Raw genomic sequence first — 119,224 nt, 5'->3', positions numbered from 1 at the left:
TAATTTTTAAAGAAAACTTATCTGCCCGAAAACAAACGGACTCCTTAGAAGCCAAGGAATCATAATATATGTATATAGGACAACTGAATCCTAGAGAGGAAAAGGAGAAAACTAGAGTCTTGAGGCAGCAAGTACAAACCAAAACAAGAAGGTTGCTACTGTATTGTATGACACTCCTACGATTTGACAAAATATTGTTCTCAATCAAAATGGTTGAAAACAAGCAGTTAACCCGCATCCAGAACGATAGACATGAAAATCGTCTCCCTTTCTCAATGGATGAACACGACTGTCAAACAAACGGCAAGGAGAGTTCTTCAACATAACCAGTTTGAAACAAAAGCTTAAAAACAAAAAGCGAAACTTAATATAGCCAGTTTTGATACCAAATAAAACTCGCTCAAACTAAATGTTCAACACTATCAAACATATATCAGCTAATTTGATGCCAAATAAACCTTACTCGACTATTGGCTTACTGTCACAGGCTTCCTTTGCTTCAAGCGCATCAGGACAATAACGTTTCGACAAAATTTCAACTTGTTCTGCAAATGACTTCATCGCATACTGACCAATGTGTCTGACCATTTGATTCCATCGCTTTTTACATACATCTCCAGACCTATGCTCAAGCAGATCATCCCAATCAACTTCTTCCATGCAACAAGCATCCAAGCTGTCAAGAGCGTAAACTAGGCGGTAGTCATCAACATCAGCCCACTGACCATCAGCTACCAAAGGTGAAGCCAATTGGTTATACCACTTCTGGCAACAAACAGGATTGGTTCTGGTGCCCAAAGTCTCACTGATTGCCTCCCACTTAATATTATCTCGCAGCATCCCATGCTTGGAATATTTTTTTTCTTCCAATGCCCGCATCCGCAGATCCTTGTTCACTAAATCAAACAAAGTCTGGTACTCCTCTTGGGACCACACTCCTGTCTTCATGTTTTGCAGTTTTATTCTACGCCATGCATCCTTGACATGAATTCTATGTTTGCCAAGTTCATTACCCACCTTTCTCCAGTTGGGTTTGGCTTCACCTTTCTCCTTAGCTTCGTTAGCAGCACGTCTGACTTTTTCATACTCTTCCTTGGTCCAAGTACGTTCTGAAGCTCGTTCTAATAACATATGGGCTCGATAATATATGCTTTTCTTATCCCTCCAGGGTAAGGTTTCCCCAATATCCTTCCAACAATTTCTGATTTCAGGGTAATTCTTACAATTGAGTACCATGTCAATGCCTTCGTCACCCAGCTGATGTTCCTCTATGTATGTTAAAACAGCCTTTTTCACAAGCTCGTCTTCTTCTGCTGAAAACCGCTTACCTCGTACCTTGCCCACTTCTGCATCTTTTGAGCCATCAGACAGTGAAAAGACCTCAATATCATCAGCAAAATGTACTCTTTTTGATGTTTCTTTCTGTGTAGAATTTTCATCCTCTGTATTTCTGTTGCTTATCTCGTCTCCAGTTCCATGAACATTACCGTCATTCTCTAAGGAATTATTTTCTTGAGTTCTGCTTTTGCTGCCCAATTTCTCACCTCCAGTTTCCTGCACTTCACTTCTTGAATTCTTACTATTCTTTGTTTTCTCTTTTTTCATGATTCCACCCTTCTCCATGATTTGCCCATCTGAATGCTTACTTTCTACTCCAGCCTCCTTTCCATCAGTTACGATGTTCTGTGCCGATTCACTGCCCACCATTTCTGTCTTCTCCTTCTTCTTTTTCTTTTTCTTTTTATTCAGTTCTCCTTTGTTCATTTTGGCATCGCCCATTTCGTCATCCTCAGATAGTTTCTTTCTCTTCTTTTCGTTATCTGCAATGTCAGCTTCTTCCATGATTTTCCCATTGGATTTCTCTCTATCATTTCCGAGCAGCCGTTCATCACTCTGGTTCGACTTCAATTCACTATTGACCCCCTCTGTTTCCTTCTTCCTTTTCTTTTTCTTTTTGGCCCCTTCTCCACTTTCTCTATCAGTTCCACCATTGCCTTCCCCACTTTCCTTATCAGTTCCAACATTCTTGTCAAATTCATTGGATTTCTCTCTATCATTTCCAAGCAGCTGTTCATCACTCTGGTTCGACTTCAATTCACTATTGACCCCTTCTGTTTCCTTCTTCCTTTTCTTTTTCTTTTTGGCCCCTTCTCCACTTTCTCTATCAGTTCCACCACTGCCTTCCCCACTTTCCTTATCAGTTCCTACATTCTTGTCAAATTCATTGGATTTCTCTTTATCATTTCCAAGCTGCTGTACATCATTCTGCTTCAACTTCAATCCACCATCGAACCCCTCCATTTCCCTCTTCCTTTTCTTTTTCATTTTGACCCCTTCTCCACTTTCACCATTCTTGTCAAATTTCTCCACCTGAACTGCCTCACTTATTTTGTCCTCCGAGCCTTCAATCGAAGCGGAATTTCTACCAGGTTCATCTATCTTCCTTTTCTCCTTCAACTTTTTCTTCTCTTTCCTTGCTTCAAACTCCAAATCTGTAGTCTTTTCCTTTCCCATGTATTTCTTTTGGCCTTGAACAGCAAAACAAAACGGGAAAAAAAAAAATTCAGACAAACAACAACAGCAGCAAAGCCTTATCCCACTAAGTGTGGTCACTATATCAATCCTAGAATGCCATTGCGCTCGTTTTGCACCAAGTGTTCCATTAGCTCTAAGTACTCCAGGAAAAAACGGGTCATGGAATTTCCGGAAACGCGCATGCAATGACATTACAGTAGCATCCAGACACACATATAAATGCAAACGCTATACAATCCACACTTTGAAACTCACTTAATCACACTATAATACTAAGCAGTCAATTATGACTGGAACCGGAAGAACTGATGGTACAAACAAACAATCAGAAAACCCTAAATACAAAGGAAACCACAACTTTGGTTTGTAAGTAAGACAACCACAACAGAAATCCAATTCCTTTGAAAAGGATAACAAAACAAAACCCCAAATTATTCTAGGGTCAGAAATATAAAACAGATCAACTGAGTTTACAAATTTGAGAAATGAAACCCTAATGGCAGAAAACCCTAGATAAACAAGCACACCCACAATGTGATTCAGAACAAGGACAAGAAAACCCTAACAAATAAATAAAAAGATAAATAAAAAAACAAACATGAATGATTGAGTAGGTTGCATGTTTACCTTGTTTTCTTCTCCTCGAATCAAATTCAATCCTCTGTGTGTCTGTGGCTCCAAGGTAGCTGCTTTTGCTTGTTGCTTATGGAGTTATGGAGGTGTCAATACGGCCGGAATCGATGGGACGATGCGGACGGAGGAGGCGGAGCAGACTAGTTAGTGACGATGACGAGAGACAGAAACCAACCGGAAGGAAGGAATCTCGCTAAATGCCAATTTCCTATGGTTCAATTGACGGCGGTGATCTATTCTTTTTACGACAACTTTAAAGGAATCTCGCTAAATGCCAATTTCCTATGGTTCAATTTTAATGAAAAATTATATTTTTATACTAAAAAAATTAATTATAATATTATTTACTTTACTTTTTATTTTATTTTTATTGTTAAAACTCAAAGTTTTTAAATTCTTTTCATTAGTTTTCCTTTTCTTTTATGAATACGAAACACTTTCGGTATTATTCATTTTTTACGAAAAATCACATTTTTCCCTTTTCTTGGTACTATTCACCACACTTTTATTTGTCTTTTTTCATTAAAACTAAAGTTTTTTTAGATTTTTCATTAGCGATATAATTATTTTTATAGAGTTTTAACGAAATACTTTAAGTATTGTTCACTTTTAACGAAAAATCACATTTTTACCTTATCCTAGTATTATTCATTACACCTTTATTTATCATTTTTCATTAAAACTAAAGTCTTTTTTATTACTTTTCAATAGTTTTCTTTTCTTTTTACGAGCGTTTCTCTCCATTCGGCATCAATTTCAATTTGGGCTGGCCCAGCCCATGAAAGGATACTGGACTAGAGGCCCAGTAGTTTTTTTTTACCTGCAGCCCAACTCGCCTGGAAACCCATGAGTTTTGGCCCAGCCCATGAACGTACATACTAAATTTATACACATTGTTGAATCAGCCATGAAGGATCTACGGAGGATTCTATTTGTAATTTATTTAGTATTTCAAAAAAAAATGTATATATAAAATAATTTAGTGATAAATTAATTATAAATTTTTATATTTATTTATAGTTGTATAATTTGAGCAAAGACTAGTGATAAGGTGTTCAAGTTCTGCTGAGATGATATTACTCATCCTTAAAGCTAAAGCTCAAGCTCGAAATAATTTGTTCAAGCTTGACTCGAATAACTGTTTTTCAAGTTTGAATTCGGTTCGTTTGTAAATCAAACTTGAAATTTTATTCAGCACGACTTAGTGAAAAGTGAAAGATGTTAAAATAAACTAAAATAAAAACATAATAACAAATACTTTGAAATTATCGCACCTCCAACATTAAAAAATATGAGTTGCAAAGCTCAAGTTCATATGAAATCCGCCTCCACCATCATCATTGTTGCTTCCGCTTTGTCTCTGGCGTAAGTCATCTTCAGTGAGTTGGATTGGGCATTGGGGCATTGTGGAGGTGCTGGATTCACATATGGTGGAGACTATGGTTTTTCAATTTGGGGGTATTTGAAAGCGATAATTTTTTTGTCGAAATTGGTCCACATAGTGTGTGATAGATGGAAAATCAAAGATTTTCTTTGTGATTGCAGTGAACTTGGTCTTGGTTCAACAGGAAGATGGGTAGAGCGAGAGAGGGCAAAAAAATTAATAAAAAAGATTTAGTAATTAATTAAAAATTATTTGAAGATGTTATCAAATTTGACAGCAACCCCTCCTGCTGCCTTTCCATGTCATGCCATGTAAGATTTGACATTTCGGTTGGAAAATTATAGTGATGTTTCTTTTTACTGTTATTGATGATGTGGACCTTTTGACATCTCCTTTGGAGATGCTCTAAGGCGGTAAGTTTGTTTTTGGTGTAAGTTTTTTCTCTATGCATGTAAAGAAGTTGTCAGGTGGAATTCCCTATAAATAGAGGGATGTTTGTAATCTCATTACAACACCCCTAATCAAAAGTTAAAAGGAATATACCAATATTCCTTTCTCTCCTCTCTTTACCTACATCGTTTGTGTGATATGCTGCACCCATTCCGCTTCTATCTCTGTTGGAGAACTCTGCTTAGCATTTGCTAGCTCCATGGAAATGTAGAAGCTGTGTTTTACTGTCAAGGAAGCTTGAGTGTACAAATGTTCTATTTAATTCAAAGCTTCATTGCGAAGCGAGAAAATTGTAAGATAATAATGAAAACTTGATGGGCCAGATTTGGTTTAATTTTCACGTTATTTAGTTTATACATTTAGTCTCTCTTGCATTACCCAGACGGACGAAAATCAAGTGCATTTAGAGATTTCAAAAATTCTTAACTTATGGTCCAATCTTCTTTGAGTTTTATGTTCACTAATTGTATATATCTTATGACGTATTAGATTCTCAAGTCCACGTGGCTAGCGAGTACGCTATAGTGGCGAGCCTTGCTAGCGATTCTCTTGGCACCCGAAAGTTGAACACATCCCTAATTAAAAGAAAGAAGGGAATACTGATAACATTGGACTAAATTATTAAACGATACTATTATTTGTATGTCTTTGCAATAAATTGTCTCATAATTTTGTCCGAAAATTCAAAAGTATCGTACATGGTCACAGCTTCCAGATTAAATTAGAGCCAAAACTGTATGAAAAGCTTAAACTTTAAACCACACAGCAAGCACTCCTGCAGACTCTGCCTAAGTACAACCTAACCTCGGATGGTATGCATAACTCAAACACAACTCATTCGGCATCTTCCCGCTTTTCTTCATATTTTCTAACTAGGTAACGGATTAACGGGTACATGTTTGAACGTAAAGCTGGTTTGAGAATGTTTTGCATACGAATCAATCACATCCCGTAGAAATTATTTAGCAGTGGTTCAATGATGCTTCTCTTCCCACCCTTCGAATCACACTTGCTAAACCGTCGAGCTCGGATCCCTTCTCTTGTACCAAGGAGGTGCATATTTACTGCTGCCAACCATACTGTTGATTGCGGTTTCCACCCATCATGTTTGAGCCCCGACCTGCTGCAGAGCCACCATAGGGACCATTCTGAGGATAGTTTGGGCCACCAACTCCATAACCACTGCCTCCACCCCGAGGACCTGCACCAGGTATGCCACTAGAACCATATGGTGCTCCCCGCCCTTGTGCAGGATATGGGCCACTGCTGTACCCACCTCCGCCACCTTGAGCACCCCGACTTGGATGGTTGTATCCACCGCCAGGGTTCCCACCAGGTGGGTATCTGCTTGGCCCTCCGGAGGGCCCGCGTGGCTTACCATAATGGTGGCTAGGTCCTGTAGCAACCGGGGGCTGAGAACCATGGATAGGTTGGTTAGGTCCAGGCCGCATTTGGGAATGTGCTTGGCCAGATTGCTGAATCGGTGGGAGGCGGGTATGCTGCTGAGGGTGCTGCAGTTTCTGACGTTTTGCATTCTCTTCATGTTGCCGTTGCTGCTGGCGCTTTTTCTTTGTCTGGAACTCGTGTGATGATTCATATTTTGGTAGACTGAGCCAAAAAATGGTTGCAGTCAAAACAAAAACAAAAGATGATGTAAAACATGTGACTATTAAAAATCTAAATATAAAGAACAAAAAAACATAAAACTAAGTAAAAAGAAATTTTTTGCCGGTACAAGGAACCAACCTCTTAGGATCACAAGGTAATGGATCAGTCCAGAAATACTCGGCATCAAGAGCATCCTTAGCTGATATTCTCTATTATTAATAATCACAAACACAACAAAACGATAAACAGTCGGTCAGAAGCCTGTGTAAATACAATAGCATTAATCATATTGGTACAGTATGCAACAATTATCCTTCCTCACAATGCCAACCCAACTTATATTACCATTGCTACAAGGGGTAAGTCAAAAGGAATAGCATTTTCCGTGGATTAACTCGATAAAAGACAACAGATGACTTGTAAGTTGTAAATGATATAATCTGAGAAATATGTCAGTGAGTATGCATGCATATTTTCATGCACAATTAGGAAGGAGGACAATATCCTCTGAAAGTATGTACCTGAGAAGGATCAAGTGTCAGCATTTTCTCCAACAACTCCAAAGCATGACGGTCAAAACTATACAGCAAACAAAGAAAAGATAAGACATGATATACACAAGCCAAAAGCCGCCAAAGACCCGCGGGCATGCTGATGATGGAACATTTGAAAACTCTAGTAGGTAAACTACTTACTGTCTGAAAACATCCCTGAGACGTTTCTTCAGTGGCCTTGTGGGCTTGAAGTTGTTATACCATGGAATCTTCGAAACTCCAGGCCAGTTGACCTCATCTGGAGCTCCACACAGCTCAAAAATCTTATTTAATTGCTCTGGCTACAAGGATTACAAATAAAAAAAAGGATTACATTGTTGAAAATATTTTTGCAGATATTAAAAGTTTAGGTTGGAAAGTTATATACCTTTTACGTGTGCATGTTAAACAATAACATACGCACAAGAGCAATATCACAAAAATGTGGAACCGAGGTGGAGTCATAATAGTCAAAGATCAAACTGGATCAGGACATTGCCAAACTTACTAGTTCAAATTCTAGGTTAGGGTTAGAGACCAAACTAGAATAATCTCTGGAGCCAGAGTTCGGGATATGCTCCACTTCTGTTTCGATAGTAGCCAAACATAGGATGGGTTATTAAGGACTTGAGTAGGATTATTAAGGACTCAAGTAGAAACAAACAACTATAAGTTTGTAGTGGACCACTGCAATGCAATGACAAAATGAAGTCCTGTTTGAAAAAGGACTTGGCAGAGAGCCCCAAATTGTAAATGACCAAGGCTATTAGGTAAAAATCTGGTCAAAATACCCTAAGAGGAGACATTTCTGTGTTTCAATTTTTACTCGGAGTGCTATATTCAAATTACTTAACTTATATTCATTTCCGACAGAGTTTAAGCCAACACCAGGATCCATTTGGAATAAAGGGAATGAGGGTTCCTGTAACTTGTGAATCTCGAGTTGAGACCCTATGAGAAATTTGAAGAATCTGTTAAGAGGTACTGGTACTGGGCCTGTAAGAAAACTGGCGAGTTTCTAATGACTTTGGGATAACTTGTAAAACCTTAATTTGATTGAGTGACCAAAACCTAATATAGAGAGGCTGGTGTGGACGTAGGGAAGTTACCGACCAATGTAAAAATATTAGTGCTTTTTTGTTGTTAAATTTACTGTTGTATTCCACTTTTGTAGAAATCAGTGCCCCGCATTTTTTTTTTTAAAAGAGACGAATATATTAAAAAAGAACGGAAGGCGGTGGTCAAGAAGACCACGCAAAGCCATCTGAAACAGACAAGCAAAAACAAAGAAGGGGCCGAGAGCCGTCTCTCACCCAAAATTCAGACTCTAGCAAACCCTCTCTCCTATAGGCCAAACTAGCATAAGCCTGCTGGTGTCTCCATATATTAAGAGAACAAGAGACCCCTGAATTAAACGGTGACTGAAGCACAAAGAGCGGAACCAAAAACAAACTTCATCCCTTAACTCCCCTACCCCCCGAAACAGCCATGGCCAAATCAGTACCTCAACTGAATGTCAGAGGACTGGAAATGAATCCTGACTGACCAAGTGACTAGTAGACGTGTTAACAGAAGTAAAAGTTAAAACACTAGAACTTGAATACACTAACTATAACTACTTCTTTGGTCCAACCCGCAGTCATTATGAAACCATACTACATTAAACACTGCAGGGCTAATTCAAAATGCTTCTAATACCTACTGCACAAAATAAGAACTAATCATTAACTTTTTAGCTGTAAACTTGGTACTATTGTGCTTAAGGTAAATACTAGGCTTCCACACCAGAAAGTGGTGATTCTGGTGAGTTTTCATAGAAGAGCAATGAATAATTGGATAATCATAAAGTAGATCATTTCTTCATGCATGGAATTTGTTTATTTTGTGCTAAATGCTAAACATCCAAAGTGTGTGTATCAACGAATGAAGATTAACCAACAGTACTCAATGTGAACAAAATCATAACTGTGCAAGCATAAAATACATACTTAAACTTTCTTTATAATAAAGAACAAAATATAAAACTCATCAGGATTCCCAAAGTAACTAAATTGATATATCAAAAAATTTAAGAAATGATAGGTCAAAAAAATTAGGAAAATACTAGTATGATAGAAGCTACATAAGACACACAGCAAAGAGAAAGTAAGAAATGCATCTTCTATGGTAAACCAAAAAGAACAAAGTAGTTTGACCTTTCAAGGTCAAGCAGTCAACACTGGAAAGCATGAACACTATAATGCTTTCTTAGTAGAATAAAACCATTATCAGCGGATAATGTAAAAGAACATAAAATAAAAAGACCGAGAGGATGGCAAAATAATGAAATGACACAAAGAACCACATCATCTTAAGCCGTAAACCATATGTTATGCATTATAAATGAACTTCACCAAAGAAAAGTTAAATTAATTTACTCAAAACTTATGACCCCTTTATGACAAATAAACTTCATATAAAAAATTTATTTGTTTATGAGTCAAAACCTTTGAACCAAAGACAAAAGAAAAAAATGTTTCAAAACCCTTCTTATCTTTCAATCTCTACTAAAACAATCTTATTGGTCCTACTGTACATGCTCGATGAGAGCTTCTTGTAGCATAAAAGCACATAGAAATCCATACTTGTCAACTCAATTAGTGTATGCAATATGCATCAACGTTGAAATACTTAGTACTATTTTTTTCTCTTTCTAAGCTTATCCCATTATGTACAAGATGTATTGACAATTGCAAACCGTAACTACGCAACAAAGATACATGGAAGACCAACGCAAACTACTTTACAGCAGAATTCCAATCATAAGGTGTAGCCTGAAACAAAATGCCTAAATTCTGAAGAAAGTGATGCCGAAAGGGAAGCTTACAAGCCAATTGTATCCCAATGAAGATCCATCTCCTAACCCCTTGTTCCCTTAAAACTAGTATTAAATCCAAACTTCCAAACCACTCCCACAACATTGCTTTGGCTTCCGTATTATAGGATACTAATGGCCTGTTTGGTATCCTTCTTGGACCCAATTTTTAGTTTTTGAAACTAATGAGTGCTAAATAATTTAGCTACATTCATCATTTTTGAAAATCCAAGGATTACAAAGCTGTCATATCAATTCATACAAGAAAGCAAGTAAAACCACCCTATAACAGAAATGTTATTACCTCATCTTTCCCGGGAAAAATTGGCTTGCCATGTAGAAGCTCAGCAAAGATACACCCAACGGACCACATATCTACAGCTGGACCATACTTTGTAGCTCCAAGAAGCAACTCTGGAGGTCTGTTCAAACAAAACATATCACAAATTATTTGCTTGTATAAAATCTTATTGAGGAATAAAACAGAATAAAGTGCTCCTGTTGGGAGAGACATATACAAAGAAGAGAACAAGCAAAAAAGAGAGAAGTAGATATAAAATCTATAAAAACCAAAAGCTCTTAAAAGAAGACCATAATCCAAACAGAACTCACATCAATCGAAAAAGAGACCAAACAGAAATTGACTCAAATTATGGGTAGTATCATGAACCTCAAAGGTCCGAGCATCCCTCTACTCCCATAAACACACCACAACACAATAAAGAATTGCCTTCACATCCATAATTGCAATGCTTACCAATAAGACCAGTCAACACTCCAGATGACCCGCAAAAGAATTAAGCATCAACTAAACAACACGGGACAACTAAAACAGAAAATTTACCATAACTCCATCAAAACAGAAAACAGTGAAATAAAACATGGTCGACCACTCACAAATACCTTTATACACATACAACAGATATCCAACATAATGATACTTCTTGTAAGAAGGTTATCGTAAGTTCAGATGATTCATAAAAGCAGGTTATCAATTCAGATCTATAGATAGGTTGCAGAAACCAATGCAAACTTCACAAGATGAGAGAAAATAATACAGTTAAAGGAGAACCTCCATTTAAGGGAATTAGATATTCACCTGTACCAAAGAGTAATAACACGATTTGTAAGATTGGCATTGTGATCATTTGAAAATGAACGGGCAAGCCCAAAATCTGCAAGCTTCAGATTGCCTTCATTGTCTATAAGTAGATTAGAGCCTGCGCAAAAAATATAAAACATAATGTTGGGCTCATAATACTAACAAAATTGAAATGATGACAGAAGAATTGCTTATATAATAACCTTTAATATCTCGGTGAAGTACTTGATTCACATGACAATAGTGAAGCCCGGTCAAAAGTTGTTTCATGTAGCACTGTAAGACAGAAAAAGTGAAAAAAGATAAGGCTTCAAACCTCAAATAGTAGGTGATTAAGTAACTTGCAAGTCTTGCTGTTTGTGATACCTTAATCTGGGCGACTGAAAATCTCATCCCAGGTCGATCAGCTAGACCTGTCAAATCATGGTCCATGTATTCAAAGACCATATAGATGCCACCTTTATACTTATTACCATCTGAAATTCCATCAAAAACAGATTAAGTTAGAAATTAACTTGCTATCAAACAAGAATAAAATCAACCGAAAAAATACAGGTTGATCAAGTCAGCACTTGATAAGCCAAACCATTTAAGTCTGAAAAAAATGCTAGTGTTTAACAAACTTTAAACCAATGAAGATAAAGATAGACATAATAGGCTAATAAGACACAAAAATAGATTACTTGCCTGGTCTACCTTGCTCGTCCTTCTCTGGACCTGCCAAACCATCCCTGATTAATTGATATCTAAAGGAAAGTATAAGATGCAAGAAACTGCTTCTGGTAACAGACACTATGTAAAAATCTCAAGAGACATAAATATCTAATACCTGGGGAAGTCACGATCTCTTTCAAATTGATGACATTATCATGGTGAAGCTTCTTAAGAATCTTAATTTCCCGTATGGCAGTTATGGGGAACTGGTCAGGAAACATTTCAGAAGAGTATGCATATTAAATAACTATACTGATCATTCTTGTTTCGGTAATGTATTAGAAATCCAGTTCCTCAAGAAAAATTAAACAACTAAGGTATAAGTGAAGGAAAAAGCATGACATACCCCCTCTCTCTCATTGTCCATCCGAATTTTCTTCAAAGCGACAATTTCTCCCGTCTTTATTTCTCTAGCCATGTAAACTTGGCTGCAATTATAAAGCAGTTACTATGACAGCATCAGCAACCACAAGGTAAAAATACCAAAAAGAGAATGCTCTTAACTTCGATGGAGAACTAAAAAAATTTGGCAGTCAAAAATGTTACAGAAAACAAAAAGGTTCCCTTACGAAAGTTTCATTAATAATCAACAAACGAATAAACACATATAGTGATGATTTACAACAGTATGACCAATGAAGTTATCACCCAACACTAAGAGCTAACATAACATCTGAAATATCATTAAAGTAGAACCTGACAGTCATGAACAAGCTCAAACCACTGAGTCTTGTAATTTTAAGAGAGGGAAGGAAACAGGGATCTTGTATTGTTTGTGAAGTTCAACACAAGAAGACTTTGTCAAAATCGGCTAAAAATATCTGACCTGATTATCTCATCACAGAAGTAAAACAAAAGGTATGTACTGATTAAACATGCGTGACAAATATACACAATTTATCTTATATGGTATTTGAATTAACGTATCATTGCAGCATTTTCATTCTTTATTATCACTTCTGTTACGTGAAGAACAACACTTGTTCTCTCTGTGTCAGTGATTTTATCCTTGAACCACTGTCAATATTATCATGTTTGTTTACATACACTGTATATTGATGTACAGAAATTACAATGCATCTCCTTTGGAAAAAGGTTCTTTAGAGGATTATATGTAGTATGTACATTCAACTGGTCTCTTAACTAGTGAGAGTTTAAAGTAAAGAGGAAGGGCAGGTCACGGTGCCATATGCTCAACATTCAAGGTGATCTTAAACAAATTTCCTAATGTCATTTGTACTAAATCATTCACTTGTACTCACTAAAGGAAAGTTTGAACCTATGTACTGTGTAAACCCTTCACAATTAATGAGAACTCCTTTACTCCGTGGATGTAGCCAATCTGGGTGAACCACGTACATCTTGTGTTTGCTTCCTGTCTCTATCCATTTACATACTTATCCACACTAATGACCGGAGCAATCTAGCGAAGATCACAAACTTAATATTTAAGATGATATTCTTTGGTGTATGTTTTTCGCAAACGATATAGTGTTGATAGATGAAACGCAGGAAGGGGTAAACGCGAAGCTTAACCTTTGGAGAGAAGTGTTGGAATCTAAAGGTCTTCGCCTAAGCCGATCAAAGACAGAATATATGGAGTGCAAGTTCAGTGCAAACGGATGCCAAAATGAGTTAGGGATGAGGATCGGAGATTAGGAAATACCAAAGAGCGACCGTTTTCGCTACCTAGGATCTATCTTGCAAAAGAACGGAGAATTTGATGGAGATCTCACCCATAGAATACAAGCTGGATGGATGAAGTAGAATAGTGCATCCGGCGTGTTGTGTGACCGTCGTAGGCCACTGAAGCTCAAGGAAAAATTTTATAGGACAACAATAAGGCCGACGATGCTGTATGGCACATAATGTTGGGCGGTGAAGCATTAACACGTAGGTGTAGTGGAGATGAGGATGTTTCGTTGGATGTGTGGGCACACGAGAAAGGATAAGATTAGGAATGAGGATATCCGAGGTAAAGTAGGAGTAGCCGAAATTGAAGGAAAGAGGAGAGAAAATCGGTTACGGTGGTTTAGACATGTGCAAAGAAGGCCTACTGATGCTCCGGTTCGAAGATGTGACTACGGGACAGAGGTTCAGGGTCGAAGGGGTAGAGGAAGACCTAGGAAAACTTTGGAAGAGACCCTAAGAAAAGACTTAGAGTACTTGGATCTAACGGAGGATATGACACAAAACTGAGCGCAATGGCGTTCTAGGATTCATATATCCGACCCCACTTAGTGGGAAAAGGCTTTGTTGTTGTTGTTGTTGTTGTTGTTGTGGCTGCGTTTAAGTTTCCTTCAGAAGAGGCTTTATAATATCATAGTAACAGAGGTACTATAGGAAAAGCTACATACACTTTGGTAGGAATAGATTTCTTAACCCAAAAGTTGAAATAGGAAAGATGTTGTAATTTTGGGCCACTGTTCTATTCATGTAAAATTATATACTGGTAAACAACATTTCAGTACACTTATGTGTTGAGGTAAACACAAAAGAAAAAACTTAAGTGCTAAACAGAGAGCTTTACTACGTCTGTTGTGGAAACAACACAAATCAAATATCTAATGCCCTGTAGATTTTGAATAGTTATGTCTTCTACAACTTAGTGAATAAAAAAATAAGACAGACACAAGAAATCAAAATGCTTTCCAAATGAAAATATCAGTGTGTGTCCAAATCTTGATCTTTCTTTTACCAAGGCATTGGGATGTCAATAACTATTGTCCCCTGTCCGGTGACTACAGCATGCAGTGCCTTGTTAGTGATGTATGAGGTATAATTAGCACAATGAACAAATTGTGGTAATGCCTTATCAGCAGACTCATTATTCAATAGATCTATTTCGCACATTCATCAAGACATTGCAGTAGCAAGTTCATAACAAAAAACAACTATTTCAGTTCCCCCGTGAGGGTCAAAGTACAATAACAACTCTGTTTATATATTTGTTGTCGATAATCAATACCCATATGAGACCTACAAAAAAATGGAGCAAATTGCAATATTAACTTTTACAATTAAAGTTCACTGACCAAACATCAAATTATCTGTCAAAACATCAAACCAGAAACAACAGAATCAAAGATGCCCCAAACTATAGCCCAAAACTGACACTACTGAAAAAATATTAATACAACTGAAAATTGGAGTATCGAGATGCTTTGAATTGAACTAACCCATAGGTTCCCTCGCCAATTTGTTCCAGTTTCTCGAAGCAGTCGACGCTTCTGGAACCCCATGAAGGGACCTCGTTGAGGTTGAGCTGCCCAGGGGCCGCTATCGCCATTGTTCCTTTCTTCTACTTCAGAACTGATTATATCTCTAACCAAACAAAGGGCATCATCAGAACCCAATAGCCAAAATTGAACATACACAACGAAATTTCCCAAATTTACTGCTAATACCTGAAGGATAGCACCGGGATAATCCAAGAACCCTACCAAATTCGATTGGTGCTTGTCCACACCTCCACTCTCTTCTTCTTTGAAGGGCTATGGACTCCAAGAATGCAGCACCAAGAATTTTGCAGAAGAACTTTTGAATTGATAATCCTTCGTTTCAATCAGCTTTTCGGGAAAGCAAATCCGATTCGCAGCCTGAAATTCAGAAAGATAAAGATAACCCAGTTGAAGAAGAAACAAAAGGAGACGACCCGCTTGGTTCGAGGTACGTGCCGCTCACCGGAGCAAGGGCCGATCGAGGTCTGCGATTTGAGAGAAAAACCCTAGATTTAGCTTCAAGGGCCACAGAGCGAAGGGCGGAAGCTTTTCAACTAGGGAAAGCGTAAACGAGAGAGAGTGTGCGAAAGGTTTATGTTGGGTTCGGTTTCGGACAGTCTCAGTTTTTTAGGGGAATTGATAAGAAAAAAATTAGGTACCCGTCATTTCTAGTGGGGATTCAATTTGGATTCGGTAATAAGTTTAGTGATATTCTTCTTTATTTGTAAATGAGAGGACTTAAATTTGATTCTCATCAAAGGTGAATTTGAAACACATTATTGTTACCCTATTGTGAGACTAAGTTTATTGTCCCCCTTAGTATAGATAATATCGTTTATCGTTGAGAGATTACGTTTGGTTTGGTATTGATTGGTACTATTATTGAAATCAAATCAAACTAAATTGGTTTTAATTGGTTTGATTCAGTTTGACTCAATCGATTTAAGTCTATTCAACACTTAAATAAAAAACATTAAACATTTTACGAGTTATAATCTTTTAAACGTCAACACATCTCATGCATTCTAATTTGATTGAAACATTATGGTTTTTGAGATAGAAAAAGTTCACAAAGTAAAATAAAAATAAGTTACAATTAAATAAAATCTCATGTTAGTAAATTATTTTTTATTAACTACAAACTCACATAAGCATAAAATACATATAGATATAGACAGGTTGTATCAAGAGCACTCGACTAGTTTTTTTATAACACTCATTATATTGCTTCGGCTTATGTTGATATTTGATGACATGTGTGCAACATTGTTTGATGGATAATAACAAACCTATTAAATATTCGACAAAATAACTTAATGAATAAGCTAAATATTTTTTTTTTACGCGTTTCGCTCTCAGTTTCTATTAAAACCCTTAGACCTCTAGGTTCCTCCAATGTTGAATCGTGAATACACCACTGTCATCACCACTATGTTTTTCGGTGTGGTAATCTCGATTTTAGGGTCGGGAGGCCCGATTGTAACTTGTAAGGGTAACTTGGTAAGGCAATAACTTAGGGCCCTCAATCTCAGGGGCCTCAAATTTATGTCCTACAGATAAAATGCCGTACCCAGTGCACAAGGCTCCCATTTTACGCAGGGTCTGGGAGAGGTGAATATCGGCTAGCCTTACCCCCATTTATGAAGAGGCTGCTCCCAAGTCTCGAACTCGAGATCTACCGCTCATGGGCAAAGGCACTTGCCATCGCACCAAGTGCGACCTCTTGATGTGCCTTATATGTACATCAAAAATCTAAGGGACACCATGTAACATATCACATCGACTAATGGAGAGGGGGTGATATGCCTTATATGTACATACCCACCTCCTATAACACGATGTCTTTTGGAAGTTTATTGGCTTCGGGTTTCATCGGAACTCCGAAGTTAAGCGAGTTCGTGAGAGAGCAATCCCAGGATGGATGACCCACTGAAAAGTTTTCGTATGAGTTCCCATAAACAAAACTGTGAGGGCGTGGTCAGAGCCCAAAATAGACAATATCGTGCTACGGTGAAATCGTACCCGAAATGTAGTGCGTACCCAGACCGGGACGCGACACACTATAATTGAGTTGTGAATGCAATGGAGATGGTCTGCCTCTTTTTTCTTGTGTGCAGTTTTATACTCGGAGTTGCACTTTAGTCAGTTGTTTTTTACTCTTTTTCAAATTTATTCCACATAGAATTAATGACCCTCCAATAAAAAATAACAAAGATCAACAAAATCATAAAAAAGGGTCGGATAGAAAAAACACATATCATATTTTGCCTTCCTCTTCAACTTATAAAGTAGTAAAACCTAAATCTTTTTTTTTTAAATGACTAATTGGTGGCTTCGCCACGACAGTCCATTATTTCAAAGATCGAAAAGACTCACAAAAACATTTCAGTCTCTTATGACCACTATCGTGAAATTCACAAACGCCAGAAAGATTGTGATTTAACTATCACATGGTCTTGAAGATTATAATTTGAGGTAATCAAAATTGTGAATTTATATTTTATTTTTCAATAATTTATTATTGAATCATTGTTGATTATAATATTCGTGATTGTGATGTTGATTCTAAGAACAACAAAATAGAGTCAATTGACGCTATTAAATTTATTACATTCGTCAATAAGGTTTTATTGTTCTTTATTCTCTTGAAATCTTTAGCTTAATGTTGATCATTAATGGTCTAGAGCACGATTTAATGATAAACTAATGATTGTTTAAAAAACTTTATAAATGTACAACAGATTGAAATGTCTAAGAATTCAAGGTCCTTTTTTTAGCGGCTCACCTCCAACTTCCAAAATCTCATGATCCAAATATAAAGACGGTTGCTATGAATAATTATGAGATTTCAAACTTACAAGATTCTTGTTAAGAATTGAAGCTTATCGTAAATTAATTTTATAAACATTTTAATCTAAAAAAATTTAAATTTCGATAAATATCGAAAATTTTAAATTCCAATTTCTGGGCTAAATTTTGGGGGAATTTGGCATTGGTTTAACATTTAGCATTTAGCCCAAAATTTTCCCTTGGGTTGGATTGGGTTTGGGAGAAAAATTTGGAGAGTAATTTGACTTTTAGCCACTATCTTGTATATCACTAGCGTACGAAGTACGAAATCAAACTAAAACATGTTGTATAGAATATGAGGCTGAAATTTGTTTCAACTATTGGACCATTGGTTTCCTTTTTTGCTTTATCTTTTTTTTTTGGGTAAACTGTCGGTTTACCTCCTGAACTTTCACCTCACTTTCGATTTCCCCCCTGAACTTTTCTATTGGAAAATTAAGGACTCAAACTAATTTTTTTAGCCAATTTGCCCCCTACCGTTAGTTTTTCATATATTCCATCCATATTTCCGTTAAGTGAGACCATGTGCATAACATGTGAGGATAGTTAAGTCATTTCAATTTAAAAATGATTAAAAACTGAAAATAAATAATAATAATAATTTTCCCTCTATTTTTTCCCGCTAATTCCTATCCTCAATTTTAATTTTCCCTCTCATTCCTATGCATGAGAAATAACATATGGTGTTATTGTCTTCATAAGTAGCTAAGTTAATCTTTTTTTTGAAGCATGTACTACAATTTTTATTTTCTCTAACAAATTAATAATTTGACAAATGCTCATGATGTTATTGTCTCCAAAGCAGTGCATTAATATAAGAAACATGTCCATAAAAAAGACTAGGGTTTCTTATATTAATGCACTGCTTTGGAGACAATAGCACCATTAGCATTTGTCAAATTATTAATTTGTTAGAGAAAATAAAAATGGTAGACAATAACACCATATGTCATTTCTCATGCATAGGAATGAGAGGGAAAAATAAAATCGAGGATAGGAATTAGCGAGAAAAAATAGAGGGAAAGTTTTGTTTTTTTTATTATTTTCAGTTTTTTAATCATTTTTAAGAGTGAAATAACTTAACTACCCTCACATGTTGTGCACATGGTCTCACTTAACGGAAATATGGATGAAATATATGAAAAACTAACGGTAGGGGGTAAATTGGCTAAAAAAATTAGTTTGAGTCCTTAATTTTCCAATGGAAAAGTTCAGGGGGGAAATCGAAAGTGAGGTGAAAGTTCAGGGGGTAAACCGACAGTTTACTCTTTTTTTTTTTAAGAAAAACTAACAAAAAGTGAAGAAAAAAAAACTTCAATTTTAATGAAAATGAATAAATATGTAATAAATAGTAAAATAAACCGTTCGTTAAACCACCATTTTTTTATGCCTTTTATTAGGGCCAGAAGTTGTTTCCGACTCTCTCAAACACACGCACAGCCAAACAACCCTTACCCCCCTCTCCCCCACATCCCTCCTCCCATGGCTGCCTCTGGTTCCAAGACTCATGCTCCCTCTTGCTACAAACCTCCCAAGAACCCCATAACCCTCAATCCCATCCCTGAAACCCTAATCCCTAACCCTTCTACCTCTACAATCCCTCCTATCCCACCCTTCCAAGAAGAAATCGCCCTCTCACGCGCCTCCCACATCACGCGCGAACAGCTCCTCCGCCGCCGTTCCTACCTCCTCAAGCAACTCATCAAATGCTATAAAGCCCACTACTGGGCCCTCATGGAGGATCTCAGGATTTGGTACAGGGAGTACTGGTGGAAGTACGGCGTCAGCCCTTACAAAGAAGAGTACAGGAGCGAGAGAGACGCCGCTGGGGTTGCTGAAGGAACTGATGAGAACAATAACAACAACAATGGCGGTCCTGCGGCCGACTTCGATTCGAAAAAGAAACTGCAATGCGCTTTTAAAGAGTGCAAGACGAAGGCCATGGCAATGACGAGCTTTTGTCACCTCCATATTCTTTCGGATTCGAAGCAGAAGCTCTATAAGCCCTGTAGTTATGTTATTAAGAGGTAATTTTCTCTGTCTTGTGTAAAGTTTGAGTTTTTGGTGTAATTCTGTGATGGGTGTTTGTTAATTTGTGAGAATGCTTCTGGGTTGGTCATCTGTTGATTGAAAAGACAGATATTTGTGCAGTAGAATGTTTAGATACATTTCGATTCTAATTTGCGCTACCAATTTTTGAATTCAATTAGGGTTTTTATGAGGGTAGCCTTTCGTCGAATTATATGAGTGTGTTACTGTGTTTGTTTGTGATGGATTTGGTGGAATAGTCTTAAATTTCTGTTTAGGAACTGGTTATGCTACTAATTTTGATTTTTTTTTTCTTCCGTTTTCCGTGTTCAGCTTCTAATTTGTTTCTGTTTTCCTGACAAATAATATCTTCAGAAGAATGTTATAGTTACGAACTTACGAAAGAAGGATGTGGATTTGATTTATATTGTACTTGAGTGTTGCCTTTTCTGATATTAAGTGCAGCTTTAATAACAATCATTCTTGTTTTCTGGATTAGTTTGTTTGTATAGAGAAAATCAAATTGAAAATCTATCTTTTTTGGCCTGCCATTGGAATTGTACAGTTTTTACTTGAGTGGTTGTGATTATATGTTTTTGTATCTTTTGTTTCTGAATATCTGTTGGAACTTAGGGCGAAAAATTCTTGTTGTTGACGAAAGTCACTTCAACAATAGACCTAACAACTTATTATCTTGTCTCTGGAAAGAAAAATGTGAGGTATGGAGCATTTTCAGGAAAAACTTGATAAAACCATAGTCTTTATAGAACTTTTAATTTTCAATTTGTGATTAAGACCTCAGGGAATCATATTTTATTCATAGCAAGTTTCGAGACAAAACCGGTGAAAACTTTCTTGTGGGTCCTCGGTGATTATTTAGGATATCCTACACTAAGAGGAACTTGTTTCCTTGGAATAGAGAGTATAAGCAGGATTCTCAAATGTTTTACAGACTCATGGGAAGAAATTAGTAAACAAGGAGGGCAAGGCTTTTAATTCATGAGGGAATTATAGTTAGGGAATGAAATAAGGAGGTTAAGCAATTGGGGAACGAGGAGGCGGAGGAGAAACCCAAGTAGCTGAATGCACTAAGGAATGGGATTGCTTAGTTTTGAAAGGAGGAGCGGAAGGAAAAAGGACAAAATTGTAATGGCAAAGGACACCAAATTTTAGTATCATAAATACGTCTTTGTAACAAAGTTTTAGCAGAAACAACACTTATATGGCTCATATTGAACTAATTTGAATGGCACTTGCATGAGGAGCTTGGGGGTCTTCTCCTCAAGTACACAAAGTGGAAATACTTTATGCAACCCTTTCACTGTAATAGGATAGGATACATAATGTGATCAATATAACTAAGAAAACAACTTAGTCCAGGATTCGTTGTTGTTGGTTCTTCATGTTTCTGACAAAGCCCAATATATCCTGTATAGGCATGTTACATGATGGTCTGTGTTGCTTTTCCTTTAGAAAACAACAGGTAGGTAACTATTGTGCCTTCCTGCCCTGCATGTAAAGTGCATGTGGGACCGTTCGATGGAGGAACGTGGGCTGCTTTTGCAATGGTTGATTAGCTGCTGGTCAAGAACAATAACTTATGACAGGGAGAATGGCTTGTTCACAAAGGACTGCTGATAGAATTGCAACAATTACATAGTAGCGGTTTCAAAATGGGATTTAATACCAATAGTTGCTAGGGCACAACTGTTTTTAAATTGGCCGATGTAAGACAAGGTGAGAAACACAGATAAAGTAGGGAGCATAGGGAGAAGAAGTAAAGCAAAGCTAAAATTCAAATCTCCTTTACAGTAATTCATTTTGATTTGGTGGGAGCTTTGTGCTGATTATTTCTTAGTGCTTGTTGAGCTTTTGTTCTAGGTTTTCCTCTCATGGTCTAGAAGAAAAAAAAAAAAAAGGGCACCGAGGGGAAACATTTTGTTTTAACCTTTTGCATCACTTCTGCATTAGCAGAGTTGGGACCATTAGTTGTGATTTTGAATGTGTCAAATTTCTCGTGCACTGGAATTGTAGCATTATCATATAATGTTTCAAGTAGGTGGACAGATGTTTAATTACATATAAGAACTAGTAGGTGCTACTTCTTGCTGCTATAACTCTCGTCTCCTCCATTTAGCCTGGGATTTCATTCTGATCCAAACCCAATAAAGGACAGGAGTAGATTAAAGTAATCCCAATTGATTGTGCATCTTTGATGTGAACTTATTCTAATCAAGATCATCTAAGTTTTGGTGCCCCGTATAAGGGTGCATGTTCGTTCCTGGTACTGGGATATTTTCGTTTTAGGAAACAAGGAATCTCCTTCGTAGCTGTCCCACGATAGTTCGTTTCAGACTAGTATGCTTATGATACACCAACCGTTTGTTGGCCAACTTTGTTCTTTTCTTTTTGTCGTTTTATTTTTTGTATGTTCATAGCAGGGATTGATTTTTCAACTGAGAATATCGTTAATTGGTATGGAAATGTTTGAACATTTAACTGACAGATTTGTTAATTTGATTGGCTGATATCTAGTGCTCAGGCAATAACCTGCGGGAAGCCAATACTAAGATCTACTGTCCCTTCTCTTTGTACTTCTCACTTCCAAATGAATCAGAAGAATATCAGGAAGGCCTTGAAGAAAGCAGGCCTTAATAATACCTTATCAAGTAAGTTTGCTCCAACTTTCCATGTCGTATTAGCAGAATGTGTAAGCCAAATTAAGGCCAAACGAAGAACAGCACAAAGGGCAAGGGGAAAAAAAGTTGCAGTTAAGGAAGAAAACGCCGACTGAGCGATCCTCTCCAGCCGGCAGGTGCACAAATCTTATGGCATATTGTTGAATTTGTAAATTGATTCAAAACCAGAAGTGAGGTGCCTTGGTCTCTCTCTCTCTCTCTCTCTCTCTCTCTCTCTCTCTCTCTCCCTCTCTCTCTGTGCCCAAAACTAGTATAAGCAAATGTGACAAATTTGATGTGAATTTTGAAAGCAATTTGGTTATGGTGAAAGAGGTATATTGTAGAATGATTAACCCAAGTACATAAACGAACTATTTTTCTTTTTCACTTTTATGCCCGCGTGGCGCCCATGTGACATACAAATAAGGAAAAGAAGGCCAATAGGATCCTCTCCGAATCCTTTTGGTGAGGATCTTGAGAATTCGTGAATTATGTTCATTCATCGTATAACGTGTGTTCAGTTTTTATGTTCATTCATCGTATAACGTGTGTTCAGTTTTTGTCAGGTACTATTCGTGTTTAATTTTAAATAAAATATTTAAAATAATTTCTTATTGTAGAATGTACGATGAATGGACACGATTTACGAATTCCTATAATCTTCCGGATTAAAAAAAAAAAGAGTCCCTCACTTGCCATGTCATACATTAAGCCAGGGGCTAAGTGAACAGGAATAAAAAGCTAAGTTCATTTATATGCCAAAACGTCGATTGAATGTGTCTCACATATGAAAAACATATGGAATTCGGCTTTTCACCTCTGCTGGTGAGCACAAGGTCGAATCAGAGCGGCCGAGGCTCGAGTCATTCCCTTGCCCTCTACTTCACCGGTTCGAACCAACGATGACAAAACAATGCACACAATGTTCTACAAATGCCACAACGAAGTGTTACCGTTGCCTCGCCCGCTTTACTATTATAGTATCTATAATATTTCTTATTGTTTCAATAAAATATTTTTGTTATCGACAACTGAGATTTGATTTTTGATTATTTTTTAATACATTACTAAAGGCAATTTTATTGGGATTCTAAAATTTAAATATTTAATTATGGTTTTTTAATATTTTTGCATTTATAAATAAGGATTAAGTATCAAAAAACTCTTTAACTTTTTAGTGTCATTTTAAATTGGTCTCAATCTTTTTTAAACATTTCAAATAAGTACTAAACCTATTAAAAATTTCACATCCATTAAGCGCCAATTAATTTTTCAAAGGTAAATTATACGCAAAATCCATCAACTGGCAACTGGGTATATCATGGATGATATTAATATTAGGTGGCTCAAAATTAAATTTGAAACATGGGTTATATAATATGGAATCCAATGATCAAACATGTTTTGGACTCAATCGAAAATGGATCCAAATGAAAATTACATCAAGAGGGCAATCTCTTAACAAATAAGATGGTTGAGAATTCAAATGGGGTTTCAAGGAGTTTGTTTCCGCTCATGTAATTTCCTCATTCGCTAATTTTTAGTTCGTAAAGCTTCGACTTCTTTTTGGGCAATGAAAATGGTGGTGGTCGTATTATGGCAATCCACACTATTTCAACAACCTTCAAGACCTTCTTCTCAATGTTCGTGATTTGAGCTGTTGGGTGGAGTTGGTGGTTTTGCGTTTGGTTTGGAGGTGGTATCATGATGAGGGTGGTGGTAACCATTAGTTGGTAGAAGCTATACTTAAATGACCTTCTATTGATTTTGAAGACAAATAATGCCTAGCTAATTTAACAAATTTTTAACCAGGACTTAAACGGATGTGACATTTTTAATAGACTAGATACTTGTTTGGGATGTTTAAAAATGTTAAAGACCAATTTAGAATGACTTTAAAATGTTATGGGATTTTAGGTACTTAATCCTATAAATAATAATGTTAATTTAACGCCCAATTAAAAATTTAAAGTGTAAAAATAATTTTCTTGGTGAAATGATTAATTAATGGTGGTTTTTTGTATTTACTTATGTTTGTAATTCGTGTGGGTACCCACGTAAATGAAATTATTTCTCTCAATTTCTGTCCTTTCCAACCCCCATGGCTGCCTCTGGTTCCAAGACCCATCCTCCTTCCTCTTCTTCCAAACCTCCCAAGAACCCGACGAGCCTCAACCCGATCACTGAAACCCAAACCCCAAACTCTGACCCCTCCACCTCCACAATCCCTCCTATCCCACCGTCCCAAGAAGAAATCGACCTCTCGCGCGCCTCCCACATCACCCACCACGAGCTCATCCGCCGCCGCCGCTCCTACCTCAGGGAGCTCAAAAAATGCTACAAATCCCACTACTGGGCACTCATGGAGGAGCTCCGGATTGGGTACAGAGAGTACTGGTGGAACTACGGTGTCAGCCCTTACAAGGAAGAGCACAGGAGCGAGAGAGACGCTGCTGGGGTTGCTGAAGGCACTGATGAGAACAACAACAACATAAACGGAAATTGCAACAACAATAATCGTGGTGCTGCCGCCGGCTTCGATGCCAGAAGGAAACTGCAATGTGCTTCTCAGCAGTGTAAAGCCAAGGCCATGGCGATGACGAGCTTTTGCCACCTTCATATTCTTTCGGATCCGAAGCAGAAGCTCTATAAGCCTTGTGATTATGTTATCAAGAGGTAAATTTTCTATTTTCGATTAGTTCTTTGATGGGTAGTTGTTAATTTGTGAAGATATATCTGGGTTTTTCATCAATTGATTGAATAGACTGATTTTCGTGCATTGGAATGCTTAAATTGTAATTTCTGTATTGAATTTTAACTTCATGAGGCTTTTACGAGCTTAGTTGAATTACTTTGCGTTATTTTTGGCTTAATTCTATTGGTTATTCTGCCAATTTCAAACTTTGAAGTGTTGATAAGAAAATATGCTTGTAGAAAATGAAAAATGTGAGGTCTCCGGGCACCTTTTCTTTTATGTCTAGGAATCTTCTGAGACAAACCGTGAGCAGTTTATAGAGGGTATCCTGTGATTAAGTACGGTATACTAAGCTGAAAGAAACTTATTTGGTTGAAAATAGGGAGTATGCGCTTCGTAACAATTCCGTTAAGATGATGATGTACTCTTTTGATATCAAGTAAAGCCCAATATGGATGTAGAAATATGTCTAAATAGTGCCTACTGTGCATCATAATGCGTGATGGTAATATATATCCTTAATCTTTTGTATTGATGGATATTGAGATTTGAATTTGGTAGAAAATATGTTAAACAGATTGGATAGATTTCCTATACTTTTTTTTTTCCTTGGAAAGAAGGTTTTGCACATGTCTGACAAAAGGCCCTTGTTAGGGTGACCTTGGATCATTGTCTATTTGTTCTGGGCAAAAAATAATGTGAATTAGTTAGAGAACACGTGGTTAGAACATCATATGTCTAAAAAGTGTTTCACGGAATTGCGGGAAGAAGGGGGTGAACATGGATAGCTAGGCTTTGAGTTGATGAGGACATGGCAGTTTGTAAGGGAGAAGATCATGGGATGGAATGGAATGGAATAAGGAGATTAATGGGGATTAGGTAAGGAGAAGGAGGTGGAGGAGAAAATCAAGGAGCTGAATCTTCTGGAGGAAAGGGATTGCTTAAGTTTTGAAAGGAAGAGCGAAATGGAAGAGGCCAAGGTTGCTTGACAAAAGGGGGAGACCAAATACTTGTATTATAAATTGATCGTCTTTGCAATGAAGTTTTAGCAGAAACAACACTCTAGTATGACTCATATTGAACTAGAATTTGAATGGCACTTACATAAGGAGGGTCTTCTCCTCAAATCCACGAAGTGGAAATACTGGATGCAACACTTTCACTGTAATAGGAATATAACGTGAATCATGTGATCACTAATAACTAAGAAAACAACATAGTCCATGATTCGCTGCTGTTAGTTCTTGGTGTGATGAGTACTAAGCCCAATATTACCTGTATAGGCATTTCTTATGGCGGTCTGCATTTCTTTAGCCTTTAGAAAACTACAGGTGGGTTGGTGCTTTTGTATTTTACTTTCAACACTGAAAAAATAATGTTCCTCCCTGCCCCTGTGTGTAAAGTGCATGTGGGACCATTTGATTGACGGAGGTGGACTATTCTTGCAATGGTCGGTTAGCTGCTGCTCAAGACTAACAACTTATGGCAAGGCAAATGACAAATTTACAAAGAACACCGGGGACAGAATTGCAACAATTGCATAGTAGGGGCTTAAAGATGAGAATTAATACCAATATGTGAAGGGGAAAAATTATCTAGTTGACGTAGGAGGGCTGAAACACAGATAAGTAGGGAAGATAGGGAGAAGAATGAAAACAAGGGATAAATTTAAACCAATTTCAGTTAGTATTGTTAAAACCCTATATCTTCTTTAGTGTACTTCATTGTTTCTTAGTGTTCGTTGGGTTTTTATTCTAGGTTTTTTACCATATGGCTCGTCTCTTCTGCGTTTTAACAAAAAAATTGTGTCCTTTAAAAAAAAGGGTACAAGTTACAACTCCAAACATTTGTTTGAAAAGGCCTTTTAGTCATGAACCATATTACAGTAGCCCGAAATGTGGAAGCCAGGTTAAGAGTTCAAATGTGGAGAGATAATGAAATGCTATAGAAGTGACGGCGGGTGCATGCAAGGAGGATTGGGGTTTTACTCTTCACCTTTTAGGCGGCACTGTGTCAAAGCATTTTAGAGATATTTGTTTTACTGTTATTCATTTTTAGGTTCACAGATGTTTAATTAAGTATAAGAACTAGTAGGTGCTACTGCTTTGCTGAACTCTGCCTCTCTTCTCCTCAGTCTGGGGCTTATTCCAATCTCAGACAAGAGTAGATCAAAGTAATTCTAATTATTGTTTGCGCATGTTTTGATGTGAATTTTTTATTCTACTCAAAATCATCTAAGTTGAGGCATCCTTTTTGCTAGTACTGGGATATTTTCGTTATAGGAAATACCGAGAAACGTTTGTAGCTATCACATGATGATGCAGTTCAAATTTGTAAGCTTATTATAATATATGCAAATACACCAAGCATTAGTTGTCCTTTGTGTATATGCACCATGCAGCGATTGGTTTTCAACTGACAGTTTTGTTAAATGATTGGCTCTATATATCTAGTGCTCAGGCAGGACCTATAACCTGTGGGAAGCCGATACTGAGATCCACTGTTCCCTCTCTTTGCCCAATTCACTTCCAAGTGGCTCAGAAGGCTGTCAGAAGGGCCTTGAAGAAGGCAGGCCTGAATATGTCCTCATCAAGTAAGCTGGCTCCAAAGTTCCATGTCATAATAGCGGAATACGTACGCCAAATTCAGGCCAAACGAAGAACTGCACAAAGAGCCAAGGGAAAAAAGGTCGCAATTAAGGAAGAAAATGCTGACTGAGCCTTCCCCAGACGGCAAATTTGCACTCTGCGGTGGCAACCAGTCTCAGAATGGGAACTTAATCTGAAGGCTATGATGCATTTTGTGGTATTATACATAATCTTTTTCTTTCCTTCTCTTTTCGATCATATCTTCAGCAATCTTTAGAGAGACCAGACTGCTTGGTTAGTTCAAGCGTGTTAAATGTATACGAACCTTTGTATCAAGACATGTACAACATAATCCGAGTTGCTTGTTACTTTCGGAATCAAGTTTTTCGCATATTTTTCGGTACAGCCGATTCAATTTGTGGAAGAGGGGTTTTAGAAACTCTCTGGGTGTCAAGGTGTGCGGGTGCTTGTGTTCCATTCCTATTGCTGTTTGGAAAGTGTTCGCATTTCCAATGTGTTCTCCCCATTATAATCTGTACAACTCTCCCGGCATTTTTTAGCTTGTGAGGGGGCAACTTCCCCTTTCCTGTAACCCAAACACCCCATCCCACCCCACCCCCGCCGCCAAGCCTATTCCCCATCCCCAAAACCTAGCCCATTCCCCTTCCCCAAAATTCCATCCCTCCCTCCCTTCTCTCTCCACGGCCGCCGGTCAGAATGCAAACCCGGATGGAAAAACCCGATCTGGCGCAAGCTCTTGTTCGAGCCATCGCTTACGCCGCTGGTCTCTCCGGAGAAGATGATGGTGTTTCTCGAACTGGATGACACCTTGGTGCAATCATAGGCCGATCCGCTGCAGGAGAAATTCGATTTCATATTGCGGCCGAGGATCGACGGAAGTTAGGGGTGAAGAGTGGGTGCAAAGGAGAGAAGAAAGGCAGGGAATTTTAGCGGTTTTGGGAAGGTGAAAAGGCTTAGTGGCGGGGTGGGTATTGGGAAGGGGAAGGTGGGTGGGTTAATCACATTCAAAGGCAACAGTAGAGCAGCAGAAGAACACACACCCTCAAACCCAAGACCAAGAGGTGTGATGCAGGAGCACTTCACCATCAGGTGGGAAGAGGGTTGGTGGGAACGTGGGTGGGTGAGGGAGGGTGGGTCGGGGATGGGTTTTGGGTTTGGACTTTTTATTTATTTTTTATTTTTAATTAATTATTTTTAAATGCATAAACAAATTATTTTTTTGCCACCCGACACAAATTTGGCAGCTGTGTCAGCCCTTATGGATCAATAGATGAAAAATATAACGGAGTTACCATATTGAAATAAAATGGTAGGTGAGGTATGAAAGTGAAATTTTTTTAAGATATTGTATAAGATTGCAATAGACCTCAAACCTGAGGTGGTAAAGTGTAATTTCCCCTATCTTATAAGATGCAATTTCGTATTCTAATCACACTAGAAAATCTTTCGATGAGAGTAAGAGGTAAATAATGGCAGAGAATCCTCGCCGGATCCTCCTTGGGATCCTCTAATCAAATTCATTCATCGTATATCGTGCGATCAATTTTTGTTAAGTACTGTTAATATTCAATTTTAAATATAAAAAATTACAATAATTTGTAACCACACAATATATAATGAACATATATGATTGGATGATTCTCAAAATCCTCACAAAAAAAATCCGGCAAGGATCCTCATGGGTAAATAATCACCACAAGCCTATTTTTGTATTAGTTAGGTGTGTTATGAACTTGTGATGTGCGTATTGGGTGACGTGTGCACAAAAAACAATCAAAAATCAACCCTAAGGCCATTTGCCGTCCTTGGATTAAAATCTAAAATCTTTAACTAAACTCCAACCTTTATGTGTTAAATTTTAAGTCCGAGATTATTAAAGAATTAATTTAAGATTCTTCAAGTAATTTTAAAAAAATTATGTAGACTATTCAAATTTAATTTTATGAATATTTTAACTTAAAAATATTTAGATTATGATAAATATTGAAAAATCACTAAACTGACACTATGAAACTCGTGGAACACTATGAAAGAATATGAAACACATGAAATAATTTTTTTTTATAATTATTTTAGCTATTTGATTTAAATTTGGATCGTTAAATCTTTTTATTACCTTTATATTATATTAGATTATATTATATCTTAACCATTGAATTCAATGAATTTATAAATATAAAACTAAAAAAAATACATATATATGGTGACCCAACCCCCTAACCAGGGGGAAATTCTGGGTTAAATTGGCCCCAAAAATGAGTTTTGGATTAAAACTCATATTTGGCCCAAGGGTTGGAGTAAGTTGTGGTAAGTTTAAAATCTAAAATTTGAGTTTTACCGTTTGAGTCTAATAATATATTAATTATACTAAGCAAGTGACATTTTAACACAATGGTGAAAAAATATTGAGCTTTTACACGACATCATCGGTTCAAATTTCGTTAGTGTTTAATATAACAGAGTCTTTCGTTTGACACAAAAAAAATAAATAAATAAATAAATGTCACTCGTTAGTGTTTAATATAACAGAGTCTTTCGTTAGTGTTTTATATATTAAATTAATGAACGGGTAGTGTTGAGTTTTGAATTTATAGTCTTTTGCTCTCACCCTTCTCTCTCTCTCTCTCTCTCTCTCTCTTTCTCCGCCCACGCCAGCCACCGTCTTTTTCTATCTCCCCTTGTCTCTCTAATTTTCCCGGAAAATCTCGGTTTTCCTGAGAAACGAAATCAGAAAAAGCAAGAAGCGCCGAGAGAGATGTTTTCCGTTAGGTCCGTAGTGCGTGGGCAGCTGAGACCGTCGGCGGTTGTGTTGTTGCATTCTTCATTTTACTCTTCCTTATCGTCGGCAGCTGCAGTTCAAGCTGAGAGAACAATCGCACAAGGCCCTAGAAATGACTGGACCCGCGACGAGATCAAGGACGTCTACGGCTCCCCTGTTCTCGATCTCCTTTTTCACGGAGTCAGTACCATTTCTTCCCCCACTTGCCTTTTTTCTTTTGATTTTTGTTATCCCCTGTTTGGTTGCCGAGAAAATGGAGAAAGTCAAGAGGAAAATGACTGTGATATATTATGCTACATTCTGAGAATGCATAATTAATTTCCGGGCCTATGTAATTATTTTATCTGACCAAATTTTGTGTTAAAATTTTTAAAAGTTTTTGGCAAATTTGGTATTGCTTAATTTTGGTATACAGTTGTTGATAGACAAGAGCAGGGTTCGGTAAAGTTAGAGTCTTTTTACAGTAGATGATAACTGTGTTAAGTTATTTCCAGCTGTAATTAGTTCTAAGGTTGTTACTGTTGGTAAAGCTAATTGAATGTGACCAGATTGAATCAATACAATACTTTTATGTGTCTTCTAAATGACTCGAGTTTCGATGCCCAGTGTTCAAATGTCCCCATACGCATTGCCCGCTTGTATAACGAACACCATAAGTTATGGCCCCTGGTGCAACAACAGGCACTAGTTTGACTCGCGCAGCCGCGGGGGTTTTGTGTGTGTGTGTGGGGGGGGGGGGGGTTTTAGTGGCAGTGGGCGGAAAAGTTGCTTTGTTACCTATTCCATTGGGAACCCCAGGGCTTAAAAAAAAAAAAAAAAAGGAAACTTTAACTTCGTGGGATGTGTGGGCACACGAGAAAGGATAAGATTGGGAATGAGGATATCCGAGGTAAAGTAGGAGTAGCCGAAATTGTAGGAAAGATGAGAGAAAATCGGCTCCGGTGATTTGGACATGTGCAAAGAAGGCCGACTGACGCTCCGGTTCGAAGATGTGACTACGGGACAGAGGTTCAGGGCCGAAGGGGTAGAGGAAGACCTAGGAAAACTTTGGAAGAGACTCTAAGAAAAGACTGAGAGTACTTGGATCTAACGGAGGACATGACACAAAACCGAGCGCAATGGCGTTCTAGGATTCATATAGCCGACCCCACTTAGTGGGAAAAGGCTTTGTTGGCAGGGAGACAGGCAACTATGGAGGTTTTCATGGTGGCCATGGTTTTGGGGAGATAAACGAGGATGGGGAAGCTATCTTGGATTTTGCAATGGCATATGATCTCTTCTTAGCCAACACCTTCTTTAAGAAGAGGGAAGAACATGTGATCACCTACAAGAGTGGGTCGTCAAAAACACAAATAGATTTTCTTCTAATGAGGAAAGGGGATCGTATAACTTGTAAGGATTGCAAAGTTATACCTGGAGAGAGTGTGGCTAATCAACATCGCTTGTTGGTGATGGATGTACATATCAAAAGAGTAAGACAAAAGAACAAAACTTGGAAGTGCCCAAGGACTAGATGGTGGAATCTAAAAGAAGAAAAACAAGTCATTTTCAAAGAGAAGGTAATCACCCAATGTGTGTGGGATAGAGAGGGGGAAGCTAGCCAAATGTGGGATTCCATGGCTAGTTGTATCCGAAAAGTAGCAAAAGAGGTATTAGGAGAGTCCAAGGGCTTTGCCCCACACCAAAAGGAATCTTGGTGGTGGAATGAGGAGGTACAAACAAAGGTGAAGGCTAAGAAGTAATGTTGTAAAGCCTTATACAAGGAGAGGACCGATGAAAATGGTGAAAGGTATAGAAAAGCGAAGCAAGAGGCGAAGAAAGCTGTCAGAGAAGCTAAGTTAGCGGCTTACGACGATATGTATAAACGACTAGATACCAAAGAAGGAGAGTTGGATATCTATAAACTATCTAGAGCAAGGGAAAAGAAGACAAGGGACCTAAACCAAGTGAGGTGCATCAAGGATGAGGATGGAAATGTTCTTGCTACAGAGAACGCGGTTAAAGACAGATGGAGAGGTTATTTTCATAATCTTTTCAATGAAGGACATGAAATGAGTGCTTCTTTAGGGGAGTTGAGTAACTCAGAAGAGTGTAGAAACTACTCTTTTTATCGTCGAATCCGGAAGGAAGAAGTGGTTGTAGCTTTGAAGAAGATGAAGCATAAAAAAGCAATAGGCCCAGACAATATACCAATCGAAGTGTGGAAACTTTTGGGAGAGACAGGTATAACATGGCTCACTGACCTTTTCAATAGGATTTTGAAAACAAAGAAGATGCCAAATGAGTGGCGAACGAGCACTTTGGTGCCTATCTACAAGAATAAGGGCGACGTACAAAATTGCATGAACTATAGGGGTATTAAGCTAATGAGTCATACAATGAAGCTCTGGGAGAGAGTCATTGAGCATAGATTGAGGCAAGAGACACGGGTTTCGGACAACCAATTCGGATTCATGCCAGGGCGCTCAACCATGGAGGCAATCTATCTCTTACGAAGATTGATGGAAAGATATAGAGATGGGAAAAAGGATTTACACATGGTCTTTATAGATTTGGAAAAAGCGTATGATAGGGTCCCAAGAGACATTCTTTGGAGGATTTTAGAGAAGAAAGGAGTACGAGTAGCATATATCCAAGCTATAAAGGATATGTATGAAGGAGCAAAGACTGCCGTAAGAACTCATGAAGGACAAACCGAAAGCTTTCCCATAACTGTAGGATTACATCAAGGCTCATCCTTAAGTCCTTACCTTTTTGCGTTGGTAATGGATGAGTTAACAGGACATATTCAAGATGATATTCCTTGGTGCATGCTTTTTGCAGACGATATAGTGTTGATAGATGAAACTCAGGAAGGGGTAAATGCAAAGCTTAACCTTTGGAGAGAAGTGTTGGAATCTAAAGGTCTTCGCCTAAGCCGATCAAAGACAGAATATATGGAATGCAAGTTCAGTGCAAATGGAGGCCAAAACGAGTTAGGGGTGAGGATCGGAGATCAAGAAATACCAAAGAGCGACCGTTTTCGTTACCTAGGATCTATCTTGCAAAAGAACGGAGAATTAGATGGAGATCTCAACCATAGAATACAAGCTGGATGGATGAAGTGGAAGAGTGCATCCGGCGTGTTGTGTGACCGCCGTATGCCACTGAAGCTCAAGGGAAAATTTTATAGGACGGCAATAAGGCCGGCGATGCTGTATGGCACAGAATGTTGGGCGGTGAAACATCAACACGTACACAAAATGGGTGTAGCGGAGATGAGGATGCTTCGTTGGATGTGTGGGCACACGAGAAAGGATAAGATTAGGAATGAGGATATCCGGGGTAAAGTAGGAGTAGCCGAAATTGAAGGAAAGATGAGAGAAAATCGGTTACGGTGGTTTGGACATGTGCAAAGAAGGCCTACTGACGCTCCGATTAGAAGATGCGACTATGGGACAGAGGTTCAGGGCCGAAGGGGTAGAGGAAGACCTAGGAAAACTTTGGAAGAGACTCTAAAAAAAGACTTAGAGTACTTGGATCTAACGAAGGACATGACACAGGATCGAGCACAATGGCGTTCTAAGATTCATATAGCCGATCCCACCCAGTGACTTGGATTTTCTAAGTCTCCAACCGAGAAGTTTTCCTCACTCGGGAAATTAAGGGAACACTACCCCAACCTACATGCTCCACTCAGAAAGCTTCAACATACAAGCTTCAACAAAAGAAAATTCAAAGAACTTAGCGAAGAAGGCTTTGGTGTATTTAACACAATACGTTGAAATGAAGGAAAGCTTATTTATTGATATCCCCGATAAGCTACAAATATGTACATATACATGAGTCAAAATAAACACACAAGAGGGAGCCTTCACAAAGGTTGCTTAGGAGAAGTCTCAGCAGTCGGTAGAGCCCCAGAAAGAGAAGGCACCGGAGGGGGATCATTTGGAGCCTCAATACTGGACATAACCCTAGAAGGAGGAGGCATCAGAGGTTGATCATTCGGAGCTTCATTACGCGGTACAGCCCCAGAAGACGAAGGCAATAAATGTCTTTGGAACAAACCCATAAATCTCTGATGATCAAGTAAAACCTGACCATCAGTTTCCTTCATCTGGTCAAGCTTCCTCTTCATGTTTGTAGCATAGTCATGTGCGAGCCGGTGCAACTGTTTATTCTCATGCTTGAGCCCTCTAATCTCCTGTTTGAGACTCATCACTTCAGCCGCCAATGATTCAACTTGGCGGGTTCGAGCAAATAGGCGTTGGGCCATATTAGACACAGAACCTGCACACTGAACACTGAGAGCCAGCGAATCCTTAACAGCTAACTCATCAGACCGTTTGGAAAGTAGTCTGTTATCTTTGGGAGTGAGAAGGTTCCTGGCCACCACCGCAGCGGTCATATCATTCTTCATCACGGAATCCCCAACGGTAAGAGGACCAGTAGGGGAGACGAAGGATGGGCGCCATATGTTGTCTGGAGAAGGCGGGGTTGCCTCTTCAACAAGGTTCAAGTCAAAACGACGGTCGGAGGGGCCAGACATTTTCAAAGGTGTTGAAGAGAGAAGAGGTCGGACAAATCAAGATCTTAGAAGTGCAAGAATGAAGCTTCTACTGGTGGAGATTCAAGTGTGCTTTGGAACTTAATGCCAGCCCCTATAAAAATCTGCACTCGATGGAGCTTCAGAAATCGAAGAGGCGCCTGCTCAGAAATCGAAGAGGCGTTTGCTTTCTCAAAAGCTGGGCTGCTTAGAGATCACGAGGGTTGATCTCAGAAATCGAAGAGGCGTTTGCTTTCTCAAAAGTTGGGCTGCTCAAAGACCACGAAGGCCGACCTCAGAAATCGAAGAAGCGCTCGCTTTCTCAAAAGCTGGGCTCCCCAGAGACCACGAGGGCTGATCTCAGAAATCGAAGAAGCACCTACTTTTCCAGCCTTGTCAGCACCTGTCACATGCACACTCAGTTTTGCGGAAATTATGGGCATTCTGTCGAAGACTTCTGGGGAAGTAGAAAACACATGAATCTAACTGTTCAATCACCCACTTCCCACACGCAACAATAGCTCATGGGTACCACAGATAACTTTGCCAAAGTTCTCTGCCAAAGTTGAGCACGTGAAGCTTGCAGCTCCCACTACATCGTTCTGACCAAGAAGGGTAAAAGAATAGCAAAGAAACAGCACTAACAAAGTTTAGACCCATAAATTTTGAAGGTCTAGCTACCATATTATTACCCACAAGGGTAAAGGAACAGTACCACTGCTGGATAATTGGAAAGTCCCTGTGTGTCAACCTCTGTGCTTCGTGGCAAGGTAGACTAGCAAACATGCCCAACTTTTACTCACATTCGAGAAAACACTCCCAACAAGATTGCTTGCTCCAAAATTGAAGAGGCACCGCCCTCCGAATCTCGAGAGCCAGACTCCCAACATGATTACTTTCTCAAAAATCGAAGAGACACTGCTCCCCGAATCTTCGAGAGCCAGACCCCCAGCATGATTGCTTTCTCAAAAATCGATGAGGCATCGTTCTCCGAATCAATCGAAGAGGCGCTCGCTTTCTCCAAAGCTGGGCTGCTCAGAGACCACGAGGGCCGATCTCAGAAATCGAAGAGGCACCTACTTTTCTAGCCTTGTCAGCACCTGTCACACGCACACTCAGCTTTGCAGAAATTATGGGCATTCTGTCGAAGACTTCTGGTGAAGTAGAAAGCACATGAATCTTACTGTTCAATCACTCACTTCCCACACGCAACAATAGCTCATGGGTACCACAGATAACTTTGCCAAAGTTCTCTGCCAAAGTTGAGCACGTGAAGCTTGCAGCTCCCACTACATCGCTCTGACCAAGAAAGGTAAAAGAATAGCAAAGAAACAGCACTAACAAAGTTTAGACACATAAATTTTGAAGGTCTAGCTACCATATTATTACCCACAAGGGTAAAGGAACAGTACCACTGCTGGATAATTGGAAAGTCCCTGTGTGTCAACCTCTGTGCTTCGTGGCAAGGTAGACTAGCAAACATGCCCAACCTTTACTCACATTCGAGAAAACACTCCCAACAAGATTGCTTGCTCCAAAATCGAAGAGGCACCGTCCTCCGAATCTCGAGAGCCAGACTCCCAACATGACTACTTTCTCAAAAGCGAAGAGAGGGTAAAGGAACAGTACCATTGCTGGATAATTGGAAAGTCCCTGTGTGTCAACCTTTGTGCTTCGTGGCAAGGTAGACTAGCAAACATGCCCAACCTTTACTCACATTCGAGACAACACTCCCAACAGGATTGCTTGCTCAAAAATCGAAGAGGCACCGCCCCCCGAATCTCGAGAGCCAGACTTCCAACATGATTACTTCCTCAAAAATCGAAGACACTGCTCTCCGAATCTCGAGAGCCAGACCCCCAGCATGATTGCTTTCTCAAAAATCGAAGAGGCATCGTTCTCCGAATCTCGAGAGCCAGATACCACAGACCACTTTTTCAAAGTGCTCTGACAGAGTTAAAACATGTGAAATTGGCAGCTCCCACTACCGTGCTATGACCAAGCAGGGTAAAGGAATAGCATTACTACTTGTTGTTAGGGAGACTCCTATATATTTCGACCTCCATCCCCAACGGACAGGCAGACCTGCAAAAATGCTCAACCCTTCATCATATCTGAGAGGGCACTCCCAACGAAGCCTTTCGAAATATTCAGCTTTCTTTCCCCCCGATAATACCTCTGCAAACAAGCTATACTAGAGCAAGAATATCTCATATCATCAGGGTTAAAAGCAAGAGTATCCCATATCATGCTTTTTCCCTGTCTTTTCCTTTGGCCTTGTTTTTACCTGCAAGACAAGGAGAAAGAGAGCAATCAGTCAGCACTTGGAATCAAGCTTCCAGCCAGGAACTGACTGCCTGGAACCCCTTACCTGATTACTTACCTGGCATTGCTCTCGAGTACTCATCTTCAACATCTTATGTTTCCAGGGAAGATTCCGCATCTGCTTGAGGAACAGATAGGGCAAGTGTGAAGGATACAAGGAAGCATGTGGAGACAAGCATATCAGCACACGTGCCGATACATCCATTACTCTGCCAAAAGCAAAAGTATCCCATATCAGCAGGGTGGAACGTACTCTAGATTTGATGGACTTGTTTTGACCCTCAAATTCTTCAGTCGGCCTTATACTCTGGAGGAAACCAGAAAACCCTCCAGCTCAGTTCAAGAATAAGCCTGTGGAAAGTTACTTCTTCAAAAGCAAAAGTATCCCATATCATCTCTTCTCATTTTTCTTCTCTTTATCCTTCATGCTGCTGCAAGATGGGGAGAAGGTGAACAATCAGTCGGAGCTTTGATTGCTTACCTTGTCTGTCACCTCTTTCAGCAGACCCCCTAGCTCGGCGACTTGGGGAACTCCTACTACATGGTTTGTATCGCGCTTGACCAAGCCTGAAACTACAAGTAAGCTTCAAGTGAAATTGATACATTACCTTGTGCATCTCCACCAGTTAAAGATACCATCCTGGATGGAGGAAGAGTACTTCCAGAGAAGATGCCACATCTACCTATGAGACAGAAAAGGCAAGTCAAGACGACACCACACTCCGATACTTAGAAGTTTCGTGATTACGAGATCATTCTCCCACAATATTTCCTAATGTCATTTGTACTAAATCATTCACTTGTACTCACTAAAGGAGAGCTTGAACCTATGTACTTGTGTAAACCCTTCACAATTAATGAAAACTCTTCTATTCCTTGGACGTAGCCAATCTGGGTGAACCACGTACATCTTGTGTTTGCTTTCCTATCTCTATCCATTTATATACTTATCCACACTAATGACCGGAGCAATCTAGCGAAGATCACAAAAAGCGACCGTTTTCGCTACCTAGGATCTATCTTGCAAGAGAACGGAGAATTAGATGGAGATCTCAACCATAGAATACAAGCTGGATGGATGAAGGGTAAGAGTGCATCCGGCGTGTTGTGTGACCGTCGTAGGCCACTGAAGCTCAAGGGAAAATTTTATAGGACGGCAATAAGGCCAGCGATGTTGTATGACACAGAATGTTGGGCGGTGAAGCATCAACACGTACACAAAATGGGTGTAGCGGAGATGAGGATGCTTCGTGGGATGTGTGGGCACACGAGAAAGGATAAGATTGGGAATGAGGATATCCGAGGTAAAGTAGGAGTAGCCGAAATTGTAGGAAAGATGAGAGAAAATCGGCTCCGGTGATTTGGACATGTGCAAAGAAGGCCGACTGACGCTCCGGTTCGAAGATGTGACTACGGGACAGAGGTTCAGGGCCGAAGGGGTAGAGGAAGACCTAGGAAAACTTTGGAAGAGACTCTAAGAAAAGACTGAGAGTACTTGGATCTAACGGAGGACATGACACAAAACCGAGCGCAATGGCGTTCTAGGATTCATATAGCCGACCCCACTTAGTGGGAAAAGGCTTTGTTGTTGTTGTTGTTGTTGTTGTTAAAACTTAAAGTTTTCAAGCCATTTTCATTAGTTTTTCTTAAAAAAAAAGTTTTAAAAAAACTAATGAAAAAGACTTGAAAATTTTGAGTTTTACGAAAAAGACAAAAAGGTGTTGTAAGTAATAGTATCAGGATTGACTTTTTAGATTAAAAATGTGGTTTTTCGTTAAAGTGAACAATAATACTGAAAGTTTTTCATTAAAGTTACCATGAAGTTTTGGTTCTAGTTCACTGTCAAATGTGTGGACTGCCGAGTGGTTTGGTAAATATTTTATTTTATTTTTTTTTAATTTGAAAAGCAATATCCTTTTTGGGTTCTTCGTCCATTTCTTTGAAAGCAATATACTTTTTGGTTTCTTCGCCCAATTCTTTGTCTTGAATTCTTGTTTTTCTACAATCTCATTATGCTAGGTGTTATACTGAAGAACTGACTCTCGTGTTTTCAGGCTCAAGTTCATAGACACGCTCATAATTTTAGGGAAGTGCAGCAGTGTACTCTCCTCTCTATAAAGACGGGTGGATGTAGTGAGGATTGCTCATATTGTCCTCAATCCTCCAGGTATGACACAGGACTCAAGGCCCAAAAGCTTATGACAAAGGATGCTGTCATGGAAGCAGCACAAAGGGTCAGTTTCTTATTCTTGTGGCTTTACCTTGCATTTAAGAGTTAACACTATATTAACATCCCTAAGCGTTACAACTTTTGTCATGCTTGAACGGGAATGTGTGTTCTAAATGTATTATTAAAAGATTGCATTAGTTTGACCTACAATAACTAATCTTATCATTTATATTTATTCAATGAAAAAGAAATTTAAGGACTGTAGCTGAAGTTGCAGAACTGCTGATGCACTTGGTGCTAAATAGAAACATCATCGTTGAAAATGTTATAAGATGTTATACTAAGTGGTTAAATTATCTAAAGCTTATAAAGAATGTGTGAGTGGAAGGATGTGTGTCAGGAAAGCAATTACAGACAACAACAACAACAACAACAAAGCCTTTTCCCACTAAGTGGGGTCGGCTATATGAATCCTAGAACGCCATTGCGCTCGGTTTTGTGTCATGTCCTCCGTTAGATCCAAGTACTCTAAGTCTTTTCTTAGAGTCTCTTCCAAAGTTTTCCTAGGTCTTCCTCTACCCCTTTGGCCCTGAACCTCTGTCCCGTAGTCACATCTTCGAACCGGAGCGTCAGTCGGCCTTCTTTGCACATGTCCAAATCATCGGAGCCAATTTTCTCTCATCTTTCCTACAATTTCGGCTACTCCTACTTTACCTCGGATATCCTCATTCCCAATCTTATCCTTTCTCGTGTGCCCACACATCCCACGAAGCATCCTCATCTCCGCTACACCCATTTTGTGTACATGTTGATGCTTCACCGCCCAACATTCTGTGCCATACAACATCGTTGGCCTTATTGCCGTCCTATAAAATTTTCCCTTGAGCTTCAGTGGCCTACGACGGTCACACAACACGCCGGATGCACTCTTACACTTCATCCATCCAGCTCGTATTCTATGGTTGAGATCTCCATCTAATTCTCCGTTCTCTTGCAAGATAGATCCTAGGTAGTGAAAACGGTCGCTTTTTGTGATCTTCGCTAGATTGCTCCGGTCATTAGTGTGGATAAGTATATAAATGGATAGAGATAGGAAAGCAAACACAAGATGTACGTGGTTCACCCAGATTGGCTACGTCCACGGAATAGAAGAGTTCTCATTAATTGTGAAGGGTTTACACAAGTACATAGGTTCAAGCTCTCCTTTAGTGAGTACAAGTGACATTAGGAAATATTGTGGGAGAATGATCTCGTAATCACGAAACTTCTAAGTATCGGAGTGTGGTGTCGTCTTGACTTGCCTTATCTGTCTCATAGGTAGATGTGACATCTTCTCTGGAAGTACTCTTCCTCCATCCAGGGGTGGTATCTTTAACTGGTGGAGATGCACAAGGTAATGTATCAATTTCACTTGAAGCTTACTTGTAGTCTCAAGCTTGGTCAAGCGCGATACAAACCATGTAGTAGGAGTCCCCCAAGTCGCCGAGCTAGGGGGTCTGCTGAAAGAGGTGACAGACAAGGTAAGCAATCAGAGCTCCGACTGATTGTTCACCTTCTCCCCATCTTGCAGCAGCATGAAGGATAAAGAGAAGAAAAATGAGAAGAGATGATATGAGATACTTTTGCTTTTGAAGAAGTAACTTTCCACAGGCTTATTCTTGAACTGAGCTGGAGGGTTTTCTGGTTTCCTCCAGAGTATAAGGCCGACTGAAGAATTTGAGGGTCAAAACAAGTCCATCAAATCTAGAGTACGTTCCACCCTGCTGATATGAGATACTTTTGCTTTTGACAGAGTAATGGATGTATCGGCACGTGTGCTGTTACGCTTGTCTCCACATGCTTCCTTGTATCCTTCGCACTTGCCCTATCTGTTCCTCAAGCAGATGCGGAATCTTCCCTGGAAACATAAGATGTTGAAGATGAGTACTCGAGAGCAATGCCAGGTAAGTAATCAGGTAAGGGGTTCCAGGCAGTCAGTTCCTGGCTGGAAGCTTGATTCCAAGTGCTGACTGATTGCTCTCTTTCTCCTTGTCTTGCAGGTAAAAACAAGGTCAAAGGAAAAAACAGGGAAAAAACATGATATGGGATACTCTTGGTTTTAACCCTGATGATATGAGATATTCTTGCTCTAGTATAGCTTGTTTGCAGAGGTATTATCGGGGGGAAAGAAAGCTGAATATTTCGAAAGGCTTCGTTGGGAGTGCCCTCTCAGATATGATGAAGGGTTGAGCATTTTTGCAGGTCTGCCTGTCCGTTGGGGATGGAGGTCGACATATATAGGAGTCTCCCTAACAACAAGTAGTAATGCTATTCCTTTACCCTGCTTGGTCATAGCACGGTAGTGGGAGCTGCCAGTTTCACATGTTTTAACTCTGTCAGAGCACTTTGAAAAAGTGGTCTGTGGTATCTGGCTCTCGAGATTCGGAGAACGATGCCTCTTCGATTTTTGAGAAAGCAATCATGCTGGGGGTCTGGCTCTCGAGATTCGTAGAGCAGTGTCTCTTCGATTTTTGAGGAAGTAATCATGTTGGGAGTCTGGCTCTCGAGATTCGGAGGACGGTGCCTCTTCGATTTTGGAGCAAGCAATCCTGTTGGGAGTGTTGTCTCGAATGTGAGTAAAGGTTGGGCATGTTTGCTAGTCTACCTTGCCACGAAGCACAAAGGTTGACACACATGGACTTTCCAATTATCCAGCAATGGTACTGTTCCTTTACCCTCTCTTCGCTTTTGAGAGAGTAGTCATGTTGGGAGTCTGGCTCTCGAGATTCGGAGGACGGTGCCTCTTCGATTTTGGAGCAAGCAATCTTGTTGGGAGTGTTTTCTCGAAAGTGAGTAAAGGTTGGGCATGTTTGCTAGTCTACCTTGCCACGAAGCACAGAGGTTGACACACAGGGACTTTCCAATTATCCAGCAGTGGTACTGTTCCTTTACCCTTGTGGGTAATAATATGGTAGCTAGACCTTCAAAATTTATGTGTCTAAACTTTGTTAGTGCTGTTTCTTTGCTATTCTTTTACCTTTCTTGGTCAGAGCGATGTAGTGGGAGCTGCAAGCTTCACGTGCTCAACTTTGGCAGAGAACTTTGGCAAAGTTATCTGTGGTACCCATGAGCTATGGTTGCGTGTGGGAAGTGGGTGATTGAACAGTAAGATTCATGTGCTTTCTACTTCACCAGAAGTCTTCGACAGAATGCCCATAATTTCTGCAAAGCTGAGTGTGCGTGTGACAGATGCTGACAAGGCTAGAAAAGTAGGTGCCTCTTCGATTTCTGAGATCGGCCCTCGTGGTCTCTGAGCAGCCCAGCTTTTGAGAAAGCGAGCGCCTCTTCGATTGATTCGGAGAACGATGCCTCATCGATTTTTGAGAAAGCAATCATGCTGGGGGTCTGGCTCTCGAAGATTCGGGGAGCAGTGTCTCTTCGATTTTTGAGAAAGTAATCACGTTGGGAGTCTGGCTCTCGAGATTCGGAGGGCGGTGCCTCTTCGATTTTGGAGCAAGCAATCTTGTTGGGAGTGTTTTCTCGAATGTGAGTAAAGGTTGGGCATGTTTGCTAGTCTACCTTGCCACGAAGCACAGAGGTTGACACACAGAGACTTTCCAATTATCCAGCAATGGTACTGTTCCTTTACCCTCTCTTCGATTTTTAAGAAAGTAGTCATGTTGGGAGTCTGGCTCTCGAGATTCGGAGGACGGTGCCTCTTCGATTTTGGAGCAAGCAATCTTATTGGGAGTGTTTTCTCGAATGTGAGTAAAGGTTGGGCATGTTTGCTAGTCTACCTTGCCACGAAGCACAGAGGTTGACACACAGGGACTTTCCAATTATCCAGCAGTGGTACTGTTCCTTTACCCTTGTGGGTAATAATATGGTAGCTAGACCTTCAAAATTTATGGGTCTAAACTTTGTTAGTGCTGTTTCTTTGCTATTCTTTTACCCTTCTTGGTCAGAGCGATGTAGTGGGAGCTGCAAGCTTCACGTGCTCAACTTTGGCAGAGAACTTTGGCAAAGTTATCTGTGGTACCCATGAGCTATTGTTGCATGTGGGAAGTGGGTGATTGAACAGTAAGATTCATGTGTTTTCTACTTCACCAGAAGTCTTCGACAGAATGCCCATAATTTCTGCAAAGCTGAGTGTGCGTGTGACGGGTGCTGACAAGGCTGGAAAAGTAGGTGCCTCTTCGATTTCTGAGATCGGCTCTCGTGGTCTCTGGGGAGCCCAGCTTTTGAGAAAGCGAGCGCCTCTTCGATTTCTGAGATCGGCCTTCGTCGTCTTTGAGCAGCCCAACTTTTGAGAAAGCAAACGCCTCTTCGATTTCTGAGATCAACCCTCGTGATCTCTAAGCAGCCCAGCTTTTGAGAAAGCAAACGCCTCTTCGATTTCTGAGCAGGCGCCTCTTCGATTTCTGAAGCTCCGTCGAGTGCAGATTTTTATAGAGGCTGGCATTAAGTTCCAAAGCACACTTGAATCTCCACCAGTAGAAGCTTCATTCTTGCACTTCTAAGATCTTAATTTGTCCGACCTCTTCTCTCTTCAACACCTTTGAAAATGTCTGGCCCCTCCGACCGTCGTTTTGACTTGAACCTTGTTGAAGAGGCAGCCCCGCCTTCTCCAGACAACATATGGCGCCCATCCTTCGTCTCCCCTACTGGTCCTCTTACCGTTGGGGATTCCGTGATGAAGAATGATATGACCGCTGCGGTGGTGGCCAGGAACCTTCTCACTCCCAAAGATAACAGACTACTTTCCAAACGGTCTGATGAGTTAGCTGTTAAGGATTCGCTGGCTCTCAGTGTTCAGTGTGCAGGTTCTGTGTCTAATATGGCCCAACGCCTATTTGCTCGAACCCGCCAAGTTGAATCCTTGGCGGCTGAAGTGATGAGTCTCAAACAGGAGATTAGAGGGCTCAAGCATGAGAATAAACAGTTGCACCGGCTCGCACATGACTATGCTACAAACATGAAGAGGAAGCTTGACCAGATGAAGGAAACTGATGGTCAGGTTTTACTTGATCATCAGAGATTTGTGGGTTTGTTCCAAAGGCATTTATTGCCTTCGTCTTCTGGGGCTGTACCGCGTAATGAAGCTCCGAATGATCAACCTCTGATGCCTCCTCCTTCTAGGGTTCTGTCCAGTACGGAGGCTCCAAATGATTCCCCTCCGGTGCCTTCTCTTTCTGGGGCTCTACCGACTGCTGAGACTTCTCCTAAGCAACCTTTGTGAAGGCTCCGTCTTGTGTGTTTATTTTGACTCATGTATATGTACATATTTGTAGCTGATCGGGGATATCAATAAATAAGCTTTCCTTCATTTCAACGTATTGTGTTAAATACACCAAAGCCTTCTTCGCTAAGTTCTTTGAATTTTCTTTTGTTGAAGCTTGTATGTTGAAGCTTTCTGAGTGGAGCATGTAGGTTGGGGTAGTGTTCCCTTAATTTCCCGAGTGAGGAAAACTTCTCGGTTGGAGACTTGGAAAATCCAAGTCACTGAGTGGGATTGGCTATATGAATCTTAGAACGCCATTGTGCTCGATCCTGTGTCATGTCCTTCGTTAGATCCAAGTACTCTAAGTCTTTTCTTAGAGTCTCTTCCAAAGTTTTCCTAGGTCTTCCTCTACCCCTTCGGCCCTGAACCTCTGTCCCATAGTCGCATCTTCTAATCGGAGCGTCAGTAGGCCTTCTTTGCACATGTCCAAACCACCGTAACCGATTTTCTCTCATCTTTCCTTCAATTTCGGCTACTCCTACTTTACCCCGGATATCCTCATTCCTAATCTTATCCTTTCTCGTGTGCCCACACATCCAACGAAGCATCCTCATCTCCGCTACACCCATTTTGTGTACGTGTTGATGTTTCACCGCCCAACATTCTGTGCCATACAGCATCGCCGGCCTTATTGCCGTCCTATAAAATTTTCCCTCGAGCTTCAATGGCATACGGCGGTCACACAACACGCCGGATGCACTCTTCCACTTCATCCATCCAGCTTGTATTCTATGGTTGAGATCTCCATCTAATTCTCCGTTCTTTTGCAAGATAGATCCTAGATAACGAAAACGGTCGCTTTTTGGTATTTCTTGATCTCCGATCCTCACCCCTAACTCGTTTTGGCCTCCATTTGCACTGAACTTGCACTCCATATATTCTGTCTTTGATCGGCTTAGGCGAAGACCTTTAGATTCCAACACTTCTCTCCAAAGGTTAAGCTTTGCATTTACCCCTTCCTGAGTTTCATCTATCAACACTATATCGTCTGCGAAAAGCATACACCAAGGAATATCATCTTGAATATGTCCTGTTAACTCATCCATTACCAACGCAAAAAGGTAAGGACTTAAGGATGAGCCTTGATGTAATCCTACAGTTATGGGAAAGCTTTCGGTTTGTCCTTCATGAGTTCTTACGGCAGTCTTTGCTCCTTCATACATATCCTTTATAGCTTGGATATATGCTACTCGTACTCCTTTCTTCTCTAAAATCCTCCAAAGAATGTCTCTTGGGACCCTATCATACGCTTTTTCCAAATCTATAAAGACCATGTGTAAATCCTTTTTCCCATCTCTATATCTTTCCATCAATCTTCGTAAGAGATAGATTGCCTCCATGGTTGAGCGCCCTGGCATGAACCCGAATTGGTTGTCCGAAACCCGTGTCTCTTTCCTCAATCTATGCTCAATGACTCTCTCCCAGAGCTTCATTGTATGACTCATTAGCTTAATACCCCTATAGTTCATGCAATTTTTTACATCGCCCTTATTCTTGTAGATAGGTACATACATTGGTCCTTGATTCTAGTAATGCTTGTTATGCAACCGTGAATATTTGCTCTTATGGCTGAATCATTGAATATCATAGATGATTGGCTTTTGCACATGATCATCTGATTTTTGCATCACAGATATTCCTCTAGGACCATAGTGTCAGCAACATTAAACTTATATCCTTGGAGTTCGGAGTCATGAACTTAACTGTGCAATTCATACCTTCTTGCCCATTTAAACACTTGTTGCATTCAGGGGTTATTTTGTTAAAACTTTTGGTAGTAGATTTTCTCCTTTAAAATCATGATAATACTTCTCATTTAAATTTTGATTCCTCCAAAAACTGCTTTTGAGTACTATTAGTGGCACACTTGTTGTAGAGTGGAACAATACTCAACCTTACCAATTGTATATTGGTCTCAAGTTGTCCATTCCCTTCTTCACCTGCAGAAATGATTTGTCATGATTTGTCAGACTATTTATGATTTCCTGCTTGTGAATTAATTAGATTTGGAGTCAAAGATGTCCTAATTTTTAAAGCCATTATTTGGCAGGCAAAAGAGGCTGGAAGCACACGGTTTTGCATGGGTGCTGCCTGGAGGGATACAATAGGAAGAAAGACAAACTTTAACCAGATCCTTGAATATGTAAAAGACATAAGGTAATAAAACATTTTATATTGCGTTCAGTATAGAAAGACGGATTTCATTACATTTTATAGGGTCCAATTTTTCTTTCTCTGCATTATTGTCATCTTGCTTTGCACCATATTTTGGTTTTGTACAACGGTTGACTTATGTTGATACACATTCCAGGGGTATGGGAATGGAGGTCTGCTGCACCTTAGGCATGATAGAAAAGCAACAAGCTTTGAAACTCAAAGAAGCAGGCCTGACAGCTTATAATCACAATCTTGACACCTCTAGGGAATATTACCCGAATATCATTACCACAAGGACCTATGATGAGCGCTTGGAAACCATTAAGCATGTCCGGGATGCAGGAATTAATGTGTGTTCAGGTAAAATCTGTTTTTTACCGTTGAATACAATTGCATGCATCAATTCTAGAAGTCAATAGTTGTTGAGCCTAATTCATGTGATAGATTCTTTCTTCTTCTCCAAACCTAATAGTGTAAAACACATCTGTTAAAAGTAAACAGGGGAAGAAATTCTGACTTGTTTTTGGCTTTTTGGGTCCATAATTAAAATGGAAAGGATTGGTCTCCTATCTATGGTTACATACTTGCATACTAAGCTCTCAGCGGTGTTGTTTTAATTTGTTGGCTTTTGTTGTTAGAACATTTGTACCAAAGGCATATGTTCAAACATATTTGTTTGTCCTCCTTTATGCATGGTTTTTACTGAACTTGCAAGTTACTCACATATTTCACGAATTAAAGCCACGCTAGTTTTCAGAATATGTATGAAATGGAATTTCAAAAGCTTTGAGTTTTCATTCTTGTAAATATTTTTGCTAAAGAGCTTTCCAGTTCAGCTTGTATTAACCAGTTAACTTCCACAGCAGCCTGATTTCTAAGTACTTATATAAGTTCGCTCAGAATTTTACTGAGCTGAAGAAATTAAACATCCCTAAAATGTTTACTTTTGACTTTGAAAGGTAGCTATGCTGGTTTTATTTATAATCTCCTAATGATGCAATGGTCTTTTAGATATACAATCTCCTAATTATGCAAAGGGGTTTTGTCCAGATATATTGCCCTTTTCTATCCTATCAGTATCTCCCATTTTATAGCACCTTTTGAATTTTTTTGACAATTTTAATCATAAACTTTTTAGAATATAATTTCCTATGAGTTGGAATCATATGGTAATTACCATCAGTTTGTCGCGCCAATTTTAAACATTTTAGTGCTCGTCGTCAACATTTTCAAATATGTTGAGGAAACTAAGAATGGATATTACGTGGACGGTACGGTTTAGCTTGTTTATTTTATTATGAAATAGGAGGAATAATAGGACTTGGAGAAGCAGAGGAGGATCGAGTTGGTTTGCTGCATACATTAGCAACACTCCCAACTCACCCAGAAAGCGTCCCCATCAATGCACTGGTTTCAGTGAAAGGAACACCTCTTCAAGATCAAAAGGTTAGTCTGCATTGTTTAACTCTAAACTTGGAAGTACAGGTTGTAGCAATAACTGTTGATATCCTTTGATGGTTCGAATTTCTTTGTAATCATAGCGACTAGAGCCATCAATCATCATGCCAGTTGCATTTGCTAAATTCTATTGATGTTCCAAGACTCAAGTAGCTTAACATAATTGATGTTGCTGTCTTTGTTCAGCCAGTTGAAATCTGGGAGATGATACGGATGATTGCCACAGCACGTATAGTCATGCCAAATGCAATGGTCAGATTGTCAGCTGGCAGAGTTAAGTTCTCTATGCCCGAGCAGGCATTGTGTTTTCTTGCCGGGGCAAATTCAATATTCACTGGGGAGAAGCTATTGACTACACCGAACAACGATTTTGATGCTGATCAACTCATGTTCAAGATGCTTGGTTTGATTCCAAAAGCTCCTAGTTTCTCTGATGAACCAGCAAACGCAGCGTGTGAGGCAGCGGCTTGTGAGGAAGCTGTTTCCAGTTCAGGCTGAAAATGCCTAATACAAGGAAAGTGTTGGTCTGTAATTTCTTACATTTTTCATCTTAGTTTTTAGCTGAAAGAAGTGTACTCAAAACGAATTCACTTTGCAAATAAAAGCGAAACTTGGGCGCTTTTTGTTTTTTTTTTTTAGTACATCGATATTTTTACACTAAGAGGAAATGAAGTTTGGTTAAGCCACATAAAAGTGAAACCTAGGCTTAAACCCTGCGCAAGAAAGGCATCTCTAAAAAAGTTATGATGAAAAGGCTTTTCTCTAACATGAAATGACAATGAAGGCCATAATTTTTTGGATCCAGTCGAAATCCGTGTAATAATTCAGTAGCCAGCAATCGAAAATCCTTCCGAGTATTCAGTAGCTTTCTATAGATTGAGCGATTTTAGGGATTGAGTTTACTTTCTGCTGAACTCCTTTTTTAGTTAATACAAGAGGATCAGATAAAAGTATCAAACTATTCTTCTTACGGGATAACATTTGGGCCTTGGACCATCCTCGCCTACAAGACATGACGATAATAATGCAACACATGTTTTTAAATTTTAACGGAGGTCAAAGTTTACATCTAGTCTGTATACGTCTGTTTAGTTGCTTAGAAGACTTCAAAATATGAGAAATGCTAAGCACGTCATTTTAGCTTCTCACACACTTACTTGATATTGGTTGTTCCTTTTGATTTATTCAACCTGACGGTCAAAAGTAAAGGACGTGTAAGAAGCGAATTGAGGTGTGCGAGAATAATCTTCCTAAAATAAAAGACTCGCGCATTATTTAATGGTCCAAGAAATTGGTAAGATATGGAGTAACACTGGTCATTAACCATGAAGCAACAATTAGAAACTCTAAATATTCAATCTCACATCACTTCTCAATAACCAAAATATCGTATTTAGTTCTGTATTAAGGCCTTTTGAAACAACAATTAGGCCATCTCTTGCTGCTTTCAGTATGCGTCGTTTACATCTGTACAACAAATAAAAGCGTGTTAACACATTTGGCCGCGATATAGGCTCGTGTATTTGCTTTCTAATCGTTTCATCCGACTGTTTTGACAAGAAAACCGAAACAAATGATGGGATAACAAATCTACCAAATATTTTCCCAAAAAGAGAAGCAAACTACTGAGATTTTGTTCTAGAAATGAAGTCCCCGACGGTCAAGAATACATGATCCCCCAACACCAGTTCCACAGCAGGAGTGTTCTCAATGCAATCAACATTTATCTGCACAAAGGCACGCAAGGCATTATGAGTACCATCTATTTAAATGCTTTTTTCTCGAGACGAAAACATATCAACCGAATAAAAGGTAAAACAAACCTTTCCCTTTCCTTGTTGAAACTCGGACTTCAAATTTGCATGATCCCTTGATAACAAGTACGTTTGCAGAGCCCGTGCAAATTCTGTGTTTCCTGCAACCATTAACGAATATTTGGACCAGAGGATCAAAATAAGTAAAAATGGTTCGAGGCACAAAATCAAGAGTGTAGTGGATTTTGAATTTGACGGACTTATAATACTCCTAGTTGCATACCACACTAATTTTTGGCGAAGAGAGTACCGACCTGAATATAGAGAAAGAATTGCATCTGAGTCAAGCACTGGCACAGGTCGGGTCAAACTGATAACAAATGACATGCCAGATATCCCATGGAAACTCTCCTCCGCAACAACGACCTGCAATTTGTAAAGCATACAACAAAAAGAAAATATCAAGATTCAAGTGGCTATTTAACATCCATACCAAAAATAAATAAATAATGCAGCTAAACAAAATAAAGCAGTCTCTAGTGAGTGCAACTTACAGCATCTGATGGCATCACACTAGACAGAAGCAATGGCAAACCAATGGTATCCCTAATGTATTGTTCCTGCACACAAAACACTCACCCAATCAGCTTGGAAAAGAGATTAATCTACTACCCAAAATAGTTGTACAGGATGAGTGGAAAAAGTTCATAAAGCATAGATGTTTAAGCAACAATGCTAAATCAATCATAGCTCCATCAAAATTTCGAATCCAAAAAGTTGTTACTCACATCAAACCGAATGTCACTGACAAATGGGAGTGCATAACCCTTATGTACAAAAATAATACCTGAGAGTGCAAAACCCGTTGTGAGACTGATTTATCTTGATCCAACGATTCAAAGTATGCCTCCATCATGTCAGTAGGTTCAAGGGCAGCTTTCTTCCGTAACTTCTGAATTCTGTTTACAATCTGATACGGGTTTGAGAAAATTTCAGTAGAAATGTTATCAGTTCCCATATTAATAACTAGCAGACCAAAATAAATGTAGTAAGGCGTTCGACAATAGGCCGGAAAAAGTGTGTGATACCAATATATTGAGCTCATATAGGAATCACTCTTACAGTGGGGCGGAAAATTTGAGTGTGACACATATATATTAAACTCATGAATGTGATACTTATAAACTAGTAGGTTCTAAAGTATGATTCTAACAATTTTGAACTCACACTAGTGTAGCACTAGTGTAAAGGTATCAAACTCAGTATGTATGATTCCTATATAAAGGTATCACATTCACTCAACCACTGTGAAAGGCCTAACAATTTTTTATTGCCCACTACATCACAATTGAACATAAGGAAAAAAAATGTAAATATGTAAATATGTTCGGTAATAAAAATAGTTGCTGCTATTCCCAACCTATGTCCTATCTTCCCACCCACCTTTTAACAAAAATATGAAGTACAAGTATATCCTTTCAATTTTGGCAACCAGCGAAAAGACTCACTTTCCACCGTCATTGAGAGTCGCCAAAATTTGGCAACAGGGTGCAAGGATAGCCCTTTCAACCTTTTTTTGACTGAAGATATCCCACTTTTACCATATTTAGAACAAAGAGCCAAAACAATGTTGCACCAAAATAATTAGAACTGTTCACCCAGCATAAACCCAACAAAAGTAGGAAAATTACCTCACGAGCAATACCGGCCTCAAACAATGACTCATCTGGACGTAAATCCAAAATCACCAAAACATCACCTGAGATGTGGAACAGAGGAACATGTAAGACCCAAAAACAAGTCAGAAAACGTATTACAAGATGATCTAAAAATTCCCACCGTCCCCTGTAGCATCAATCTCCTTTTCTGTCGTTCCATTAGGACGTTTGAAATCCCTAACAACCTGGACATAAAAGGAATGAAAATAAAACGGAGTTATGCTGTCAGTGGAGTTCCTGGTGGCTGTTTAGACCAGCATCCCACATAAACAAATGTTTTCCACAAGAAAGACAAATCTTTTTGTTGATAGAAAGAGGCTACCTAAAATTGATAATACCTTAAATGCCTTCAACCAGGATAAATCAAATATAAAATATAAGTCAAAGGGAGGGTGGGATAGCATGGCAAAGAAGTTGAGGGGAAACCATAGATGAAGGGTATTATATTAGTATTAAAAGATGAGCACCTTAATATCACCCAGCTTTAAACAATGACCAGAAAGAGTAACTTCTCCAGCTTTCTCAAATGCTAAAATGCTTTCTTGAGACATGGCCTTGACTTCTTTGGCAACAACTCCCATAGATTTTCCAAGTCGCTTACCTAATACGCTGTAAGAAATAAGATGAACAAAACCATTAAATATAAATACATGGTACAACATTCAGCTTTCTTTAGCCCCTATCCCCAAAATAAATTTAACAAAAAAAAATCAAATTGTTCCTCATGTTCTCATACCTAAAATCAGGCTCTGCTCGTAACGAAGCATACTTCAGTGTATCATTACATGGGACAAGAGATCTTACATTAAGTTCCTCCAATACATACTGAGATCAAAAGGAAAACAATTAATGTGTTAGTTGCTGAAGAATAATGCGCAAGACCCAGAAAAAAGGAGTCCATCTGCATGGGGTTTGAACCAAGCCACTACTAAAGATCATAGTTAGTAGCTAATGAAACTTAATGAAATATCCTAAGCTTTCATTTCTATCCCTTACCAGAATTGTTTACAATTATACTTTGCGTGGGTAACTACAAGAGCAATGTAGAACATACAGTTATTAGGTGATCCGTTATCACAAAAGCAATTGGTAAAAATAATATTACTTTTGCCAGAACAAGAGATTTGTGAGAGCCGGATTAACTGAAAGACATATGTACGTAAATTGTGAAGAGCATGTAAGGAAGAAGGGTTAAAGCATGTAAAATCCAGCTGCAAGTCAATTTTGATTTTATCAAATAAAAGAATAAAGAGAGCTAAAATCCCAAAGTATTACAGCCCAGACCCTTTTGGTAGAGGACATTTACTGGTCTGCCGCACGCTTGGGCGAAGCAAAAATTTCATCTGTGAACTATGTTGGATTCTTAGGAGCTGCTTCACGGTACATCAACCACAGATTTTACTTTTATAAATTCACTTTTCTTTTTCTTCATAAAAGCCTTGTATTTTTTGCTTCAAATGATTGCCGAAAACACAACCATGATGTATTGGAAGTAACAATAAACAGACATTGAAAAATTAATAAATGGAGCCTTTTATAAATTCACTTTTCCGTTTCGACTCAAAGGTTACTAGGCTACCATGTTTGACCGGAAAGAGAGTTGTATAAACAATAGTGCATTAGTTGGTACCATGAATAGATTAACTGACCACAAATGTCCACAAATATTAAAAATTATCACGTACCTCTCTTAGCTTTCCACCAATATCATCAAGAAAGTCTGCATCAGGATGAACAATAACCATCTCCCTGTATTTGTTTAAAAAAGAGGCAAGTTTTTTCAGATCAACATAAAAAGGTAGGCAACTGGAACAAAAAATTGGAAACAGACTGGAAGCTATAAACACACCTCAGGGGTGTTTTGAGAGGCTTGTTGTGACGCTCACGAATATTACGGGCAAGATCAATTGTTGTCATCATTCTTGTAACACTTTGCTCTATACGCTCGTCTGTCTGTAATGGGAATACATTTTAGTGAAACATGCAAAAGTTTATAGGAGAATATGCAAATCTAAAATTACAAGGTTTCAGGATCTGCAAGAAGTTCCACAAAAGTCAATATCAGATGGAACTTTAATTCCTTCATGGAGAAATATTCTCCATCTGGCATAATGTTAGTTTTCACTTTTCATGAAATGAAAAAATTTCCAATTTTTTTTTAATAAATGATGAATTAAAGTAAGAAATCTCCTTGACCGGAAAATAGAGAGTAAGAAATCTCACCATCATTTTATTCAATTAATCTATAACATAAATAAGTTAAATTAAGTACACTGAAATATGTCAACCAAACAAGTCTATGAAGAAACAACTGCCCAAATTTCCACACTAGGAATATTAACTAAACAGATAAACTGCTCAAATAACCACAAAAGATTTGATTAGCCATTGATTGATATGATCATAATAAAGAACTGAATGCCAATACCTTTCCTTCTCCTTCAGGAAAACTGCAAAAATGAATGCTTTCCTCTGACTCATTCAAAGCTTTCCGCATATTTTGATAAAGGACCTCCGTGAAGAATGGTGTTAATGGTGCCATTACTTTACATGACACCAAGAGGACCTGCAGACACATAACAAATGATGCACATACATTAACCAAATTTCAAGAACTGAATAGTTACAAAATAACCACTCATGAAAAACCCAGCTATTCGTCAAACAATGGCAACATAAAGAGAGTAACCACAATAGCTTAAAAAGTTACCACCACCCTACATTGTAGAGAGTTGAAAGTGCCATTCTGCAATCCTCTTCACCAGTTCGACCCTTTAGCCTCTTCCGATTGAACCGCACATAAATATTTGTTAAGTTGTCAAGAAACTTCAAAAGATATGGAACCACCTAAAAAGTTTATTCGTTTGTCAGTATGGAACTACGGATTGAATATATAATTCTATGGAATAAATTGATGCGTAGGTCAAATTTCAAGAAACAATTTTTTTTTATCCATATAATCAATAGAATCAGCTCCCATTGTACAGTGATGGACCGGTACGAATATAGGTTTATGAACCCCATCTCCCACAAGGTGAAGGAAGGAGTTTTTGGTGTTGCCAGTCAAGAAAATCACATTTCACTAGCCAGATGCTAAGACCATAAATCTATCTCATTAATTGAACTTCTGTTGATTAGATGTAAGTACTTAATGCTTGATTGATAACTACCGTATAAAGTCGATAACCATTCATCTCTTGCTGAACAAAATAAACAAGACTCTGTGTGGCTGAATTGATCCACTGGTCAAGCACATTAGACGACTTCTGTACAGTGGCTAGATCAACAGGGAGGAAAGGGGAAAACCCTTCAACTTCAAGTCTCTTTGCATTCTGAACAAGGAACCGATATGCATTGTACCAAGGAAGAAATACATCCTTGACCTGAAAAAAATAAAAAAACAACAAAAAATAAAAGGCACTTCTTTTAGAAATTCCAGTGAATCAAAACCAGTAATAAATTCTAGCCCATATAAATGAAGAAAAATACTCGAAACAAACAGAAGTCGAATGTGAAAACTAAGTCAGAATGGTAGATAAATGATGCAGTAAAAACTATTGTAAGGAGTTAGCAAGTATCAAGTGGATTATTAATGCTATATGGGTAGTTTGGGTAATTATTGATGTACTGTGAAAGGGGCCTGACCAAATTTCAAGGGGTATTTCAATTTGGACGAATTTTATGGTAGTATCAGTTTTCTCCCAAGGCTTTCCTTGATTTCCCTTTAGATATCTTTCCATTTAGATATCTAGGTTCAAACAGTGATTGGATTACTTCTATTTAAATCAATAAACTAATACTTACAACACCAAAAACTCCTTCCTTCTTGAAACGTAACGGCTCCGCACGCACAACAGGAGAGTTAATGAGGTATAGTCTTAGTGCATCCTGCACAACAGAAACAGGGAATAGACCAATCATTGGGAAGATTTAACATCTAGAGGCATCCAAAATACAAACAAATAAACATGGACTAAAAAAGAACTTCGTAATACATAATGAAATGAAAAGGGTTCTGCAATAAACGTACGGCCCCATAGTCATCGATAACTTCCATTGGTGAAGGATAATTTTTCAAACTTTTACTCATTTTTTTCCCATCCTCAGCAAGGACAAGTCCATTGCAAATGAGGTTCCTAAAAGCAGGTTTCCCAAATAACGCCGTAGATAACACCATAAGAGTGTAGAACCTGCAGGATGGGAAGGAAAACAATAAAAATTTGGAACCAGGCTGGGCTAAATTTTGGAAACACTTGTGAGTTAGGAACCTAGGATAAACAAGCAAAAATGATTATCTCCAAAAGGCAGCCAACATTTATTTCTTCCAATCAATATTTTTTTAATAAAGAGGTGATTATACTAAGATATTTGATTAACAAAAGTAAAACGTAAGACTGGAATATATATGTTATTTAAGTGCTCAAATGAATTTAAGATTGTTTTGATTTAAACAAATTTTTGTTTTCTATAAATAGGAAAGAAAAATTATCCAAAATTTTGTGAACAAGAAATCTTCTCCCACCTCTCAGCCCAAACATACCATACTTTAGTCCCTTGCATTTAAGAGTTGCTTAAACACCAACACTATGTTTGGAAGAGGGAAATAAACATGGAATTTTGGTAAAAGTCAGAATTTATAGATTGACAGGCACCAATTCTCTTGTTTGGATTCATAAACATAGAAATTTAGAATTTCCACGTAGAAAAAAAAACTTAGAATTTGGGACCTCCAAATCCCAAGTTCAAATTCCATGTAAATAGATGTCATTTCTCAATTTCTATAATTGAGAGTTTAAAAATAACAAATTCCTTATTCAATTCCATTGTTCTTTTAGGTTAACCAAACAAGAAAATTTACAAATTCTAGAAAATAAAATCTCGTCATTTCAATTTCCGTCATTTTTAAATTCCTTAGTAATCTTAAATTTCTTCATCCATACATAGTGTAATATTTGTTGTTTTTCATCCAATGCCGTTAAGGATTTTATGCATGCAACAGCAATCTAAAAGGTGTATCAGCCTGATATACGTATATCATTACCTAATAGCTTAAGCTTTTCAAGTCGTAAGGTTGTCTAACAAGGCAGATGAACATATAACTTCAATATCATATCACATATTTATCTAACTAGGGGAAGAAACTCAAATCTGGTAAATGGACAATGCAAAAATTTACCATCCACGAGTCTGATCTAGCCCCTCAGCCACAAAATGGCCAGGGAAATTTTCCTCAAAATGTTCAACATTCTCAAAAGGATAGTGGATATAAGCATAAGGCATGGACCCACTCTCAAACCAACAATCAAACACCTGAAAGGAAAATTAAATGATCAACGTCAAAACGAGAGCATTATCAAAAAGCATAACTAGAATGCAGCACAAGGTCATTGATTACATAATGGTGAATAAAATGGCAACACTTGAGTATGATTTTTATCCTTTCAAAGTAAACAAGTATTTGAGAGCAGTTACAAAATAATGTAGAAGTCCATGAAACAAGTACAGCAACAACCTTCAAAAGTTCAAAAACCAATGAAAGCAACAAATTTCGACAATGTTTAATTACAAATGAAACTGTATGAGCCACAACAATTAAAGTGTTTAATGCAAAACTAACTATGATTTAAGTACAAAAAAGGGAACTATAATGTGTAACAATGATTCAGTAACCTTACATCATCTATACGTCGAAGAACACCATATTCGGGACCTCGGCTTGAGGGAATAGTAATGTGATCAATATTGTGGCGGTGCAGATCGAAAACCTATTTTAATCAGCATAAGAGAATATTACATTAGATATGTTAATTCGAGAAAATGCAAAATGAACAAAAAAAAAGTCACCTATTACTTGTTAATTCATGAAATTAACAATTAATAAAGCATAGAACTTAGGAAACAAGAAGTCCAGGAATATTCACGAATAATTGCATACACGTGGAGACAGAGAGGAATCAAACCTTAACACCAGAAAGCTCTTCAAGCTTCTGAATAGAATCCATTACAACAATTTCTTCACCATCCTCACTAATCCAGACTGGAAGTGGAGTGCCCCAAAATCTACTTCGACTAACAGCCCAATCTCTTGCATTCTCCAGCCAATTGTGAAAGCGCTTTTCCTGAAATATGGCAATAGAACAGATGGGGACTTATTGCCATCACATTTCAGAATTTTATGAAACTCTCTCATATGAGGACGTATTGCCTATTTCTTACAAAATAGAACATGACACCAAAACACAGTTTATCATCTAGCATAGCAATCCAAATAGCCATTGGCAGAAATTTCCATATTAGAAGGTTCACGGAATCCAAGTTTTGCAGCAAGTATCACCAGTTTTCAACAGTTTAAACATACGAAATGTCACATGTCATCGATAGTTTGTGGCAATAATTAAAAACGGCTATATTATTTTATTTGACAAAGTAAGCCCCCTATAACACAGGATTAAAATAAATAAATAGAAATGGTAAATAGGGAAGACAAGATACAATATTCAAGAACCTCCAGAGACTCAATTACATCATCAGACTATAGTTAACCTACTTTATCACCCTAAACTGTTGCTACTTATCATCTTTTACCACACTATCCACCCAAAGAGTATGTCATTTACCAAACTCAGCCTAAAAAATAAAAAACACACATCAATAAAAAAAAATAAAAAAAGCAAGGAAGAAAAGCATCTATATTCACAAAAAATTCAACCTTGACAAAATCAGGAACCCAGTAAGTCTGCTTGTTGTTTTCTAACAATTTTTCTTTCAACAGCTCCACTCGGATAAACCTGTAATCAAATGGTAAAACTTATTTGAGATGAGACTACAAGTAGACATGAGAAGAAAGAAAATAGAAGGGAAATATCATTTTCGGTACCCTATACTAAATCAATGGAACCCAATAAAGTTCAAGTACTAAGAACATGCAATAAAATTGATCAAACAGAATCTAACTAGAAATCAGTGGACTAATGTAACTCAGTGCAGAAAGACTTAATAATCAAAATAACAGAATATAAAGTTGGACTAAATAATAGCTAGTTTAAACTGCAGTTACCAGCTTGGAACAGCTCTGTAAATAAGCGGAGTTTTAGATCTCCAGCAAAAGGGATAAGAATGAGTAACCGTTCCAGACTTCACTAGCCTTCCTTTTGCCTGAGTAAATATGAAGAGTTACATCAGAGCAACGGATACAAACAAATAGAAGCGTATAATAAGTACAGAAACATCCCAATCCCAAACAGAACTTTGATTTCTATTCTTAACTCACTTTTATCCCAAAGATATTTTCAACTAAAGATGACAACAAGATAACAAGAATAAATAGCATCATAACACGTCCCTACCTATTCTTTGATGTCAAAACATAAGCTTAGAGCATGGAGCTAAAATTGAACACATCTGTGTAAGTTAGAAGATATATTTTAAAAAAAAAACTGGGGATTGTGCAAGTAAACCACCCTACAGATGTGCGTCCGTGTATGTATACAAACTCTCATATACCTTCACTGCTTCAATAATATCTTTATCTGCATCCTTGACATAGCACTTGCTGAAGTCGGTAATTCTTTCGGTAAAGCATCCATCATCATCAACAGCTACAATCAAGTTCTCTCCCTACATTCCAAGAAAACAAAGGCAATGTGGGCAAAGAAGTAAATAAGGGCCTGAAAATAATCCCATCGCAGGATTAGAATTCCAATCTCTGGAAAACACAACTTTTCCATTCATCAACTCTTCATCCATACAACTACTGGAATTATAAGGGATACTTATGTTTCACAATGCCTTAAACCTAAAGAACACAGTAAAGTAAACCTATTGCAGGAAAGAAATCCTAATCCAAAATGGAATAGGAAACTAAAACCAATCCCAATAAATCTGGAAAGAATCTAAAACTTTATAAAGTAGGAAATCAAACGACTAAAACCCTAAATATTAAAAATACTAAAACCCTAGAGAACTAAAGACTGAAACACCCATTGATTTAGGAAATCCTTCAATTTGGTTCCTCATTAGTTATCTTGATTAATGAATCAGAAAACCTCAACCCATGAAAATATACTATTTACATGCATCTGAGTGCATACCTTGTTGATTACTTGATTTTCAAGGCAAACACGATAATCATCTTCACCAAATGCAGGAGCACAATGCACAATACCAGTACCACTGTCATTGGTAACATAGTTGTCCACAACAACTCTAAATGCCACATCAGAGAACTCCGTAAAGTAGTCAAACAGCGGTTCATACCTGCAGTTTCCAGTCTCTTTTTAATTGTGGTATGAGTCAAAAAACACGTGAATTATAAAAACAATGTAGACAAAAGAAACCACCTAAAACCAAACTCCAAATTGAGGATAACAACAGAAAATGAGGAACAAGTACTCACTTCTTTCCCTCTAACGAAGAACCAGAGAATTTCTCCAATACTTCATATGAACTGTCCACGGTTTCCTTTTTCCCACCTGAGGATCCTTTGGCCTTTGAATTTAGCTTTTTTGAATCACCAACAGATCCATGTGCTACATTTTCCTTTGGTTTCTCATTAGGAAGAGCTGACAACCGAGATTCAGCAACAACATAAACTTTTCCAGAGTACTTGTTGCGGACCTGATTTGTTTTCCACCTCAAATTAGATTCTACAGTAATATAGCATAATAAAACCCATTGAATAAAGTTGAACAAAAATTCTTGGCATCAGAATATGGTCTGATATCACAAAAAAATAAAGAATAAATAAATACACTCATTAGTTTTAAACACAATAGAGATGAAAACTAGTATTACAGGGCAATCAAATTTATGTGACAAAGAAACTGAAAAAGAGATGAAAACAAAAATAGCAGGCATTTACTTTTGTTACTTTTGCTATTAGTAACTGACCTTCACATAAGTAAAATTTGCATTGACACAAAGGGCCAAATTGCTCGGGAGGGTCCATGGTGTAGTTGTCCAAGCTACAAAATTTGCCTTTTGCGGATCTCCAACAATTGGAAAAGTCACCATAATTTCAGGATCAGGTACATCCTGTGTTTCTCTAGAGATGTCAAATATGATAGAGATTCTTAAACATCAAGCTACAAGTAGTTGAATTCAGGACAGAACAAGAACACAGACAAATTCCAAGTTTCACCAATAGAAAGTATGTCCCCCTTTTAACACAGACAAATTCCAAGTTTCAACAATAGAAAGTATGCCCCCCTTTTCCTTTCATTTATATTATGCTGGAACGTTGAATTCATAGATACCGGTTCTTATATTGAAAAGATACTAATTTCAAGTTTCAACACATTAAGCAAAAGATTCAATAACAATACGAACAACAGTTGAAATAATTTAGCAATCTTTATCTTTATATATAATATCAATAGAAGTATCACTAACCCTGTACTCTTGACCAGCCTCAAAATTGGAAAGCGGTGTCTTGCAACCAGTGCTGTATGGCATGACCTATAAAAAAAAGGAAAACAAAATCTGTCAGTGGATATACAACGCATCCCTTTCTTTTGCCAAATACGTCAAACAAAATGTGTCCTCCCTCCCTGCTTAAGTTGGACACTATCTCTCCTCCCCTCGCCCTCCCTCCATTTCTCTCATGTTTCCAAATTGTAAGTTTCAATAACCGACATTGAGCTTATACCCTAACTAGAAATCATTATCTAGTTAAACAGCAACAACATACTTTAATCGAAAAACCGATATCATTTCCAATTAAGCCCCATTTCCAATTATGCAAAAACCAGTTTTATTCAGAAAATCTCACTAACCAGTTGAGCAAAACGGAAAGAAAACACAATGCAATCAACCAACCTTGAAGCCTTTATAAACAAGACCCTTCTCAAATAACTGGCCAAAGACCCACCAAACGCTCTCCATGAACTTCAAATCCATCGTCTTGTAATCGTTATTGAAATCAATCCACCGCCCCGTCCGCGAAATAACCTTCTCCCACTCCCCCACGTACCGAGTAACAATGCTCCTGCAGGCTTCATTGTACTTATCAATCCCCATCTTCAGCACATCGTCCCGACGCTTGATCCCGAGCATCCGATCGATCTCGTTCTCCACCGGCAGACCGTGGCAGTCCCAGCCGAAGCGGCGGATGACGTGGTGGCCCGTCATGGAGAAGAATCGGGTGATGACGTCTTTGATGGTGCCGGCCAGTATGTGGCCGTAGTGTGGGAGTCCGGTGGCGAATGGAGGACCGTCATAGAAGACGTACTCGGGCTGGCCCTCTGTGCGCGCCAATTGGGTTTCGAAGGCCTTGATTTCAGACCAGAGCTTGAGGATAGTCTCCTCTTGCTTGGGGAAGGAGAAGTCCTTGCCCTCGCACACCTCCTCCATGGCAGAGTTGAAGCTGAGGGCGGAGAGGGAGATGATTTAGGGTTTTGAGAGCGGCGATGGTGGTGAAAAACTAGAGTGAGGGTTTTACAGGGGGATCCGGATTGTCTCCTCTCTTATCTATCTCAGCCGTTCATTCCATGCCAAGCTGATTTAAAGCTCCAGATTGTGACACGTCGCCGGAAGTACTCCTCACGCTCTCTTTAAAGCCGAATCGACTGCGTAAGAAAACTCTGCCTTTTACAATATGGAGAATCTCTTGATTCAAGAATAAAAAGTAGCGTTGATAATAAAACGATTGTCTGATTCCAATAAACTATTTCAAAGGTTATGAAAAGGTTAAGACAATCTTTTAAAAGAGATGTCAAAATTGTCATATAAATATATAACAGCAAAAAATATACAATTTATTTCAACCGTGATGTCAAAGATGACACGGAAAAGAAGGCTAAGTTAACATGGACAAAAAAATTTTCAAATTTGAAGCTGCCTTCAAAATTAATTTTTGCTATTTCCAGAGATATACCACTTGCATTTCCTTAAATTTTAGCATATTTAAGTATTATTTTATTATTTTTAAACAACAAAAACCCAACTTTTATCATTTTTGTTTAAAAAAAACAATAATGAAGCAATAAATTTTGGCATATCCAGTGGAAGGAAAATATTGATAATATTTCAAATTGTCAAGTCAGTCATCAAATTAAAATTTAATGTTTTGAATTTGACGTCAACTTTTGGAGATGCTCTAAGAACTCACTTAATAAAATAACCAACTACCAAATTGAAATAATCATATTTTTTATAGCATTTAACCTAGGAAATAAAATTAGTGTGGCTCGATCTGTCTTCCCTTAGAACATATGGAACTTTTTCATATGCTATGGAAATCCTTCTTCTCATGACAGCAATTTTTTTTTGCTTTTCCAAAACCGTTTTGAATCAGGAGACATATGATCGAGGCGTCGAGGCATGGTATCACGATCCTTTTCCTCTTGCCTTTCTTGCTTATTTAACTCTCTTTTTTTTTCTCGCATTTGCTTCGTATCTATTCTTGTCTTGCCCACCCATGCAGAAGTTGTTGGCTGCCATCATTTTCTGCACGTGTGTTACACATTCCTGACAGAAAAATAAAATAAAATTGTAGCTAACGTTAACTTGCCTGTAGGCGCAAGGCCGGGCTTCTTTTACTTGGGCATTTGGAAGAGAAATTTTTTATTGTGACGGGAACACAGATGGTACATCACATGTTTGAATGTAAGTGGTGGAAAATTATATTTTTTAAGTTATTAACTTTTTAACACACATATCCCACTATTTGTGTAGTAACACATACTAGACCACATAGTTTGCCGGTCACACTAAAAAATATCTTCATTTCAACATGCTTTGAATGGCAACCACTAGGGGTGGGCACTTGAAATCGAAAACCGAAACCGAAATATGAATTGAATCGAACCGCACCGAATGATTTGGTTTTGCGGTTTCAAAACCGAACCGCGTCAAAGAAAACAGTTTGGTTTTGGTTTTGGGTTTTCAAAACCGCATCGAAACCGAAACCGAAATCGAAACTGAAACCGCACCATATATTGCTCATATCCACACCGTTTGCGAAATTGCTCATATATCAACTTATACTGCATACAAATCATATTTTGGTTTATATAAGATTATAAGTTAACTGTCTGCCTATTATATACTCCGTTTTTTTCCTTACATTTGTTAAATTGTTAACTGGACTGTAGAGTTTGCCTGAGTTCACCCAAAATTATTCAAGCTGAGAATTTAGTGTCCTAGCATTATGGTTTATACTACATTTACTAGCACCTAAATAAGTTCATTTTGGTTTGAGAGCTGTCTTCTGTTGACTTGCAAACATTTGTCTCATCGTACTTGTTTGAGAGGTAGCTCCAGTTGTAGAGCCACTAATCCCTATGTATATTTTTCACTTTCTTAGCCTAACTTACCATAACTTAAACTCCCAAAACATGCACATTGATGCATTGGATGTTGTTTCAATTTTAGTAGTTGTTTTCAATTTTAGTAGTTGTCATTTGCTGCAATTTTGGACCTTTGGTATAGGTTTGGTACATGTTAGTTGCTGTTTTTTGCTACAGTTTTGGTGTATATTTTAAATTGTACATTTTTTTCTCAAAAACCAAACCGAAACCGTTTGAAACCGCATCGAATAGAACCAAACAATTTGGTTTCATTTCGGTTTTGGCTTCAAAATCGTACCGAACCGCACCGCAAAAAGTTTCGATTTCGATTGTGGTTTCACTCGAAACTGCATCGAACCACACCGCGTCCACCCCTAACGACCACTTGCCCTTGCCAAATTAGACAAATGAAAGTGGTTTAGGGTTGGAGGGCATCTTTTGGGAAAGAGATCATCTCCGGATCTCTTCCTTTTAATCCACTAAGTTCAGGGATCCGGACCGTTGAAATTTGATCCAACGGCTACAAACAGGGACCCGCTTTAAAAGTTATAATAACTTTAACCATTGGATCAATTTTCAACGGTCCGGATCCCTAAACTTGGTGAATTAGAAGGAAGAGATTCGAAGAGGATCCCTTTTCCATCTTTTTTTTTTTTAAAGTAAACTGGGAATTCTATTCCAGGGGTAAATATGCCAGAACATACAAATAGAGCCTACATTGAGGCAAGCACAAAGTTAGACAAGCAATAACTAAAAGAGTGCAGGGGGTACAACAGAGAGAACGTTGCAACCATGTGAAGGCGTCGACTCCTACTCTGCTGAAACAAAATTAATGAGGACAAGACAAAACATGCACCAACGAAGATGGGGTCGATCGACCCAAATAACATTGCACATTGCCGGATTACTTACCAACACTAGAGAATCCGTCGTCATATTGGCTAATCTTAATACCCAAAACCAGCGACAATTATGGAAAGACTCCCCTAATTCCTTAACTTTTGCCAAGATAGGAAAAGCCTCCAAACTGCCATTTTCTATCAAATCTGATAAGCACAAGATGAATTCAAGGGAATCAGATTCGAAGATTACCGAACTATATTCGAAGATTATCGATATGACCCAAGGAAGCACCCATCTTACACCCACGAAGCAGCGCTAATGCTTCAACTGTTGCGACATTCGAAGCCGAAATGGAGTACCTCGCCACAACAATAAAATGTGGAATGCTTGCTAGGTGGTTAATATGTCTGATAACTTGTGATTGGGATATCAATAAAGTAGCAATAATTAATGGTGGTTAATTATTAGTTATAATTCATGGTTAACATAATCTGTTCCGAGTCCTGACTCTTTAGTAATTAATGGAACATTATTGCTGTCGGAAAACATTGGGATACTCTAAACAATTTGATTCAAAATTGTCTTGTAGGAACTTTTATTTGTTGGGGTTTTCAGGCGGGGAAGTTTAAAATAGAACTGGCTGCACAATTTTGCAGCCCTCCATTCATTTTTCAAATGAATATGCAATGTTCTTCAACAAGTTCTAGAGAAACACGAAGGTATAGGGAACTCAAAGATGTTCCGACAGACATACCTTGGAAGTTAGTATGGCGAGTCCACGGAAAAATCACATGGTCTGATCAAACCTTCATACTTTCAAGAGGAGATGGAGATTTACGAAAGAAAGCTCCAGTGGTACATGACTCCACTTAGGACCCTATTGTCCTACAGCTTTTTAAGGAAGTAAACAAGTTGAAGGCCAAACGATAAGCTGAGATACCTGATTGGAACCAACCTAGGTCTTGCCCTCTTACATGGAGGATCCTCGACACCCCACTTCAAGCGAAGATAAAATAAAAGCTTGGTTTACAGCTCTATACTGGAAGGGAGGACCCGATTAAACACCTTCACCTTTTTAAGTCCACCATGGCATATCGGATGCACGCCGATGAAGAGCGATGTCTTCTCTTCCCTTCCACCTTCTCTGGCGGAGCTTTAAACTGGTATTGTCGTCTTCCACCCGAGACAGTAGACTCATTTAAGGAACTAAGGAAACTGTTTGTCTCTCAACACATCTTCTAGAATGATCGCAAATGACTTGCACACTATTCGCCAGAAACCGGACGAGTCATTACTAGAGTATGCTGGTCGCTTCAGCCATGATTATTTTCGTTGCGTTGAGGCAGATGACAAGACCGCCCTCAAAGCCTTCACGGCAGGCCTACGTGATTGTTTCTTCAAGTACATGATCAATGCCAACACTTGGAAGATTTACTCTAAGGTGATAGCACACGCTTACAACCACGCCTCCTCCGAAGCAAGGACATACCAAGGGAACCCCCATATGGTTAACCCCTATCAACAAGTGGGAAATGGAAGTCAAGTTCTACCAAGTGATGAGATCTTGGCCATTCAGACACCCATTGCATCATCTCCTACCTCATTTAGCTATTCGCTAAGTCACCAAACGTATTTATCTCTTGGTAAGAGGAATGATTTTTACTCTCAGCAAGCTCATTACAACAAGAGGGATAAAAGTTCGTATCAAGACAACTAAGGGTGAACGTACCGTCGACTATTATGACTATGGGGCCAAGCCTCACTCTTTCAAAGTAGAGGACTAGGTAATAAAGGAAATGCTATTATAAGAAGGCATACACATTGCAAATGTTTTGACCCTCAACCGCTTAAGATCTTTTATCACACAAGCCATTCGACAAATATTTAAAGAAGAGGGAATTCAGATAACTTTTTCTGAGTCTTTTGTATTCCTAGCACTGGAACACTTGGTATACGCTGACCTACCTCTATACTCCAACTCAGAGCTTCAACATGCGTACTTTGACACAAAGTATGTGATACTAAGTGTTACAACAAACATGATTCACATATCGAAAGCATCGATCCCTTCATGCATAACAAAACATTCATAAGCATCATTCATGTCAATCAACATAAACATCATACATTTCAACACATTCATACATATACATCATACATTCCAACACACTCATACATAAACATCATACATTCCAACACATCTATACATAAGTCAACTGTGCTTCAAAAGGGTTCAACACACTTTGTGTCATTCGACTCTTGCTATAATGTGCATCGACACCTTGCCCTTATTCTCACCAACTAGGTGATGAAGGAACTCATCTTCATGCCACCAACCAGGTGATGAAATGTACAACCCGTACTCTCCTTCATGCCACAAACCAGGTGATGAAATGTACAACTCGTACTTTAATATCATTTGGCAACTTGCCACTCATGCCACCAACCAGGTGAAGAAGGAACTCATCTTCGTGCCACCAACCAGGTGAAGAAATGTGATGAAAGGTGATGAAGGAACTCATCTTCGTGCCACTAACCAGGTGAAGAAATGTGATGAAAGGTGATGAAGGATCTCACATTTGTACCACTAACCAAGTAATGAAAGCAACTCACCATTCATTCCACCAACTAGAAGACAAGTGGTACAACTTGTACATGTGAACTCTTAGCATTCACAAATAATCAAAAACCCTCAAGCTTTACAGCTCATCTAGGGGAGCACTCATGCCTAACAAGAGTTATAGTCACCAATAAAGTCTTATTGCAAGCTAACAACGACTTCAGTGTATGGTATACGAAGATTAAGCTCTTCAGTCCTCTTACATCTGCTTCAGACATTTCTTATCTATAACAATACAAACACTACAACTCGTAGAAAGCTTCATACACTCTTGATCAAGACTGTTCGAAGCAAATTCAATTTATATGGTTCATCCAAACCTTCGACTACTACAAGGTGTGGCTTGCATCACAATCTTTTGCTCAATAGTGTGGAAACAAAATTTGTATATGTTGTCTCTCCCACATTTTCAAATTTCTAGTTTTCCAAAACAAAAAAAAAAAGGGAAATTCAACAAAGCTTCATCAACGGAGGACAACTACAAATTCTCAAAAGCTTCACACACTCCTGATCAAGATAGTGCGAAGTAAAACCAATTTATGGTGGAAATCAAAAGCTTCATCAATGGAGGGCAACTACAATTCTCAAAAGCTTCACACTCTTGATCAAGATAGTGTGAAGCAAAACCAATTTATGGTGGAAATCAAAAGCTTCATCAATGGAAGACAACTACAATTCTCAAAAGCTTCACACACCCTTGATCAAGATAATGTGAATCAAAACCAATTTATGGTGCCAACAAGAGCTTCATCAATGGAAGGCAACCACAATTCTCGAAAGCTTCACACAATCTTGATTAAGACAATGTGAAGCAAAACCAATTTATGGTACCAACAAGAGCTTCATCAATGAAGGTCAACTACAATTCTCAAAAGTTTCACACACTCTTGATCAAGATAGTGTGAAGCAAAACCAATTTATGGTGCTAACAAAAGCTTCATCAATGGAAGACAACTACAATTCTCAAAAGCTTCACACACTTTTGATCAAGACAGTGTGAAGCAAAACCAATTTATGGTGCCAACAAAAGCTTCATCAAAGGAGTTCAACCACAATTCTCAAAAGCTTCACACACTCTTGATCAAGACAGTGTGAAGCAAAACCAATTTATGGTGCCAACAAAAGCTTCATCAATGGAGGGCAACTACAATTCTCAAAAGCTTCACACACTCTTGATCAAGACAATGTGAAGCAAAATCAATTTATGGTGTCAACAAAGCTTCAACTCCAAAGCTTCACCTACAAAGCTTCAACTCCAAAGCTTCACCTACTAAAGTTTCAACTCCAAAGCTTCACCTACAAAGCTTCACCAACAAAAGCTTCAACTCCAAAGCTTCAACTCTAAAGCTTCACCTACAAAGCTTCAACACAAAAGCTTCACCTACAAAGCTTTACCAACAAAAGCTTCAACTCCAAAGCTTCACCTACAAAAGCTTCAACTCCAAAGCTTCTCCTGCAAAGCTTCAACACAAAAGCTTCACCTACAAAGCTTCAACTCAAAAGCTTCACCTACAAAAGCTTCAACTCCAAAGCTTCACCTACAAAAGCTTGAACTCCAAAGCTTCACCTACAAAAGCTTCAACTCCAAAGGTTCAACACAAAAGCTTCAACACCAAAGCTTCACCTACAAAGCTTCAACTCCAAAGCTTCACCTACAAAAGCTTCTACTCTAAAGTTTCACCTACAAAAGCTTCACCTACAAAGTTTCAACACAAAAGCTTCACCTACAAGAGCTTTAACTCCAAAGCTTCAACACAAAAGCTTCACTTACAAAGCTTCAACACAAAAACTTCACCTACAAAGCTTCATCGATAAATCTTAAATATATATATATATATATATATATATATTTTTTTTTTGGAAATTCGAAACTTCGAAAATTTGGAAATTCAGAAACTTGGAAATTCCAAAATTTGGAAATTCGAAAAAAAAGAAAAAGAAAAAAGAAGGCCTAGGCCTCATCTTCTTTGGGCCTAACAACTTTCATAACAAATATATATATGAATGAGGAGTTTTGGGCTACCACTTAGAAAGGAAAACGGTGAAGTTTTGTTACTTTGGAAACTTGGCTACTAGCAAGACACCTCATTCGTCAACTCCCTCGACCAGAGACTTGGGGGACTCTTACCATATGCTACTACACCTCGGTACTTGGAAGGTTTACGACTACTTAGTGACTTGGATCTTTCAAGTCTCCAACCGAGAAGTTTTCCTCACTCAGGAAATTAAGGGAGCACTACCTCAACCTACATGCTTCACTCACAAAGTTTCAACATACAAGCTTCAACAAAAGAAAAAATTCAAAGAATTTAGTGAAGAAAGCTTTGGTGTATTTAACACAATACGTTGAAATGAAGCAAAACTTATTTAGAAATGAAGGGATCCAGGAAATGATCCAATTGAGAAATGAAGGGAAAAAGAAAGACCTCAGAATTCGTGAATCAGATGGCATGCTTATGCAAAAGAACAAAATGTATGTGCCGAATAATGAGGAATTAAAGAAGAAAATTTTGGATGAAGTACATTGTTCGGCTTATGCGATGCATCCAGGAGGAACTAAGATGTACCATACCATTCGACCATTTTATTATTGGCCGAGTATGAAAAGGGAGATTGCAGAATGTGTAAGTAGGTGTATTGTTTGCCAGCAAGTCAAAGCAGAAAGAAAGAAGCCTTTTGGACGGATGCAACCACTTCCCGTTCCTCAGTGGAAATGGGAAAATATAACTATGGATTTTGTGTATAAGCTTCCACGCACACATAATGGATTTGATGGCATTTGGGTGGTTGTAGATCGGTTTACCAAGTCAACACATTTCATTCCAGTGAAGGAAAAGTATCCCCTAAATAAATTGGCTAAGTTGTTCATCACGAAGATTGTGAAGTATCATGGAGTTCCAGTGAATATTATTTCTGATCGAGATCCAAGATTTACTTCTAAGTTTTGGATAGCTTTTCAGGAAGCTCTTGGTACGAAATTGCTTTACAGCACTGCTTATCATCCTCAAACCAATGGACAATCAGAGAGGACTATTCAGACGTTAGAAGATATGTTGAGATCTTCAGTGTTACAGTTTGGTGATTCTTGGCATGATCGCCTAGACTTGATGGAATTTGCCTATAATAATAGTTTTCATTCGAGCATTGGTATGTCACCATTTGAGGCACTTTATGGTATAGCTTGTTGTACGCCATTGTGTTGGTCAGAAGTTGGTGAAAGAGTGCTAAAGGGCCCAGAGATTGTGGATGAAACTACTCAAAATGTTCAGGTGATTAAGTCTAAACTAAAAGCGGCTCAAGATCGACAAAAGAGTTTAGCAGATAGACATGCTACTGATCGAGTATATGATGTGGGTAATTTGGTGTTCTTGAAATTGTCACCTTGGAGAGGTGTAATGCGGTTTGGAAAGAAAGACAAGCTAAGTCCTAGGTACATAGGACCTTATGAGATCACTAAAAGGATTGGTGAAGTTACTTATAGATTGGAGTTGCCTCCGGAGTTATCTAAGGTACATAATGTGTTTCATGTCTCGATGTTTCGACATTATATTTCAGATCCTTCACATGTAATTCCTCATCAACCTTTGGAGATTAATCCGAATTTGACGTATAATGAGGAACCAATGACTATCTTGGATTGGAAAGACAAAGTTTTAAGGAATAAGACAGTGAGCTTGGTAAAAGTATTGTGGATGAACCACTCAGTGGAAGAAGCTACTTGGGAGACAGAAGATCGAATGAGAGAGATGTATCCAAGGTTGTTTTATGAGTATTAGTGGATTGATTGGTTGTATGAATTTTGAGGATGAAATTCTATAAGGAGGGTAGATTGTCACAGCCCGTCCCGGAATTTCATATTCGTTGATATGGAATGACGGAATTGCCCTTAACGGTTGTTAAGGTACGTGTGACATGTTATTTGAATAAATGCATACTCTCCTAAATTCTTGGAAATAAATTAAGGGGATTGAAATTGTATACAATTTGTGTGGTTAGGGACTTCAGAAGTTGGATTGTGATTTGTTTTGGATGGACCACACACACACGGGACAAGCACTCTCCCCCGTGCCTTCTCTCTCTTCCCTCTCTCTCTCCCTCCCCTTCAAACCGTACGAACAAGAACCAAAAACCCTCAAATCTTCACGGATCGACGTAAAAAAGGTGAGTCCCTTCATCCTTGCAACCTCCTAAATCGATTGGTACTAGTTTTAGAACTAGAAACCCTTGAAATCACGTTGAAACCGTAACCCAGTTTAATGTCATTGTTATGCACACGTGAAATGTTGGTTTTTAGGGAATTCTAAGCCTACATGAAGCTTAGTGAGGTCTCAAGAAAGCTCGAAGTACTTAGTTTGAAGGTTTTGGACGTCGGGATCATAGGGTTCGAAGTTGGCCGGTTTTCTTGGATTTTCTCCGGTGAGATTTTGTATGTTTTTTTAGCCTTAAAGTAGTACATCGTGATTTTACATGCTTAGGGCTTCATTTTGGTATAAAATGCGTAAAAAATGGTGGAGAATTGATTGAGAATAAGGAGTTTGAAAAATCTCCAGTTTTCCGGCGCCGGCGAAACTAGTTCGGCGACTGGAGGAAGGAGATGATGCGTGTGGGGGCGCGTAGGCCCGTGCGGCATTGAAATTTTTTTCTAAAAATACCTCGATGTCCGTGATGTCGAGTAGGTTACTGTAGTATATTCATATACCCAAATTGAGCATCGTATGAGAAGTTATTACATATTGTTGGTTATGTGCTTTAAATAACGTTTTTATAGTTGTTTCGCATATAGGTGAGACCTATCACGAGGACGAGCGCATTCAAGGGCGTCACGGGGATTACGACCTTTCGACTTACCAGTGAGTGGGCAGTTATTTCCTGTTTATACCTATATACTATTGATTTTTCCCAGAAATTGAATATAAATGAAATTATGTTTTAAAATGCCATGCATGCATATTATATGAAATATATGAATTAGTGTTTGATGCATATATGTGAAATGGTGCTGTGGACGCACAGGTGAGTATCAGGTGAGTTTTATGTTGTTCATATGGTTTATTGATGATGTGAATTGTGTTTAAAGCTCATAACCTGCACCTCTGGTGTTAGTGCTTATATTATTCACCCCGCACCACATGCTCACCTTGGATCCAAGTAGGTGCATGTCGTACAGATCACTAGAGGTGATTCCGACATGTCGTACATACCATTAGAGGTGGTTCCAACTTGTAGGTGACTTTAGATTATTATACAATTGTTGATGAGAGAAGCACTAGAGCGTATTCTTACACCATTCTTGTCGTACATACTACTTCAGGTAGTTCCGATTTATGTGCAGAATAGTGCCGTACAGGTCACAATGGTAACTCTGGTTGGGTTGGATATTAAGCTATAGAATTAACCGTACATGACAGCTCCAGGGTCTCCGGTTGATTCATTATTTCACTTGTTATATTGATGCATCCTTATCATGTTTTGAATCATAGCATGGCATATTCTTGAAAAGTGTTAAAGACTTGTGATTTGAGTTTTGCTGTGATATATGATTATGTATATACTATTTTTCTGGGAAAGTATACAGGTTTTACAGTGAGGGGTTAAAAGTGTTATTAAATGAAATATTTTCGAAAAGCTTTGTTTTACTGACCCACTCGATCTTGTTTTGCGCCCCTCTAGGTTCTAGTTAACAGTGTTGGAGGCTCACGAGAATTCCCACGACATTCTGACAGACTACTTAAATGTAGGACTCACCTTCGGGTGTTGTAATTTAGTTATGATCCTACTTGACTGCACTTAGTACTTACGCTCTGAATATATGTGTTTCACACTTAAACTCACTCTAGCACGTTAGTTGGATATTATTGCTAGTAGTTGGTTTTTATTCCTTTGTATTTCTTTTATCTTTTGCTTCCGCATCGCACTTTTGGTTACGTCGCGCCCACGTGACGGTTATCACGCCTTGATTCTAAGATCGGGGTATGTCATGTAGCATAGTCATGTGCGAGCCTGTGCAATTGTTTATTTTCATGCTTGAGCCCTCTAATCTCCTGTTTGAGACTTATCACTTCAGCCGCCAATGATTCAACTTGGCGGGTTCAAGCAAATAGGCGTTGGGCCATATTAGACACAGAACCTGCACACTGAACACTGAGAGCCAGAGAATCCTTAACAACCAACTCATCAGACCGTTTGGAAAGTAGTCTGTTATTTTTTGGAGTGAGAAGGTTTCTGGCCACCACCGCAGCGGTCATATCATTCTTCATCACAGAGTCCCCAGCGGTAAGAGGACCAGTATGGGATAAGAAGGATGGGCATCGTATGTGTCTTGAGGTGGCATGGCTGCCTCTTCACCAAAGTTCAAGTCAAAACGATGGTCGGATGGGCCAAACATTTTCAGAAATGATAAAGGAAAAATGAGGTCCAATAAATCTCTGAAGTATAAAAATAAGGGGAAAATTCCTACAAGCAATAACTCTTTGAATGTACTTCTTGCACACAATTGGTGCCCCTATAAAAGAAAAGGCAGCAATGCCGTTTGTTCAAAAATCGAAGAGGCACCACTCTCCGGATTTCAAGAAGCAGATTTTCCTGAATAAAATATGTCGACAATCCCCACACGTAACATCAGCTTCTCGAGTACCACAGATAACTTTGCCAAGATCTCTGACAAAGTTTAGACACATAAAATTTGAAGGTCCAACTACCATACTATTACCCACAAGGGTAAAGGAACAACACCATTGCTTGATAACTGGAAAGTCCCTATGTGTGTCAACCTCAGTGCTCCGTGGCAAGGCATACTGACAAAAATGCCTAACCTTTACTCACATCCGAGAAAACATTCTCAAAAATCGAAGAGGCACCGCTCAAAAATCGAAAATGCACCGCTATCTGAATCTCGAGAACCAGATCCCCCAACATGATTGCTTTCTCAAAAATCGAAAAGGCACCGCTCTCCGAATCTCGAGAGCTAGATCCCCCAACAGGATTACTTTCTCAAAAATCGAAAAGGCATCGCTCCCCGAATCTCGAGAGCCAGACTTCCATCAGGATTGTTTTCTCAAAAATCGGAGAGGCAACGCTCTCCTAATCTCGAGAGCCAGAAGAGGCACCGCTATCCGAATCTCGAAAGCCAGACTCACAACATGATTGCTTTCTCAAAAATCGAAGAGGCAACGCTCTCCGAATCTCGAGAGCCATATCCTTAACATGATTGCTTGTTCGAAAACCAAAAAGGCACGGCTCTCCGAACTTCGAGAGCCAGATTTCCTTGGATAAAATTTGTTTGCAATCTTCACACGTAACATCAGCTTTCCAGATACCACAGACCACTTTTTCAAAATGCTCTGACAAAGTTAAAACACGTGAATCTTGCAGCTCCCACTACATTGCTATGACCGATAAGGGTAAAGGAACAACGTTACTACTCGCTGTTGGGACAATTCCTATATATATCGACCTCCATCATCCACAGCCAGGCAGACCTGTAAATAAAAAAATGCTCAACTTTTCTTCACATCAGAGAGGGCACTCTCAGCAGAGGCTCTTGAAATACTCAGATTCTTTTCCCTTGATAATACCTCTGCAAACAAGCTACACCAGAGCAAGAGTATCTCATATCATCAGGGTTAAAAGCAAGAGTATCTCATATCATGCTTTTTCCTTGTCTTTTCCTTTGCCATTGCTCTTACCTGCAAGACAAGGAAAAAGAAAGCAATCAGTCGGAACCTGAAATCAAACTTCTGATCTGGAACTGATTGCCCGTAACCTTTGCCTGGTTGCTCACCTAGCATTGCTCTTGAGTACTCATTTTCAACTTTTGTCAAGGTCGCAAATTCTTTTGGCAAATACCTCAGAACAGTTGATACAATATTGGCTCTTTACACTGAAGCTGCCAAGTATGGATGAGTCGATGAGAAATAGTACTCTGAAGGACCATTCAAAGGCAAAGGTTGCACACCACTTCTGCGATGCAAAAGATTGAAGCAGAAGGTTCAACGATGAGCTGGAATAGATCACTATAGCACGACGCCCTCCCTGCAGAACTGCATAATCCAGAATGAGGAGTCTAAGTCAAATCCAAGCTCGACATCGTTGCTTTATCCGAATAGCTCGAGAAGCTTCAACAACCTTTCGCTGACACCGTCGCCAAAGAGCACAGCCTAGCCATGCCACATCCACTGCTTTGTCAACATCAAAAGTATCCCATATCATCAGGGTCAAACGTACTCTAGATTTGATGGACTTATTTTGACCCTCAAATTCTTGAGTCGTCCTTATACTTTAGAGGAAACCAGAAAACCCTTAAGCTCAGTTCAAGAATAAGCCTTTGGAAAGTTACTTCTTCAAAAGCAAAAGTATCTCATATCATTTCTTCTCCTTTTTCTTATCTTTATCCTTCTTGTTGCCTGCAAGATAGGGAGAATGAGAACAATCAGCCGGAACTCGAAATCAAACTTCTGATCTAGGACTGATTGCTTGGAACTCTGATTGCTTACCTTGTTTGTCACCTCTTTTGGCAAATCTCATAGCTCGACGACTTGGGGGACTTCTACTACAAGTAAGCTTCAAGTGAAATTGATACATTACCTTGTGCATCTCCACCGATTAAAGATACCACCCTTGGATGGAGGAAAAGTACTTCTAGAGAAGATGCCACATCTACCTATGAGACAGATAAGGTAAGTGAAAACAATACCACACTTCGGTACTTAGAAGTTTCGTGATTACTCAGCAGCTTGGATCTTGCAAGTCCCCAACCGAAGAGCTTCCCTCACTCGGGAACTTAGGGGAGCACTGTTTGTACCATACTTGACCAATCCTGAAACTACCGAACACCGGTCAACGTTCTACCGTCAATGACCCATAAGAGTTTTCCTCCAACCAGGAGGCTAATCACAATGAGACACGTGTTGACATCAGAAGCCAATCATAGCGCGACACGTGTTAACATTAGAAGCCAATCACAACACGACACGTGTCAATGTCAGAACAAAGCTAGAAACTCTCTTCTATAAAAGGAGATCATTCTTCCATAATATTTTCGAATGTCATTTGTACTAAATCATTCACTAGTACTCACTAATGACCGGAGCAATCTAGCATACCAGCATGGTGTCACAGGCAGGGACGGATCCACCTTGGGGCAAGGTGGGTTAGCTGACCCCATCGGGCCCCCAAAAGCTCAAAAAATCTTCCATGGAAAAGTTGGGCAATGCCCTTGGGAAATCTGAGATGTTCTCCAACTGCTCGACGAATTATCTATATGAGCACTAAGCAGGATAGTTGCTAGTTTCATGCCTTTGTATGCATTGTTATGGGCATAAGTCAATAGGCTCACTCGACATATATTGACATATGTCAATAGGCTCACTCGACATATATTGACATATGCCGGCATGCTTGCTCAAAAACTATTGACGTCTGTCAACATGCTGGTTCGAAAGTTGTTGGCATATGTCAACAAACGTGCAATGATCTCAAGCCTACCAAGTCAATGAAATGTCAATTTGCATGTCATTTTGTCCAAAAAAAACTTGGATCCCAACGCTGTTCTTTTCCCTTGCAAGTTGTAACGACTTACACAAAAGATTTGTGCATGCGTTGTACTAATGGTGCAGACGGTATATATCATAAGCATGTCAGTGTTGTGCATTGGATACACAATAATTTTGTATACTTTCACACTGAACGGGAAATTCCAACCAATTATTTTTTTGCAGATTCATATGCCTCTTGAGTTCCACCAAATAATTTCCTCATCGTTACAAAAACGTCAATTGCCAACCGATAACTTAGCACTTATGGCAGAAAGTACAGGACAGTTATTTTGCCTTCCAGCATAAAGAAATTCGACATTTATCGATTACCACGGGCTTAGAAGCTAAGTTAATGGAATAATAGAGGGGTACTTTAGAAAGACAATTATCACGACTCTTTCGACTTAATGGTTGATCCCGAAGGAAGCCTTCAGTCTTTCGGCAAGATGTGGCAGCGTCTGTATGCTATCTTGGGTTGCCTGTTCAACACATGACTCCAAATTGTTGAGTGAATTGGTTGTGACCCCTTGTTGCTTAGCTGCTTCGAACTTGTCCTGACAGACCATCAGTGCCCTACTTAACCTCTCCTGCATTCGGTACAAGAATTTTCATAAGTAGTTTGCTAGATGACAGCCTGAAAACATATTCGCTACGCATACAAAAAGCACAAGTTTAAACATAAAGAGCTCTTTCACAAGCAGTCATACAACAAACTTGACATGCATCTGAACGAAAAAAAACTCTGCTTACAAGTGGATGTTACAGCAAATCACAATTATGTCCTCAATTAAGAAACATTACTAATAATATCTATCTATGCTACTATCACTATCAGAACCAAACATTGCATACTCCCCTTGCATCAATAACTGCCAAAGCGATTGCCGTTACCACCCTAATACTCATTTTACGTCAGAAATGAACATTCAAATCCACAAGTTGATTGCCACCAAAACAACTGCGGTCAACATCTTACTCTACCGAAGAAGCATACATCATAAGTGAACTACTGTTAATGTGCTTGTTCTCTTCATTGTCATAAATGCACTGTTACCTACCTGTCATATCCATGAATGTTTTTCACAGTACAACTTAAATATCAACCTAAAGGAAGCAAAGGCAAACTGGCAAGGCTATCTCATTCTTATAGAATTCTTGCTTATGATACAACTTCTAATAGTGGTAAAAAAAGCATCAACTTATCTTCAAGCCAAATTCTTGGAGACTCTTATTTTTTATATTTGCATATTATCTTGCCCCTTAGCCGACCCCACTTAGTGGGAAAAGGCTTTGTTGTTGTTGTTGTTGTATTATCTTGCCCCTCTTCTGATTTCTGTTTTAGATGTGAAGGGTTGAGTTGGTACCTTTTCTGTACTTCTAAGCATTACAAGATACCAATGGTTTCTACAAGCCACTTGGTTCCTTATTTTGTTGTTAACTCCTCGACTAAGTTAAAGCCTGCAACTTTGTAGTGTATTAGAAACTTAGAAACCATCTTTCCTTGTGTATCATGGGGCCGGACCACATTATGGTTTCAAACAATGTTATTAGGATAGAAACGAGCCTTCAAAAAAACTATCACCTTGAAGAGTTAGTTATAGGAGAAGAAACGTAGCTCTGCAAGCCAATAACTACAAAAAGAATCCTCCGACTGTTTATATAAAGTTCTCATGAATGGACAATGTGGACCTACAAAAACCTTAAAAATCCTGAAATTGAGTAATTGAAACATGTTATTCAGTTGCACACACGTAAGCTTTTAACATTTTTTTAACACACTACGTTGGAATTCTTAGGTAACTTCGACATTTTGCATCCTAGTAATTGATAAGGTTTTAGAGCTTATGGAAGCAAAGATGGAAACATAGTACATTGACTATTAACTTATGGGGACATCCCTTTATTGAATTACATCAGGAGGGTTGAGATACAGTGAGAACATACAGATGGGGTAGCATCTATATATATATATATATATATATGTATGTATGTATCGAACAAGATATTATCTCACTGGATCAAGAAATCAAACCATAGGACCGAGGTGTGTGCCCACACAAGTCACACACACATTATATATGTACAGGTAGCTTCTCAATGGAGGGTATAAGTCTTTCGAATTCAATTAGGATAATTTGAACCATTAGATGTCTTGTGTGTCGATGAGGTTAAGATAAAAACTAATGGTCATATGCTTAATTTGGACCCCGTTTACAAAACCCAAGAAACAGCAGACAATCACCGCAAGAGCTTCCTCCTTGTGCTTCTCCTCCATGTTAGAACCAGAGTCTACCAGATTAACATTGGTTTCACAGATCATAGCAGAAAACATCTAGCTCACAACGTAGAATCTCCTCCAAGAACCAAAAGCTCATAAATAGGAGAAACAAAATTGTAACTCCGTCTTCAAAAGTAAAATCAGTCTTTAAAAGAAAATACATATATCATAAAAACACACCATACTGGGTTTTCTTAAGAGGCTGAGAACAACCCGAAGAGGTTAGCGTAGTTAATTTATATTCTTTCAGTCATGGAAATGGCGAAACCCATAAATTAGAAAGAAAAGAAAACAAATCTTGTGAGTGGGACAAGCTCTTGTGGTTTGGCCTGAGCAATTTCTATGCCGAAAAGCTCCTGCGGCTTGGTGTGAGCCATTTCGATTTTCAATTCTGTAAGCGATTTCCATGGAGGAGAAGCACTTGTGATGGTGGGAGAAGCAAGGGGTGAGTTACACGGTAAAGTGGTCTAGTGCTTCTTGGGTTTTATGTGCAAATCAGGCAAATGGCACTACACTAGTTTTTGTTTTCAATATTCATCACACAAAACATCTGACAGTTCAACTAGAAAAGGGGGAACACATAAGGAATTCTAACCACTGAAAGAGACACGGGAAAAGTAAGAAGAACTTACTTGAAACTTGGCCATCTCATTCTCAACTCCCTCTTGAGCTCTGACAACAGGAACACTGCAATTTTCAACACAATTGCTTATGTCTTGCTGACTTCGTCTCCTATCAAAACACTCGTGCGCACACTTGAAGTACGCTTGCTGCAAAAGGTCCTCAACCAAAATTTTAGCTGAAAAATTACTACATAAAGTGATATATAAGTACAGAGAATCACCAAGTTTGCATTGCATCCCAGGTTTCGAAACCATATCAATCAACAAGTAAATTATAATCTAAAAAAAAAAATCAATTATTGGCTTTATATCTGGAATGCAAATTCAAAAAATAAAATCTACAAAAATTATAAATGAATAAAAAAGTAAGCCCCAAACAAAGACTGCACACTTGAATTGAATGACTGTTTTCTCTAGCATCAATTATCAAAGTAGCTAACTTCTTATACTTAATTTTCCTTTTGCATTTTCTGAGCAACCAAACAGAGCCCAGTAACAATACCACAACCATATTTTTCATATTTTACAAAATTTTCTCAAAACCAAGCAGCTGACAATGCAGTAATTATGTGAAATCCATAACCATCAATCACACACGCATATGTGTGTATATATATATATATATATATATATGTATATTATATGAAATCTTTACAAATACACACAAACATATATCACAAGATCAACCAAAAACTCCGAAAAAAAAGAAGCAAAAGAATCAAACACCGGAAGATGCATATATACCTGAAGGGTGAAATTGACATGGTCTTGGATGGTGGAGAGTTGGGTCTGGGCAGCGACATTTACTTCGTTTAGCTTTTGCTTTAATCTCTCCGATACCAATTGCTCTTCCATTGCTGCTATGTGATTCATCTTCCTCCCCCTCTCAATTCCTTCGAGGATTCGCGTGGTGTGAGCTATATGAGATGAGAGCGACGTACTCAGGGTTTAGGGTTTTGTGCGGTTATATAAATAAAATGGCTAATTACATCTCAAACCCTCGACATTTGAAGTGATTTGTAAAATGTGCCACAATTTTTTAATTTTACACATTTTACACTAATGGGAGAAATTATCGAGTGATACGGTATACGTCAGCTGCTTTTTAGTACTTCCACTCAAATTTTGCCACGCGCACATTTTTTTGCAGCTGAACTTATAGCCTTCTTTATGTTTTATTTTGAGCAAACTGTTATTTGATTATTTGAGTTATTATTTCAGTTGAAATTGACCATTTAAACTAATTTTTTTTGGAAAATTAATCAATTAATTCCTTGTTGGTAGATTCTATCTACTATCTTCTCAAATTCAAAAGCAAATTAATCTTTTCATCATCAATTTTTATTTGTCAACTATTATCATCAATAAAATTATGAAATATGAATATAAAATAATGTGTAATGTAAACGTTCATTTTTTTATGTTTTCTTATTATGTTATATGTTTTACATAAATGTTCAATTTTTGATATTTTCTTATTATGCTATATGTTTTATAAAGAGGTCGTATTTGGTGCGATGACAAGTACCTTCACCCATGAACGGTAGGTCTCGAGTTCGAGACTTGGGAGCAGTCTCTCCATAAAATGGGGGTAAGGCTAGCCGACATTCACCTCTCCCAGACCCTGCGTAAAGCCGAAGCCTTGTGCACTGAGTACAACCTTTTATGCTATATGTTTTACACATTATTTTGTGTTTATATGTCATAATTTTATTAATGCTTATAATTGACAAATAAGAATTTATGATAAAATAACTAATTTGTCTTTGAATTTGACGAAATAATAGACGTAATCTAACAAAACAAAAATTAATTGACTAATTTTAAATAGTTCAAAAAATTAATTTATTAGAAAAATAGTTCAGGATCAATTTCCACTTGTCAGTAGTTTAGGGTTAAACCAGCATTTTACACATTTTTTTTCCTTGTTAAAAAGGAAATTAAAAAATTAAAAACTTAAATTAATAATAAATGCCCTCAACCACCGATACGGCAGATCCCAATCTCCGGCCACCACTCTCACACCTGCCATGGCTGCCATCCTGGAATATCACCTCGAATGTCATACAATATCATCTCCCCCTTCAAAACTAATTCCACCTTCAGCATCCAGCAAATGGTTCCCATGTTTTCCTCTGAGCAAATATAAGTGTGGGATTTCAACAGCTTGAGCAAATATAAGTGTGGGATTTCAACAGCTTGAAAGCCCAGAAAACGAGCATCAGAAGGTACGACCGCCTCTGAAGTATCGGGAAGCTATTTTTCTTTGACGAACTCGGCCTCGGCGAATCGTCTTCCTCCCCTGGACTCACTCGTTTCCTCTGCAACTACTTCCTTCTCCTCTCCGGAGTCGTTTAGAGCCCTCCTCTGCCACGTCATCACCGCTTCTCTCGTCCTCATGTGTCACCCGCCACCGCGATCATCAGAAGGCGCCGGTGAACTGTACAAGAAGACGGAGGGACACGGCTGCGTTTAATGGGGGAAGACGACGCACGGACGTCTGCGTTTAATGGGGGAGTTATTTATTTATTTATTTCATTTTATTTCTTAATTTTTTATTTAATCCAGCTGTTCAAAAATTGTACAAATGGCAAGTTTTGAGTGGAAGTACCACAACTGACGTGGTAGGACTGCATCACTGTATAATTTCTCTGGGAAGCAGCAGCAGCAGCAGAGCGATAAGAGGCGAAGTGGGGACGGACTGAGACTCTCACCCTCGCCGTTCGCCATTTCACATTCGCCATCACTGACTCTTCCTTCCTTCTATCATCCATCTCTTTCGGTTTCAGGTCTGCCTCTCAACCATTTCAATACATTTTTTTATTTATTAATTTTCACAATATTTTTCTGCTTTAATTTGACTTCTGCAACTTTCCGTTTGAAATTTGGGTAATTGCATAGTTGGTTGGTTTGGGCAGGCATTGAACCTCAATGGGTCCTCTGACGCTAGTAGTGAACTCGAAAACGGGCTCAGGAACTTCACCAGGTGAACAATTTTCTTAATTTTTGCTCCTCTGCCTTTTTTTTTCCCCTTATTTATTTCTGTTTATTGATATTAATAGCATAATTTAGCACCACGTTGTACAACACCACATAGGATAGAGTAATTTAGTTTTTCTTGACATTGCGCGGTTTTGGGATAAATATGTTGTGGCCAATGTTGAATGCTTAAGCTTTCCTTACCCGTTAGCACCCGTAAATGAAGAGAATAAAAGTTTATCTAGTCAAAATTGTATAGAATCAGAATATGTGAGATATCTCAATTATGTATAAATACTCCCAACAACAAGGTGTTGTCCCACTAAGTGGGGTTGGCAGTATGAATCCTAGAACGCCATTGCGCTCAGTAATTATTTTTACAGTAATGGAAGGATTTGGTTTCACTTTCTCTATATGTTATCGACGAGCCTTTAGTCTAACGATTTTATTTTGTATATAAAGATATAACATTATTTGTAAGAGGTTTATTTTGTGAATTGCAAATATTTAGAGCCCTTTGTTATTTATTAGTAGGTTGTCTCTCACATGATCTCTCGAGGTTTATTAGGAACTAGCCTTTTTGTAGAAATTTCTCTCTTCAATGTTAATTAGGGAAATCCCATAAAATATGTTGCTATAACATATCTTGCTTGACCATAGATTAAGCATTACATTTGACCAAATATTACGTAGAAATTGTTCAGAAGTCTAGAACAATACCCCAGTTTTACGAGGTAGTATACACTTTCAGGTATAGGGACTATAACACATATAGATATCTAATCTACCTACGCTCTTTCTTTTGATGATACAGAATTTTGGTATGTTCCCTTGGTATTTTATATTTAATGTTTTAATGAGTGATATGGATTTGCAGATGAATATAGCCAGAAAACGCAGTATGCTCCTATAGGAACACGGAAGTCTTTTGCATCAGTCAGCATGCAGGAAGAGAAACCCTTTGATTTCTTACGCACTTTATTTGGTACGTTTAATAATTACAGTAGAAGATATTGATTAGTGTTTACTTATTTGTTAAATTCTGGGTTAAAGTTCATTAAGCATCATAATTAAGCCAATGTTTTATATTGACAAATGTATTAAGTGACTGCTAACTGTTAGAGGTTTAATGTAGAGTAAAGATTAGTTTCACAATTAGGTTATTGAGGGGGAGTAGAGCTAGATAATATCAGAGTGATTGCAAAAAGGTAACAACTCTTGCTTTTTTTAGCAAAGGAAAATGAAAAAGCTAGCATGGTGTGGGCAATAGTGTGTGGCTTTTATAATGATCTTGTGGCTAGATGGAGGAAGAGGTGAAGCCAATAGCTTTTCAGTTTATAACATCGTCTATTTCTTGGAGTATGCTACTTGGCCTATGTGCATTACATACTGCACACCTGATTTAACTAATAACTAGTATGGCTGGATTTTGCAGAGGGTGTCATTGCAGGAGGTACAGCCGGGGTTGTTGTTGAAACGGCTCTATACCCCATTGATACTATAAAGACAAGACTGCAGGCAGGTTAACAATGAAAGTGCATTCTAGTTCATTTATGTACTTAAACTTGATGGGTTTGAACCGCTGGTCCTCTAGCCTATCCATTATGTATATGGTTTAATATTATGATTGGATACAAAAGGTAGCTCAGAAAGTATTAAGTGAACTACTAGTTATTTTTGTGCTGTGAGACTGGGATCTACTTCTTAGGTCAAGCGCACTCAGTTGTTTTGTTTTTTCTTCCTTGTTCCCTTTTGTTTTGTATCTGCATGCTGCATAAGGTCTGTCTAGGAAGAATGGTCTATTCAATAACCGGCTTCGTTTGCATACTTACAATTTTTATCTTGACCATCAAGTTATGTATGAACACCATTTTGAACTTTGGAACAGGCTGCTCGTGGTGGAGGGAGAATAGCCTTTAAGGGGCTTTATTCTGGATTGACTGGAAATCTTGCTGGTGTCTTACCGTAAGTACCTTCTGAATATGTGGTGCATGCGTGAGCTAATTAGCTTAATATTAATTGGGATATGCATGCTTATTGTATTTCTATGCCATGAACATGGATAGTGGAGAGTTAGTTCTTAAATGGCTGAGTTCATGTTTAGTGATTGTTAGTGGTTTTTAGTTTTTGTCATCATGACCAGTTCATTGTTTAATGGAAATTTTATTGGATAATAGTTAGATGGCTAAATGGTCTGCAAGTTGGTTTCTGTAAGAAATATCTTCGACAGGGACCTAAAAAATGAATGGTTCAGACCACTGGATCACATTGTATAGTTCAGCTCCTCGTATGCGCACGTGCACACACTCAAAGCAGCTACATTACTATTAGAGTAAAACTCCTTTCCTGTAAGGATTTGCAGTCTGTCACTACCACATCACATATTGGATTTTAGCAGACCTTCCGCCAGTGCTATAAAATGTTTACTGTGAAGAACAATCTAATGTGTATGTAAAAATTATTTACTTGTGTGCAGGGCTTCTGCAATTTTTGTTGGAGTGTATGAACCTGCGAAGAAAAAACTGTTGAAGATTTTCCCTGAAAATCTAAGTGCTCTAGCCCATTTTGTAAGACAAATATATCTACTCCTCTATGTTTTATGTATTTCAAGTGGGAATATGACCAATGAGCGGTCTGCAAAGTCTTCTCTGCTTATTACTTTATGCATGAAGGCCCGTTACATCATAAAGATTGTTGCTCTCAGTCTCAGAATGCATGGTGCATTATACTACTAGTGGAATTATCAAACACCTTTTGATGCATGCCTCCTATTATGTCTCAACGGTCACCAAATGAGATCAGTAGTCTAGTATTACATGATGTGGTTGTGATCTACATATGCTCTATGGAATCAGCTACCACAATTATATTTTAGAAAAAATTATTTCTTGTCCTTAATGATACAGTTTAGTAATCCTTTGAACCTATTTGGTTGCCTGATACTTATGTTGATAAATTGGCTGGTGTAAACTGTTTTGTCTTGATAGAAATCCTTTTCTTGAACTTTTCTAGACAGCAGGGGCTTTTGGAGGTATTGCTGCATCACTCGTTCGTGTTCCGACAGAGGTATAGTAGTTTACTTATGCACTTCCATGTTCAATTATATTTGGCTGATATTTTTCTGTCCTAATATTTCTCAGGTTGTTAAGCAAAGGATGCAAACTGGGCAATTTACATCAGCCTCTGTTGCTGTCCGCCATATTGCTTTTAAAGAGGGCTTTAAAGGATTCTATGCGGTGTGTATTCTTACTAAAGGGCAAATCAAGTCCCTATTTTCGTAGAAATTGGATTGGAAGTTCCTGGTTTTCCTCCTAGGTCAAAAAGTTGAAATGGTTTTCGTTATGAGATGGTGTCTGTTGCTGTTTTGGTCTCTGTTTTTGTTAGCAATATTGTAATACACAACCTAGAGGCATTAGTGTGCCTTCGTTCGTCTATCCATCTGTTTTTGTCATTTGCTTTCTCTCTTTTCCCTATTAAAAAGATGCAACCAGGATAGCATTCTTATTGTGTTGTTATGTTATTTTTCAATTTTGACCTTTTTTTCTTTTGTGTAAAAGTAGGGATATGGATCGTTTTTATTGAGAGATTTGCCATTTGATGCAATTCAATTTTGCCTATACGAGCAGCTTCGGCTAGGTTACAAAAAAGCAGTAAGCTTCTCACCACCTTTCGATTATTTTTGCAGGCTAGAGTGAGCCATTGATTAAAATTACTTACGACTGCTAATATTTTCCATTTTGTACCTTGACTGCATAACTGGTGCTGATGCTATGTTTGACAAGTGATAAGGTTCCTCTTGGATAAATCCTTGCACAATAAGTATTACTTGCTGTTCATGTTCATAACTTTATCCTTATTTTCTTCGTTTATAAACTTATTGACATTTTGTGAGGCACTGAGAACCTTTGGAATGGAACATTATAAACTTATTTTTCATTTCAACTGATAAACAACTTTCTTTCACAAAAGTGTGAAATTATGGGGTTATGTAGTCATGGGGTCTGTACTTCTGTTTTTGTTTTATGATTATTGGTTTATTATGTTACGTTCTCTTGGGTAAAGGGATCAGGAAGTTTTGAAAGGCAGGAGGTTACTTTAAACTATGGGTAACAATGAAACCGTTAAAACCATATAAAACACCTACAGAGGGATGTAAAACTCTTGGAAGTGTGGAAGTTGAGTCGGTAACTAATGATTTAATAAGGATAATACTCGGGTCCTGACAAGTTAAAGAAGGTAAGAAAACAATGATTAAGCAAGAATCAATCGTGGAGATGACCAAATTGGGTTTGTGCTCGGCAAATCCACCATGGAGACAATTTACATACTAAGAAATTAATGGAGTGTTGCATTTAAAAGAAAAACAATTATTATTTTACGGTTTAGGAAAGAAAGACTTGCATGTGAATGTGATATTATTAAGGGTTAAGTACATAAAACCCTCCAAACTATAGGGTCCACCGCAAATGGTACCTGTGCGGACCACAACAGCTCTCCAATCTGCAGAAATAGAGAAAAGTGCAATGCCCTTAAACACTTAACATATCCAAACCCATAAAGATCAAAAAGTGATTGTATGCCATAAATCCTGTACTGCCTCCCTTAATCACTTTTTTGATCTGTTTCTGTTTGTCAGGCAAAAAGAGAGCTCAACGATCCTGAAAATGCTATCATTGGGGCTTTTGCTGGTACATAGCTTTTGCTCTTCATTTTGTATGAAATACTGGATTGTATCATATACTTCTGCTTTGCAATCACGTAAATCTTGTCAAAATTTAACTTTTCTGAGGGGTGGTTGATGGAACTTCCTTCGCATGCACTGAAAATTTAAGACTTAGAAGTGATAAATTCTGGTTAAATATTTGACTTCTATGATTCTATCCAATGGATTCTAGCAGTGGTTTTCCCAGGGTGTGATTTACATCCATGGAAGCAAATGCACATATTCATGCAGTTTTCTCTTCACTTTCCGTTCACTTTGACATACAGCTGCATTTTTTTTCCTTATTTTTTGGCTTTCTCTTTTGGGGGTGGGGAAGAAGTTGTTTCGGTTGGCTGAGCACTTGTCTAGACTTCATGGAAGAGTGCTGTTCTATCTCTATTGTCATGAACTGCAATAATCTTATTCCCTGCAATTTACTAATTTTGGGACAAGTATAAGAGGAACCTCATTCTCCCTTTAAGAATACAAAACTAACTTTGTCATGTCGGTTGTATGAAATCTCTCATATATTGAATATCAAACTCTCGCAGGCGCAGTAACTGGAGCAATAACCACTCCCCTTGATGTGATTAAAACCAGGCTAATGGTTCAGGTAAGGCCAAACTGCTATTCTGCTTTCTGTTATTCTTATCGAAGCTCTTATACTATAACGTATGCCCAGTGTCAGAGCTTGGAAATTATATCAGGGATGCCATATTATATACCATAGTTTGAGGGGCGCTAATTAAAAGAACTCGCATAAGGGCTAATTTAACTAACAAACATTTGGGCAACCTCCAATTGTTTGCATCTGTGTTTAGATTTCTTCTTGCAAAGAACCACGTGAACATAAGTTTTTGCACGGAGTCATGTGGACGTTTCTCTGTTAAGAAACAGTTATATCGTTTGTTTGCTTGCTTGTTTTAAGGGATCTGCAAACCAGTACAAAGGAATCATTGATTGTGTTCAAACTGTTGTGAGGGAAGAAGGACGTTCTGCTCTTTTGAAGGTGTGTATTAAGCATCCGTTATTTTCTTTTCATACAAAATACGTATCCCATGTTTTTATTTTTATTTATATTTATTTATTTATTTTTCTTTTTCTAGCAGCCCATGAAATGGAAATAAACAACGAAGTAAAATGGTTTACAATTTATTTTTGGTTCCATATTCTTCAGTTCATAGTAAGTTATGTATCTCTTGGATGGTCACTAGAGGTATGATATGAGGCCTGTAGGATGCTTTAGCTGGATCGATCATTGACTAATCACCAACCTTCATTGACAATTAATCAAAGGACTTTATGTTCTTGCAATGCCTCGAGTCGAAAATACAATTTCATCTCCATAGTTTGGACCATTTTGCACTTATGTTCGAGCAGTTCGAATTTTGTCAACACATTGATTAAGATTAGGATATGGGTTCAAAAGCGCACTTTACATGAAATTAACCGGGTGAAATATCACATGAGATCGCAATATGTGGTAGCCAACTGTAAGGAGTTTCATTTCCTTCCTGGTCCATAAATACTTGTACTCTCTCTATATTTGGGTCTCGGGTTGGATATGCTTTGGTCTTTGCTATCACATCTCTTGCCGGTTCCACATAATCATCTTACTGATACGACTTATGGCCCGAAATGGAGAATAACTTTTTGTGATCCCTTCAACTCATCACAAAGTATCTGACGTACCAAACAGGTTTCAGTCGAGCGCTGAGGCCTGGATTTGGGGGGTTTTGTGTATGAAATATTACAGAGCGTTGATCATGATGCGATTTGTAGTTCGTTGCTGACCAAAGTTATCTTGTGTTTACTTGCTTCAGGGCATCGGGCCGAGAGTACTGTGGATAGGCATAGGCGGATCAATCTTTTTTGGAGTCCTTGAGAGGACAAAGCAGCTGCTTGCTCAGAGGAAACCTGCACTTCCTCAAGACTCAAAGCAGGATTAACATTTAGATGATTTATTTATTTATCTGGACTTATCGTAGTTGTTTTTGTTTATTTAAAATGTAAAATGCCAAAATTAAGCTAGTGTGAAACATGATTAACGTCAAGATTTCAGTGTTTAAGTGAGAAACATGATTCATTTTTTTACTAAATAATGATTAGATGATTGAACGATTATAGACTTAGTTAATTTTTTTGCATAGATGATCTTTAAACGGTGATTTAAAAAGCAGACGGATTAGATCAATAAGCAACATTACAGTATGAGAAGTAGAGCTGAGAAGGTAGAACGAAAATGTTTAAATGAGAAGGTTGTTAACATTTCTCATCTCTCATATCATATGATGTACATAGTAAAACAAACGTACAGATAGTCATGAGTAAATATAATTGTACCCTTGAGCTATGTTTGTTGCCCTACAAGGCTCCCTAAAATTGTTACTAGGTGGATTGACAATGGTGGATTCATGAATTTTTTTGGGGTCTATTAAATTTTCGGAGGTAAACAATATGTAGATTTTAGTGTGGCATTTTGTTGAACAGTTGGTGGAGTATAGTCATCTCCAGAGCCATATTGCGAGATTAGTCTGTCAACATATGCAAAAAGGTATGTAGATAGATGTTGAAAACAACTCACAAAAAGGTGATGCCAAGTCTCACTCTGGCATTTTGTTGAACACCTTAATCGAAAAACTAAAAACTACAACTCAAATAAATTTCAAACCACAATCTCAAAAACCAATCGACTTCATATCACATTTCAACTTCTAAATTATATAAGTAAAACTAACATTGCAATAAAATAAAATAAAAAAGCACAAAATAACTACAAAAATCCAAATCCTAGGAAAACAAAACTTAAAATTCAATTCATAATTGAACGAAGACATCAAGAACGTAAAAATTAAGAAAAACGTGAGAAAAAGCGGAACTAAATCGACGAATTGGAAATTGAGCCCAGCCTCGCCGTCAGTTGCCGTTTCAAACAGAGAAGTAATGACAATTTCGTCACATACACACAAACGGAAAAAACGCGTATGATGTCATCTTTTACATGTTTAAATTATGTCTTTCCTTGAAATAAATTGAAATCCTTGTCTCAATTCAAAATTAAAATCTATAAGTACACTTTTTGTGTATAATCAACTTGAATTCGAAATAGTTAATTGAAATCTTAGTGAAAGATTGGATTTGTTATCTTAAAAAAAAATGTTTGCTTTTTGTGGAAAAATACCAATAATTTTTCCAAGACATTAACTGGATGAGTAAATTTAATCTTACTAAGAAATAATAAAATGATATAAATTGAAATGACAAAATTTTTATTTCTAAAATTTGTGAATTTTATTGTTTGGCTAATCTAAAATAAAAATAAAACTTAAATGCGAAAATTAACATGTATATAGAGTCATTAATAATAAATCAAAGATTGTAGTTAGAAGATGTGCTAATAATGGTGGTGTGATGACTGTGATGCTAGTGGGTGACGATGGTGGTGGTGACAAATGTATGTGATGGCGGTAGTGATGATGGTGGTCGTTAGTAGTGGAGGTGACGTTATACAGAGGCGGCAGCAGCGGCAAGTATCTGGTTGTGACATGTGGAAAAGGATCCTCGCGCGAATCCTTTTCTTGGAGATCCTCAAAATCTTATAATCATGTCCATTTATTGTACATCGTGCAGTCATAAATTATTTAAAATTTAAAATTTAAAATTTAAAATTAAATATAAATAGTACTTAACGAAAACTGTCCGTACGATGTACGATGAACGGATATGATTACAATATTTCTCGGATTTCCAAGAAAAGAATCCTTGCATGATCCTTTTCCGTGACATGTGATGGTGGCCACTATTTTTATATAAAATAAGCAAATACATCCACGTGGGATTTTGGTGATTCAATTTATTTATTTATTTATTTTTGAGTAAATTGATATTTTACATTAAGAAAAGGAAAAATTTGACTAAGCCATATAATAAATAACCTAATTTGATATTTCATTTGTTATATTCGAATATAACATATTGTAGTATTGAGGGTCTGTTTTGTTTTTTTTCTGTTATACTATTGGAAAATGATATGAGAAAACCTATTGAAGAGCCCACTTTACTCCTAAGCCGAAACATGTGGACTTCCTAATCACACTGTAATTTGCAAACCTCCACCACCCAGGCACCCACGCCGACCACCGCCCACCACCGCCCACCACCCACCCAATGTACAAGTTACATCAACGGCAGCGATAATCATCATAGGACGACGTACTCCACTTACCACTCATCTCTCTGTCTCGCATGGCAATTGCAGCTGCTGCTTCTCTCCCCTTCGGTAATCACCATCATATTCCTCTTTTCTCCCATTTGAATTTATGATTTTATATGAAGTTATTGCGATCATGCTTCACTGCAAGCTCCGTGAGTCGATGAAACGCCAATATGCGAAACGCCTGTTTCGATTTTCTAGTGAAGGATCATAGTTTTTGAGGAAATACCCACATGCAGAAATTGATTTATTGGGATTTTCTGCTGAGAATTCATACAAGTATTGAGTTGATCATGTTTAAATTGTAATTATTAAGATTTAATGAAAATAAATTTGTATATTCAACTTTTAAATTTTCTGTTTTCGTCTTGTTTTCGCGTATTTTCTTGGTAATCTGGTTTGTTGTATGCATTAGCTCCTACTTTGAACTTGGAAGCTTCGATTTTTCAGGGCTTCTGACACTTTATTGTTGTTGTTATTTTGTGCTCTGCAGAAAGGGTTTGTAGTTCTACAACGCATGGGATCTCAAGCAGTTGGATGAAACCGCCTTTCAATGATCGAAGAGCCCTTGATCTTCCAGGCATAAGGTGTTTAAAAATGATTGCTTTTATCGATTTGTAGGGGCATTAATATGTGAATATGTGGAACATGTTGGGTTACACTATCCGGAGTCTAATAATATGCCATCAATATCATTGTTATTAGTTTCTGGTTGCGAGGAAAGTGGAGAGAGAAAATAATCTCTTCCTTAAGACGAAAACAAATCTTGTTGAATGAACATGAGTAATCTTTTTGTTAGCTATCTTTCATTCTCCATTCCTACGCTGCACTCTGGTATGGAGTTTAATGCTAGAAAATGAAAATGATGGAATTATGAGTAAGACATAGTGATTTTATGTGACTTTAGCTTGGCGGGGAACTTTTCTTTTCTTCCATTACCTTCATTGTTTTTCCTTTGGCTATTAAATTATTTAAAACTCCAATTTTATTACAAAACTTATGCTCTGCTTTGGTCAAAAGTTTATTTTTCCCATTAAAGTTTTAATTGCAGGAATCCTCTATTTGGATCAACACAATTCCACTGGCTGTCTAATGGACATGACCTTTGTCATTCCAAAGTTTCCGTTGCTGCAGATTACTCAGATTCTGTTCCCGATTCCTCTAGTTATTTGACTAGCCAAGGTTATCATCCTCTAGAAGAAGTGAAAGTCTGCAAAATGATCCGGGACACTAAACTCACTTCTGCTGAAATAGCAAGAACAACCGTAGAGGTCTGTTTTGATAATCTGTTCGAGTAATTCAGAATTTGAGTACCACAATGTCTGTTAGTAGGGCATATGGATGATGACATTTAAGATATCTATTTGCGGGACAAATCAAGCAGCATCAAACTATCAATGTGATTGGTGTTTTTACTATGCACGGTTAAATTTTATTTTTCTGCCTCAGGCTAACTGCAGTGCTACGGTGGTGTTCCCTGGGAGGATACATTGTGAACCACATGAACAAATTTCCTGGGCTGAGTTTGAATATGTTATCGACGATTGTGGAGGTGTTTTGCTGTTTATTTTGTTCATAGTTTTATATTTTCATGTCATTTTTTAATTAATAAAACAAAATTCTGATTCCATCTTGTTATTCTAACTATTTCTGTAGATTTATATTTTGAAATTTTTGATGATGCAAACTTATTAGAAGATCGTACAGCAAGTAACCCTGTGGTAAGGATCTGCTTGCCTTAATACATTTTTTTTACTTTAACAGAAAATCTCTAGGTCTAAAAGTTTTGAGTTGGCGAATATTCAATTTGATTCCAGATATTTTTAAGTTTTAAAGAAATGCCCTCAATTATATGTTGACATTTATACCAGCTTTGACAGTTAAGGCTTAAGTGTGGTTGATATTGTTTAGTTATATTTTTCACTTATATTTTGATTTTCTTACGCATTTCTACTAATGGCAAAATTGATATCTAATATGTGTGCATTGCCTTCAGAATGTTTTGTTCGGGATGGATATCCTTGCATATGATGACGCAAGAATATCTGGTGATTTCAGCATTCTAGATGGTAGCAGTAGCGATGAAATCCCTTTCGATGATTATTATTCAGAGGTCAGCAGAGGCAATTTTTTATTATTATTATTTTTCAAAACAAATATGACAGTCTCTTTTTCATTTAGGATTGGGTGAAAGGTTGAACCAACATAGATGGGAATACCAGGGTTTGGGTTGAAGAAAAGGAAATTGGACCTCATTTTACAGTTTGGTTTACAGACCAGAAATAAGCTAAAAAGATGGTAAAATAAAACATGAAAAAATAAAATTCCTAGCATAATCTTGATGCTTCTGATGCCTCGGACTCCAAATTATTAGCATGGGAATCTTTGTAGCTAGGATAAAGAAATTCCCACTATCAATTTGAAGTTTTAATAGATTAGAGGGAAGTGCGTAGCCAATCTAAATCCTGCCAAATACCATTTAAATTCTAATTGGTCTGGATGGCTAACTTTTCCTTCTTATAAACCTCACAGTTTCTTTTGTAAGCGCAATAGAACACTTTGATGTGTTAAATTTTTTATCTTCCAGTTGTTTTATAAACTTTGTCTGTATAGCACTGTAAGCAAGGCTAAGGAATTTCTTGTATTTGATTTCATATGTTTTGTATCATCTTTCAGTTCTTACATCTCTCAGACACATTTTACATGTAGAATTATAGATGTCTCTTCTTTTCCCTATTTAGTATCCCCACCCCCTTCTTTCTTCCTAGACTTAACTTACTTTACTTTCTTAATTCTGCATAGATGGTGAAGCTGACATACCTCTTGGTTCAAATAGGTTGTGGACTCTGAAGTTTCTGATGTTCTAGACTGGGGGTTGCCAGATACTTGTAGCTCAATTCATCCTATATGTTTTGCAAAGTACTTGACAAAGGTGATTTATAGATGTATGTGGCATTTACGATTTAAGCTGTTGTTAAGAATGGTTAATGAGTGTGGGCATCCAGCTATACCATGGGGGGTTAGAATAAATTTATATAGCAGGCCATTCAAGGCTGTTCACACACTGTTATAAGTTTTATGAACTTTGTTAATGAGCCATGTATAGTATATGAATTTGAGAAGTGGTAACCTGATAATTCGAGTAATAATTTTTATACTTTGCTAGAAGTTCCATTTTCTGTAGCTCATTGACGGAAAAACGAGAAAAAGAAAATGACTGCTTATATGTTACTATGGTCGAGGAAGCTTTTTGATTAAGAACAAAAGTTTTTTATGTGGATCTTCTGGACATTAATCTTACATAATATGGATTGATTTATTAGGCATGTTCTATTGTAGGCTATTGATAATGAATACAATAGGAAAATGGATCATCCATCCAATGGTGTCTCTATTTTAGGATGCCTCAGGCCTGCTTTTGCTGATGAAGAATTCTATGTAAGAAGACTGTTTAATTACGTAGATAGCGATGGATACAACTCAGACTGGAAAGGTATTTTGTGCTTCACATTTGGGTTGCTTTACTATTTCAAATTGACAAACTCTTGGTGGGTGGAGTAAAATGGTTAGATGTTTTTCTTTAACCAGATATGATATTTTTGGTTTTTGGCATGAATTGGATATGTATGCACTAATTCAGCTGATGAAATCTAATAGATCTTGTTACTGTCCGAATTCCTAACCTAGTTATTCTTGTAACTGACATAACAAGTTATATATCTGTTGGCTATTTCAAGTTGACCTAAACTTAACTTTTTGTTTAGATGGAAAAAGTGTGAGCCTTAGTTCTGAAAGTGATCGTAGCTCAACTCTCTACAGGTTGGAGATCATGAGAATAGAGTTGTTCTCTGTATATGGTGTTCAGGCATGTTCTTTCTACTGCCATCTATGTAGCTTCTACCGTTTTAAATGGAACAATTCTTTTAAGAATATGGCCTAATTTGTTAAATTCAGAATTGTAAAGGTCCAGAAAGTTGGCTTATGTTTTATGCAGGCAATAGTATACAAATATATGGCTTTTCCTTACAAACTTTTTAACATCGTTTATCTAAAGTCTTCTTATATTATTTTGTTTTATTTTTCTGATATTTGCAGTCTACAATTAGCTTGCACGATTTTCAAGATGCAGAACCTGATGTTCTTGTAAACTCTACCTCAGAAATTGTAGAACGCTTCAGTGAAAGAGGTATTAGGTGCGATGTTGCTCTTAAAGATTTATGCAAAAGGAAAGGACTTCATGTTGAGGTAACTAATAAATTATTTGTTTAACATAAGCTGTATTGCAGCTGACTTATTATGTTTAATGTTCAATGCGCCTCTTTTATATGCTACAAGTTTGAAGAAACTTTTTTTATTATACAGTCTAAGTAACAGGGTTTATGCACAGAATCAAACAGAAAGAAATTTTTGTGTCCAACATAGTAATTATGTGCTTATAACTAGTTACCTACAAACTCATGTCTAAAGTTTTGGATGTTGTCTCCTATTTTGTGTTGTGAAGTCATGTCCCTGACTGGGATTGTATGGTTTAGTGTGTAAGGAATTAAGTGGTCACCTTATATCATAAGCCTACAGAATTGACATCATCATGAGTTTGGACTTTTGATGAATCTTTTGGATCAAATATCCCAAGGTTTCACAGCTCATCATTTTGACGATTTTGAATTTGGATGATTTAAAAAGGTCATGTTCTTGCTAATCATCCTTGTATGCTAAGAACTCAATAGGGGCAGTAACTTGCTTACTAATTCTTTGTTCCATTGCCTGACGCTGGTGGAACTTTGTTCTCTTTACACGGTAGTGTGTATTGGGAGATCCTTACGGGTAGCCAGTCTTTACATAACTTGAGTCAGCTTTACTTAGCCCAAGCAATGCCCAAAAGTTCTATGTATTTCTTAGTTCCCATTGAAATTAGAGTTGAGGAATATGGTAGTGCTACCTGGAGGGTCAATAAGTTTTTAATTTTTCTTACATCAAATTGTGGATCACTAATTCTAAAGACATAAGACTTATTAGGGTGCTAAAAAGACAAATAAACATCTTACAACAATCCTAATGTTTCTATTCGTACATGAGGAAAACTTTGTTTAAATTTTTGTCGACTAGCAGTTAACGCTTATGTAACATGGTCGCTGGGGACACCAGATGAAGAAGTTGACTGAGTATCAAACGTGGTTGACTGGCTTACAGTTTACCAGACGTTTTCAAACAAACTAGTTTAGCAATCCAAAGCACATGTATTTTACAAAAGCCGAGGTCCAGTTGAATACTATGTAGCAGTGATTGAAAGAACTATCTCCCTTGATGAAGTTCTGTCTTCGATTATGAATCTTTCAGCTCCTCTTGGAGGAGCAGACTCCATAACCTTGGCTGTAGATCTAACTGATGCTCAGCATATTATTCTTCAGACAATTCATGAAGGAACTTATGTGAGATAGTCTATTTCCTCATGATTTTAACTTTGCTTCCATTAGCCTCCTCATATTGGGAAGTAATTCGGTGATTTCTCACGTGACATGCTAGGAGAACCAACGTACCAAAGAGGCAGTTGAGCAGTTAAGATGACTAATCACTTGTCTCTTACCAAACTGGATTTGCACTTAGGTGAAGGCGGATGAAAGGTGGAAACTTTGTTCTTTTATTTTCTCTTCGACAAACTATCTTCTTGCCATAATTTTTTTTTCTATAGGCCTCTAGCAAGGGAGTCGAAGTCTTCTAGCCTCCAGACCAATGCGTCTGAGTTGTCCTTCTGATTACCTTTTGGTGAGGACCAAAGTCGACATATTCGTCTGCATGTCAAGATTTCTGCAATAGCCGCCTAGCAGTGACTATGATAGTGTTGGGTTTTTTCCAGCCCATGATAAATTGTCCTACGTCTATAAGGAATTATAGTCTTAGAGGATTAAATTGTTTTCCCCATTGGAGTTGTTTTCTCAATTGGAGAAGGATTCATAACTGGATTCCAATTAGGATTAGTAATCCTTATTGAAGAAGACCTTTATTATGTCTTTATAAAGGGGCCATTGTACTAGTTTTGAAAGAAGGGAGCAAAACAATAGATTGTATACCACTCAAGGAATTAGAGTGAGAGAATATTGTAAAGTGTGCGAGAGAAAAGAAAAGAGATGCTGTATTTCTTGTTCTTGTTCTTTCAGGTTTTTCGTCAAGTCCTAGTTCTAGAGATTTGGCAAGATTATTGGTTGTACTGATTATTGATATAGTGAAAGATTGTTGTTGCTGTCCCGTGGACGTAGGCACATATTGCCAAACCACGTAAATTCTTGGTGTTATTTTTCTTGGTTATTTGTTTTCGATCTCCGGAGTTTGTTCTATTTTTCCATTCTTAAACGCGATATTCTCAACAGATAGATCGTTCTTCTGTTACCACAGGGGTGAACCAGAGTTTGATCCATGGGTTTCTAACTTCCTTGACTATTTTTAATTTAGACTCTGCTTCATGTAATCCCTGCATTTGATTGACCATAACCTTACATTTTTTGTAGAATTCTCTAAAGTTCCGTTAATTTTTTAATTGGTGGACTAGGGTTTGGAGTTTAGAGATTTACAATTAGTACCTCCATGGGTGGTCTGTAAAGCATCTGAGGTTTCCTTTAGGGTCCTGATTAAAATATCCTTTTTTATACACATAAGGAAAAGGCACATTAGAGAACACATGCTTTAGCATCTGCGTAATAAATCCTATGTCTAGAGGCATAAGGCCGTCTGTTGAAATTCTATCACTTGCAGTGGTTTGAGTAAGATGTGTTTCCTGTTGGGCAATGAGCCCAGGTGGACCCACTACCAAAACCAAGCACCAATGCTCCCCAAATCTTGAAATGCTGTATTAGTGTCCTGAGATCCGACTCGCCGGTTCAAATAGTCATTGCTTTTTATTTATTATTGTATTTAATTTATAAAAAAATTTCGTTTTAGTTTGTTACTACATTAAGCTTCAAATAATTTAATTTTCCTGGTCTTGAAATAACTCTCATAGGGAGCTCATTTAATCGGGGTTGACAGTCTTGGAATGGATGTTAGAGTCTTCTCAGGGTTGGAAGTGCAAACTCATCGTTTTCCCTTCAAAGTCCGGGTAAGCATTTTGAAAATAAAATGCATGCTATGTTCATAAAAATGGAGGCTATTCCATGACAAGAACCTTAGTTACATCTGTTATCTTGTCCGTTGATTTCTTTCACCAAGTAGACATTGGAAATGCAATCTGCAGCACGCACAGATTTGTTTACCCTTGATCCTTTTCATTTTGTATGAGAAACAAATAACCATGCTTGATTTGCTTAAACCGTCATTTTGCGGGAGGCATGTTCTCATCTGCGTTCATACATGTGCTTATCTGCATGCATGCATGTGATTTTTTCTTCATAAAAGGTACAGAGAGAAGTGCATAAAATTAGTCGTGTATTGATAACTTGATACTGGCACACTGGTCAACTTAGTTTCACAGGTAACTAAAGGATTTTGTGTACTTGTGTATATGTAGGCCACATCCGAAGTTGCAGCTGAAAAACAGATTCAGCAACTTTTGTTCCCACGCTCTCGCCGCAAAAAGTTGAGTGCTCATAATGTTAGGGGCGTGGAGTCTTACTAATTCGTTCATTTGCGCTACTGTGAAGGAATAAGTTCTCAAAATAAACTTCGGGCTGGAACAAAGGGGTATTCACTTATTTATTTTTTCTTTGTCCGTTCGCTTTGATGTGTAACGCTCTTTCGTTTTTCTTTTTTTTATCGAAGAAACAATAAGCTTGTACTAGCTTTGATAGGAGAGAATCTTCTTTCTGCTAGAATATGTCTGATGATAGAACAAAGAACATTATAAACGGTAGCCCCTTCAGTATGTTAGACAGGACGGAGCTCTGATGATGATCGGCTGAAAGTTGCACCAGCAGGATTGTGGAAACATGTAAGTAGCAGATAGTTGAGATGACAGAATAAAATGTCCGGCGATGAAAACAACGGTGCAGTTTCATTGTCGTCGACCGTACTAATGGGAAAGCTTGTGATCCTTAACGTAGTCTGGTTTGCTGAATTTTTTTTTCACTTTTAGTTGAGCTTTTCTTTCTTTGGTCGATAAACTTTTAGTTGAGCTGTAATGAGAAAACAGGTTGAGAATAAAGTAATTAAGAGCATTGCTGAGTAACCAAATTACTATTACTATCATGTTACTTACCAAATTACTGTGTTAAACGGACGGCGAATGAACACCGGCATGACTTGGTATAGGTTTCTATCGCAAATGGTCCTTGAAATCGACTCCCAGATGGTCTTTGAAACTGGAGCAAAATGACTAGTTGACATTTCCAAAATGGTCTGAATTAGACAATACATCAGCTTCTGCAATTGTTTATGACTTGTTTAAAAGTGCTTTTAAAATGGTTGAAAGTGTTTGTGGTGAAAATGTTTTCGAAACCAATTTTTAGTTAAAATGCATTGAATTTTAGAAACCACATAACCAGTGCTTCTTGTAGGAAGTAGTGCTTTTAGAAATCAAAAACATTTTTTCTGAAGGTACTTTGAAATATTTTATAAGCACTTTCAAACGAGCCTTGTATATTGTAGGCTAATGGCTTCTTACAATTGTTTCGGTTTTTATAAAAAGTTTGAAAGGAGAGTATCACTAGATGACGTGTTAGCAGTATGACATATATAAAGAATGATATATGCGTTCCACTCTTAGTGAAACCACTTCGTTCCACTCTTTTCAAATTTTTTATTTACACAAGTTCGTCCTTTCATAACGAATATTTTTCGTTCCACCTTTTGTTTGGATTATAACATATTTATAAAAACTTCGTTAAATCCAAAGGGTGGAAGGAGAAGGTTTCACTAAGGTGTGACGCAATTATTATTTACACATAAAATTAACATTTGGTAAATTATTAATCACCTTCCTACCAGTGACATTGTGACATTAAACAAGAAATTTTAATGCAGGCAGTACGCACACGCTTGGCGGTACGACTTCCTTGCTTTACAAGCTAATGATCAATTCGACGCCATACGTCGAATGACCAGCTAAAACTTCCAGACTCGTTCGAATCCTCGTCTCGGTAATTTAGACGAATTTAGTATCCTATCATTTGCCAAAGAAAGAAAAAAAAAATTATACATCCACAATTTTCAACCCTCAAACATCCATTGTTCAAGTTTTTGTTTAAATAGCAATGCAATGAAGCCAACATTACTTCCTTTACCGCGGCGGTCGCCGTCGTCTCTTGTCACCTATGTTGATATAGCCTCTTGAGTTTTGAGTAAGAAAACTTTTGTTCATGATTTCCTCCCTTGTACATATTTTCCTACGCTCTTGCTGTCAGCTACTTCCCTTTCTGTACTGCTACCAGTAACAGTCTCATGCCTGCTGCTATCCCCAGATTTTGAGGTTCCGGCCCCTGTTCCTCGGCCTACTGGACCAGCTTCCTCGTCAAAATGTTTGCTTCGCTCTGCATTTTCATCCGCAACATCAGCACGGCGTTGATCCTCCTCTTCACCCCTGTATCAAATGTAGAGGACAATGCATACATTAGTCTGCTGGCATAAGAGGGAGGAGATAAAATACTTGTGCACATCAGAAGACACGAATCACAGCACCGCACAAGTGGCTAGGAACGATAAGTGTTTTTATTGACGAGCTGATGTCTAGAATGACTACTAGGCTTCTGCCAATGTTATAATGACAACAACAAAGCCTTATCCCACTAAGTGGGGTCGGCCAATATTAATCAGCATAAATTCCCGTATTACAACATCCTTTCACAAAACTCATTACAGCAGTTATTACCTAGATGAATTCTGTGAACAGTTGTAATTATGTAAACAAGTGAGGTAGGCCTGTCAAGACAAAGAAACTGAAAAGAGAACCAAAATTACATACCCCGAATAAATAACAAGCCCAACACAAACGCCAGCAAAGGCCACAAAGTACATCCAATCAACCTGAGACGATTCATGGCTTAGAAAGGGAATTTCACGTTCTAATATAAAAAAAGTACAGATGACTGCAAATTTTCATGATAAAGAATGGAGATGGCAATACAATTAGTTTACAGACCTTCTCATGGTACGCAAAAATGCGAATTAAGACTGCCCACATGTCTGAGGTTAGCAACGAGAGGTTTAACATTGTGGATCCATTAGCCTGCAAGGATAAACAAAATTCATTACACAAAGCTCTAAACCATACACTACGTGCCAAAATAAAATTCATTTACTTTTCTATGTTTTGCATGGAAAACTTGATCCCATGATCTAACCTAAAACAACCTTCTCTTAAACTGCCAAAGAAAGATGCAGGGCAGAGAATCAGCAAGCACGCGGTTGATGCTACACGAACAAGTCTTTTCATACATTCAATTGGACAATTTTATGATGTAAAACTTGACTATTAAGGGAACAGGTTACTTGATTCATACTTCATATAGAAAGTGGACGTAACTGCTACCAAACTGAGATTTCATAACTTGTAAATGAATTTTCACATGACTCGCAAAACATTAAAGGATTAATGCACATTAAGCTTCAGACTACTAGTCAAGTCATTAAATATCAATTGTTTGAAACATCATACCTTCAGTAAGACTGGGACAAATGAGTAAAACAGGAACATAGCCACTGAAAATCCAACAAAAGGAAGTACCTGTAATTAACATGGACAAGAGACCGTCAAAATGCAAGCACAACTAAATTTTAAGGTGATGGAAAATTCGTCAACTATTAGTATTTTCCCTCAGGAAGAAATTCTTCCGTACATGGTTCATTGATCTACTATGAAAATTCATTCAAGTTGTATTGTCTAGATCTGATATCAGAGCCTTTCCTATGTGTTATTGGTAGTCTGAGAAGCCTACAAAGCCCTCAAAAAGCCCAAAGGCAGCTCATACCAAATCCATAGATTCCATCAATGGCCCCAATTTTACTAGGTCAGATCAAAATGATTTAACCAGTGGAGGACAAATGGACAATGCATAATGTCTCCTGCACTATCAACTTCAAGAACCAGCTTGTGATAATCCAAGCTGACCGTACCTGTCCAGATCAGCTAATTAATCCCTACCTCATGGCTGGGGATAGACCACGAACCAAGACACTGGGCCATGTGCCCCCTCCTGAAAAAGGTGAATGTACAGTAACATCACAGGAGTTGGAGTTGTGTCAGAAGACTCTGGTGTACTACTGATACCCCATACACACACTGGCCTACCTATTCTGCCTCTGCATAAATCGGATTCAAGCTAATACAGTTTGCCTATCATATATGCTCTGCAAAAAGTCCAAACATCAGCTAAACTAACTCGGCCATGAATGCCAGTTTAGCACACCCTGGTATCCCCTACTGCAACAACCTTTTCCCTCTATGTGTTCATGCAGGTTATCACTCCTAGATGCTCACTTTGTAAATGAAGACATTTGACCACGAGAGATTGGCACCAACAATTTCCAGGTTGTTCCATATAATTTGTTGGTTAATACCAAAAATAATCAACTGTAACAATTAGTTTATTATTCGCATGAAAAGAAGAAATAACTCAGCTCTCCTTTATAGATCAATCAAATTACCTATTTTGGCACCAAAAAGCAAAAATGTCTTAAATGTGATGTAGCATGTTCAATTTGACTCTCTGTATCCAACTGATTTAACAATAAAAATGGCAGGAATATTTTAGTTTCGATATTTTAAGGGAATCAAATTCTTGCTGCTGATGTGCACTGTAGCTATGAGCAAGTTTGAATTGTTCAATAGAGAGAGAGAGAGAGAGAGAGAGAGAGGGAATCAAATTCTTGCTGCTGATGTGCAGATGTGTACTGTAGCTATGAGCAAGTTTGAATTGTTCAATAGAGAGAGAGAGAGAGAGAGAGAGAGAGAGAGAGAGAGAGACATACTGCCCCAGACGACCAGTGAATGGATTTGAGCTCATGGCGCTCCAGTATGCTCCTATAGGAATCATTAAGGGTTACAACATGATAATAGAATCACATGTATAAAACACTTAACACCACTTTGTACATGATTAACTTCTTTGTATAATCTATTATGACATTTAAAGCACAAGTTGAAGGAAATTAAGGTGTAAGTAATTCATTTGAAACTGCATGTATAGATGATCAAACAAAACTCCACATAAGCTCCAGCAATAGTATCCCCTTTAAAAAAATGAACATAATCAACTAAAAAACAATCACAGAAGTCCACACGTTTACTAAGAAGTCATAATTCTTCTAAATATTGATTGCCTAGATCCAAAACCAAAGGATACATTTGGATAGCACTGACGAAGGCACCAAACAAGCCCAGCATGGACATAAGTTCAACCCTGTCGGCATTCTTTACTAGAAACTCCTGCATAAGATAAGAGAATCAAGTAATATGCAAATGCCAAGTAGCATCTATGAAGACTTTCCCCCGTGTTAAACCTTTGTTTACTAGATATCCCATCATTATCTATGATAATGGAAACAGGCATAAGCTATGTTAATAACAAGAAATATTTGGCTACTCCTAAAACCCAGAAAGATTGAGTATTTACTTACCTCACTGACATTACTGACAGCATATAGCGTAGCACCAGCAATTACTAGGGCATCTCCTACACTGGGCTTGCTCCCTCCTACAAGTCATAACAGTGCATATAACATCAGAATACCACTCAACAAACATATGCAGGATAATTTACCCCAACCTAATTATATATGGTTAAAAGAATTTAATAACAAAACCAAGATAATTGGAAAAAGCTACACTTGACCAGACATTTTGTTTACCTGCTCGGTCACCTGCATGAACATCTGAAAAAACAACCATGACTAGCCCAGCAACACAAACCACCACACCAGTTATCTTTGCAAATCTATATTTTGTTTTTAAGAAAAGCCAAGTAAGAAGCATAACGCATGGGATAGACCAACAATCCAGCAGCATTACGCTTGTTATAGATGTGTATTGATAAGCCTTCACCACTGCAGAACAAATGATATAAGTTATCAAATATGAAACTGTTGTAGGAAACCAATTTTTATTCAAATTTACTACTAGAAATATCCAGCACACATACTGTACTTATAACTTGAAAGTAAAACTTAAGCGATGGCAGTTGTTCACAGTTTTTTTATTTTTATTTTTTATCAAGCTTCACAGTTTCTTTATTCAAGAATCAATAAGCAGAATACATCTTAGGATAGACTACACTGTAGCTGTAGTTCTAATTCGATGGTTGCATTGGTACTTGCTGTTTACATGCTGCTGTTTTGGTTTCCAGATCTTTCACACGTCAATTTCTTCATTTTTCAAGTTTTCTGTAAAATGGAAGCCTGTGCGGTGGCCAAAGCTAGGAATTCTTCTTCTTCTTTTTCTCTTTCTTTCTTTATGGGGTTGAGGCCAAGATTTGATATTAAATTCATAATATGGTTAAGTCTCCAATGTAAGGAACAAATCCTCAGAATTCCGTAAGTTGCAAACATCAGTCCAGTTTAAAAAAATAAAACCAAAGTATACGCTCGCTCTACAAAATAAAATACACACCTAGAAAATTTGCCTCCACGTCCACTATTCCCAGAAGCACATAATAATACCATTTAGCCTGCACAAATTCCGAAGGGAGATAAGAGAACAAGTCTTTAGAAACCATTTTTTAATGATTTATGAACATGTTAGTTGATTACTTCGTAGTTATGCTGTAAAAGAACCACTTAAAGGTTCACTACTTTAGTCTTTTTAGCCAGCTAAATTAGCTCTTTCTTAAACTAAACCAATAACATCAATGTTAAGATCAAAAGCCGCAACCAATTGACAGAAAGCACAATCATAACATCAACCAACCAAAATCAGTCAATCTCTCATTTGTGATCACTCAAAGGCACCTCCCACAAGGAAACACACACATTTTTAATATGCTTTAGATGTTTCATTTTGGACAATCCATATGCATGGATCATCTCACCATGGTGGCAGGTTCTATTTTTTTGCCAGACCAAGGGCAGGTTCTATCACTTCGTTTTTTTTCTTTCAGTAATTTCGTTTATTACCAAGAACCATCATTTGGTTAACTACACATGTACAATCCAAAAATCACTAATTTAACAGAACCCCCTAGGGTCACAGTTCCAGGGTCTAACAAATGCCCTTTATATGTCATCATGATTGCAGTGATCCTCCAAGTCTGCCGTTTAACAACATGCTACTAATCTATATAACAAAGTCTCAAAACACTAAAACTTAAGCTAGATGTAGATGTCTAAAAACCAAATTGTATCACATAAAGCGAAAAGGAAATCATATCTACATAAAGAAAAAAGGTAGTCTTATAGAGGCACAAAAAAAATGACCTTAAGTGGCTTCCTTCGGTAAAGCATGATACCTCCATATACAATTGCCAAGAGCACATAGTTCAGAAAAGACTGTGAAGTAGGAACATTAATTCCTGCCAAAAATAAAAACATTAAACGAATGATTAAATAATAATCCTTTTAAAAAGACCTTACATTTTGAATGAACAAGGAATACAAGAAACAATTTAGTGAAAAGAAGACTACATGACGCGGCAACCTTACATGAATCACAATATGAAGAGTTTCAGTAGAATTTGAAAAGAGGACCATCGACTTAGCCTCGGAGATTGTGGCCAACAAAACGAGAGATAATTGGTGAATGGTGAATGTATAAATAGTTACAATCTCCAAATGGGATTGTACTGTAAAAGTGGACCTCCCAAATATATACTTACATCCAACAAAACTTACTTGCAGGTTTTGGCATCTGGTAATTAAACCTCAAAAAACCAAATTTAGAAGCATAATCACCACACCAATCCAACAGCATATATCAAATAACAGATGACAGTCAATGTTTCAGAAAATGCAGAAACAATATAAAAAAAGGACAACTCCAAGCCAACAAGCCTCTCCGCTTTGCAAGGGCCGCGGAAAATGCAGAAACAATATAATTTCATAATATGGACCTTTACTTTACTCGTCAGCAATCAATCACGGATTATATTGTTCTTTGCAGTTATTACATACCCAATGACTCACTCGCATTGAAATAAACATACATAGACAGTAAAAAATAAGAAAAATCGAACCTTTTTTGGCAAGCTCAGATGATGAAAAGCCTGTAGAAGTGATCAAAAGCGAGAGAAACTGGCCCAACCCAAGACCCACCAGTGTCTTCTTTACCCAAAAATCTTTAAACCTCATCATGTTTGCCATAAAAAATCCGAGAAAACCCCAAATTCAAAGGCTTTACAAGAACCCAATACACTGACGAGCTAAATGTCGAACAGTAGAGCGAAAAAGCTAAAAACTCAGAGACCCATTTGCAGAAGCTCCACTCTTTGAGTGTTAATGGCGTTTAAAGGATGATAAATTGATAATTTACTGAATTTTGAAAACCCAAATACTAATGGTAGATTTTGTGTTTGCGTACGACTCAAGAGCGCAATGGGAAGGGGCCGTATGGATAATGAAAGGGACTGTGAAATCGGGGTTTTACCCGAATCACAGAGTGAACGGACGGCTCAGCTGAGTGAACCAAATTCTACACGACAACCAAATTCTACACGACACTTGTGACGGTTGTGTTTCAGAGCATCTCCAAACGTCAAAATGTACAAATCAATAAAAAGGTAAAAACAATATTTTTCAACCAAAAAGTTAAATTTGACTTGGCATCATATGAATTAACAACTCTCACATTTTTATTTTTTGATTGATTATAAATGTATTTTATTAATCTTATTTTTGTTTTAAAATATTTATTATAATAGTTTAATTTGACAAATTGAGTGAAGAGAAACATTTTAGAAAATATTAAAGTAGGATTATTATATTAACACCCCACAAATTGTTGAATAAACATCACATACTTAATACATCTCAGATTTGCTTTTTGAATTAAAAATTATCTTAATACACTTCATATACTTCCTCATAATATCCTCAAACCCCACATTCTTAATATATACCTTACATTTTCTACATGCACCTTATATTTTTTATACATCCCACATTTCTCAAATCTTATAAAGCTTTTAATTTGGACAAAAAATGCCGACTGGAATTTTGACAAAAGATGCCACTTGGGATTTAAAGCATATGTGGGTTGTTTTCAATTCCACCATTAAAACCCATGTCGTATGTTTTTAATATTTGGTGGTAATTTTAGGTGTTTAATTCTTCATGTAATCACTGTGATCCCTAAGAAATGAATACGAACATAGAAGCTTGAATAACGCATCAAAAGCAAGATTAAATAATTATCGATGTCGTCAAAATCACTAAAACAATAAAAAAATATGAAGTCTTACCTCATGTGAAGCTTCCAAAACATCGATTTCGTATTTCATTCGTCAAAAATAATTTTTCTCAATCAACATGTTTTTAGTTTCATTGGTTAGGGCTTTGTTCAACAATGGAGGGTCGGAGGGGTTTTGATAGTTAAAGAAGATAAATAATACATTAAAAGAGATTTGGGGTTGTTTATACCATATTTAGGGCCTCGTATATTTGGGACTTGGGCCTTGTATTTGGGCCTCACACTAAAAGCCCATACTTTGTAAAAGAGGAGGAGCCCCTTATTCTATAAAAGGGGACTCCTCCCCTCATTCTGAGGGAGGAAAATAGCCAAGCCATCCTACAAGGCTCAAAACTCTCATACATTTAGAGAGAGTCCTCATACAATTCAAGAGGCTCTCCTTCCTTCTCCCCCACCCTCCTTTCTCCGGGGGACTTCCCCCAAACACTTGTATCCATACAATTACAGAGAAACAGAATCAACTACAGTGTGGACGTAGCCCATATATTGGGGTGAACCACGATAAAATCCTTGTGTTCTTTGTGTTCTTTGTGTTCTTGAGCGTTTGTGCAGATTCACGGTCGGATTTACGTTGTTCCAAGACCGTCCCGGTTTTGTGCATCAACATTTGGCGCCGTCTGTGGGAATCGATACGAAAAGTTGTGTCGGTTCTTTTTCATTTTTTTCACCTCCGCAGTGATTCTGCAAAACCCACAAAAAACCAAGAACACCACTCTCTCTTTTGCTTCTGCACTCTAAAATCTGAGCCAAACCAGTCTCTGGTTTCATCTCTTATTCCTCTCTTCGTCTTTGGTTTCTTTAAAAAACCAAGTTCCTTCTGATTTGGGAAATAAATAAATAAAAAAATAAAATATTTGGCTAGCAGATGGCAGACAGTGAATGGAGGAGGTGAACATGTTTTTGTAGGAGGTGAGCAAGGTGGTCAAGGGCTCAAGACGCTTCGCTGACTTGATCAACGGCCAGGATCTTAAGCAAGCCAGCATACGTCACGCCTTGGTTCTCATCGCCGCCGCCTAGTTTAATCATGGCCTTGATATCTTCATCGGTGACGACGAAGCCGGCGCTGCTCATGTAATTCTTCATGTCCTCGTGGCTGAGTTTCCCGTCGTCGTCCTTGTCCATCACCTTAAACACGTCATCCATCACTCCCGAGCTTTTTGCCCTGTCGCCGCAAGCCAAGACGCGCTCGAACTCCTCATACTGGACGAACCCGTCGTTGTCGGAATCAGCGGCAGACATCATCGATCTGATGAGGTTTTAGTCCGCGACGGAGCTGGAGAAGCCGGCGTAGAAGGCCCGGAGGTCGTCTTTGCTGATCTTGCCGTCGTGGTCGGCATCCGATGCAGTGGAGGCCAAGGTGTTCGTCGACACCAGCCTCGGCACCCACCTTGCCGCCGTCGTCGACCTTTACCGGAGGATTGAACTACTATCGAGCTTTGAACTTAACCTGAGAGCTTACTGGACCATACCTGGGAGCTTACTAGACCATGGGCGGGCCTACGGATAAAGGTGCCGGTTAAGTTTATGGTGGGGGACCTGGACATCACCTATCATATTCCAGGTATCCAGAACTACATACATAAAGGTGGGTTCAAGAGAGATGTGCCGTTTCTGCAGGAGGTGGTTGTGATGGAAGATGCGGCTCACTTCATTAACCAGGAAAAGCTAGACGAAGTCAGTCAGCATGTCTACGACTTCATCAAGAAGTTCTGATCTCTATTAGCTAGACGAGCTCGCTAGCTTCCTTTAGTTTGTTTCTCTTTGCAGTTGAAGGGTTTCTTCTGTGCCCTTACAGGTTAGGGTGATGAAGTCTGCTCGAAAAAGAGAAAAAGAAAAGAGCAAAAGCAAAAACAGAAAAGAAGATGCAAGAAACAAAGCGAAAGCAAAAAGAAAAAAAAAAAAAAGCAGAAAGCATGGCTACCCACTAATGCACAGCAGCCCAAGCTCGATTAAGGGAATCAACTTGGCACGATGACAATGCAGAAGATGCCCACCAACTTTCATCATCAACAACCGCCGAAGCAGCTGCAGCAGCAGCAGCCGCCGTCACAAAAACAGGGGCCCAACGATGAGATCAGACCATCTGGGTTGGCGACCTTCAATACGTAGAACTTCAGGTCCTCTGTCTCTCCAGCAAGGTGATCTCCGGCGACCTGCCAGATCAGTTGGTCTCCGGCCTCGAGGGCCTCCAATTTCTCAACGTCATGCGTTGGCCGAAATAGCTGCACTATGATTGGTGATTCTCTATGTCTACCAGGTTAGGAAGAGAAAAAGTCTCAAGTCAAAAGGTGGTAGTACCAAAGACCTGGAAAAGTTCCCTTTACTCAGTTTTTCTTTGTTGATGGGCACGAGGAGTGGGAATGGATGGGCACAACCTGTCCAAGAAAAGCAAGTGGTTTGGCAAACAAAATGATTACCCGCAGTGATGATTTTACTTTAGGAATTTGAAGATTATCAAAAAATTGCGCCTAAAGGATCCCATCAGACAGGGATGAGGAACATGGATGGGCAAAGAAATGGAGTGGAGAAAAAGAAAAAATAAAAGTGATGGGCACGACCTTGCTGTCCAAGAAAAGCAAGGAGAGGTAGCCCTCTAGTTTCGCCAAGAGACAGAGATGCAGGAGGTGCAAAAGAAAAAGAAAAAGAAAATGGAGGCCCTCCTCGAGAGCACATGGGAGACAATGCAAAAGAAAAAGAAAAAAGTGGTGCAGTTATGGAGGGGTCCTGTGCTCACAAAGAAGAAAAGCAAAAGCACTGACAAAAGCAATACTATTGGCAGATTTAGATCAAAATACATTGCGCCTACGCAGAAAAAGAAAAAGAAAGCGAAAATCAAAGCAATGGGAAAGCAGAGAAAAGCAGAAAAGCAGTGGGGAACAAAGCAGAAAAGAGAAAGCAAAAAACAAAAGCAAAAGAGAAAAGCAAAAGATTTTTCTATTATTATGATTTCTTACCAGGTGAAGATACAGAGAGAGGGCAGCAGAAAAACACTGCAAAAGTAAGGAATAAACACCCCATCCGAATGATGTAATTTATTTTTATCTTTCGGAGACATCTGTATAAACCCCATCAGAGGGTAATATATATAAACCCCATCAGAGGGTCAAAAAAAAAAAAAAAAAAAAAAAAAAAAAAAGGGAAAAGCCCAAAACAAATGGGCTGGCATGTTGTGGAGGGCGAAGGCCCATAAGCCTGAAATAGCACCAACCAGGTGATCAAAATTACTCCCAGGTCATCCACAATTATTCGGCAACCCGCCGTTATTACCACCAACCAGGTGATCAAAAGTACGCCTAGTACTCCAAATTATACATGAGCACTACTCATGTCATTCATACATAAACATTCATGAGCATCACTCATGACAATCATGCATAAACATTCATGATCATCATTCATGTCAACATTCATGAGCATAACTCATGTTAACATTCATGAGCATCACTCATGACAACATCCATGAGCATCACTCATGTCAATCAACATAAACATTCATGAGCATCACTCATGTCAATCAGCTTCAAAAGCTTCATTTACAAAAGCTCCAGTTTCGAAAGCTTCATTTCCAGAGCTCTAGCTTCAAAGCTTCACTTGCAAAGCTTCACCTACAAAGCTTCAGTGCAGGGTATACAAATACCGCCTCCGAACAACCGCCACTTCGGCCCATACATGGATTCAATTTGAAGTCTCCAGCCAACAGACTCTATTGACCGAAGACTTGGGGGACTACATTATGTACCATATATTGGGCCTCATGAAAAATACTTGGGGAACCTAGCCCATTATTTATGTATTAAGGAGCAAACCCTTATTCTACAAAAGGGACTCCCCTCACCACTATTAGAGAGCATCAACTCTAGCCCATCATCCATGTATTGAGGAGTGAGCCCTTATTCTATAAAAGGGACTCCCTCACCTTCAAACGCCACAAGCCGAGCCAACAAAGGCAACATAAGCTACAAGCAAAGCAGCCTCACAACATGTGCTACTTCTAGTTGAGCATCATTTCAGATTGGGCACCGCCTCATATCGAGCATCAGTTATAGACAACATTTAGTTACTTCGGCCCACACATGGACTGAATTTCAAGTCTCCAGCCAAAAGACTCTCTTGACTGAAGACTTGGGGGACTACTGTTTATACCATATTTAGGGCCTCGTATATTTGGGACTTGGGCCTTGTATTTGGGCCTCACACTAAAAGCCCATACTTTGTAAAAGAGGAGGAGCCCCTTATTCTATAAAAGGGGACTCCTCCCCTCATTCTGAGGGAGGAAAATAGCCAAGCCATCCTACAAGGCTCAAAACTCTCATACATTTAGAGAGAGTCCTCATACAATTCAAGAGGCTCTCCTTCCTTCTCCCCCACCCTCCTTTCTCCGGGGGACTTCCCCCAAACACTTGTATCCATACAATTACAGAGAAACAGAATCAACTACAGTGTGGACGTAGCCCATATATTGGGGTGAACCACGATAAAATCCTTGTGTTCTTTGTGTTCTTTGTGTTCTTGAGCGTTTGTGCAGATTCACGGTCGGATTTACGTTGTTCCAAGACCGTCCCGGTTTTGTGCATCAACAGGGGTGAATATAGATTTTTTTTTTAAAACTTAATAAGGTCAAAATTGCCATTGCATAGTAGGGTAAATAAGTTATTTAATATTAAATTTTAATGTGGGGGTGCATTCAACATTTTGTGGAGTGTTAATATAAAAAGCCTTAAAGTATCACATAGACTGTCAAATTAGAAGTATTCTCAACCATTGAATTTTGGAGAATATATGGCAATTTTTTGTTCACAGACAACTTGTAAATTTAATTGATACTATTGATTGACTAGACGAACCTCATTTTAGTTGACCTTTTTAGATATGTTTTTTACATAGTGATTTATAACATGAATGATTTTGGTAATAAGCACAAAATTTTGCAAATCGTTCACAAAGTGTTCGAAGAAGAATTCCTGGAGTTAAGCAATGTAAATTATGGGTTTTTTTTTTTTAATACAATTACACTATGGTGAGGAAATTAGCGCAAGCCACTCAATCAGACAACTATAATAACTTAGTATTGAACTCGCTATGAAAGTCGATCATAAAACTACCCACTTAATCACCTACAAATAAAGAAGAATACTATTATATTATAGTGATTGAGTGACAAAATCAATTACTGTTTTATTAAAAACAAAGATATATTACACTAAAGAGTGAGGGGAATAAATTAATCCGACTTGTTATTTACAAAAATCTAAACTTAAAATATCACTCTTATAAGTAAAAAGGAATACAATTGCATGTACTAAACGACAAACAAAATTATAGTTAAGGTCAAACAACATTTTGACAAATTAATTGATGTAGGCTAAGGAGTAAGGAGTATACAATAATATTAATCATTTATTTCAAGACAAAAATAATAGTTTCCAACTATCTTTTGATGTAATCATGAATTTATATGTACATAAAAAGAAAGCATGCATTATGTAACTTGTGGGGCACCCTATAGAGTAGATGACGACTAGAGGCAAAGGCTACTTTTGACCCAGAAAATGCGGTGGAGTTGGTCTGCGGCTGGCTGTGGTCCAAAGTGGGGCATAAAGTAAAAACACAAGGAGAAAAGAAAGGACACAAAGCATCTTTTCATTTTATGCGTTGGAGTTGGATGTTTGAGTTGCATTTCCAAAAGCACAGCACTAGTCTTGACTTATAAAAGTAAACCTGCACTCTCATTCTCTCACTCCCCAGATATGCTCAATACAACACCTAACTTTAGAATGTTGAACACCTGTCAACCTACAAAATTGCCCTCTAAACTATGAGAATGGTGCATCGGCAAAGCAAAAACCCGAGAAAACTACGAAACGCATGTGAATGATAGTAATACGGCGTATGTGATTGAAAAGTCAATCAATCTCATTTATAAAACATTTTCCCAATTATTTTTCTTAATCCTTTTCATATATAATATCTTCACTCACCTTAACGATTTTCAATCTACTTTCCTTTCAAAAAAAAAAAAATATATATATATATATATATATATTAAAATAATAAGACCAGCAGACTCACAACGTTTAACATTCCAAACGCGCTCATGGAATCAAATAGAACAAAATACACAAGAGCTAACATGAATCACAACATTATGCATTCTAGATGCACTAATGAAATATGATACTACTGACACACAAGACAGGAAGTAGGATTCCAGACTCACTCAATGGAATCCATTGGATGAACGTTCCAGACGAACTCTGTGGATTCGAACATAATGTATGGATCAAGACGCACTCAAGGGAACCTAACAAAGTGTAGGGATCCATGTATGAAATTAAGGCCCAAGCGTGTTGCGGCTTTGGCCAAAGCCATGGTGTTTAGATGCCCCCTTAGCCCCATCCCCTTGGCTTGTGTTTGTGGTCCGGATTTGTTGGCTCTCCCATGGTGTGGCGGTCTTGGTTGCATGTTGAATTGTTAGAGCATTTCCTGTGTAGTAAGGCTCCCTTGGGCTATAGGCAACTCAATCCTCTTTGTGAATAGTAATTGCATGTAGTGAACAATAATTGCCAAAGTGCATCTTCACCTCTACAGTCTACATTGAATAGTCCAGACAATTCGTATTAAAATATTATTTTTTATACAATGATAAAAAATAATCTTATTTTTAATTTAGGATAATATTAAAAAGATTTGTTGAAAGTATTTGAAAATATTGAAATGTGTGTGTAAGATGGAAGAACATGGTTGGAAATTTATAGAAAAAAAATTATTATTTTTGTATACTTATTGTATTTTTGTATATTTTTTTTATAATTTTTTCGTATTTTTAATTATTTTAGGGTGATTAAAGAGCCAATCACGATGGAACTACTCTTATGCACTAGGATATCTTCATCGAATACAACGCGAAGTTGATTGTTTTCGAGTGGCTACGCTTATGGTCGCTGACAAGGTGATGGCCGGCAGTGATCGTCCTTTGCAGGTTGAAGATTAGGATTTCCTTTTGCATTTTCTGGCTTTTTGTTGAATGGGCTTTGGTTAATGTAAATGTAATGGGCTTTTCTCATTAAAAGAAATTTCTTCTTTGTTCTTCGACATAATTTGTATCGAACTTGTTATTTATGTGAGCAAAAATTAAGATCTTTCACCTACTAGTAGAAACAAATACCATTATTGCAATACTGTGATTAACTGGTAAATAACAATGACTATTTTCAAGGGAAGTATACAAGTAATATTTTTTTTTCATTCAGAAATAGTTGGTTTTTTTTCTTTGAAAAGAAAAAGAAACAATTGGTTGTTGAGCATCACATTTTCGTCTTCTTGAACAGCACCAACCATTGGTGCATCCAGGGATAATCGGTGGGGTCCTAATGTAAGTGATCTAAGTTTTTTTAAACGCATCTGCTCGAGCGTCGTTGGGATATGCGGGAATAAGTATTTTATCAAACACTTATTCAAAAGATCCTCAAAAAACCTTCAATGGCATTTTTCGAACCTCTGGTGAGTCACGAGACCACGCTAATCCGTATGTGCATCTGCTCTTACCACCAAGTATAGTTGTATTCTGTTCGTTTTTTTATCACCTCGAATAATAAGGCAACAGAATAACGTGCCCCACAAAGACAAATATAGTGGACAAAAAATACATAAACAACTATAGAGTCCTTGTAAAAAAAAAAAATGCTAATGAGACAGTTATACCTCACATTTTTGGCACAATTTTTATAATGTTGACACATAATTGTGCTAAAAACATGAGGGGACGGAAAGTCTACAGAAATTCTCTATTAGAGAGTTCTACTTTTAAAAGTCTCATTAGTATTTCTCAACAGAAAAAAAAAAAACTATAGAGTTCATGACACTAAAATTAAGTATAAACATAAATGAGCATGAAGTAGCGCTACCGTCAAACCTACTTCATTTAATTAAGAAGATAATATAGAACATACGGCGGAACTGAGAAAAACTCAGTCTCCAACGATCCAATTGTGAAAAATAATCAACAAAAGTCTTAATCCAACTATTGGTTTTGCCATCCCATTCCCAGATTGTTCGAGGTTTGTATGCTCGTATCCAAAAATCAGATCCCAAAAACAATGGCAACATATGGCAAAGAATTGCAAGGATACAACCCAATATATGAAGCATGAGAGGATCATCACTTAGAAATGGGACCTTAGAGTTCTCATATTCCCGATCTTTATACATTGTTATGTACAAAAAGAATTCGCTAAATACATGAAAAAATATATTTCTATGTCAAACATCATTAAAAATTAATGTCAAAAGAAGAAAGATATACAAACATTATTGAAATATTATACATCTCACGTTTTTAGACACAAATGTACTAATTAAGTATACATAATCTAATCAACCAATTCTTTTTCAATTGATAAAATAGCTAAGTCATTCAATATTTCTTGTGATATAGTTGATTGGAGATAAGATTTGATCAACTTATTTTGAAAAACTTCTTTATACGGAGGCAATAATAACTGATATGATTAACAAAATTCTATAAGCAAATACTCAAAGGTTCAAAGTCTGTATACTTCTTATTTGATTTGACAAAGTTTGTAATATATATATATATATATATATATAATTTGGGGGCCCTAGGTAGCCCCGCCTACTCCTGCTAGCCTCAGAGTCGGCCCTAGACTTATCAGCCATGTATGCTTATTGTTCACTTGCTTGCGCATGCATTTTCTTCTTCCTCCCATCTATGCTGGCATTTTTTCATAACGACTAGGGCCAGTTCAGAGATTTTTGAGGCCTGCGACGATGCCAAAAAATGTGCCCTCACTTCATATAAAAAAATTATTTGTTTTCACACGTAAGACATCGATATAATTATATTTAGAAAAAACTTTCAAAACTCAATAATTTAGAAACACGGAAAAACTAATTTATTTTGTGTCGAGAGAAGAAAACAAAAAACCTTCAGGCTTACATGACACACCCTAACCCGAAGACTAGGACGTGCTGGCCGTCACGTAAGTGTGACGTAACCATAACGCAAGCGGAAACGATTTAATAATAAAATACGAGTCAACGAAAACCACTAATTTCAGTTATTTACAACCTAACATTCTATGTGCATAAGAGTGTACTAAACACACATAAACAGAGCATAAGCATCTAGGTGCAGTCAAGTAGGAACATAACTATTTTACAACACCCTCGGGTGAATCCTACATTTATTTAGTCTGTCAGAACGCCGAAGCAGTCCTCGTAGGCCACCAACGCCTCAACTATCAACTAGAACCTGGAGGGGCGAAAAACAGAAAACGTGAGTGGGCGAAAATCAAGCTTTTCCAAATCATTTCATAAATCCACATTTATAACCCCTTTTTGGAAAACCTGTATACTTTCCCAGAAAAATAGTATATAGCATATATATCTCAACTGTCTCAATCATCAATCTTATAACAGATTCAATAAAGAATGTACCATGCCAATTTCAACAGTGTAGTATGAATGCATTAACATAATATAATCAGGTAAAAGAAATAATCAATCGGAGGCCCTCTAATAGCCCTGAACGATTGAACCTAGAGCTCAACATCTATCAATCTCACTCTGCCGGAGTCACTCCGCGTGACCTGTCCGGCCTTCTGCACATAAGTCGGAACCACCTAATGTAGTCTGAACGACTCATGGTAATATTCGCTCTAGTGCTTCTCTCATCAATCATCTGTATACAATAACCTAAGGTCACCCACCAGTCATAATCTCACTAACACTCTACGACTGGCCCGTCGTACCCACTCCGCGTGGACTGTACGACCAGCATCTACTTGGATCCAAGGCGAGCGTGCGATGCGGTGAATACTATAAGCACTAAACCATGGTGCAGGATATGAGCTCAATATATCATCATCATCATCATAATATTAATTAAATACTTACCTGTGCTTCCACAGCACCATCATACATATATGCATCATACGACAGTTCATAATATCCATAATATTCTATGCATGGCAATCACATCATATTTCATTTCATTTCAATATACTTTTCATTTAAATTTGATTTCTGGGGAAATCGAGTATATAGGTATATATAAAAACAAATGCCCACTCACTGGTATGTCGCCGGGTCGTAACCCCCTTGACGCCCCTGGATGTGCTCGTCCTCGTTAAAAGTTCCACCTAGAAGTGAAATAACTTAAAACAATCATTTAACGCATATTTAACGCACCTAAACCAAACTAGGTAATTAATTCTTCATACGATGCTCAAATTGGGTATATGAATATACCAAAGTGACCTACACAACCTCAGGATCATCCCCATATTTTTAAAATAATTTTTGGAGTCCTCACGCGCCCCCACGCGCCTGACGTGGCACGGACCTACGCGCGGCCCACGCGCGGCCACGTGACATGCACACTGACGGCTACAGTGAACGGCGTTAGAGAATATTCCGTCAAACCTAGTATATTCCGTTAAAAACTAACGGTTTCCGTTAAAGTTAACTAACGGCGTTGGCATATTCCGTCAAACTTGACGGAAGATTCCCTGTCTTCTCCGGCGAGTCGCCGGTCGCCGGCGACTGTTCGCCGGTTTCTGGAAAAATTTCAAATCCACTATTCTCCTTCGTTTTTCAACCAATTTCTTCGCATTTTATACCAAAATGAAGCATTTAACATGTACTATCACGTTGGAAGGGTTTTAAGGCCTAAAAACAACTAGATCATACCTTCCAAAATTCCTCAATTTCGGCCAAACTCGAACCCGACGATCCCGACGTCCATTTTGTTCAAACGAGGCACTCCGA

At 38.1% G+C, this 119,224-nt stretch overlaps 11 protein-coding genes and 1 long non-coding RNA gene across 25 annotated transcripts; 5 read left to right on the top strand and 7 right to left on the bottom strand.

Moving 5' to 3' along the window:
* Positions 1-249: 249 nt before the first annotated feature.
* LOC103435441 (uncharacterized) lies at positions 250-3,425 on the bottom strand. The gene is made up of 2 exons (XM_008373837.4): positions 3,163-3,425; positions 250-2,528 (listed from the first exon to the last, which is right to left on the bottom strand). The coding sequence occupies exon 2, from the start codon at positions 2,512-2,514 to the stop codon at positions 460-462; it is 2,055 nt and encodes a 684-aa protein (XP_008372059.2). The 5' UTR covers positions 2,515-2,528; positions 3,163-3,425; the 3' UTR covers positions 250-459.
* A 2,191-nt stretch (positions 3,426-5,616) lies between these two features.
* Positions 5,617-15,672, bottom strand: LOC103435440 (cyclin-dependent kinase C-2-like). Of its 4 annotated transcripts, none has more exons than XM_008373836.4 (14): positions 15,498-15,672; positions 15,221-15,412; positions 14,993-15,137; positions 12,160-12,241; positions 11,929-12,019; positions 11,787-11,816; positions 11,466-11,575; positions 11,303-11,375; positions 11,097-11,217; positions 10,302-10,419; positions 7,306-7,445; positions 7,132-7,189; positions 6,749-6,819; positions 5,617-6,610 (listed from the first exon to the last, which is right to left on the bottom strand). In XM_008373836.4, the coding sequence occupies exons 3-14, from the start codon at positions 15,100-15,102 to the stop codon at positions 6,064-6,066; spliced, it is 1,551 nt and encodes a 516-aa protein (XP_008372058.1). In that variant the 5' UTR covers positions 15,103-15,137; positions 15,221-15,412; positions 15,498-15,672; the 3' UTR covers positions 5,617-6,063. The 4 variants fall into 4 exon arrangements, with proteins under 4 accessions (XP_008372058.1, XP_070676010.1, XP_008372057.1 ...); XM_070819909.1 differs by having other exon boundaries at positions 12,160-14,792; positions 15,498-15,657; XM_008373835.4 differs by having other exon boundaries at positions 15,221-15,663.
* A 3,592-nt stretch (positions 15,673-19,264) lies between these two features.
* Positions 19,265-22,977, top strand: LOC103435439 (uncharacterized). The gene is made up of 2 exons (XM_008373833.4): positions 19,265-19,911; positions 22,448-22,977. The coding sequence occupies exons 1-2, from the start codon at positions 19,271-19,273 to the stop codon at positions 22,704-22,706; spliced, it is 900 nt and encodes a 299-aa protein (XP_008372055.2). The 5' UTR covers positions 19,265-19,270; the 3' UTR covers positions 22,707-22,977.
* A 1,645-nt stretch (positions 22,978-24,622) lies between these two features.
* Positions 24,623-28,254, top strand: LOC103435438 (uncharacterized). The gene is made up of 2 exons (XM_008373832.4): positions 24,623-25,266; positions 27,739-28,254. The coding sequence occupies exons 1-2, from the start codon at positions 24,692-24,694 to the stop codon at positions 28,001-28,003; spliced, it is 840 nt and encodes a 279-aa protein (XP_008372054.1). The 5' UTR covers positions 24,623-24,691; the 3' UTR covers positions 28,004-28,254.
* Positions 28,255-30,442: 2,188 nt separating this feature from the next.
* LOC103435437 (biotin synthase, mitochondrial) lies at positions 30,443-49,188 on the top strand. Its single transcript, XM_029100892.2, has 6 exons — positions 30,443-30,853; positions 39,578-39,757; positions 47,004-47,110; positions 47,265-47,470; positions 48,417-48,556; positions 48,755-49,188. The coding sequence occupies exons 1-6, from the start codon at positions 30,650-30,652 to the stop codon at positions 49,064-49,066; spliced, it is 1,149 nt and encodes a 382-aa protein (XP_028956725.1). The 5' UTR covers positions 30,443-30,649; the 3' UTR covers positions 49,067-49,188.
* Positions 49,189-49,937: 749 nt separating this feature from the next.
* On the bottom strand, positions 49,938-62,644 carry LOC103435434 (isoleucine--tRNA ligase, cytoplasmic). 2 transcript variants are annotated; one of them, XM_029100891.2, is made up of 28 exons: positions 61,857-62,644; positions 61,431-61,496; positions 60,930-61,073; positions 60,436-60,656; positions 60,131-60,296; positions 59,544-59,657; positions 59,098-59,195; positions 58,750-58,828; positions 58,001-58,159; positions 57,716-57,805; positions 57,217-57,350; positions 56,071-56,230; positions 55,845-55,928; positions 55,211-55,423; positions 54,762-54,887; positions 54,469-54,606; positions 53,890-53,993; positions 53,726-53,789; positions 52,777-52,865; positions 52,508-52,649; positions 52,162-52,225; positions 52,014-52,081; positions 51,170-51,292; positions 50,877-50,942; positions 50,637-50,748; positions 50,392-50,483; positions 50,163-50,295; positions 49,938-50,035 (listed from the first exon to the last, which is right to left on the bottom strand). In XM_029100891.2, exons 1-27 carry the CDS (start codon positions 62,388-62,390, stop codon positions 50,191-50,193), a joined length of 3,555 nt encoding a protein of 1,184 aa, XP_028956724.1. In that variant the 5' UTR covers positions 62,391-62,644; the 3' UTR covers positions 49,938-50,035; positions 50,163-50,190. The 2 variants fall into 2 exon arrangements, with proteins under 2 accessions (XP_028956724.1, XP_028956723.1); XM_029100890.2 differs by having other exon boundaries at positions 49,938-50,295.
* A 14,838-nt stretch (positions 62,645-77,482) lies between these two features.
* LOC103435430 (uncharacterized) lies at positions 77,483-81,255 on the bottom strand. The gene is made up of 3 exons (XM_008373821.4): positions 80,969-81,255; positions 80,234-80,371; positions 77,483-77,910 (listed from the first exon to the last, which is right to left on the bottom strand). The coding sequence occupies exons 1-3, from the start codon at positions 81,095-81,097 to the stop codon at positions 77,728-77,730; spliced, it is 450 nt and encodes a 149-aa protein (XP_008372043.1). The 5' UTR covers positions 81,098-81,255; the 3' UTR covers positions 77,483-77,727.
* Positions 81,256-82,256: 1,001 nt separating this feature from the next.
* Positions 82,257-90,029, top strand: LOC103435431 (S-adenosylmethionine carrier 1, chloroplastic/mitochondrial). 2 transcript variants are annotated; one of them, XM_008373823.4, is made up of 13 exons: positions 82,257-83,013; positions 83,143-83,210; positions 84,081-84,188; positions 84,639-84,721; positions 85,092-85,168; positions 85,680-85,770; positions 86,216-86,269; positions 86,344-86,439; positions 86,764-86,853; positions 87,840-87,891; positions 88,457-88,518; positions 88,834-88,914; positions 89,729-90,029. In XM_008373823.4, the coding sequence occupies exons 2-13, from the start codon at positions 83,156-83,158 to the stop codon at positions 89,852-89,854; spliced, it is 975 nt and encodes a 324-aa protein (XP_008372045.2). In that variant the 5' UTR covers positions 82,257-83,013; positions 83,143-83,155; the 3' UTR covers positions 89,855-90,029. The 2 variants fall into 2 exon arrangements, with proteins under 2 accessions (XP_008372045.2, XP_008372046.2); XM_008373824.4 differs by having other exon boundaries at positions 82,828-83,013; positions 83,126-83,210.
* A 1,861-nt stretch (positions 90,030-91,890) lies between these two features.
* On the top strand, positions 91,891-100,278 carry LOC103435432 (uncharacterized protein At3g49140). Of its 8 annotated transcripts, none has more exons than XR_011579648.1 (13): positions 91,900-92,184; positions 92,612-92,705; positions 93,170-93,389; positions 93,568-93,670; positions 93,775-93,839; positions 94,115-94,231; positions 94,955-95,050; positions 95,458-95,611; positions 95,883-95,983; positions 96,214-96,363; positions 99,113-99,208; positions 99,617-99,789; positions 99,919-100,278. XR_011579648.1 is itself a non-coding variant. In XM_008373827.4 (12 exons), the coding sequence occupies exons 1-12, from the start codon at positions 92,151-92,153 to the stop codon at positions 99,722-99,724; spliced, it is 1,338 nt and encodes a 445-aa protein (XP_008372049.2). In that variant the 5' UTR covers positions 91,893-92,150; the 3' UTR covers positions 99,725-100,278. The 8 variants fall into 8 exon arrangements, 5 of the variants coding, with proteins under 5 accessions (XP_070676008.1, XP_008372049.2, XP_008372047.2 ...); XR_003772557.2 differs by having other exon boundaries at positions 91,915-92,184; positions 93,158-93,389; XM_008373827.4 differs by having other exon boundaries at positions 91,893-92,184; positions 99,617-100,278.
* A 716-nt stretch (positions 100,279-100,994) lies between these two features.
* Positions 100,995-107,769, bottom strand: LOC103427950 (uncharacterized). 2 transcript variants are annotated; one of them, XM_008366033.4, is made up of 11 exons: positions 107,205-107,769; positions 106,450-106,544; positions 105,647-105,704; positions 104,890-105,084; positions 104,659-104,735; positions 104,385-104,467; positions 104,011-104,062; positions 102,698-102,766; positions 102,182-102,268; positions 102,005-102,066; positions 100,995-101,623 (listed from the first exon to the last, which is right to left on the bottom strand). In XM_008366033.4, exons 1-11 carry the CDS (start codon positions 107,329-107,331, stop codon positions 101,401-101,403), a joined length of 1,128 nt encoding a protein of 375 aa, XP_008364255.2. In that variant the 5' UTR covers positions 107,332-107,769; the 3' UTR covers positions 100,995-101,400. The 2 variants fall into 2 exon arrangements, with proteins under 2 accessions (XP_008364255.2, XP_008364256.2); XM_008366034.4 differs by lacking the exon at positions 107,205-107,769 and adding an exon at positions 106,675-107,158.
* Positions 107,770-109,366: 1,597 nt separating this feature from the next.
* LOC103427972 (calcium-binding protein CP1-like) lies at positions 109,367-109,675 on the bottom strand. The gene has a single exon (XM_070820941.1). The coding sequence runs from the start codon at positions 109,673-109,675 to the stop codon at positions 109,367-109,369; it is 309 nt and encodes a 102-aa protein (XP_070677042.1).
* Positions 109,676-117,479: 7,804 nt separating this feature from the next.
* LOC139195125 (uncharacterized) lies at positions 117,480-118,598 on the bottom strand. The gene is made up of 2 exons (XR_011579763.1): positions 118,530-118,598; positions 117,480-117,707 (listed from the first exon to the last, which is right to left on the bottom strand). It is a non-coding gene; the product is annotated as an uncharacterized lncRNA (long non-coding RNA).
* Positions 118,599-119,224: the final 626 nt, after the last annotated feature.

This window comes from Malus domestica, chromosome 04 (assembly GCF_042453785.1).
Source record: "Malus domestica chromosome 04, GDT2T_hap1".
NCBI classification, from domain to species: Eukaryota; Viridiplantae; Streptophyta; class Magnoliopsida; order Rosales; family Rosaceae; genus Malus; species Malus domestica.
This window is presented reverse-complemented; position numbering and strand designations above follow the sequence as displayed.

Excerpts from the sequence above, each read along its gene's own strand:
- LOC103435441 (XM_008373837.4), bottom strand. The coding sequence starts at position 2,514 with ATGGGAAAGGAAAAGACTACAGATTTGGAGTTTGAAGCAAGGAAAGAG.
- LOC103435440 (XM_008373836.4), bottom strand. The coding sequence starts at position 15,102 with ATGGCGATAGCGGCCCCTGGGCAGCTCAACCTCAACGAGGTCCCTTCA. Across the intron at positions 10,420-11,096 it reads GTTATTACTCTTTGGTACAG|ACCTCCAGAGTTGCTTCTTG; the intron begins GTGAATATCTAA and ends TTGTTTGAACAG. Across the intron at positions 6,820-7,131 it reads TGACACTTGATCCTTCTCAG|AGAATATCAGCTAAGGATGC; the intron begins GTACATACTTTC and ends TATTAATAATAG.
- LOC103435439 (XM_008373833.4), top strand. The coding sequence starts at position 19,271 with ATGCCTTTTATTAGGGCCAGAAGTTGTTTCCGACTCTCTCAAACACAC. Across the intron at positions 19,912-22,447 it reads TGTAGTTATGTTATTAAGAG|TGCTCAGGCAATAACCTGCG; the intron begins GTAATTTTCTCT and ends GCTGATATCTAG.
- LOC103435438 (XM_008373832.4), top strand. The coding sequence starts at position 24,692 with ATGGCTGCCTCTGGTTCCAAGACCCATCCTCCTTCCTCTTCTTCCAAA. Across the intron at positions 25,267-27,738 it reads TGTGATTATGTTATCAAGAG|TGCTCAGGCAGGACCTATAA; the intron begins GTAAATTTTCTA and ends CTATATATCTAG.
- LOC103435437 (XM_029100892.2), top strand. The coding sequence starts at position 30,650 with ATGTTTTCCGTTAGGTCCGTAGTGCGTGGGCAGCTGAGACCGTCGGCG. Across the intron at positions 39,758-47,003 it reads TCATGGAAGCAGCACAAAGG|GCAAAAGAGGCTGGAAGCAC; the intron begins GTCAGTTTCTTA and ends ATTATTTGGCAG. Across the intron at positions 47,111-47,264 it reads GAATATGTAAAAGACATAAG|GGGTATGGGAATGGAGGTCT; the intron begins GTAATAAAACAT and ends TACACATTCCAG.
- LOC103435434 (XM_029100890.2), bottom strand. The coding sequence starts at position 62,390 with ATGGAGGAGGTGTGCGAGGGCAAGGACTTCTCCTTCCCCAAGCAAGAG. Across the intron at positions 58,829-59,097 it reads TACAGAGCTGTTCCAAGCTG|GTTTATCCGAGTGGAGCTGT; the intron begins GTAACTGCAGTT and ends ATTTGATTACAG. Across the intron at positions 50,484-50,636 it reads AATTCTTTCTCTATATTCAG|GAAACACAGAATTTGCACGG; the intron begins GTCGGTACTCTC and ends TAATGGTTGCAG.
- LOC103435430 (XM_008373821.4), bottom strand. The coding sequence starts at position 81,097 with ATGAATCACATAGCAGCAATGGAAGAGCAATTGGTATCGGAGAGATTA. Across the intron at positions 80,372-80,968 it reads ATGTCAATTTCACCCTTCAG|CAAGCGTACTTCAAGTGTGC; the intron begins GTATATATGCAT and ends GACCTTTTGCAG. Across the intron at positions 77,911-80,233 it reads ATGAGATGGCCAAGTTTCAA|GAGAGGTTAAGTAGGGCACT; the intron begins GTAAGTTCTTCT and ends TACCGAATGCAG.
- LOC103435431 (XM_008373823.4), top strand. The coding sequence starts at position 83,156 with ATGGGTCCTCTGACGCTAGTAGTGAACTCGAAAACGGGCTCAGGAACT. Across the intron at positions 87,892-88,456 it reads TATCATTGGGGCTTTTGCTG|GCGCAGTAACTGGAGCAATA; the intron begins GTACATAGCTTT and ends AAACTCTCGCAG. Across the intron at positions 88,519-88,833 it reads AAACCAGGCTAATGGTTCAG|GGATCTGCAAACCAGTACAA; the intron begins GTAAGGCCAAAC and ends GCTTGTTTTAAG.
- LOC103435432 (XM_008373825.4), top strand. The coding sequence starts at position 92,151 with ATGGCAATTGCAGCTGCTGCTTCTCTCCCCTTCG. Across the intron at positions 92,185-92,611 it reads TGCTGCTTCTCTCCCCTTCG|AAAGGGTTTGTAGTTCTACA; the intron begins GTAATCACCATC and ends TGTGCTCTGCAG. Across the intron at positions 95,984-96,213 it reads TCTCTGTATATGGTGTTCAG|TCTACAATTAGCTTGCACGA; the intron begins GCATGTTCTTTC and ends TGATATTTGCAG.
- LOC103427950 (XM_008366033.4), bottom strand. The coding sequence starts at position 107,331 with ATGGCAAACATGATGAGGTTTAAAGATTTTTGGGTAAAGAAGACACTG. Across the intron at positions 105,085-105,646 it reads CGTGGAGGCAAATTTTCTAG|TGGTGAAGGCTTATCAATAC; the intron begins GTGTGTATTTTA and ends TTTGTTCTGCAG. Across the intron at positions 102,067-102,181 it reads TTTTTGCGTACCATGAGAAG|GTTGATTGGATGTACTTTGT; the intron begins GTCTGTAAACTA and ends GAATCGTCTCAG.
- LOC103427972 (XM_070820941.1), bottom strand. The coding sequence starts at position 109,675 with ATGTCTGCCGCTGATTCCGACAACGACGGGTTCGTCCAGTATGAGGAG.